The sequence below is a fragment of the Anomalospiza imberbis genome, chromosome 4, assembly GCF_031753505.1.
Source record: "Anomalospiza imberbis isolate Cuckoo-Finch-1a 21T00152 chromosome 4, ASM3175350v1, whole genome shotgun sequence".
Lineage (NCBI taxonomy): Eukaryota > Metazoa > Chordata > Aves > Passeriformes > Viduidae > Anomalospiza > Anomalospiza imberbis.
The window spans coordinates 60,800,136-60,944,314 of record NC_089684.1 but is presented as its reverse complement, the minus strand read 5'-3'; the positions used below and the strand labels follow the sequence as shown (position 1 = coordinate 60,944,314).

At 40.0% G+C, this 144,179-nt stretch overlaps 4 protein-coding genes across 11 annotated transcripts in view; 3 read left to right on the top strand and 1 right to left on the bottom strand.

Annotated features, from left to right (window-relative positions):
* The window catches only part of SEPSECS (Sep (O-phosphoserine) tRNA:Sec (selenocysteine) tRNA synthase), a 20,538-nt gene extending 6,408 nt beyond the window's left edge, over positions 1–14,130 (top strand). The window contains exons 6-11 of the mRNA XM_068188811.1: positions 2,039–2,141; positions 4,295–4,424; positions 4,533–4,624; positions 11,691–11,784; positions 12,392–12,482; positions 13,622–14,130. Coding sequence (XP_068044912.1) covers positions 2,039–2,141; positions 4,295–4,424; positions 4,533–4,624; positions 11,691–11,784; positions 12,392–12,482; positions 13,622–13,871 — 760 coding nt within the window. The 3' untranslated portion in view covers positions 13,872–14,130. The remainder of the gene's footprint in view (positions 1–2,038; positions 2,142–4,294; positions 4,425–4,532; positions 4,625–11,690; positions 11,785–12,391; positions 12,483–13,621) is intronic.
* Positions 14,131–41,471: 27,341 nt separating this feature from the next.
* LGI2 (leucine rich repeat LGI family member 2) lies at positions 41,472–62,727 on the top strand. Of its 2 annotated transcripts, none has more exons than XM_068188810.1 (8): positions 41,472–41,706; positions 43,163–43,234; positions 46,146–46,217; positions 49,368–49,439; positions 50,011–50,082; positions 51,142–51,311; positions 55,994–56,158; positions 58,692–62,727. In XM_068188810.1, the coding sequence occupies exons 1-8, from the start codon at positions 41,579–41,581 to the stop codon at positions 59,507–59,509; spliced, it is 1,569 nt and encodes a 522-aa protein (XP_068044911.1). In that variant the 5' UTR covers positions 41,472–41,578; the 3' UTR covers positions 59,510–62,727. The 2 variants fall into 2 exon arrangements, with proteins under 2 accessions (XP_068044911.1, XP_068044910.1); XM_068188809.1 differs by lacking the exon at positions 41,472–41,706 and adding an exon at positions 42,843–43,070.
* Positions 62,728–88,236: 25,509 nt separating this feature from the next.
* Positions 88,237–140,867, top strand: CCDC149 (coiled-coil domain containing 149). Of its 7 annotated transcripts, none has more exons than XM_068188807.1 (14): positions 88,237–88,358; positions 97,153–97,314; positions 97,847–97,885; positions 109,005–109,112; positions 114,590–114,706; positions 116,421–116,593; positions 118,069–118,141; positions 119,435–119,519; positions 120,756–120,900; positions 127,094–127,170; positions 128,530–128,562; positions 132,198–132,305; positions 136,794–137,378; positions 138,004–140,867. In XM_068188807.1, the coding sequence occupies exons 2-13, from the start codon at positions 97,255–97,257 to the stop codon at positions 137,375–137,377; spliced, it is 1,602 nt and encodes a 533-aa protein (XP_068044908.1). In that variant the 5' UTR covers positions 88,237–88,358; positions 97,153–97,254; the 3' UTR covers position 137,378; positions 138,004–140,867. The 7 variants fall into 7 exon arrangements, with proteins under 7 accessions (XP_068044908.1, XP_068044903.1, XP_068044902.1 ...); XM_068188802.1 differs by lacking the exon at positions 88,237–88,358 and adding an exon at positions 88,531–88,815 and having other exon boundaries at positions 136,797–137,378; XM_068188801.1 differs by lacking the exon at positions 88,237–88,358 and adding an exon at positions 88,531–88,815.
* Positions 140,868–141,557: 690 nt separating this feature from the next.
* Positions 141,558–143,112, bottom strand: SOD3 (superoxide dismutase 3). The gene is made up of 2 exons (XM_068188808.1): positions 142,947–143,112; positions 141,558–142,475 (listed from the first exon to the last, which is right to left on the bottom strand). Exon 2 carries the CDS (start codon positions 142,457–142,459, stop codon positions 141,734–141,736), a length of 726 nt encoding a protein of 241 aa, XP_068044909.1. The 5' UTR covers positions 142,460–142,475; positions 142,947–143,112; the 3' UTR covers positions 141,558–141,733.
* Between the last annotated feature and the right edge of the window lie 1,067 nt (positions 143,113–144,179).

Here is a 144,179-nt window from a genome sequence, read left to right as displayed (position 1 = left end):
ACACATTCTCTTCAAACTGTAGCATTCTCATTGTGTATTGCAAAATGGATCTAATTGTTCAATTAAATATTTTTAGGGAAAAAAGACTTTTCTGTTTTCAGTACTTGTAGAAGATAGGTTATTGCTCCTTTAATTTTCAGGTGAGAAAGATGAACATACATAGCTGTACACCCTCTGTGTTTCTAGTGGGGTGAAATTCTCTGCCTGCATTTGACAAGACGCATGTAAGAGGGAAACTGTGTTCTTTTGAGTCTCTCTGGAGGGTGAGGAATGTGTCTGATTAAGAACCAGCAGATCAGAAGGCAAAAACTTTGCCATGCATAATATGTTTCCTCAAGTATTCTGTTAATGAGGGAAGCCACATGAGGAGCAGCTGAGGTCCCTTGGTCTGTTCACTCTGGAGGAGAGGAGACTGTGGGGGCCTCATTGCAGTTACAACTTCCTTGTGAGGGAAAGAGGAGGGCAGGCACTGATCTCCTCTGCGTGGTGACCAGCGACAGGACCCAAGAGAATGGGCAGAAGCTGAGCTGGGGGAGGTTTAGGTTGGATATCAGGAAAAGGTTCCTCACCCAGAGGGTGGCTGGGCACTGGAACAGGCTCCCCAGGGAAGGGCTCGCAGCACCAAGCCTGGCAGAGTTCAAGAAGCATTGGGACAATGTTCTCAGGCACATGGTGTGACTCTTGGGGATTGTGCAGGGCCAGGAGCTGGCCTCGATGATCCTTGTGGGTCCTTTCCAACTCAGAATATTTTTTGTTTCTGTGTTGATAAATGTGAAAAATTATTGGAAATGCAGCTCCTCACAAATATCTTGATTGTAGAAGATCAATATGTACATTATATTACTGGCGTTCCCCAATTATAAAAGTACTTTTGATTTTTTTTTAAGGATAATATGGTGATGATGATTTCCTAAGAATTTATGTTTGGAAAAAATAATATTGCACTTGCATCAGAATTTTGCATTGCAGAACAACACTAGACAATATAATAGAAATAGAATGCAAAGGAATGTCAACTCTTGGAAAATATTTTCATACTCGGTCACATTTTATATGTATGTCAGTAAATTGCAGTGAGAGGCTGTACAGGAGGAGATAGAGTAAAAATGCATTGGAAATAGAGTTTCCTGAGGTTTTTTTTAAAGATAATATTACCTTTATCATCACTTTAAATTATTTTATATTGCCTAATTTTTTCAAAAATGCTATATTTCTAAAATAGATTCAAAAGTTTGGGGAAAATCATGAGCAATTTTTTTTTTAAATATAGCATGATTGGAATGCTTCAGAAGAGAGTACTGCATATAAGTATGTTTAAAATGCCAAAGGATCTTACGTGAAATGATCAGTGTGCTTAGATAAATCTTAATTTGACTGATTAATCAATCCGGGTTGAGCTCCCTGTGATTTTAGGGGGTTCTTAAAGCAAGTGAAGACTAAACAGCTAAACAAATTTTCAATTTGTTGATGTCCATATTCAGACATTTTAGGGCTCTCCATTCCTATACTGAATTTATTTTCTTTTAATTGGTTTATCTGAAGCATGCAAGTGAGATTCCAGCCAAAGGATGAAAATACTAGTTCTCTGAGATAAACAGAAACATGTAAAAAACTTCCTGTTATAGGATGCTTTTGATTCCCAAGACACTCTTGGAACTACTTGAGACTGTTTTCACATTGAATATTAAAGAAAATCTTTTAAATTACTTGCTAAAGCTATGTTAGTTAATAGTAAAGCAACAACAACAACAAAAAAGCTTGTATCTAAAGCTTAATAGGTTGGGATATATTAACTGGTGTCCAGACAAAACTTAAAGTGAAGCAAGAAAAATGTCAGACTAGATCAACAATTTGCAATATATGTAAAAGCCAATGGAATTTTCATCTTAACTCTATAGCTTACCTCTACTGCCTTGAGGTACTAATCAAAAAAGCTACTTTTCTCATTCTGACTTCCTTGTAGGCCTTTTAATGGTCTGTCTTGTAAGATGAGCTACAGTAATCAATGCTTCTCTAAATTACAATTTTATGCTCACAGGCTGGAGGAGCTGGCTGTAATTTGTGCTAATTATGACATTCCACATATTGTCAACAATGCATATGGAGTTCAGTCTTCAAAATGTATGCATCTTATCCAGCAGGTAGGAGCTGTGTATTTCCAATAATGTTTTTTAGCAAGTATAAGTAAATTTGTGATTGCAGACAACTTAGCAAATTTTATCAGATGCTTGATAGCTTTGAGAGTAATCCCATGCATGTCTGATATTTGATCAATTTTCTGGGAAAGCACAACAGACAGAAATAGAATTTAAGCATAATAGTTATTTCTATTAAGTGCTTTTTATGTAACCCTAAGTTTATTTAGTTTTTGTGTATGTTCATGTGTCTTTATAATGGAAAAATATCCTTAATAAGCTTTCTTAAAATATTTCCTAAAGTTGTTGACTAAAAGTGACATACTTGAATGGAAATTAAGCCTTCAATACAATGAGTTACAGATTTTTAATTGAAGGTACAGAATTCTACAGCAGCACTTGATAGATGTTGTTGCTGTTAAAATATTGTTGGCACAGAGAATGGCTGAGGAAACTGGTTTAAGTTCAATGTTATGTGCAAAAAAGTTTAATTTCTCTTGCTGTTTAGTTTGAAGAGGGTATTGCTTGATATCCAAGATCAGTCATGAAACAATTCTTGCATTTTTCCTCATTGTATTGTATGTGCATCGATCTTCAATATTCTCTTTTCTGTTACCTATTCAAAAGAATAAGTGGTTATATTTTAATAGGATTCAGATGATCCTGAACTATTAGTAATGTAAAATATGCTGGTTTTTTTTTTCTGATTGCTGAGACATTATTAACAGGACACAGACCAGCTTAATGTACAATTGTGAAAGAACATCATGTTGGCATTTCTAAATCTTGAAAGACTGAGGGAATTTATGAAATAGAAAATGGTATATGCTTTATTTGTAATGTACTTAGTGCATGTTTATTGTATTTAACTTGCTCAAGTTTAATGAGAAATGAACATGAATGAGGCTGTGGAAGTGCTGGGTTTTGCTGTATGAAATGTTCTAATGATAAGCATTTTAGACTATAATGCTACAAATATAATTTTTACTGTGTTTTTGTGTTTTTCTAGACTCAATAGGTTGTTTGCTCCTTTCTTATGCAAATGTATACATTTGAGCTCTGAATTGTTTTACATTTTTTTACAAAATTTATTATTTGTGCTAGAAAAAATTTCTAAGAAAGTAGTTATTAATGAATACTTAGGAATATGTATATGCGGAGGGCAGTGTGAATACAACTTGCAAGAGTACCACAGGAAAAACCTTTTGAGACCATTTAATGTTGTGCTTTTCCTCTGGTGTTCTCCTGTCAATTAAATCAAATGGTAGCTGCTGGCATTCATGTTCCCAACAAAAAGCTGACAAACTTGGAGTGTTCTTCCTGTCTCCTGTGCATTAAGCTATCACAACATAGTACTAATAAATGAGGTTTAGTTGGCTCTGCTTTTTTTCAGTCTGTTTGCCTTAGGTATTAACTCTGTTTCTACTTCTTACATTTAGCATATAGTTTTAAAAATATGTGTACTTGCACGTACTTTGATATGTATGGGGTTTAACCTACTTTTCAGGTTCTCTTATGCTGCATACTTTTTAATTGTACAGTTCACAGATACATGCCACTCAAATTGAAGGTGTACTGCAGGATCTACATTTTTTTCCTTGGAAAATATGAATGCTTTGGTGTAAGGATGTGGGGGATATCTACTATAAGAAATTACTTGAATCTTGATTTTGAAAGCAGCCTTAGAAGAAGGAGTGCTGTAATAAACCAGTTTGTTTAATGCAGATTTATATATGTATTGAAAAAAGCTTTGTTAACGAAGCATTAACTCATAGCCTTTTATTGTGAGAGTTGTAAAAAGTGTTCTGGATTGAACAGTTTTAACTGTATAATTCCCATTAAATTTTGAGGGGCTTCTTTTTGATTGTTGCTGAAATGGAGCCACACTTAGACTTGCAGGAACTAAAATCGATATATTAAATCACAGAAAAATGGGAATTTGTAAGGTAGTATGTTAGGCAGACAATGGTACCAATAGTAAGCATTGCTAAAAGAGGTAATACCTTGATTTTTATGTTTTGATCACAAATGCAGTATCTGAGAGTTTCAGGAATTATATTTATTTTAGCTACACTTTTATATAATTATGATGCTATCACATTTCCCTTTTTTTCTATTGTATGCTGTGGATTTTATTTTTTTTTTCCTTTTTGATAAAGGGTGCTCGAGTTGGCAGAATAGATGCTTTTGTTCAGAGCTTGGACAAAAATTTTATGGTTCCAGTAGGTGGTGCTATCATTGCTGGCTTCAACGAGTCCTTCATTCAGGAGATCAGCAAAATGTATCCAGGTAACTAGTTCATGGGCTGATTTCAGCTGTAGAAAACTTGATTATCAGCTTTCTTTCACATAAAATTTATTTTTGCCACTTTAATCTGTATAGTGGGGTTTTTTTCAGGAAGAGCATCTGCATCTCCTTCTTTAGATGTCCTCATTACACTTCTGTCCCTGGGAACCAGTGGCTACAAAAAGTTACTGAACGAGAGAAAGGTAAGCTTTTTGGCAAGCAGTATTTTCTTGAAGTCAGCTGTTAACAAAGGCTTGTTGCAAAACTGCTTTGTGTGGTAAATCCAGTTTCTGTCTGGAAAGCCATTGAACTTATTCTGAGCTCAGAGCTCTGAATCTGGGAATTCAGGATGATAGAATTACTTCTTGTCTGAATGGTGCTCATTAGTAAGCATGATTTCCATGTTGTTGTTTGTTCAAACCGGGAGGCTAAACAGAGGGCCTGTATTATCATGTACAGTATTCATATTTGTCCTTCCTAAATGTGACTAATATAGTAGAATTTTGTCCACAAAAACTTAAATGGAGAAGTACTATACTGTTCTATCATGGTCACACTGCTTCCAGGATAGGAGATTGGACACCCAGAGTAACCCAGGGTCTGTGCTCTTCCTCTTTTGTCCCTATTGTGCCTTTGTGCTATGATAGTGCTTAATTAAATGTTTGTGTGCCACATTCTCTGGAGTATCACAGCTTCTGGTTGGGTTATACAGTGCATTGCCACAAAAAGAGAAGAATATTGTCATTTAGTTATTCATCTAGACACACAGCTAAGTTTCTTCTCTGCATTTCACAGACTATGGGGTTTAAGTTGGGTATAATTGCACTGCACAAAAATCCAGTGCATGTCAGGTTGGAAATTGTATATCTTGAGTTATCCTTAATTCTGGAATTAATACATGTATGATTTTTCCCTCTATATTTAGTAATGCAGAAGATTCTTTTTCTAGAGGCTTCATATAAGGAAATGCTGTGAATTAAGTACTATTAAATTAATAATTTTTAAGCTGTGCATTATCTGTTTCATTATTTTATTTTAAAACTATGTTCCAGTTGTTTTCTGCTGACAGTTCACTGCTGTCTCTGATTATGTGGCAGAGCAGTAGTTCTGGATTCTGTGACTTATTTCTAGCTGCTTATAGAGGCATCCATAACCTCTGTACTGGAACTGAGGTCCCATAGGAATAGACAGACTATAGAAAAGCAAACCAACTTAGTGGCCTTACAATGACTAAGAAGTGATCTGTGCAACTAAAGTGAAAACAGCTTGAAACAGCTTGTGGAACACTGAAAGCACTTCCTTTTGCCTCTACTGCAACATTTTTTTCTGGACTGTTGTATGTATTGCAGTTTATGTTTTGTGTCTTCATTAAAAGCAAATTGTATTTTTTCCCCTTTATTCTTATGTCCAGAAGAATCTCAAGTGAATGTATTGTTTTCTTTTCTACAAAGCTGATTTTGTTGCTAGATTTCTACCAGTAGCTGGTGTATAAAGGACGTGAGAAGTATTGCCCAAGTCATAAATAATAATTCTTTCATAAATGTCTTAATGAATAGCTGTATACGCTGAGTCATCTAATTTCTTGGAAGTAGAATTCTAAAGTGAATATAGTATTGTATTTTTACAACTTCAGGTCTTTTTATTTCAAATGTGAATGTATTCTATAAACAGAACCTTATATATGGCATAAATATGTTTCTTTTATTGGATTTGCTATAGAAAGAGAAACATTTTTGCTTAAATCTGTTTGTTCCTGAATTGTAAAAATGCAATAGTGGTAGTTTATTGCCTGTGCTCTGAGGAAGCAGAGGCAGAGCTATTAAGCTTCCAGCAGGAACTATTTATAGCTTGACATTGAGTACTCCTTTCTATATTGGTGCAGCTGCACCTACTCACACAAAAAAATCAGCTATAAAAAACTTCAGGTATATTTTTTTTCTTTCTCTTTTTACCCGATCCTCATTCGCATGGGTGTTACTTGAGGTTATTTGAGCTTAGGCCAGAAAGACCAGAGTATTACTGAGAAGAGATTAGTCTTGCACAAACAAGGAACAAAATAATCTGCCCAGTTTTTCTTTTACACAGATTAGCTATTTAATTCAGGAAGGGAAGAGATTATCTGAGGGAGAGGAGCATGTACATGGAGTGAGATTTTTTTGACAAGCTGTGAGTTGTGGAGTGTGCAATTGTCCAAGAGTATGAGATTAGATGTAGCGCTGTGAAGTAGTACTGGCTTTTCAGAATTCCTTTTTATAGGTTTATGTGATGGCTATAACAGTGGTTTTCTGATCTCACTAGGCAAGTCCAGGTCCTTTTGCAGGTCCTTTTTTCCTTTTTGCAGATAACAGTTGGTCCATAGTCAAATTTGTTAATATCTTTGCTTTTAAACAACTTTACATAAAGGTTGTGTTTTTATAGCAACTTTTCATGCCTCAGTGTAGGTTATGTTGTGTCCTGTATTTTACATTTCTAGGTCATAAAAGTTGCTATTTTCATATATGTATGTGTGTGTCTAAACCAGGCCACATGAGGTAAATATAGTTGTTGCACTGTGTAATGGCATAAACAGGCTTCGTTATCATCTCAAATTTCACGGAGAGCAAGAACCCTGCGTTCAGTGTTTACATTCAGAACCCTACAGACCAGGTTTAATACCTGCTATTATCCAATATGGTCATTCTAATCCACTTAACTAATTATTATACTGGTATTATTGAAGAGGTGATGGTTTTGTTTACAGTAGTTATGGATTTCCTCATTAGACTTAACAGTCAAGATAATTCTCATTTTCTTAAATGCATTCCTGTGTTACTGTGGGATGTGAGAGAGCTTTTTATATTGGTATTCATCTGTCTGCATACTTTGAGAGTAAAACTGGAGTTATTTTTATGTCCTTATGGAGCATGTATCTAAAATATTTTAAATCATACAGAGTGGGAGGAAATTGTTTGGGTTTTACAATTCAGTATAATACTGGGTTTATGTTTTATGAGTTATCATTTATGTAGTTGTCCTGATTGGAATAAATTATTTGTACAGTTCAGTGTGAGTTTATATTGCTGCTCTACTTACGATGGAAGAAGAGGAAAGCCATTTAATGAGGGATATTAAAAATGTAAAAAAATCAGCTATTCTCAAAGCAAGCTAGACGTTTGTTACTCCTCTTTTTTTTTTTTTTTCTAGTCAGCTTGTTACACTGTAGCATGTCAAATTTGAGAATATTGGAAAATTTTTCTCATGCGAAGTATATGTAGCTATATTCAAACTTTAGAGTAGCTGGAGGCAAATTAGTTTAAATGAACTGCTTTAAATTGTATGTAATTAAACAAGTGCCAAGCATGAATGGAAATTTCAGAGAGGCCTCCATACTTAGAACCTGTGTTGAATGTGGGTCACAGAGCCTGAACTCGAGGTCTCACAAATGCTGAAGAGAAAATGTGTTGATTGCTGTTGTTAAGAAAGAATTTTAAAAAAATGTGAACGTTAGTGTTACCAAATCAGATTGGCAAGGCTTACTGGGCACTTTCTGTTAGATACTGATGATATAAAGATTTCAAGGTTCTGTAATTAATTTCATGTTTTTAAAACTTTCTAGTGTAAATCCTTAAGAGAATTCTTGCAGCGGAAGAGAATCTGCCTAGGAAGGTGTGTAGTATATGCAGGTGTCACACACATACACATATAGTTTGTCATGCGTTTGGCTGCATTTCAAGAAACGGAGCCTTCTTCTGGGCTCTCATCTGCTGGCAGGTCTCCATGCTCAGCACTGCAGCTCCTCTGCTGGGTGCCGTGGTGCACAAGTGCTCCGGTCAGATCACAGCCCAGAAGCAGCTGGTCCTCCTGAGGCATGAAGCAGGAGAGGCTGTGATGGTTGCATTATAAAACAGCTGCTGCTGCAAAGCAAGGTGGAGCAGATCAGTCTCAGGCAAGCATAGGGGATCTGGCAGTCTGTGTGGAGGGTGAAGAGGCTGTAAAATGACTCCTGCACAGTGTCCTCTTCACACCATACACAGCTCTGTGACTGTTCCCTGAGGACAGCTCGTCTTTTCAGATGAGAGTGACACAGGGAGGAACGCAGAGTGTTACAGACTCAGAGTGTAAGCAAGTTGGGTGGTTAGAGCCAGCTAGGGTAGTTTCAACTCTACACAAAAACCTTTCTGGCCTTCATCAGTTGCCACTTTGTCAGCTGGTATGGGACTGATGGTTTATTCAGTACCTCCATCTTCTTTTTCTCTGGAGTTACTGGCTTTTTCCTTACTTGTTTCCCTCTTGTTATCTTCATTTGCAAGAGCAGTGCCTGTCACAATGGAGCAACAAATGAAGAGTCACCCATATTAGTGGAGGCTCTATTAAAAATAGTTTTATAGTATAAATATAGTATGATTCCAATATTTTTAATGATTGTTACAACACTTCTTGAAAAAATGTTTGTATATGTATGTGAAAGAAGACTGTTTCATGCAAACAATTGAGTTATTTGGCCTATTTGATGCAGACAGTGTTGTTGACTTGTTCTTTGTTTTTTAAAAGTGTTTTGTTGGCTTAGGTGCTCAAAGAACCAGAAGTGAAAGACACTTCCATGTAGTTTAGAATTCATTTGTCTAACGTAATGAGGTTTTGTGATAAGTTTCTAAGGTAAAGGAGTGAGTTAAATAACGAAACTTAACTGACATTTAGTGCTTGAGTTGTTCAGTGTAACTTCAGCATAATATTTGGCTTCTTTGGAGAAAACTTGAGTGCCTGCTACAGAAAATCTATTATGTAAGAGCTCAGTTATATACGATTGCTTAGGGTGCTTATAAATTTTCCATGTAAAAGAAGTATTTTATAATGGAGGTTGGTTATAGATTTGACCTCACAAAAATATTGCTTTAATCCTTTTTTTTTTTTTTTGAAAGGCAGTTAATCTATTTTGCAACAAACTTCTGAAACTATAAAATATCTAGAGGGCTTCCAATGGAAAGATGCAAAATAGTGTTGTTCATAAAAAAAGGAAACTTTGAATTTGTGTTCATGTAGCTTTAGTCAAACTGATGAAAATACATGCTTGGATTTTTTTGCCATCTTTCCATTCTCCTTTGTTTTAATGAATTCCTATATATGTAAAGGCTCATCTAGTAACCTAATTTCATTGAATAGATTTAATTAAATTTATTATAGTTATGTAGTGGGTAACTTTTTATAACAATTTTCAATAATACTTCAAGTATTCTTTTCACCAGTCCTTTCAGTAATACTATAAGAGATGTATCAGAGAATTTCCTAGATATAATACACAAAAATTATTTGGAAATTGGTCTTGTTCCGGTACATTTTTTCTCGGTACTAATTTCACAAATAATATATCCACAGTAGGCACAATTTATGTGTATTTCTACAATATTTTGCTTCAGTTTTAGAAGTAAATAGCCAGCAGAGGGAGCACAAATTAATTTATGATTTGTATTCCAAAATAAATACTAATAAAAGGGCTAGTATATTCGTGATGTTTATTATGGAAAGTAGCAAATTAATAATGTGCTTATATACCGTGAGGGACCAGAGGAAAGGCAGAAGTGTCTGATCATTTGAAACATAGGTATTTTTCAGCTTCTGTGAGTGAACTGTAGATAAACTGAACTAAAACCAGAAAATCACATGATTTACAAGAAATAAGAATGGTTTTTCACTGATTTCAAGTTCTGATAATTAAACATAGATACCTTCCAAATGTCTGGGGTTTTTTTCAAGTATTACAGAAGCTTTGTGTTTTTGTGGATAGTTGTATCAACAGCCTAATTCATTTAGACACTAAGAGGGTACTTTTCTCTCTCCATCTGTATTTGTTCTGTGATATTAGGAAGTACAAGTGTGGGGAACTGTGTTCATTTAGTTGCTCATGAAGGGAGGCGAGGTTTCCTACAGTGGTTCAAGAAAAGCAGCTGTAACATTCTTCTCACTTAGGTACCACACACCTCATTTGGTTTCATAAGACCTTGGGGAGGTTCTGTTCAAAAGCATAATTTTGATCACAAGCTGTAATTTATATCTGTCAGAGTCCATAGGTCAAAGCAGGATACTGGCCTACAAACAGAAGAGGTAATTCTATTTAAAGAATGAAAAATCACTTGTCAGGTCCAGAAATTGATGGGGATGCTTAAACAGGCAGTCACACTGAAGCAGATAAGCAGGACAATTTTTATGGCCTGAAAGAGGAGAAGCTTGGTGTTTAATATCTTTTTAAAAAGGCTACCCAGTGTCTGTATGGTATTGCTAGCTTTTATGAGAGACTAAAGCATTAAAAAGGATGGAAAAAAACGGTAAATCTTACAATAAGAATGGTGTTTATTCTCACTCTGCCCATAAGTGTTTTGAGCTGATATCTGAAGAGGAATATATTAAACTGAGGAAGAGCATGAGCAATTATCATAGCTTACTACAGGGGAAGAGGGAGGATATAAAATACAGATGAAGTAAGAGAAACAGCCTTTTATATGCAGTGTGGCTTGTACCTGTGCCAAAGTATTTATGAATCTCAGTCTTATGACACTTTCACAGTAAAGGTGCAATCCAATTAAGTGATAGCAGAAATTCAGATACTTCCATTCTTATAGTCAACTTGAACAGGAGTGGGGTCCTAGGGAAAGGACAGACTGCACAACAGAACTTGAGGAGAGTGTATATTGTGTGAAACAAAATATAGTCAAACGTGTACTTAGAGCCTCTTTAAGAGACTGGATTTTTACTCTCATACAGTAAAAGAAATCTCTGCACAAGGGGAAATGTGATTGTGTGATACATGGTAGCAAAATATACTGCTTTTAGTCTGGAATGTATTAAAGGAGAGAAGACAAAGTAAGGAGCAATTTGCCAAAACATGGCCATCTGTGATGATAACAGTTCACTCTTGTGGTTTAGAGGGCTAGGGCACGGGAAGGCTCTTGAAAAGTAGTTTGGGGTAAGACCTGCTGTGCAGTGGGAATCTCTTCAAGATTTTCTACCTCTCTAGGTTTTAGGGCCACAGAGAGAATGAATGCCATCCCAAGCACATATGTTAGACCAGATAGAGACTTTTGTATCAGCTTGAGAGATAAGAACAGTGCTCAGGAAATGGAGCTGTTCCTTTATAGAATTATTTCAGAGAATTGTCTGATCCACTTACTTAGTACAGATGAAAAGAGAATCAGCTGAGCACCTCTAGGATGTAAAGGAGACATAACAGTTTTGTGTAATAGGTGCTGTTTTCTCTGTTTAACAGCTAATAACAAAAATATTGCATCTTTTTTTCAGGAGATGTTTTTGTATCTTTCAAGTGAACTGAAGAAGCTGGCAGATAACCACAATGAGAGACTCTTAGATACACCACATAATCCCATTTCCTTAGGTAATTGTTGGGGGTTTAACTTTAAAAAAAATCTAATATACTGTGGATTCATAATGCACTTCCACATACCATTCCTATATATTAAACATCATTACACTCTACTCAGTTGAATAATAATTCAATAAGGTTACCAAAAAGGTAATCTACCATAAAAGTAGTGTAGCAACTTGGACCCATTATTTTGCTCCTGTCCAACACATTCATTTGGCAGAAATGAATTCAAGCCAGGCTGAAGATGTTAGCATGTAGTAATGCTTCATAAAAATTAGATTTAAAAATAAATTAGGGTATAATTACTCATCATCTTAGTGTTGTAAAAGAAATTACGGAATTCCTACTCAAGGTATTTGTTTCAACCAAAAATTCTGCTGAACACCAAAATAATACTGCCCACCTGTGCAGAATCTGCATGCAGTCTAACCAAGGAAGTAATCGGTGGCAGCTTGTGGGAAAATTAAAAATTATATGTAGTGGTTTTTTTTCTTTGTATGTGAACACAAATATATGACTAGATTCTTGCTGTTGGAAAGCATCTTGTCATTTGTGGTGATTCTTTGGAGAAAAAGTAGCTTTGTAGCAGTTTTAACCTGACCTTATGTTACTTTAGCCATGTCACTGAAGACTCTAGATGAAACTAGTGATGCTGCTGTTACCCAGCTTGGATCTATGCTTTTCACAAGACAAGTTTCTGGAGCAAGGTAAGGATATTATGAATTTTTTTTAATTGGGGGAGGGGGGCCATGTATTAGCATATATTGTACAAAATCCTCTGAAGTGTTTTATACCAATTGTGTCATGATTACAGAAGGCAGTCTAACAAAAACGAATTAGAGAGTAATCACCCTTCCTCATCGCTGTTATAGAGTAGTAATGTCTTCCTGCCTGAGTTAGCAGTGAGGCTTTCTATGTCTGCTTTGTATCCTAAAGAGATAATCTATGCCCATTTAATTTGGTGTCATTATTCCCTAGTATCCTTTGATTTCATGTAGTTTCCAGATGTTGTCCGATCTTGCAGTATAGGTGTAAGCTACAATGGAAGATCTTTGTTTTGTTTATTGCAGCACAAATATGGTTATGCTGGATGTCAAGGGAATAAGCTTTTAATATCTTACACAGCTTTTTGTCAAATGGAAAAAAATTCTGTTTTCTGGAAGTAATTGTGTTAAAAAATGTTAAAAATTAAAAAATCTATAACCTGAGCCAGTCTGAGCTGAATTTATTCTTAGAGACACTATTACAATGAAATGCAAGCCAAATAATCTTTAATGATTTTGGCTTAAGCCTTTTAGAAGAAGAGAATGATTTAAAATTTGTTTTGGCAGCATTCCTTAATCTGAATATTACTGCTGCCATGCTAACTTCTGCCATAGAGATAATGTTATTTTTTTGTGGCAGAGCTGAATGTTTCTACATCAGAAGGTATGCTTCATTAGCTTGGATTATTCCACTTCCTGCACACATGAATGACAGTAAATCTATGTGTACTGTGGTTAGATGCTTTTTTTAATTTGCCTGTCCTAACCTTGGCTGGTCCTGTAATTTTAACCCTCTTTGGCTGAAATCTTTCAAGAGTTTCAATGTTTGAAGGTAAAACTTTCCAGTTCTTTCCCTGATGTGAAGGTTTCAGGCTTTCTCTTTTGTTACATAAGTAATTCTTTTGTATACAGTTTGACCTGGCATTTCAACAGATTTTAAGTTATACTGGTGTTGTGCATCAGTGGTAGGAATAGCAACTCCCTACTTGAATAGCAACTTAAGTAATTTTGTTCAACCTAGGGTACCACATAAAATGTCAAGGCATCTTTAACTGAATCGGGATTTTGTTTGTTTGTTTCAGGGTTGTTCCCTGTGGGTCTGTACAAACTGTGAATAACTACACTTTTAAAGGCTTTATGTCACATGCAAATGACTATCCTTGTGCTTACCTCAATGCTGCCTCAGCAATTGGAATTAAAAAGCAAGATGTAGATGTATTCCTAAAAAGACTTGACAAGTGTTTGAAGACTTTTAGAAAAGAAGCAAAGCAAGAAAAAAGTATAAATGAAATAAGTGATGCTAATGCAGCCACAGAACAACTTGAAGACTAGAAGATACAGATTTAATAACACAGGAAGATAAAGTTTTGTCTGAAGTATGGTAGGTTTGTATTGGGTTAGGACTATGCATCTGCTGTGCAGAAATTTATTCTTGATTTTATATTCTTGTTATTGAAAACAATAATAAAAATTTGGATGGAATCAGCTTTAAGGAAGTAGGTGATACTCTTCAAGAACAAAGGACCAGACACAAGTTTTTTGCAATGTATGGAATGCAGTTAATATCTGCCAAAGTAAACCTTTATGTTCACAAAGACTTACAGTTTGCCTTTCAATCTGTGTGTGGCTATTTGGACAGTGTTTACCAAATCACAGTATGTTTATTCACATGGGTCTTTTTTAATAATATCGTCTGTGACAGTGACTGAATTCCTTCCTAGGTCTTTGGGTCTCAATGCTGGGCTGACCCCAAGATCGTAAAACTCCTTGCTCCCTAGCCCTTGCAGCCAAAGAAGAAGTCTGGAATGCGTGAGGTCAAATTTTCAAGGTTGTTTATTTTTCCTTATCTATAACATTCTTTCTCTGACCTGCTGAGGTCCATGTAGTAAAGAAGCCATAGCAGTCTGCCTGCCCTGCCGGCCGGTGTCTTCATTTTATATCAGAAATTACGTGTGTTATATTTACAAGAATGTGCCGATAACTACCACCTATGTCAGATGGTGTGTCTCTACCTTAAGCCAATAGAAAAGTGTCACCATCACAGGAAGACATGGAGGACAAGAAGAAGGAGAAGAAGGACACGCCCAAATTCCTCCATCTTGTACCCCTGAATCACATTCTAAAAATGCAAAAATTCAACTTTTTCACCCTGTGTCAATTCACCTATTATACTACTCAAATCCTTTTGGCTTGTAATTCCTCATATAGAGCTGGCAACCTCTCCCACAGGCTAAATCAAAGCCACAAGTGTTTTTGACTTCTTGCCAAGGTTTTCGTGCCCCCTGCCAGGGTCTCGAGACAGCCAGGGCAGCCAGAGGGATGTCCCAGACTCTGACACCTAGGTATAGACCATCCAAGCAACAGATTTCTCTGCTCTCAAAATACTTGTGAATGTGTCACTTCTAATTTCTTTTCGAAGATTTATGCAAATGTTGGGATAGCACTTACTAAATACAGTGTTCAGACTGCATGGGTAAATGACAGAGTTGGAATAGTAATGTTTTTCTGGTGTTCTCACCTGTCATGAACTACCTAGAACTAGGCAGCCTCCAGTGGCAAAGAGGAGCCTAGAGTACCTCATATCCTGTCAGTACTCAGCTCTTGAAAACATTTGCATGGTTCAGCAGCCCAAAGGAGCTTTAATACTGAACATCAGGGGTTATGAAGTGAATAGGTACAGTCATTGGGGGGTTTTGGCTTTGTTTTTTTTATTTTCATTCTTCTGATTCGATAGGGTGATCAGATCAAAAACTCACTGTAAAGGAGGAATGCCATGTAGGACTAATGCATCCATTTTAAGAGCCAGTGAGACCTGAGAGTATTTTGGCATTTTTAGTCCACTGTTGTTGAAATATATATACTTTTTTTAACACTATTTTTGTAGTGTCTCTTGCCAGTGGCACTGTTGCTTCTGTGGATCTGTGCAGTTGCTGATTTGAATTTATTAAAAAAACAATAGATTCAGAGTCTGTTCCTCAGACAAAGGTTCCATATCGCTGGAGTGACAGTGCTGCAGGTTGTAAGATGCGTAGTTATTCTTAAATGTGGTTACTACATTGTACATAGCTTCTATGTAATTTACTGTTCAAACTAAGCTTGATGTTCAAAGACATTTTCTTTGTCTGTCTGTAATGTAGTGTTATTCAGGATACCACTTACCACATACCACCATTAATGAGTTCTAAGTGTCAGGAAATGTTTTAGTTACTTTGTTGGGTGGGATCTGAGACATGTATCCTTCAGAGCCCTCTGTAAATCACTTAATCAAAATTGTGATGCTGATGAGAAATTGTTTGTCCATCACATTCAAATGAATTAATGCAAGAGGTCATGCTAGTATGTGGGAGTTGATAATGTGCTAATCATCATGAAGATGCTCTCACATAATGAGGTCAATTGTATCTTCATCTTAAGTTGAACTGCTGCTTCCACATTGTTATTGCAGGATTTACACATTATGGATTGATTAAAGCTTGTGCAGGTACAGCTCCCCAGACTGCAGTCACCATTGTTGTTTGCTGTACAGATACATTCTAGGAGACACGTCAGGTAAGTTGGCCACTGAGCCCTTGTGGCTGTAAGGAGATGTAAATAGCTTGTCTTTTCTTTCTCTCTCTCTCTCTCTCCTTCTCTCTTTCCCCTCCCTACCTCCCCCCCACTTTTTTTTTAATGACACCATGCTACACCTCAGTTTTTCCAGTCAATAGAACTTCCACAAACTCTGGACCCACATCTCTGCAGCTTACTGCCTCAGTATTCTGTATATTGGAGCAGCCAGTGAAAACCATCAGGCCTTAGTGATACCTTTCTTCCTGGTTTTTGATATTGCCTGAATGAGTATAAATTACTCATTTAGATGACCAGTCACAGAATGTGAATGTTAGCACTATTACTACAAGAGTTTAGGGAGATGTGTGATAGCAGCTAAAATAAGCATTTTGATGAGTAGTGTCTTGATTCTGAATAAAGAAAACAGCAGTTGCCTTCTCTAAGAGGAAGACATTCCTGCCTTTTTTAGTCTCATAATTTATTGACTACTGAAAGTGATTCAGTCGCTTCTAACACAGATTGAACGGCTTCCTTGATTAATATTTTTTTTGTCTTTGAAGTGTTTCCCATTTCCAAAGCTGAAAATTTCAACAAAGCTCTAAACAAGAGTTCATAGACCTAAGTAATATTTGGTTTTTACTTCTTAAACCTTTTTTATTAAAAAAAAACAAGGTGATGGCTTTAATTGAAAACAAATACAAAATGTAATTTGTGTTGTTCAAGTTCTTCACAGATCTTAGGGAAGCCACCTGAAGTGAGAAAATCTAAAATATTTTGACAAATGTGTCCCACCACAATGTATGAGCTCTTGAACTAAGTGTTCATGTTATATTGCTTTGATAAGCTTTTGTACCAGTTTTCAGATTTGCTTGCTTGCTTTATCCCCATAAATGTCTTCATATTTAATTAATATTATTTTTTTAGAGACAGAACCATTCTATAATGTCACATAAACGTAAGGAAATTTTTAAGTAATTCAAATGGCAATGTCCTTCCAAGTAAATGAAGTAAATGGTTCTTTACAGAATATTTGAAACAGGAGATTCAGTAGAGGATAAAAAGTATTTTTCAAGTAAGGGTATAAATTTCTTATTCTCTATTCAGTAATGTCTATAATAAAGTAGTGAAATAACACTGAAGCATATACCCATGAGGAGAGGTTTCATTTCCTTTCTGTAACAGTTACAGGGAGATTTCATGGCTGTGGCAGCTCTTGCCCACTAAAAGGCGTACTGTGAAAGATGGCAGTGGCCAAACTGCGCAGCGTAAAACAAATAACAAACACATTAGCAGTATTTGCCTTCTATGAAGATCTTTCCAAAATTGTACAGTGAAGCTGAAAAGCTTTTTAATTAAGTTACAGCCCTTTTTCTAATCTGTACATACACACATCACTAAAGGCTTTCACATGGCTCAAAAATCTGTAATAGCCACCTTGCTGCCTCCAGCTTCTACATTACGAGGGAGACATCTGGGAAGGCTGCCTGGGCTCCAGAACATACTCAGGGTCCATAGAGCAGGAATCCTTAGTAGAAACACCAAGAAGAGATGCCCATTTAGTTAGGCTGTCTCACAGATACTCTTTATGTATCTACCTCTCTCCATCATCTAGGTCACAGCATGTAGTAGCATGTACTCTTGCACAGCCTGCAAGAGTAGGCAGGGCCCGCTCAGGTTGCTGCAGTCTGAATCACCGAAGTGACTTTCCCCTCTTACAGGACTGTTGTGTGAGATGCTTTTCTTTCCCTCTGATGTTGCATCTTGGACTGTCTGGATCTATACAGGTGGAAGAAATGAGGGAGCAGATGGCTCTGCCTTATAAAAATAGCACTGGGATAATAGAGTGCAAGTGAATTGACACTGAATGACCCATCTCACAGGCCCAGTCTTAGTTTTTTGGGGTTTTTTTTTTTGGTAGTATCTGAGATAATCAACAAAACAGAGGACTTGGAGCAATAATATTGCCTATTTGTGCTTTGCTCGTAACAATTGCCTAAGATACAAAGCAAATAAAATCTACCAGATGCAGCAAATTCTCTTGAGCCTAAGAAAGCAAAATTGTAATGTTGGAAATGTAAATGCTGGCATTGCAGCTTAATACACATATAAACCGAGCAATCTATATTGTGTGATCATCATTTTTTAAGAAAGGCTGGAGCCCAGAGACTAGCAAATGTTCTCATCTGCAGTGTATCAGCAGTTCTCAGTCTTCAGCTGCTGTACAGATAATAATTCTAATTGAAGAATCATTACATGGATCCATATGTGAATGATAGATGGGCTATAGCCTTTTGTTCATGATACCTTAAAAACTGAGTTGCTGCTTTTATAAGGGGAGATTAGATTGCCTTCTCTCCCCCTTTTTTTTAATGCAACATTTTAATCACCCTGGTCTGACAAGATTTGGAATCTGAAGGGAAAACAATTTTTAGAGCTGACAATTTTTTTAAACAATAGCTATTTAAAGCCTTGAATTGGTTACAAAGTGACACTCCACAGAGAACCTTTGTTCAGATGTTTGTAATTCTGAAACTAGTGCTTGAAAAATTGTGTTCCATGTGCTCTGTAATAATTATTTTTCAGTTATTATACTTTTTTCCCTTTGAAGATAACAGCATACACTTTAGTGCAGTTTAATAATCCTTTTAAAAAACCATAGTTAAAAAGGCATTTGCTCCATTACTCATCAAGCATCTGTTGTATCAAAGAACTGGTAATATATTTATCTTGATGGATAAGCTTCATTGTTCTGGACCAAGTTCAGTGTAACTGGACCAAGCTTTCAATACTCCTTTGGGGATCCTACAGTCAAGTTCATGATCTAATTAAGATGGGTATGATAATTATATCTACTGCTGAACAGGAGTCTTTCATCAAACCACATTTCAACTAAATTCAAAGATGATCCAGTTCAGAAGCTGAATTGATTTCTTAATGTGGATGATGAAATTTAATTTGACTTTAGATCCTCTATTCTAATCCAGACTGAGTCAGTTATAGCAGAATTATCACTGTTTGATTTTTAATATAACGTGAATAGAAAGAATACAGGGCTTTCATCTGGGTGCTGCCTTTCCTATTACTTGTTCTCAAAGGGCTGCAAACATTGGGCTGCTGTCTTACACCTGTGCTGTTTGGAGGGTGGCGTTGGTCGTGTACATGTACGATGACAGCAGCAGAGGTCTGTGTGTTACCGATCTTTTTCTAGGCACCCCAAGCAGGAACACACCACTTGGGAATTCAAGATGAAATGTTGCATTACTACTGATCTGTTGTCTCCAAAAACTCTTTCTGAGGCAAATTCCTTATGATTGAAGTGTACCAGAGGAGCACATGGCCAAAATACAGGGAAAAGGAGCAAAGTCTCCAACATTTTTGAAGCTTTCTACATTGGTTGTATGTGTTTGGCTCTTGGGACATATAAAGCTCATATTGCTATGGAAACTCATGTAAAGAATACTTGCAGCCATTCTTGTCACTTACGTAAACTATTTCTGAGCTACCTCTGTGGGCACTGGGGCAGGGTGCACTGCTGCAGCACTGCAGCTGTGGGTCATGGGTTCAGCCCTCAGCTCTGGCTGCAGGAGAATTCCGTGCCCAGTAGGGGAAAGCATTCCTGCTTTGCTTTGATATGGGGCTGCCAAGCACATGTGAAGTAGAACTAGTTTGCAGACACAGCTACTGTTGAGGAGTTAAACCTGCAACTTTCTGGAGTCTGAGGAACTGCAGAAGGGAAAAGAGCTTCGTTTGGTCTACAATATCTCAAATTGAGAAATGTAGCTGTTGAGGGAAAATAATATGTCTGTTATTTTCTATAGAAATACCTTTTAAAAAATTTCAACATACGTTATAAACTCTTGATTAAATACAGGTCTGCTTACTACTCTCATTGTCTTCTTCTGGCTTCTGATTCTATACAGCATCTATTTCAATAGTGGTAGAGGAATTGCAAATAGCTTAGTGGGTGGAGAGGCTTGAGATACAGTAAAGACACTTTTAAATGGAAGACGAGGAAAGTGTCTAGAAAGTTCATAAAAATAGAAATAGCCTGAAATGCTTGCTGTGCAGCTGAAGAGGTGTTGAGTCTCCAGGAGGATCAGAGTATGCGTAGTAAAGTCTTGACTTCCTGCACAGTGCAAGCACCAGAGAATACTGTCAAAATGTAGCTCTCGTTTCATCACAGTGGTAGCCTACTCTCTAATACTATGCATTTCCAGTACTCTGTTCAGCTCTCACCCCATTGAGTAATTTTGGGTGTGGTTTTTTTTTTTGACTGCTTTATTAGTGCACCAGAAAGAGGATGGGAAGGGAGGAAGGATGCCTACCAGTGAATTGCCATCCCCACTGATGCAGAACCTCTTATGCGAGAAGTCATCTGGAGCCCACAACAGCAGCAGGTGCAAGTGCACATGCCACTAGATTTTTTTTTTTTGTTTGAGGGTTTATAATCAGTAAATGGATTTGAATATAATTTTTTAATAATGTTTTAACTAGTGTCATTAAAACTCATGCTCATATCCCATGCAGATGGCACAAACTGTCACACTCTGGTTTTCTCTTTGGTTTGGTTTCGTTTCTAAAAATTTCTGCTGAATGTTAAATCTGTGTCTAAATCTGCTAAAGGATAGCGCTTCAAGTTTCAGAAAAGATGCACCTCATGTTGACCTAGCAGTGCATGTTTTCCATGGGCCCCACAGAGTTCATTTTCCATCTCTGGAGATATGCTTAGGAATTTCTGCCTCATTAATCCAAAGCCTCTTGAAGGGAGATATTTCTCAGTGTTGCTGTGTCACTGAGAAAATGGAGGTCTTTGTGGGCTCTTCAGACTGTCTTGTGCTGGCTTCACCCATTGACTTCTGGATCCATATGCTCATTTACAAGTAAATAGCTTTCCATCTCTTTTTGCACTGCAATGGGCTATGCTTCTTTATTGCTTCTACACCCGTATCAGTATTTAAAGTTATGGCGAGCAAAGCGCTGCTGCTGCCTCAAGCAAGGCTGTAAGGCACACATGCATTTGCTAGTGGGGTGGAGCAGGATCCGAGGGTGCTTGAGCTTGGATGATGGCACAACTTGTGCTCCTCATCCTGAAATGCTATTTCTCTGCCAAGTGAGGCAGGGCCACCTCCTGCGGGTGTCAGCTAGGCAGAAGTGAAGGGTGCAGCTGGCCTTGGGTTGTCCAATCTGCTGATGCGAAGGGAGTGGTGTTTTCTCTTTCCTTGATGTGATGGCCCTGCAGCGGGCTCAGCAGAGGCAGTTACAATGTATTTTTGTCATGGGAGGTAGTAGCAGTGACTCAGGACTCCTGGGGCACCACTTAGCAGAGTTAAAAGATGCCGCTTCCATTTAGTTGCTAAATATCTGCATTTCTCAGTCTCCCTGTTTGCTTTGTTCTTGCATAAACCCCTCTCCCTGCATTTGCACGCCCTAGTTTTCCTGTACCTTGCAGTTTTTGTAGATTTTTACATCCATGCAAGTGGTGGCAAAGCTCAGCTCTTTTGCTGTGAGAGCAGTTAGCATATACGCTGCATTTACTTGGCATAAGCATAGAAGGCCATAGTAGGGGCAAGGCAGTGGGGAATCGAGCCAGTTGTTTACATCTTCCTCCAAAGGACTGGTAGGTCAAACATCCTTCTCCTGTCCACAATTCTTTGCCATTAACAGCTGTTAGTGAGTGTTAGCGCATCATATTTTTTCCCCTCGAGGCTGAGTACATTATCTCTACAACACTCCAGCACCTTGCTGGGAACACGCCACAGCTCTGTTTTCAAAGTGTTTTGTTAATGCTAGTGACCTTGGTGGTGTGACCACAACACCTGCTTTACCTGATAAGATCATTAATTCTTTTCTCTTCAGCCTTTGTGTTGAGCATAAGCAAATCTTCATTTGTACCTGGGAAACATTGCCCGAACATCAGCTTACTGGAGCACTGACCTGTATCTCCCAGTATTTTTTAATGTGTTAAATAGACAATTAGAAGAAATCACTTCAATAAAGGCAGAGTGAACACAAGCCTCTCGTTAGCGGCAATCGAGCAAGACCGTGTTGGAATCAATCACATGGCTTTTCAGCTGTCACTCTGCCACAGCAACAGCTGTCTGTCAGTCGAGGTGACAGCGGAGAGCTGATCTATTCTCTTCTCTGAGCTATAGAGATAAGCTGCATGTGCACAATGAATGTATTCTCAAAATAAACACATTGGGAAGAGAAGAGGGTTTTTTTTAATGATAAATCTTCCCACTCTTCTAACAGTTCCTCCTTCCTGATGGATTGAGAGGCTGGCTGAACAGCAGATCCCAGAGGGTCATAATCAGTGGCACGGGCTCTAGTTAAAGGCCTGTCACAAGTGATGTCCCCCAGGGTTCAATACCGGGCCTATCACTGTTTAATTTATCCATCAATGACTGGGATGAATGTCCAGATGCCTCCTCAGCAAGGTCACTGATGACACAAAGTGGGTAGAAGCTTTGGACTGATCCCTCTGAGTGTTGTGCAGCCCTTCAGAAGGACCTGGGCAGGTTGGAGAGATGGGCAGGAAGGGACCATCTGAAATTCAACAAAGGCAAATGCAGGATTCTGCACCTGGGGAACAATAATCCCAGGGACCAGCACATGCTTGGGGCCAAACTGCTGGAAAGCAGCTCTGCAAAGAAGGACCTGGTGGACACCAAGTGTCCATGGGCCAGCAGCGCCCTTGTGGCCAAGAGGGACAGTGGTACCCTGGGGTGCGTTAGGGAGAGCATTGACAGCAGGTTGAGGGAGGTGATCCTGCCCCTCTGCTCAGCCCTGGTGAGGGGCAGGAGTGCAGTGTCCAGTTCTGGGCTCCTCAGTACAAGAGAGACATGGAGCTCCTGGAGCAGGTCCAGCAGAGGCTGTGAGGATGATTAAGGGACAGGAGCACCTCTATTACGAGGAAAGGCTGAGGGAGCTGGGACTGTTCAACCCTAAGACAAGATGACTGAGAAGGGACCAGGTGAGTGTGTGAGCAACTAGGTGCTGGAACAGGTTGTCCAAATAGGTTGTGGAGACTCCTTCCATGGAGATACTCAAGAACCATCTGGACACAATCCTGTGCCATGTGCTCTAGGATGGCCCTGCTTGAGCAGGGAGTTTGGACCAAGTGACCCACTGTGATCCTTTCCAACCTTATTCATTCTGGAATTCTGTGATTCCTTCTCCTTTTTCAGCTTACCTGATTGCTGTCACCCCCTGCCTTTTTTTTTTTTTTTTTACAGTGGCTGTGTGTTGTTCTGCTTTTTACCTTACAAATTTGGTTTTCTGCATGCTGCTGCTTTGAATTTCTTCGACTCCATCCCACCTTCTGCTGTGTTCCACCTTCAATCAAGGTGGAGTCTGTCAGAGGAGGACACACAGGTGGTGCTGCCTCCAGGGCTAATGTGACCGTAGCTGTCAGTGCCATGGCTGCAGCTGATGTCCATAAAGTGCTGATTGGAATTGTCTGGATAAGGTTTAAATGGGTCTTAAACTCAGCGAGGAGTAGAAGAACTGTAAGGACGTGTGAAGGGATTAGCCTTATTTTAGGCTTTTCCCCAGTCCTTTGTGTAGGCAGGCCTGCAAGGTTGTTGCATTTGCACCATTATTATTCAGGAATGAGTTTATTAAATTGTAAGATGCTTTCAACTTTCCCCTCCCCACTGTTTGCCCCAGTTTTGTTGTTCCTACACTGCAGGGCTGATACTATTTTCATGTACAGGGCAGTGCTGTAGCTCCTTTCTTTCTTCCTCACCCCTATGCTGGCTGGAGAGAAACAGATTTCCTTGGCAGAAATCCTGTGTTTGAGGTCTTGCTACATGGCCCCATGCTCAAGTATATCCTGGTGGTGTGTCCTATGTGGCAGGGCTGTGCAGGGATTGGAATTGCTCCTGTTTTTCTGCCTTACTCTACAGTAACAGGCATTTGTATTTTGGAATGTGTGAGTCTCAGTAAGACATAGCAGTGCAAGCACTGTGTCATGAAAGCATAGGGATGACTCAGAAAACTGATCAAGTCAGACTGAGAACACATATGTCATGATGGACTTGGTCAAGTCCTTCCAAAAAGACCAACAGAAACTCACAGTGGCACAAAAAGGGGAGAGCTAATCTCAGAGAAGCCTTTGCATGTACAAAACCCCCCATATATGTTTTCATTTTGAAATTCCGTTTCATTCTTTATTTTATCATTTTGGTTGTACAACACTTGCATGTATCTTTTATTTTTGCTTGAGGTCTACAAAGCCTGATGTGGAAAGCATGGATTTCCCCATCAGTCTGTGAGATGGAGCCGAGTACGTATCTTTCCCTTTCACAGGTAACAAGGAGAAGACAACAGGATTTCCTCAGAAGGCCAGTTGCCTTCCATGTAGCTGTGCCAGTTATGCACTTTGTCTCAGAAGCCCAAAGCAGCAGGTCAAAGCGTGAGGTACAGGACAGGTAGCTCGGGACACACCGTCCCTATCCTTGACTCTCTCTCTTTCACATGCAGATTGCTTCAAATCTTCCATTTTTAACTGCTTTCTACTTAAGGATAAATACATTTTTGCCTGAATAATGTTTGGTATAGGATCCACAAGACTAAATCTAAATACCACATTATGGCAATATATGGGTATAAAATCAGCAGCTCCCAAGTTCCAAGCTACTGGGTTTGACTAGATGGCTCCTTCAATAATTTCAAATGGCTTAAGGTGAAAGGAGCTTAGAAAAGATCTCTGGTTTCCTACCAGAGGGACGGAGGAGCAGTGAAGAGAGCCATCACCATTTCTGCTGCTCTCAGTTTATTAAATATGCACTGCCAGAAAAAAAAAAAAAAGTCAGTTTTCATGACTATCAACAGATACTTCAAATAATTAAAAAGAATATCTCAGCAATTATATTTATAGCTTCTTGCATGCTACCAATCCTACATTGAAGTCTATGGTTTTAGGAAAATTTAATCCAAGTTGCTGAAAATTAAGCAAATAATTGTTGACATTATAAAATGTTATTGTTTTGTAAGCTGTTACTTGTAGCTTTCCAGAAAACAAAGTGTCTAAAATAAGATTTTGTCAGGAAAATTTTCAGTGGTATCATTTAGTCTGGAACATTCATTCTCTTTCTGGTTCTATCTCAGGATAGATATTTTATTTTTAACACACAGAGTCCAGAAAAGAAACATCATATGCTGCATCTATATGCAGAGATTTGGGTTGTTTTCCAAAGAGTTTATAATTTTTGTCCAAACTTAGGTTGTTGCTGAGGTCTGCTTTCAGTTTTACTGTGAAGTCTCAACAAAGACAAACATTATCCAAACCGGTCATTTCTAAGACATATATTTTTTTAAAATCCTACTAAGAGAATAGTTTGAATCATTAAAATGTAGGTGCCATAAGTCCTGGTCATCTAAGTCACAATTCATCCATACTACACAAAATTTTCCCCGAGATTTCACATTTTCCAAGAACACTTTCAGTATATAAGTACCTTTCCATGTTTTTTTCCAAAATCCAGATAATAACTTAGCTATATTAGTGTATATTATAGTTATATTATTGCTTTATACATAACCATATTGTAGTTATATAATAGTTGATAGAATTGACCACTGCATTCAGAAATGTCAGAAAGAAATGAAGCTGCTTTTCCTCCAAAGTAATATGCAGATGCAGTAGACAGAGACACGGGCTGTGGCCTCTGTGTCTCGGGCCAGCTTGTGTCGCTGCGAGGGCAGGAGCACCGGCGGGTCGCCGATCGCTGCCGCGCAGCTGGGCCCAGCACGGGCAGGCCCCGGCAGAATTGCTCCCTCTTGCTTGTATCTGTCATTTAACCAGCTGTTAAATGAGTGAAAGATAACTAAGGCAAGAGATAAAACAATGCTCTTTGGGAACACCATTGAACATGTCCAATTATATGTTGATAGAGCTTGCAGGAACGTGGCCTGATCCTACCAGCTGCTGACAAACAGCAAATGAACTTCAGGGAAAGCTGAGGCTCTTGCTGGTACTTGGCATCAGCCTGGGCATCAACTGCAGCTCCTGACAGACCTCATTCCACTCTCCCCACATAAGCCTTTCCCACTAGTGTTTAACCTGTCTGAGCTGCACACAAGTCTGCTTCCTATGAGTGGAGGTTTCTCACAGGCTAGCCATAAAAGAAAAAAAACACCAAAACAACAAACTCAAACACACACACACACACAAAAAATAACAAATAAAGGAAGATGGGCACAGGGAATAGACAAGTTAATTGCACCATATCCAAGCTACATGTGCTGGGATAGGAACCCCTTTACTGAGGGTAACCATCCAGTAGCCATTCCTATAGCAATGATAAATGATAACTGAGGGCCCCTAGAACAACCCAAGCAGTCCTAGTTTATTTCTAAACAGCTCCTAAGAGCGCTGATGCTATGATGGATGGCTCCTTACTTGAAACCTTCTTTCCCAAAAAGCACAAGACTGTCAATATTTATAAGCTTTACTCACACAAGTCAGCAAATAGAATAGGCAAATACGCAGAGCAAAATACATTTTGATTGATTAGACTCTTTGGAGAGAAGGCACCAAGTTCTTTATTACAGATATTTATCTTGTAGTCTTTTCCACTCTGGTGCTTGTTAGTGCATATGGAGAGTTTTGCTTGTATTTTTAAATACTGGTAAGTGTGAGACACAGGGGGAATGTTTTTCTGTGGATTTTCTCTTATTTTAATTTAAATTAGGTCAGATATAATGCTGGCTAAATTATGTTAAGACCAAGCCTATATATTTTTCAAGTACTTAGGGCATTATTGAGAATTGACATCAACTATGCCACAAGAAGAGCAACTAAGATTCCCATCTTTATAAATATTTCAGGTGCCATTATAAAAACAGACGTCATAGAAGAAGCAGCTTTTCTCCTTTATCAGCATAAGTGTAATTGGGAGTATGCCAGCATTTTGCCACCCCAAATGGTCACCAATAGGTGGTGCTACTCTTTCCGAATTCAATGCAAGATTCTTCCTGTTTGTCTCAAGCAAATTCTCCTGCAAGCTCATCTTCCTGACAGATCTTTCTCAAAGCCTTTTGTTGATAAATACACAATTCCCAACAGAATGATCTCATATTTTCATATTCCTTCTTTGCTGCTCTGACCTTTAGTTGCTCTTGCACACTAGTTTTTGGTTTTTCCCCATGCTCCAGTCTTTTGCAGCCAGCTGTCAAGCAGGAACTTCTGGGAACGTGATTCCCACGCCCAGAGCTTTGGCTGCACTCCCAAAGAGCTTACCTTTGTCTCCATTCAAAGTTCTTTTATCATGACTGTATTTTTCCATTCTTTCTGAAAATGTGTCTTAACAGTGCTCCAAAACAAATGAATCATTTTCACTCAAAATCATCTTTACTAGAGCTTGTATAAAATTCTGCTTTTCAATGCAGAAGCAAAAACTTAAAGAAAGGAAGGTCATATAAATATAAAGCAAAATCTGTCAAATGGTATAGAGCAGATCTGGTGATACCAGTCTTTTATCTTAAGCAAGGAAATTCCTTTTGCTCATTGATTCAGAATTCAAACTGATAGGTGTATTCTGCTTTCAGTGACTGGTTCAGGGCAATATCCTGTAACTCCAGCTCGCAGTTATCGTAGTGATGATTCTCCTGATGGAAGCCATGACATTAGATTTGCACTGATGGGGAGAGCCAGGCTCATCACTATCCAGCTGTCAGCATTGCACTTTATGTTGTCCTCAGCCCGGTGCAGGAGCCAGAAAGTGCCAGTGACAACTGGACCAGTGGGACCACATGAGCCAAGCCTCCACATTGGAGACCAACATACCTCCTCTCATAGCTGTGATATTCAGGGTGCATATTTGCATTTGTAATAGCTTTGGTAAGACCTTTTTTCCAGGGCTGCCTATAAAAAACAATAGACTTAACTCTAAGCAAATGCTGACCGGGGTACTTCTGCCAGCCTGGGTCTGGAGCAGAGGAGCAAAGCTGCCAATTCCAGCACCCCTGCAGTACACTATGGTTTGTCCATGTCCAAAAAAAAAAAAAAAAAAAAAAGGAGTATTTCAGATAATGGAATTTTAGAATCATAGAATGTTAAGGGGTTAGAATAGGCCTTAAAAATCCTCTAGTCCCAAGCCCCCTCTGCAAGTGGCCGGGGATAGCTCCCACTAGACCAAGTTGCTCAAGGTCTTATCCAACCTGGCCTTGTACACTGACAGGGTTGGGTCATCCACAACCTCCCTCGGCAACCTGTTCCAGTGTCTCAACACCCAGACTTTACTGTCTCAACAGTAAAGAATAAATCTCCCCTCTTTGAATTTGTGCCCATCACTCCCTGTCCTATCACTGTGGCTCCCAATGAAAAGTCCCTCTCTGGCTTCCCTGCAGGTCCATTCAGATACTGGAAGGTTGTTATAAGGTCTCCACACAGTCTTCTCCAAGAGGAGCAGCCCAAACCTTCACAGCCTGTCATCACAGGGGAGGTGCTCCAGTCCCCTTACCAGCTCCATGGTCCTCCTCTGGACTTGCTCCAGCAGTTCCATGGTGTCGTTATGTTGGCAGCACCAGAACTGTACACAGTACTTCAGGTGGGGTCTCACAAGGGCAGAATGGAGGGGGAGAATCACCTCCTTTGACCTGCTACCACTCTCCTTTTGATACAGCCCAGGATTCTCTTAGATTTCTGGCCTGCAAGTGCAGATTGCTGGCTCATGTTAAGATTTTCATCAACCGTCACCCCCAGGTCTTTCACACAATCCTGTGCTCTCTGACCGTTTTGAATGTCATCCATAGCCCCTAGAGTATATATAAGGTAGCTGCCAGAAGTCCTGACTTTAAAGGCTCAGATACTCTGAGCCCTCTGACATGTCCAAAGGGCTGGAGTGCTTCACTTGGAGGTGCAGGCAACCATAGAAGGCCCCTGGCTGGGCCTCAGCTGGGGAACCTGTGCCATACACTTAAGAGCAGCAACATCCTTGGAACACTGCTCTTTACCTCCCGAGTTAAGATGCCAAAGGTTGTCAAGCTATTTTTTCCTTCTGCTCAGCTTAATGAATGTTGAGGGGATTTTTTTTTTTCCTGTTTGTCAGACTTGGAAGGATGAAGTACATCTCTCCTCCTTCTAGGGAGGAGGAGACTCTAAGCCTCAGGGTAAGACTCTTTCCCCAAGGCTTAGAGAATCTTTTGGGGCAATACTGAGAATAGATTTGTCATTTCCTCATTGAATGATGATCAGAAAAGCATTGTGTGAGGAAGGAATGTGGCAGTTATCATAATATTTTAAAAATAATGTCCAGAACTGTATTTTGTGAAGGTCTTGATCTCTTGTTATGCTTGAAGGAAATAGAGGGGCTCAAGGCTTTCATGGGGGCAGAGGCCAATAAACACCCCATTTCTGCATCACCTTTGAATTTAAGCATGCCTGATCTGGAACCCTTAGTTTTGGGCCGTTTTGGACATGGGCACCTTTTGACCTTAGGACCCACCAGAGCTGGGCAACAATAGAGTTGTTTGCCAGGCAGCCACCTCACTATTGAACACCATATTCTGTAGATGATGCCCAAATTCCCAAGCTATGCAGCCTGTTTGACTTCAGACAAGGCACAAGAAGGGATGCCTCTATCATCATTCTCTTATCTCTAAGTCAGGATTTCTTTTTTTTCCCTCCAGCCTGCCCTGAGTTAGTTGTTGTTATTGATCCATCCTCTGGCCTGTGGGAAGGAAGTGTCTTGTGCCCTCCAAGGTCCATCTGATACATTACTGGAGTTTCAGTGCTCTGCACCTACACCCTGTACAGACAGGTATAACGTTACTTTCCCAGCCCGTCTTTTTGAGTTTAACTGAAAAGTACAACTCCTAAACTGCAGCTTCTAACATGTGTGCGTCGCTCTAGATAAGATCTTCCTGACCCTGTAGGACATTCCACAATAAAAGGAATTGTTTTGTTGCATGAGTATGATTTATAAGTATTGAAAAATAAAAAGGATTCTAGCATGGGAAATAGAAATCTGATATGAGGAAAAGAGATATTGTTTGGGTACACACTGAGAAACATTGACATCCTTGTTACAGCTCTGGAGACACCGAATCGGTTTAGCCACATGATCCAAAACATAATGAGCCTACACATTAATTTTAAAGATATCAGTAAATCAGTAAGCATCTTGAAGGGTGAAACAAATGTCCTGAGCATGAATATTCATCCATGTCTCTGGTAGGTTTCATACAAACCTAGTTGTTTTACAGAAATTGGTGAAGCAAACTTAGTATCAGCACCAGATACAATGTATGAAATATTCCCTGAAGAAAACTAATGGGCTGTGAAGATAAATTTTTTAGATCTTTGAGTATAGGTCTAAGGGAAGAGTAAAACACAGAACTGAGCAGAAAGCCAGACCTACTCAAAATAAGTATGATCCCAAGACCAGAAAGGCAGTTTTGGAAATAGGCTGCCTGGAAGAAGCTTATTAGAAGCACAGAAACGATCTTTGTTTTCTTAATCCCTCCAGTGCCCAAAGGAACAGGGCTCAGAAATTTTGTTAGAAACAACATAGCATCAGTTTCTCCTAATCAAAATAACTTACAAAGCCTTCACATTTTTAGCCAGGAAGAGTTTTATATTTGCTGCTTTGCAGCTGCTTCAGGATCAGCTTTTGATACATTTTGTAACTGCATACTTTTTCCCCCAATTTTATTCCATTTTTCAGGCTTGTCTAGAACTGGTGTACATTGTCCATCCTCTGCCAGGTAGGAACAGATCTGAAGCTTTGCAGGCTGGTGTAGAGCATTCCTGCTCTGCAGGAATACATTTTGTAAATGTCTTTGTTTTAACTGCAGACACTGTGAGTGTAGGTATAGATTCAAGAAAATACTTTGTTGAACTATGAGCACAACAGCACCTTGTGGCTCTTGCTGCACAGCCTCCAGAGCTGTCCAAGCCTTGTTCTTCTCTTTATAAATCACTGGACTGTACTGACCACTTCGTGTTTAGTTGCTTATTGAATGTTGGTAAAGATTGAAGAGAACAGAGGCTAAAATAGAGATGTGCAAATGATTACTTAGTACTATTAAATTTAATGTATTTTCTGTTAATAGATAAGACAATTTCTGTCTAAAATATTTTTACTCAATTGTATGCTATGGAAAAAAAAAGATTTTTAGGTCTTTCTGCCATCTCCAAGTTCAGATGCTTTTTTCCACTGTTTTATTTCTTTGCTTTGTACTAGATAGTTTCAGCATTTTCTTTTGTTTTTCCTGTTTCTCAATGTTCCTAATGGAAATTCCAACAATAAAATATCAATAAAAACTAAATTTATACTTCATATGGAATTTTTTCATATATTTTCCATGAATTTCCAAAGCCCTATCCCCAAAATCCACAAATAGGAAATCATTAAAGCCAAGGGATCTTAGGAGAAAGTACAACTGGTGGTGTCTCCCAACCTTCACTCACATGTTAGTCAAATGGAAATAATACTTGAAACTAGTTGCACGGTGTTTATTCTCTAAATTTAATGCAAAAAATGTTACCTATTCTATTATTTTACTTTACTGTGGAATTACTAAACAACTGTATTTTTGCTCCAGTCCATAAGAGCTATTGCATAGGCTTAATGGTACACCTAAGGCTATATGAGAGACAAAAGGGCTGATGACACATAACAATGAGAGTCTCAAAACATCACTGATAGACTGAAGAATCCATTACACTTTACAAACTGTTCTCTATTCCTACCCATTCACTCAAAGACAGAGGACAAGTGACTCTGTCAGCTGGGTGCCAGAGGCAGTGGCACAGGTGCTGTGCTCAGTGGCTTGAGGGGATTGTGGCACAGCACCAGGCACTGGGGGACAATGGGGGCTTGCTTCTCCCTCTGCCAGTGTAACCAGTCTGACACGAGTGGGGTGAGTCCTTCCCTGGCTCCCTTGAGCACACCTGAAGTGTGTGGCACAGGGGGCTTGTCTCAAGGCCTGCACTGGGCATCACACCTGGACACAGCAAGGCTTCCCCACCCCGAAGAGAGCCTGTGGCTGACAAGTGCACACAAAGGGAGATGTGGTCAGCTGCTTTTTCAATGGGCAGCCTCTGTCTTGCACTTAATGGGCTTCAGTGAATCAAATCAGAGGTCCCAAGGAGTTAAACATAGATATAATTCCTTCCCTCATAACAGGCTGGCGATCTGCAGACAGGGTTCAGCCACAATGCTAAAATCCCATTCAAGCAGAAATGTCATGTTATTTACTTGCTAAAACAATGCTCTTATTGCAAAGACATGTTAGGAGTGAAAATATGACAGCATCTATTTTAGGTTGTCATTGATCTTTAATTTGCTATGACCCAAAGGTTTTCCATGTAGTCAGTACTTTTTGGCCAAAATATATGACTGCAGGGAAATGAGTAAATGAGTGCCAGAGATGTTCTTTTTTTCCTATGAAAAGACTGAAATTGCTTTGTGTAAATGTGTGGAAAATGCTGATATTTTGTTTCTATAAATACGTTGCCTCCTGCGTGCTGTATTTCATTTGTGCTGTTTCCTAGGAGTATTTGGCTTCTTATCACTTTTACACAGCGTGCTGAATACAAATGAGCTACAGTTTACCCAGCAACCAAGCTGTGGAGCATTTGTGGCTGTTGTGCGTTTCCTGAGCAAGAGTAACTACTGAATGAAGCAGATTACCCTGTAGCCTTGCAAAACACTGAGGATTATAAAACATGCATTTAGTGGATAAATACACAGAGGAAAATGCACAGACGATCTCTGTTTCTATATATATAAATGTGCATATACATGAATATATCTGGGTGATGCAAAAAAACTTGCTGAAATAATCCATCATTTTTAATGACAATTTAATTTTAGGGGAAGCAAAAAACCTCAAAACTGCAACTCTTATTCTCAGTGATACCACCTACAACCAGGATCCTTGTTTATGGAGTCTATAAACTAGGCTCCATTACCACAGACTCCTGCGATCACAGGATGATTCACGTTGAAAGAATCCTCAGGAGATCACTGGTCCGACCTCGGCTCAGAGTAGGGCCAGCTCTGAGGTTAGACCAGGTTTCTCAAGGCTTGATACAGCTGTTTCTTGAAACCCCTGAGGATGGAGACTGAACAGCCTCTCAGGGCAGCTGCACCGCTGTCTGATTGTCCTTGTGGAGAAAATCTTTCTCCACACATTCAATCTGAACCTCTCTTGTTTCATCATCTGTTGTGTCTCATTCTCCTACCACGTGTCTCTGTGCATTAAAATCCTGGCCCTGCCTCCTTCTTGTTCTCCCCATAGATGCTGGGTGGCTGCTGTTAGGTGCCTCCAAAGCCATCTTTTCTCCAGGCTGGACAAGTCCAGTTTCCTCAGCCTGTCCTCAAAGGGAAGCACTCCAGTCTCCAACCAGTCTGTAGTCTCTTGCCAAACTCACCCCAGCTCATCATCCTCTTCCTCTTATTTGAAAGGATCAAAACTGGGCACAGGACTGCAGACGTAGTCTCACTACTGGTGAGCAAAGGGGCTACTCCCTTGACCTCCTGGCCACACTCTCATTAATACAGCCCTGGTAACACCTGGCCACCTTTGCTGCCAGGGCACGCTGCCAGGGCACACTGCCAGATCATGCCCAGCTTGTACCCACTCATATCCCCAGGTCCCTCTTGGCAGAGCTGCTTCCCAGCCAGTTGGGCACCAGTTGTGTCCTTACAAAGGATTGCTCTTTCCAAAGTGTAGGATGTGGCATTCATCCGTGTTGAATTTCAGGACATTCCTGCTGGCCAATTCCTTCAGTGTGTCCAGGTCCCTCTGGAGGGCAGACCTGCCATCCCATTTACTGAATGGTGCAGCCATTTGGTGTAAACTTGATGAGAATGCACTCATGGTCTCATTGATGAGAATGTGAAACCTGACAGCTCCCAGGACATATGCCTGCTGCACTCCACTTGTTACTGGCCACCAGGTACAGGACGGTTCATTCACTCTACCCTTGGAGCCCAACCATCCAAGCAGCTTTCAGACACCGGTTGCCCACCTGTCCAGGCTCATCTGGGTGCAAGAATATCACAGGAGACAGTGTCAAAAGCCTTGCAATGTTCAGGTAAATACCATCAATTGAAGAAAGTGTTCCTGGAGAACTCAATGACTTTATCAGTGACCAAAGTTAGGCTAACTGGCTTGTATTCCCCAGGTTATGTTTTTGGTCTTTTCTGAAGATAGGTGCAAAATTTGCTCTCCTCCAGATCTTAGGGACCTCTCCTTCTCCTTGAGACCTCTCAAAGGTAACAGAGGGTGACCTCTATTGGCAGCAGCCAATAGAGTAAGCAACCTTGGATGTAGCCCACCAAGTCCCAAGGACACCTATGGTCCAAGTTCTCTTGAGATCCCTGACTGAGTCTTCATCCTCCACTGGTCTCCTCCTCCTCCCACCCTCTGCACTTCTGATGCATTTTGGCAGTGGGGTGAACCAAGATGACAAGTTTGCTTTGCTGGGGAGGAGACCTCCTAGTAGAACCAAGAGGAAAGATTTAAATTTTGTCAAGAACAATTTGGGTGAAAAACATGAACTGCTTTCACAAGATATTGGGAAACATGAGGAAGCTTTCCCCAAGTTGGGTAATCAGCCGTGGGCAGAGGAGGGTTAGAAAAATGCACTCGGAATTACACACCTGAAGTTATCGTCCAGGTCAGCCTGATATTTTTGTCACTCACAAGCTTGAGTAAGTACTTTGTGTTGCCTTAAGAGATGAATGGCAGTGTAAGCGCTGAGGCCCTCAGCACTTCCCATGAGTGTGCCACATCTTTAATTGCTAAAATGCAAATATGAATATGCCAGATCTTGTTATATAGGAGTGTTTGTAGTGTCTCAAAGCAATTTAAATGAGTCCTGTTGAACTGATTGACAAATATAATACAGATGCACTTGGCAATTTTTGCTTAAACTGTAATCAGTGATGTAGTTTGCCAAGGTGGGCAATGATGTTACGATTATTGTAAGTTAAAGGTCTACATATCATGATTTTACATGATCTACTTAATACCTGGGTTTTAAACCTGCATTCTTTGCTCTGGTACATTGGCATAGGCTTTTCAGGGCACTAGATTAGGTTGTATGTTGTAGTAAAATAGGAATTTATTTTATAAATATAAACTATTCTAACATAATGTAACATCATTAAAACCAGAACATAATTAGTGAAAATACTACTTCCCCCTGTAGCACAGAGGTTACCACACATTATTTTTGTGGGACTGGCATAAGAGAAAATGTAGGGAGGGACTCTCACATGGAAGGAAGTATAAACAGTGAGAGAGGGCCACCTTCTATCCCAATGCTCTCCATGCTGGCAAGACAAGTGGGAGAGCATCCAGCAAGGATCAACCCACAATCAGGTAGTTGCTTTACAAGGAAAGAGCTGACACAAATCTCTAGAAGTATTTCAGACTATAAATACTGTGGTGGAAATGGAGTAGGACATGGAAGAGAAAGGAACAGACAGAGCCTGGCCAAGCCTCCAAGCCCTTTCATCAGCACTGCCCCTTCACACTTCCAGCAGCATTCAGCATGCCCAGGCTGCACAACAGACTGCAACTGCATAGAAATTAAGAGGTAGAAGAGAAAAATCTAGCAAAGATGTCACCAAATGCTATGTTCTCAATATACCCAAGCTGTTCTGCATCTCTTTGGGTGATCCTAGACTGTTCTGCCTGTCCTCATTTGCTGAAATGAGATTTGACTTTCCCGAAATGCAGAAAATATTGTAACACTTTTTAGCATCACTATAACTGTGACAGATTAGGTCTGACTGGTGTTTAAAACCCCCAATATCTCTAATTTGATGGACATTATCTTAAGGTTCATCTCAAATGTGCAGGAGCCAATATGGGGTCATTTTCAGGGAAATTGGGACTGCAGAGGGTTTGTCCTCTTCCAAAATGTAGTGACTGTCTATTCTGTAAGGGTGCTGTACCCAGCAATCCTGGTTTGAGTGGCAAGGTTGGAAGTAGTTCAGTGCACATGAAATCAATAAGTGGAATTGGGGTGAAATGGTCAAGGAACTGCAGTTGATCAAATAGCAATTGATAGAATTTATTACCTGACTGAACAATTTGTCCATAAACAGATATATACAAGGCAAAATCTAGCCTTTGTTTAATAGTCCTTTGCCATGATTCCCACAAAGCCTGCTTTCCTTCTTCCATGGCCTCCCTGTCTCTGTGGGTTATCTGGAATTATGGGTATCTAAGGATTTATTTTCATGTGCCTATGTTTTTGAGGGGCTGCAGATTATCTGAGCTTTGTCCAAACATGGAAAAAATTACAGTAATTCTGTTTCATTCAAAGGACATAATTCACCCAGAAGTAGACCACTTTTTCTGTGGCCAATGCCATAGTCTTTCTGTCCTCAAAAATATAAAGGATGCATTTTTCTTTCATTTACAAGTGTAAATTAAAAATATTTTCTTATTTATTTTAAAGTGGAAAGAGAAAAATTAGAACCCCTTGTTGATTTTCTGGGAAGTGGTCAAATTTCATGTCAAATTTCATATAGCAAAACAGTGAAATGCAGCCATCCCACAAATAACAAAATATCTTTTTCTAATAGAATTGTCATCCTTTCTATGGGGTTTTTCTTTTCCCTCATGTGTTAAGGAAATGAGATTTCTCTCACTGCCTCTATTTGCATTTGTGTCTGTTTGTCAGGACCCTTTGGCAACTTCGCACTCACCGAGTTTAAACCAGTTTGGAGAGAAGGGTGGAGGACACAGACATCCTGAGCTCCCACCCAGGGAGCTGGTGGGAAGAAGAGTTGAGGGGAAGGCAAGGAGCATTCAGCTGCCCATCCTTCTGCTCAGCCTTTGCAGTACCAGCACTTGGCAGCATCTGGGCTTGGCATGCCCAGAGTAGTGTGCCAGCCAGAGCTGCTTCCAATGTCTTGCTCAGCTGACAGGCACAGGGATGGGACACAGTTGGAAGGAGGGCAACCATTGCAAGAGGTCACTGAAACTGGCATAGTGAGGAAGAGCAGATCCCAAGTGGATGAGGATGTAGGGAGGGAAGGTGCATGGAAATGTGGGTACACAGCCTTAGTTCAGACTCCATTAATTTTGCTCTTCAAGAAACAATTTGTGACTCCCTTTGTTTATGAAGGATTCATAAGTGAAGGAAAAAGGAAGGTGTGTGGGTTTCTATGTTTATTAAGTTTTTATTCCTTTTATTCCTATGGTGCTAATATATTATTAATACCTCATCTCAAAAACTCTCATTGCAGGCTAGGGCTGTAGGTGAGGCTATGTGTGAAAATCTCTTGGGCACCCCAACTTGTTCTGCCTGTTCCTCTTTCCACAGCAATTCCTTTCCAGATCCACTGGAAAGTCACTGTGAATCTCAGCTTAGGGACCTTTTAAAAAACATGAACACAAAGGCAGCACGTGTGAGCAAGTCTTCTTTTTCTGGTGTAATGTGAATAACCACCTTCACTATACAGGGCCTGCAGCATGCTACTGGTGTAAGAGACTGGGATTGGGGAGCACAGTGTCAGTGCAGATAACACGCTAGGTCTCCAAAAGTAGAATTTGGAAACCTGTATTTTTTTTTCTGAGAATATTTTTTAAAATAATTTTCATAAAAGCCTATCCTGTAATGCTATAATTCAACAAAGTAAATTGCTTCTGTGCTTATTTAAAGGAAAACTGCAGTAACATACCAGGTGTGCAATCTGGACCAGAAATCTTCAGAAGTCAAGAGCAAAGGACATTTAATCCTGACCAAGCAGACTAAACATTTGGTCTGAGAGCTGGAGAAAATTCAAGGCAATAATAACGTGCTCTGCATGTTGCAGTACATCTCCTCTAGCAGTTGGAGTCCAAAAAGGTCACATCAACCATGAGTGAAGAAACAAAGGAATACACTCAGCAAGATGAATATTGCTCAGAGCATTAATTTTTCCATACCTTCTCCACAGCAGGGTCACAAGCAATTAAGGGTCCTCATAGTGAGAACACTTCCACTGACATACTTTACTCTCATCCATAATTTTTTTTCAAATTTCTTACGTTTTCAAACTACCCTAGAAATTAATTTTTTTCAGCCAAAATATTGATGTCTTTTTCCCTCCCATGCTCTCATTTCTTATGGGGTTATCTGATCATCAGCCTTCTGTCTATAACTGTCCACTTCTGTCAAGTTACAGAAAAAAATACAGTCAAAGCCTCTGTGTTAATACTTACTCAATAAAGTCGGTGTTTATGAAAAAGGGATTGAAAAGTGAAAATGAGAACATGTGAGAAATGACTTCCTGATTCTGAAGAAACAAAGCTGACAACTTTTACATCAAGATATTTCTTTTAATATTTATGGGCTCCTAAATGGTCTTCTGATTTATTTTGTCTTTGCAATTGAAGATAAATGTCCAAAACTGTGGAAAAGAAAAAGAGCTGTTGTGTTAGAAGAAGTGACAGTGATAATGTCATACATCAACGTGTCGAGATGTCTCCATTACACTCATCTGGGAATCAGAGTATTTTCCACTTAGCATCCAGTTAGAAGATCCCATGCACCATTGTACAGGTCTGCACTGGGGTACACGCTGAGTCCCAGGGGATCCCCATGTTCCCCTGCACTCTTGGTTACAGTGACTCTTTTAAAGGCATGGCACAGCCTTTGCACCTCTTCTATCTGTTCAGTTTTTTATATCATGCCTGCTGACATGCTGCCTGAGTTCTTTGCCCATCTGAAATGCCATTTTATCTGTGGATATTGAATAGCACAATCTTTCATATGCAGCCAACTGCAATTTTTGTGGCATGACTTAAATGGATGTTCCTGCAAGTCTACATAAAAATCACCTGAGTCTGTGAGCTAGAATTTGAAGGAAAGCAGCAAAATACACATTTCAGTATTATTCCTCATTCTTTGATGTTCTACTTCAACATAAAATTCAATTTTATATTTTATTCTCAATAAAGAGAGAAGATTTCATTTTTATACTACTGCATTTTTATACTTCTGTATGGATAAAATAAGCATCACTTATTAAAGCAAGCAATTTAAAAATATTCTTTTAAGGAAATATATATGTGCTTATCTATGTGCATATTTGTAATTTTAACCCCCTCAAAGACCTGTTTTCTGTCATGTGAGTTTTCCAAAACAATCACTCATTTTTAATTTCAGCAGGACAGGACCATCTGCTCTGTCCTGCTGGTGCTCCAGGCTCTCTCCTCAGCCTCTGATAAAGCCCTTCCTTTGCAGCACCCTGGCCCTGCTGCACCTGCATCTCATTCCACCTCATCCTCCTCCAACTCATGAGGAACCCCGCCTTGATACTTTCAAAAGCACCAGCAAGGGTGGTCTGTGCCTGGCAGCCCCTCACTGAGGGCAGCAGGGGTGCTGCAGATGAGGCTGCACAGAACACCCCAGATGGGGACAGCAGGAGAAAACCCTTCTTCCTCTTCCATGGGGAGATAGAGAGGATCACCAAATAAATTGCATTTAAATCAGTTAAATCAGAAGACACCTTGTCTGCAAAATTAATTGTGGGCAGTGCTAGCAGGTAAATAGTTTTCTATTTTGAAGTGTCCTAGGATTTTTAGATGTCTGCAGGAAACAGCTTAGCATGACTGAAAGTTGAAGAACTGAGTTGTGGAATTGGGGTCCTAGCTTTGTGTCCTTTAGAAAAGGTGCTTTACATACCAATATGCCATTTGTAGACATTTTTAATCCTGTAGCAATACTAAACTCCGAAGCCGTGTTTCCTGACAGAAACTGAATGCCACTAGGAAAGGGTGAAGGTATCAAAGGTTTCCCAAAGCTGCTGGATGGTCACGGCAGTCACACTTCATGAAGAAATGTCTTATCTGGTTCATGGAAACATCATTACTTTGTTGCTGTTTTGGGAATTTATTGCTGTGTCTTTTTCATGGAATCATAGAATAACTCAAGTTGGAAGGAAACAATACGGATCACCATGTCCAACTCCCTGTTTCTCATAGGATTACCTAAAACAAAACCATACAACTAAGTGGCATCCAGATCCATGTTCCTTGAGCTCTGTCAGGCTTGGAGGCATGACAAGTTCCTCGGGGAGAAGTGATTGACCAGCCTCTCAGGTAATACCTTTTTCTAATGACCAACCTGAACTTCCCTTGATGCAGCTTCCATTTCCCTGTGTTCTGTCACTGGTCACCAGAGAGAGTTCAGCATCTGCCCCTTTGCTGACACTCGGAGGAATTTGTAGGCCCCACTCAGGTCACCCCTCAGCCTTCTCTTCTGCAAGCCAAACAAACCCAGCAACCACAGCCACTCCTCATTAAGTCTTGGCCTCAAGACCTTTCGTCATCCTGGTTGCCCTCCTCTGCACACAGCCTCATAGCTTTATATCCTTTCTTACATTGTGGTGCCCTGAGCTGCCCCCAGCACTGGAGGTGAGGCCGCCCCAGCTCAGAGCAGAGCAGGACAATCCCCTCCCTTGCCCAGCTGGCCATGCTGTGCCTGGTGCACCCCAAGACACAGTTGGCCTTCCTGGCTGCCAGGGCACTGCTGGCTCATATCCAACTTTTCACTGACCTGGATCTCACATCTGTTCCCACAGGCTGTTCTCCAGGCTCTCATCCTCTGATTTGTATGTATAAGTAGGATCACCTGTCCCAAGTAAAGAATCTGTCACTTGCTCTCATCAAATTTCATATGCTCGGTGAGTGCCCAGCCCTCTAGTCTTACCCACATCTCTCTGCAGGGCCGCTTTACCCTGGAGGGAGTCCACAGCTCCTCCTAGTTTAATATCATTATCAAACTTACTTAATGTACATTCATTTCCTGTGTTCAGATAATTTATAAAAACCTTACAGAGCTCTGGCCCTAAAATGGAGCCCTATGGAACCCCACAGGTGACTGGCTGACAGTCTGATGTAACACTTCAAGCCTAACCTGTCAGCCAGCTGCTCACCCAGTCCATTGTGGACTTTTCTAGTTGCATGCAGGATATTTTGTCCAGAAGGACACTGTGAGAGACAGTAAAACACCTTTTGATTTCTGATAGCATTCTTATAATTTTTATTATTCTTTTTTTCTGGCACTTTCAATGACATCAGGATAAAGCACCAGTGGCCCAGCTGAAACAGAATGACAGGAAATCCAGCAGATTTAACGGTTCACAACAATTTCTGTCTGCTTGCCAATGAAATAAACATCCTTAGATTATTGTGGCTGTAGAATTAAGATGCAGATGTGGTGCATAACAGCTCCTGCAAAGAGGTGTATTACACAAATCATTAAAATCACTGAGAAGATTAAACGAGGCAAAGAAAACTGAGACTAACACTGACCTCAAACAATTTCTCTTCTTGTTTCTGCCTAATCAGATGATAAATTAATTAAACCGCTAGCTCAGGTGTTGCTCACGCTTTCTGAATTTTTGCCTGCTGCAGGGATTTTGTATGGGTGGAGATGGAGACCTGGGTCTGCTCAGCACAAAGACGAGGAGTCTCACTGCTGTCTCCAGCCACCCAACAGGAGGCTCTGCTGGACTGTGTGGGCAATGGGGAGTGGCAGTAGGCACAAGCTGCACAACTGGAAATGGACACGGGGATTTTGCTACTGGCCCATGCAAACCAAGAAGAGAGGCTTGGACACAAAGGATAGTGAAGGTTACAAGAGTTACAAAAAGTAATTCTTTGATGTTGCAAGACAAGTAACTTGCAACACAAAGTTACAAGAATAATTGTTTTATTGACGTGCATGACGTGTCTCACTCAAATCGAGGTACCACAAATGTGGTTTTACATGCAATTTTGAAACCTTTCAAGCCTTCAGATACAACATGATTCGATTAATGCATACTTAACATACACATACTACTGGAAAGCAACTGGAATTGTGTGGTGTCATCATCTATTTTCTTCTTTCATGATCTAGACATCCCTTGAGTTGGACTTAGAACCATAGAATCATTATGGTTAGACAAGACTTCTAAGATCATCAAGTCCAATCACCAGTACTGCCAGGTCCACCACTAAACCATGTCCTTAAGCATGGTTTAAGGACATACCTACACAATAGGTTGCCCAGAGAAGTTCTGGGTGCCGCATCCGTGGAAGTGTCTAAGGTCAGGTTGGGTAGGCCTCTGAGAAGCCTAGGCTATTGAAAGCTGTCCATGGTAGGGGTTTTGGCACTAGAAGATGCTTAAGATCTCTTCCAACCTAGACCATGCCATGATTCTGTGATTTTTTGAACATATCCAGGGATGGTGATTACACCGCTTCCCCAGACAGCCTCTTACAATGCCTGAAAACCCTTTCGGTGAATAAACTTTGCCTAATACCAATCCAAACCTCCTCTGGTGCAACTTGAAACTCCTTGGTTTCCTCTTGTCCTATCACTTATTACCTGGGGGAAGAGACTACGTCCATCCCACTACAATATCCTTTCTGTTAATTGTAAAGAGCACTAAATCCGCTCCCCCGAGTCTCCTTTTCTCCGGGCTAAACAGCCCCATCTCTCCCTCATCCTCTCCTTGTAGGACTTGTGCTCCAAACCCTTCACCAGCTTCGTGGTCCTTCTCTGGACACGCTCCAGCTCCTCAATGCTTCCCCCCGATCTTCTGGGGTAGCATCACTCTGGAGCTACCAGCGGGGGCCACCCACGCCCTCCGCCTCCCGCGGGGCTTTTGGCTTTTGTCCCGCGGGGATGCGGAGGGCGAGGTGCCCCCGCCTCGCCTCGCCTCGCCTCGCCCCGCCCGCCGGGACCCCCCCTCCGCGTCCCGGCGCCGCAGCGGAGGCGGCGCCGCGCTGATGTCAGGGCGCGGGAGGCGGCGGGGAGCGGCCGGCGGGCAGCGGCGGTGCCGGGATGGCGGTCCCGCTGCGGCTCCTGCCCGCTCTCTGCGCCGCCGCCGCCCTGCTGGCGCTGCCGCCGCCCGCCGCCCCGCGCAGGCCGCCGCGCTGCGGGCCGCCCTGCAGCTGCTGGCGGGAGTCGGCGCTGTGCGTGGGGGCGGCGGGGGCGCCGCGCAGCCTGCCCGCCGGCCTGGGCTCCCTGTGAGTGCGGGGCTGCGCGGCCCGGGACGGGCAGCAGGGGGGCGAAGGGATGCGGGGCGGTCCCGCCTGACGGGTGGCATCTCTTTTTCCAGGAGCCTGGTCAACGGGACCTTCTCCGAAGTCAAGGACAGGATGTTTTCCCACCTGCCCTCCCTGCAGCTGCTGTAAGTATGGCACTGGGAAGGAGCACGGCCAAGTAGCACTTCACCCCTTCCTCCTAAATGGAGCGCCTTTAAGCATAAAGCCTGTTTCTCCTACATAGAGTTCCCTTTCTCTTGTGGAAAGGGAGAAAACGGGAGAAGGCAGCTTGCACAGTCCCCCGGTGTAGCTGCTGTTTCATAACATTTCTGCTCAGGGATGCATTTTCTGCTCAGAAACCAATTCATAAAATGTGTATTTAGTTACTAAAGGAGGGGGAAATGTTTTATGAGTTCCTTTTTTTTTTTTTTTTTTTTTTTTAAAAACTTCAGCTTTAGTAAGTTTAAGGCTGAGTTTTGTCCCCTAGAGTTATGTGGTGGTGGCTCTCACTCCTGCTCACTTTGTGCCCAGGAGTCTTGCACTGGCTTTGTGACACAGCGGGCACAGTGGGGTGAGCAGAGGCTGCCAGGACACATTTCAGAGGTTCAGAGGGAATCCTCTGTGTGTGAAGCGCTGGTGTTGTCTGCAGCACGACTCCGTGCTTCAGCGTGCCACTGGGAGGGTGGCCCCTCAGGCGCCCTCGGACCCAGCGCTCCTCTGTCCCAGGAGACAGCGCTCTGGCTCCCAGCACTTAGCAGCCATCACTCCTTCCTGACCCCAGGCAAGCTGCTTGGTCGTGCCCACGTCGCAGTTAGGTGTGTGCCTCCTGCTCCAGGAGCTTAAGCAAACTTGCTTAATTTAGCTGTCCTGGGAGGCAGCAGGGAAGACACAGAGACTGCGGTACACCCCCCCTGGGGAGCCTGGATACTCACTTCTCTGGCAGTCTGCAGCAAGGCTGAGCAGCAGCCTGCATCCTGTCTAGCCCAGTGCAGCCTCTCCAGATCGCCTGATACTAAGCAGGCCCTCCACACCTCCACCCCATAAGGACTGACTGACCCCCCCAGCAAAGATACACTGCAAAGAAAAATTCAGCAAAAACATCCAAAGCCTGAAAGAAACCCAGGATGAGTGCTTGCCACATAACTGGATGTTAAAACGAGTCTTAGCAAGAGGTATTCTCTAAAGGTGTCTGGTAGCTGATGGTGAGACTCCTCTCCTTGGGCACCCCATTTCCTTTGACTCAAAGGCCTGTCTTCCTACTGGGAGGAGCAGCACTCCATGCAAAATGCTGGGGGGAAGTGGGCAAAGCAAGCGGTGGAAGCCTTCACCACCTTTAGTGTGAAACTGTTCCCAAAACCAAGTTTCTGTGAGAGTTGGGGGTCAGCACCGAGCCCCCAGCAGAGGGCAGAGGACCTTGCCCACCAATAAATGGCGGCAAACAGTGACCTGTGCCAGCTGGGAAGGAAAGGGAGAAATCCATGGGTGAGAAGCTGTGGGTGGAAAATTAGAGCTGGGGGGAATCTGGCTTGGTTTGGATGGTGGTACTAGGAAGAGGAGGAAGAGCAGATAAAGACTGTCCCTTTTATTTAGCTGCAGTAGATTTTCTGGAGATGTTGGGGTGTGTAGGGTGGTGGGGCAGAGGTGGGTTGTTGAGGAAGGCAGAAGTTGCTCATGTCACTTTATGTGGTAACTCAGATGTGGGAGCAAGAGGTGGTCACCACTACCACCACCACCACCTTGGGCACTCACAAATTCTGTTGTTTAGTGTAATTTGTAACTTTTTTCTTAAAACATGAGAAAAAATAAAGATTAAATAACAAAGAGCTGCATGCATAATTGAGCACATGGGCACCTCAGGACAATGTCTTCTGTGGCAGTAATCATGGTAAAATAGTAATACAAGGATTTATTTTTGATGGCGGTCTTCATCTTTGTCAGATTTCTTTGGGATAATTTAAGGAGCATTTGTCTAGTATTAGCATAATATCCAGGGACCACAGGGAAAGTTTGCATTTCATGTTCATTAGTCTTCTAAATTAATTTTAATAAAATGCCTAAAACCATGCAAAAGGAAGATTAATCAGTTGCTCTAATAAAGCAATTAGTGCAGACATATTCATTTATAGGGGAAATTCTGAGATTTTCCAAAAATTATTTCTTTTGATTAGTGTTAATATTTTAGACCAAAATAGAAATTTTGCTATTTTCTTGAAAGGAGATTGCCCTCTCTGCCTTTGAACATCAACGTTTGGAGATTGTCCACTGTTGTGCTTTAACACAGCAAGGAATGAAGTTTGCTGGCAAAGCCTCCATAAGTTCCTCCTCCCTGGCTGTCTTGTGCTGGCTCAGGTGACAGCCTCTCTGGTGCAGCTCTGACATGTTTTGTCCCTGAAGTTCACACAGGAGCAGGGCAAGGCAGCGCCTGGAGGAGGCAGCACTGCAGCTCTTCCTCCCCGCCTGTGGACACAGCGCTTTGTTTTATAAAGACAGCAGGATTCTCTGTCTCGGTGGTTTGGATGTGTCTGTGTTTCCAGCAGACAAACTGGCTGCTGTCCTCCCACGCTGCAGGCTGTACCCCGTCTGCAGGACAGGCTTGAAGCATCCCCCTGGGAGTGTGGAATGAGTGAGCATTGGCCCACAGTGACTGCATAAATGAGAGCTGGTGCTTGGGAGTTTAGGATTGGTGCTCAGGTGGACTCTTAAATGTTGTCAGTGGGGCTGGAGGGGCGGTGAGTGGATGGGGCCACACTCAGCAGACCTGCCATCTAATGATGGCTTGTTCTGTTCAGTGGACCATTGAGTTGAGGACCAGGTTACATTTAGCCAAGGTCAATGGCACATTTTTCCTGGGGAGTAGTGGACATAAACTACCATCATGTAACGCCTTTAATTTTTTTTCAATAGACCATTCCACAGTATTTTATGTGTGCTGCGTTGGTGGGGTGATATGAGCTCAAGTCAGTAAGATTAGTTTGGTCATGGGCAATAACCACAACAGGCATAATCCAGTGTGTCAAGTTTTAATGTGCTTTCCTAATGCCTGCTCTCCATTCTCAGCTTGCTGAACTCCAACTCCTTCACTGTTATACGAGATGATGCCTTTGCTGGTCTCTTCCATCTAGAATACCTGTAAGTTGGGTATTTTATGTCCTTTATAAATAAAGATGTTTTGATATGTTGCCAAGACTCCTGCTGCAGAGTCTTGGTCTTTACTGTTATTCCCAAGATCAGGGGAGCTGAAGGATTTATGTTCCACTCCTGTGCACATATTCTTTATGGTGGCTGACGATTTTTCAGATGTTACAGTGCATTTTTAAAAGATGCCTTGAATACAAGGTATCTTGGTGCAATTACAGCACACCAAAAAGGCATTGCTTAGCGGGAGCTTGCCTGGGCTTTCCAGAACAGTGGCACCCCTCTTAAGGGGATTTGAATCTCAGGCAAGAGGTGGAGCAGCCTGTTCTGACCTATGGGCAGCCTGAGCAGGAATTGCAGAATATTGGTGTACTGCCCTGAACAACCCTGATTCTGCTTCTCTTCTCCTCCCAGCTTTTGTCTCCTACTTTGCCTTTTTTCTGATACCCTATTTAATGTCCATAGAATTTATCTTTATCTAATTAATTATAAATACATAAATATATAAACATACATTTAATATAATATAAATTATTGTAATTATTTATATTATTATTTAAAATTATTTCACTCTCCTTTTGTTTATATCATTCACTTAGTTGATTTTTACATTCCTTTCTTTTTCTAGTCCTTTTTCTTTTTTTAGTTCAACCTTTTTTCTTTTTAAAAAAAAGTATTAGCCCTGGTACAAGGCTATCCTCCCTTATAAGCTGGTGTGTTTGAAACTATGAATATGACCTGAAAAAAATCCTCATTCCGCCCACCTTTCCAAGCTGAAATGTAGCTGTGGAAACATTTGTCCTTTTTACAGAAAGACCAATGCTTATAAAACTGACCCTTGCTAAAATCTTGAAGGCAAGTAGATATTATGATGGGGTATATTCAGGGCTAATAGTCTGGTTCACGTGGAGTAGCCAACAATGGAATTTGCAGCTAATGGTAAATGGTATATGCTAAAATCCATGATTCGCTACATCTGGATTTTTCACAGATAGCAAGTCATCTAAGCATTCTCTTTTCCTTGTGTCTACAGGGAAAAAAATATTTGCAGTAGTTTGTAAAAAGGAAGAAAAACATTTTCTGTTGTACCATTAGCAGCCTGCTTTCAAGTGCTGATGGGCTTGTCCCAGCAGCATAGCATTCATCGTGGTAGTTGTACTGGTCACTGAAACCAGATTCCTGTCTGAATGAAACATCCTGCCCTTCTCAGCTGGTCAAAGGGCAAATCTCTGTCCCTGACCACCAGCTGCAAGCCAGGGAGCACGATGAAGACCAGTAAAGCCTTACAGTTTCAAATTCTTTTAGCAGCTGAACAAGTGGTCTCAGTTAATGGTTGTCGTTGTCTTTTCTGCTAATTCCGTAGAGCTTTTCCTCTTCCCAGCAAATCACCTCTCCACCTTTTGGGAACTGACTCTGAGTGGTCTTTCTCTGTGATTTGTTTCTTTGGCCATGCAGCCAGTAGAAGCAGTAGAGCTTTCATAACTCATGTCTCTTAGTTACCAGGGATCAGACTTCACAGACAAGAAGGAAACCTCACTGACAAACAGGAATGACAAGTGTCTGTGTGTATAAAGCCAAAGTCTCTGGCCGAAGAGCAGCTGGGGAGCACCCACAGCTGATACCCATATACAGATAATAGATCTGTGTGCAGCTGTGTCCTGCTGCACTTGCAGCACTTATAATGGCATTCAATGCACCCTTAAACTGACTCTGTGTACAGAATCTGGGTAAGACAGGTCTGATAAACACAGGAGCTTTGCTGGTGAGCAGACTGGAATTCCCAGAGTAGCATCTCTTGGAGGCCAGGCTTGATGATTCAAGAATCTGGCAAATTCCTGAGTCCCAGCTTGTAGCAGTGTAGCCTTGTTTATTTGCATGGAGCTGGTACTGTGCAGGGATGCCAGCAGCCAGTGAGGGTGTCAGGAGGCAGGGTGGCTCTCTGCTCTTGTGGATTGAATTTGTGGCTCCACACAGCCCTGAAAGGGCTGACCTGCCTCTGACATCTCCCACGCAGACACAACACTTCCTCATCCGCACCCTTTGCCTGCAGTCAGGGTCCCGGTCACTTCGGGAAGGATATTTCCTACACCTAAACTGCAGAACCAAGAGCACTTGTCATCTCCTGCATTCCCATTATCACTTTCTTGAGAAGAGACCTTGTATCCTAGCTTTTTTCCTCTAACTTCTCTGGAGGGCAAACAGAGCTGCCTAGGAATAAGGGAGGCACTTTAGTCTCATGAGCCTTTCATAAAGTCAGCATACAGTTGTCTGCATCCAGGTATAGCTGTATCATGCAATATCTTGATGGCCACCTGGCTGCAATCACTTTGCAGGGATCATGGTGTATTTAGGGATGCGTCCTCAAGTGCTCAGGGGTCAAGATGCTCAAATATCAGCTCTTTCTTTAAATGCTGACGTGCAGTCAGGAGGAGCAGCGTGCTGCTGGAATCGATATGTGCCTGTCATTATTCCCCCAGTGCACGGGGCTGAGACTTGTGTGCAGCTGGCACCCTGCAGAGGAGATGTCCCAGCTGGACAGAGCTGAACTGTGGCAGCCAGACCTGAACCAAGGCAGTGGTCTTGCCATTTGTGCAGATGTCAAATGTGCGCAGTTGAAGTCAGGGCTGTGTGGGCATGGAAGTGGCACTGTGTGTGTGTGTGCAGCTACAGGAGCTCCCCATCAGAGCAGGTCTGCAGCCTGGGCAACCCCGGCATCTCTGTGCTGCCTGCTGGTTTGAAAATGCTGCTGATTTATCAGAGGGGAAGGTAGGACTTTAGCTTCTAAAGCCTGCCTCAGGAGGCTCGCCTACACAGGTCTCTTGCCTCACACAACACATCCTGAGAGGATTACCAAGAGAGGAATAATTTTTTTGCCTTGTTCACTTTGTTCCATTTCTGCTGGACATTTGTGTCATGTGCCATCCCTTGTGATGCCAGGTACTTGCATTGTTCCTTGCAGTCTGCCCAAGGAAAGGGGAAAAGGGAACATGAACGTGAAGTCTCAGCTCCACTGAGACTTCCCACCTTTCAGTCTGAAGGAGCTGCTAAGAAATATGCTATATCTGGCAACCATAGCTTAAAGCATGGTGATGCTAATAATAATGTTACTTAAAGTATTTTAAAATACTTTCTTTTTTGGCCTAGATTTATTGAAGGAAACAAAATTGAAACCATTTCAAGAAATGCATTTCGTGGCCTTCGTGACCTGACTCACCTGTAAGTTATTTAACACTTGATAGAGTAATTTCTACTTGAACAAAACTCTCCTGGGAGACCACTGGTTTTCCTGCTACACGGAAATCTTCTCTTCCCTCTGTGTCAGCTTCCTCCTGCTGTCAACAACATGCCTTCCATAAATTAAGAACCAGCCTTAGAGCAATTCTTGCCTGGGCAGCAGTGCCACATGTTGGGCTGCCTGTGCGCAGACACAGCTGGGTCTGGGATGCCCCGGCACCCCCATTGCTGCACTGGCACCACCACCAGCAGCAGCACACTGCCTACTCATGATTAACATTCCTGCTTCTTTCCAGTGTGCTCAGTGATTGCTCTGTGGGTTACATTTGCACCTGGGCAAAAAAAAAAAAGCATTAAATATTTTACTTTTATGTGAACTTCAAGCAATTTCCATTCTTGAATGAGAATAATTAATGCCTGTTCCTGGTAACTTCTAACAGTGCCAGTGGCTGAACAGTACCGGATAATTAACAACCTGTAAGTGAGCTCAGACTTGGTAAGAATTGCAAGGTAAGAGACATCAATAATACTAAGCTCTAACTTTCTTTTCTAGTTCGTTGGCAAATAACCATCTCAAAACTTTGCCAAGGGATGTCTTCAGCGATTTAGATTCTTTAATTGAACTGTAAGTAATGAGAATCTTTCTACTGCTTCTGTCACTCTTGCTCTCAGTTTTAGGTTCTGGCTGTGTGGTGCTTTATCTGGTACCTACACAGAAAAAAAAGTGTATTTTTTTATTCTAGCTGTTTTTCATTATATAATTGTTTGCTTGATATACTCTTCTAAAGAAACTGCTATTTCTTAAATCACTGTTGCTTCTCATGATGCTGTACATAGCTTGTGTTGTTGTACTTCTTTCTGATGTCTCATGTAAATTGTGTTTTAGAGAAAGGGAGAAAATTAATTTTAAAATGACAGTTTCTCTAAACATGTTTCCCTATTATTGTTGCATATTCCCTGAGATTATTTTAGTACAAGGGATTAGTTACAAAAAAAAAAAGCTTCTTTTCCTTGTTTCTGTGCAGTTGTAGCACATTGCTGACATTCTGTCAGTATTTCCCTGTGTAACTCGGATTCCCCTATTTTTGGCCTGGCTCTTCCAAACAAGCAAAGTAAAATCGTAAGCTACCGAAATTGCTAAAGAATCAAAGAACAAGAACAGTGCTGAAATTGCACATACATTAGCAGGAAGAAGTTAAATTGACTCTACATCAGCAGCAACTCAAAAAATACAAGTCTTACATCTGTATTTTATGTCTGCAAGGCTGCTCTGTCAACCAGTGGTACTGGAACAGTTTAGTGAAGGAATGGGAATTATCTGTGTCAGTGGTAAATAGTGTAAAGGAGGCCTGGAGTAGACAACCTGCATGTCAGGATGTATTACATTACAGTCCTCATCCTATTGAAGCTTACCAAAGAAGTAACTTTACACATGAATCACAGTGCTCCATTACTGTGATTATATATGACCATACAATGCAACAGTTTTCCAAAAACTCAGTGAAAGAGAGCTCATAATAAAGGAATCCAGATAAAACTCAAGAAACTTCCCTCTTTTCAGTTCAGAACAATTCAAGGATACTCAGATATTTTGAAATTCAGCATGTCAAGGTGATGACAGTTCTGTAGTACTCATATTGCTATCAACCTTTTCAAATATGTTTATTTCTGTGTGTTTTTTTAGAGATTTAAGGGGAAATAAATTTGAGTGTGACTGCAAAGCCAAGTGGTTGTTTTTGTGGTTAAAGATGACAAATTCCACTGTTTCTGATGTCCTGTGTATTGGTCCAGCAGAATATCAGGATAAGAAGTTAAATGATGTGACAAGTTTTGATTATGAATGCACCACTACAGGTATTCAGAATGTATATTTCTAAGCACACTACAAATGGTAAAATATCAGAAGTTTAGATGATACCCTTTCGCTTCTATGAGCATGACCTGGGGGGAGGAAAGGGTTACATACAAAGCACTTCCAAGTACTAGAACAAGTGCAAAATGAGAAACATTACATTTAGAAGCCAAAGTATGTGCTGAGTTTTTATTTGGATTAAGTGATAATGGGAGAAGAGCTCTGCCTATTCATATTCCAAAAGACTTGATTATGACTTAATGTGTGGCTTAATTTTCATCACAGAATGCTTTCTATTATCTGGAATAAAGCCATATAGTTATGGCAGTTGAGCTTCCCAAAATCTCTGTATTTCACAGGAAGCAATGAAAATAAGTTAAAAATGTGGCTATAGCTGTTATCTTTATTTTATAAATCATAATTTATTAGCATCAAAGATGGTTGCAATAGTGCCAGAAGTTCTTCATGGAACTCCATTAAGTTGAAAAGTCCAATAATATTCTGACTACTGTCTTGCCTATGATCTTGATTTTTTATTTTTTAAGGTAATGTAAAGCATGCTGAAGGGAGTGAAGAGAAATTTGCATGTGGTTATGCTTATATTTTATGCCCAAACTGCTGCAGTTACCTATCTTTAAATGTAGTCACATCATATAACTGAAAATATCAGCTGCGGGTATTGTTTTTCCTCTTTTTTGAATAGGATGTCAGCGCTCTGCCTTTTTTCTAGACAGTAATATCAAAGGTGTGCAAGTTCTCATCTGTCATCAAGTCAGTCATTATTATTAAAAGACAAGAGAAAAGGTGATTACTAGTAATGTAAAATGAAATTTCAGGAAAAGGTATGAAAGGTGCTTTGATGGCAATATGTGAAGGAAAAGAGAATGAACTCAGAATTCAAAATTATGTCAGAAGAGCAGCAGAGGTAAAGTGCAATAACCTGCTGCATAAAAGGATGTCAGACACAGGAGAGCAATGAAGTTTAGAACAGCACCGAAGTTACATTCCTAAATCTGCTGAATCACTGAGACACAGCAATGCAAAGTAAAAGCAGGCTTTATTCCATTGCAATCTGGTTTAAGCAATTGTGTAGCACTAACAGTGCGCAAGAAAAAGCTTTACCTGGTCCTCAAACCTATCCTAACCTACCAGGCCTCTGTCACTTTTTTGTACCTAGGCACTGTAAAGTTGCTCCAGGCAAAATTCACCCTTAGCATTGTCCCTTTGTCTGCTGTAAGTGAAATTACACCAAGCATAAATCTAATTTCTAGTGCTGCAGAGTTTTTGGGAACTGAAGGCGTTCCATGGGGCAAGGATTGCCCAGCTGAATATTTGCTCAAATGCCCTCAGAGAAGCTCCCACAGCACAAGACGTAGCCGTCATACTCTGTTCTGTATGACCTTGGTGGTCTGTGGTGTCAGGCCGCAGCTGTTTTCTCCTTCTCTGCTATTGCCTCCCCCAGATCCAAAGGGTGTGTAAATATACCCATATTGCTTCCTTGAGGATTGCTTAGTCACAGGCTTAGAATACATACTGTAGGTGTATTCTCCTTTCCCAGTCAGTGGTGGGTAGGGCTCTGCAAACCTCCTTCATTCATGCTAGTCTTTAGTATAGTATTTCTCCCCTTTGCCAGCTGGGATCAGACTTTCCATCATTTCTGGTCTCCAGTACTCTGTGTCGAGCATGACTGGATGCAGGATGTAGTAACAAAGCAGTTTGCTTGGTAAAATGTGTTTCTTGTTGGGCCAGTCAGCTCATTGCATCAGGCAAACTGCTACAATGGTAACAGGAGACATGGAAAGAGGTGCTGCCAAATTTAAAATAAAAAGGCAAAGAACAAAATGATGCTATTGCTTCTTCACAGAGAAAGTGATTGACAGTATTGATGACCTGCATTTTAACTCTTTTTGTGATAGCATCTGTCTTTTCCATTTCTCAGTGCTTGCATCATTTCACTTCATTTCTTGTCTTTCTTCCTCAACAGTGTGTGAGGGGGCTGTCCTGTGGCTGTGAGCACCACAGGGGAACATGTAACTCACTTTCAGGAGACTGGAAAACAGGCCTTGGGCTCCCACAGTCACTGGAAACAAGCTGTGTGCATACCTGGGACGTGCTTTGCCCAGACCTGCAGGCAGGGATCATCTCACTGAGCTTTGGAAGCTTGTTTTTTTCCCCTTTCTTTACCTAGCTGGGATTGTCTTCTGGAGGTGATCTTCTCTTTCCCTGCTGTCTGGAAGGGAGGTAGTTTGCATAATAATAGGTACTGCTCCATTCTTGCTCCTGTACCAGAGATCTTCTGTGGTGGGAGAAGGGAAAGGATGGTTAACACTCCCTGCTGGCACACCCAGGTCCTTGGTAGCCTCACCTGGAGCAGAAGTATCCACTGCAGGGAAGAAGGGATGTGAGGAGAGTGGGACTGAATCGCAGGATACAGTTTTGGAGCAGCTGCCCAAACAGACCATCACATTTTTCCTTAGTATTCTCCAATGTTCCCTGCATTCTCCTCCTCTCCTGTGCTGGCATCAGTGTTCCTGTGTGCTGGGATCAGCCCGAGCAAGGGCTGCCAGAAGGAAAATCATCCAATAAAAGTGTTGGGCCTCTCACCCGTGACACCATGATGCCAGTTCAACCTCAAAGGGAGCAGAGGTGGAATAAGTGGCTGGAGGACAGGGGGACACCCCTACTCCTAGCCAGCAGAAAACAGCATGAAAACCACGTGTCTAAACTGTGTATTGGGTGGGAGGGAGAGAAGGACAGCTCATGCAGCCAGCAGCACGGGGGGAAAGCATGGGCTGTGTCCTCTGCCCTCTCCCATCCAGGGGATCCGGCTTAAAAGAGAAAGATACTGGAAAAGGGCTCCTCCCCCAGTCCTGTATTTACTGTGTTAGCCCTTTCCAGCATTACAGCAAGATACGTAGAACTAAATCAAGCCCCAAAGGCCTAAAGTTTTGCAACCCTGATGTGGCAGTATCTTTCACTGTGTAACCCTCTTCTATATTACAGTCTGGTATTCCCAGCTGGTGCTAAAACCAACATTTATTGCTTTTTACTGATTACAAATTATTTCCCTACCCATTTTCACATACAGATTGGTTTGTTTCAATTCACATATTCTCCCAAAATGTTTCACAACTGTTCAGATTGCAAGAGATATCTTTTCAGGATTAGTTTTCTGGGGTTCTTTTTCCTCAAGAATTAAAAAATATTTTTTATTTTGTGTAACTGTATCTGCTCTTGCTCCATCCTTTTATAACTGGTCAGTTAGTTTTACTTTTTGTATACTTCAGTGTCAGTTTTCCCCAGCCCTTTTAGTTTCATAGTGAGAATGAAGATAACTTTCTTGTTTGCCTACCAGCATTTATGAACCAAACCCAGGCTCTATTTATAATAGTCCCTCGAAGAATGAAGACTGTCATTTCTTTCACAGCTGTGGAATCTGCTCTGTTTGTTTAATGGTAGTCATCTATCTTTATTCTCCACAAGTGTAACTCCTCAAGGGCAAGGCTTTCAAGCATGCAGAAACAGAGGGTTCTTCATTCAGAAGCAATTATTTCATAATGCACCAAAATAAGGGACTCGAGTGAGGACTTAATTACCATTTCACCAAAATCCCTGGATGCTCAGGCCCTTCCAACACAGGAGTGCATGGTGAAAGCATGCAGCAAATGGAGCTTATAACAGAGCAGTGCGTGGTTCTGCAAAGAAAAGCCATCCCAGGGAAGATGCCTTTCCTTTTCTATGTATCTATATCCATACCTTACTTCAGTGCAAGCCTCCGACCACATTTTAGACCTGAGTGCTTTGTCAGCTCTGCCACACCATGTTTATTTTCTTGATAATAGAGATCTTGCACAGCTGTCTGGCCAAATGTCAAATTCAGACCCAAGTCTCCTCACTTTGCCCTAGACTGGCTCTGTGGTGACTGCTGACGTACTCCAGGGTGAATTTTTAATTTAAGTCTACAAAGGCACTTAATTTTTGAGAAAAAAAGTCTTTATTTCTGGAGTAACACTCCTAATCTTTGCAGGTTGCTCCAATTTCTCAGTCTCATTGTCTAGTATAAGTTTTCCACTGGATAGTAATTTTCAGGTTGGTTGTATTTTATGCCTAAACTACATTATAATGCCCCATAAAACATTATGTTAACTGAGTTTTTGATTACACCATTTTGTCTATGGTCTAGGCAAAATGGGGTTATCCCCAGGCAAACTTCAGATATCATTTCACTTTCTGCCTGGTTTAGTATAACACAAATTGCTGGTGATTAAATTTGCATGACTTAAGAAGTTATTGGACTTCAGCTGATAGTTGCTGTCTCTCAGCTTGAATGTGATTCTAGCAAGGCCATTTCACTTGACGGGAAAGCAACTTCCAGCCGTGGGGAGACTTCTCTATTTCACTTATAGTAGCCATCCTGGCTGGAAAATCTGAATTATTTCAGTATTTACATATTTGATCTCCTTGACAAATGCATTTTCAGAGGACAGTTCATGATACCTAAAGCAGGAGACACTTTCCCTGTTGGTGTGTGCCTAGCATGAGTACTGATATACTTCCATGATAGTGTTATACGAAATCCAGAGTATTTCACTCATTTTTCAGTGTACATCATTCTAATCAGTGACCACTTACTCTGTGTTTCCATCATGGATGCACCCTAACTGTCGTAAATGTGTGTTTCTAGATTTTGTTGTCCACCAGATTTTGCCCTACCAGTCTGTTTCAGTGGATACATTCAACTCAAAGAATGATGTGTTTGTAGCTATTGCACAGCCCAGCATGGAGAACTGCATGGTGCTGGAGTGGGATCACATTGAAATGAATTTCAGGAGTTACGACAATATCACAGGTATACAAACACTGGCATTCCAGTCACTGATGAACTGGACAAGATTTGTAGATGGGATCAGTTTATTGGGTTTTGTCCTGAATCTCTGTTGAATTTGGCTGATTGAAGTGAGTGATGTTTGGACATGAGTGACTGCATGAAGTAATGCATCTTGTTAATACATGCACATTTAATCTTACTGTGGCACATAAGCTAGGCTTTTTTTGTCCAATCTTGTAAATTTTTCTGAAGGCACAAACACTTGCCATGAATATCACACCATGGCCCACCTTAGCATTCACTGCCTCAGTCACACAGCAAGTTAAAGCAGAAATTGAAGGAGCACTTGATCTTGGCAAAGTGCCTGCAAAACAAAATATAAAAAGATCTATTGCGTGTAGGAGGAAACAGGTCTGAAGGATGCTTGTAGGGTGAGCTGACCAGGAAGACAGCTGAAAATGACAGAAATATTTAAACTGTGATTGTTACCTAAAGAGATGTGCTGTAAAGCTTTAGCATTTACTTTCAATTTCAAATATGCTCAATTAACATCTTGGCCAGATTACTGATCAAACAAAAAGCCTGTGTGGAGCCAGGTGATGTTCTAATGCTGATTTCCTAACAACCATTCTGTCCCTAACCAACACTTGTGGTGCTCAGTCACACCATGACAGCAGAGACAGAGTTTTCAAAGCTGTTATCTGCTGCCTGATTTCTCAGATACTCCAAGCCAAAGGTTTTGAATACTGAGGAGCTAAATTATCAAAGGAGCATCTTTCCCTCCAGTCCTTGTTGTGTGTGATCGATTATTTTTTACCTTATATTTTAGGAGACATAGAGTATGCTGCGTCCTCTGGTGTGGAATTCTACAAAGGCAGCAAGCACTTACCTCCTCAGATCAGCTGTGTGTGTCACTAACAAAATCTTACAAGAAGCTACCCCTCTGTCAGGAAATTTTGGAAATGAAAAATGTTGCTTTTTTTATGCTTCATTGTGTTTTGGTAGATTAGGGTAAAATATGTACCAGGGATGTAAACTGAGAAGTCAACAGCCCAGAGAGAGCTAGCTGAGCCCTAGAAAAACCCTGGAAATGAAACTGAGAGTTTGACTCATTTGCAAAGATAGCAAACACTAGATACACACTTCAAGGTGTATTTCACCTTCCTCTGAATGATTTGATTGAGACACTTTTCTGCAAGGGACTTGTTCCCTAGCTCCACACTCAGAGTTTGCTCCTGAGCTTGAGCTCTGGACTCTGAAATGTACGTGAGCCTGAGATTTTTGCCAGGACACAGGCACAAAAAGAGCCTCCTGCAGAGCCTGGAGAGTGTTTTGTAGAGCTCTGGAGCCGGCTCCACAGAGAATTTCACTACTTACCATATGCTTGGCATTTGGATATCTAAATTTAGCTCTTTTTACAACATGGGCTTATGGAGCTGAGCTAGTTGTCAAGGTTGCCTTTACAATGAACATGAAGAGAAAAGCATTGCTGTCCTCTGCAGAAGGAGACAGGTGAAAGCTCTTCTAGAGTTTGTGTTTTGACTAAGTTAGATCAGAAGGAGCCTGGATGATTAGCTCGAGCGTTCATGCCTGTGCTGCAGATACCTTGCTGTACTTGAGGTGAAGGTACTCCCAGCTCTCCTACACTCTGAGGGTGGCAGATCATCCCAGGCCAGCTCTGAAAGCCGCAGGTTTGGGACCAGCAGAGGAGCCAGGGTAAATCTCCTGTAGTGACTGACCAAGGATGCACTGGGGAACTTGTGCAGCTATAGTTCTACTTCGACCGTGTGCTTCACAGAGGAATTCCTCTGTGAACTCCTCTCTGCTCCCAACAACAGCTATTGTAATAGTCTTGCTGTTACTTTTTTGATGTGGTTCTTGTTTAGTGTAACTTGACATTCTCAAGACAGATCATAACCTGATCTGATCTACCTGGCAACTGCAATATTCCCAAATATTTCTAGTTTAACAAAATCTCAAGAATACCTAACACAAACTACAGAGTTAGATTTATTTTTTCATCCTGCTTTCAGGTGATATATCCACATGATGCATCAATATTTCTATGTAGAGTAGCAAAAAGCTGATTCTAACCCTTCTGGAGCAAGAAAAATATACTATATTTCATTATTCTAGTTAAGATGGAAAGATAGACATTAAAAGAATGAGAGAATTTCAAATATCTGATAAACAGCAAGATAAAAACTCTTGTCATTTTTCAATAATAAAATTTAGCTTAAATAATTGTTTTGGATACTAGGGACCATGTGTTTGAACAAACAGAGAAATAAAAAGTATTTTTCATAAAAAGGAATCAGCATTTTATGGTGCATCATACTTGCACACATTGCAGGGCAGGACAAATCATTTCTCCAGTTACTGGGAAGCAAAAAGCTTGAAAAGATGCTCTGATGGCAGGTAGCAGAAGGCAAACTTATGAGACGGTGCAGGTTTAAAAAAAGGGGAGGGGTGATTTAGTAATGTCTGTGTTGTAAAGTGTGGTTTGCGCTGTGCTAATATATGTGTTGTTTTGTTTTCTTTCTTTGGGCAATAGGTCAGTCTATAGTGGGATGTAAAGCCGTTCTTGTTGGTGACCAAGTCTTTGTGGTGGTGGCACAGCTCTTTGGTGGCTCACACATTTACAAGTTTGATGAAAGCTGGACAAAGTTTGTCAAATTCCAGGATATCGAAGTATCTCGCATTTCCAAGCCAAATGATATAGAGCTTTTTGAGATAGACAGTGAAATGTTTTTTGTCATAGCAGATAGCTCTAAAGCAGGTTTGTCAACAGTGTATAAGTGGAACAACAAAGGATTTTATTCGTATCAGTCTCTTCATGAGTGGTTCAGGGACACTGATGCTGAGTTTCTCGATATAGACGGGAAATCACATTTAATCCTCTCTAGCCGTTCCCAGGTGCCCATTATACTCCAGTGGAATAAAGCCTCCAAAAAGTTTGTCCCACACAGTGAAATCCCCAACATGGAAGATGTCTTGGCTGTGAAGAGTTTCAGGATGCAAGATGACCTTTACATCACACTCACGAGATTCATTGGTGACTCCAGAGTTATGAAATGGAATAGCAAACAGTTTGTGGAGATACAGGCTCTTCCGTCCCGAGGAGCCATGACACTGCAGCCTTTCTCCTTCAAGAACAATTATTACCTAGCCTTGGGAAGTGACTATACCTTCTCCCAGATTTACCAGTGGGATGGTGAAAAGAAGATATTCAGATTATTTAAAGAAATCTACGTGCAAGCACCACGGTCTTTCACAGCTGTGTCAACAGATCGAAGAGATTTTTTCTTTGCCTCTAGTTTTAAAGGAAACACTCAAATATTTGAACATATCATCATTGACTTGAGTTTATGAAAAGCTGCTAGAGTGAAATTTGTGTAGAATGACATTTATACACAAACAAAACAAAAAGAGACCTTTCCAAAAACAGGGTGCACCTATGGAGTATGATGACATTTTCTGAACTTTTCAAACTTGCATATTAATCAGGGACTGCATTTAGTTGGTTACTGCATGACATGTCCATTTTATTCTTTTTCAAAGACACTTGGCAATCTGCAGTCATTCAAAGAGGAGTGCAGTGCATTAGAATTAATGTTGACATCTAAGAGAATGATCTAAATTTAATCCAGAAAACTCCCTTGAGTTGAACATCACATAAAGAAAATGAAGAGTGAGCCATACAAAGCATAAAAATGATCTTGACTCATAAAGTAACATTTTAGTAGTGTTAAGTTTTAATATTAGAGCCAGTTCTTCATGGTTGCTGATGAATTGTAAAAGCAAATAGGAACATTCCAGAATATACTGAGTTCGCTATTCAAAATCTTTCTGGTTCACAGTAAATCCAAGACATTATATTTCACTGCAGACTGAAGGGAGAGTCAAAACCTATTGCCGTTTTTCTACCATTATTCACTTTCTTTCAGCAATAAATTGTGCATAACAAGTAACCCAGCCCACAGTAAATGGGTAGCTAGGAAGAGTGTGTCTCTTCAGGACTGTGAGATCTTAACAAGTTAATACAGACAGAAAATACCAGAGCTCTGCATGATGCCATGAACAAATCAACTACAAGTCACACCTACTCTCTATTTTAATAGGTATTCCAGAAATACATTCCACTTTGCCCTAATTCATACTTTTCCTGATGATTTTCAGTAGATTCTGGATGTTTAACATGTTATTCTGTTGTGAACTCTCATTCCAGAAGGCAGGGCTTAAGCTTTGCCTGAAACCCATATCAACATTGATGCACTCCATGTTGTAGCTCCTCTGTACTCAATGAGGTGATTTATTGTCTAGCGTTTCCCCCCACAGCACAGCTCATTAGCAATAAATTCTGGTTTGGGACATCAAAGTTGTATTTTGGAAATCCTCCTTCTGGCTAAAGTCTAACTGTGACTTCAGTATCACCAAGTCATCTGAAACCAAGCTGTTACAGCTGTTTCAGACTAGAGCTAATCCTGCCTCCAAGAAAGATTTTCACTGGGTGAGTCCAGCTGTTGCCAGGTTGCCAATCCACTGAAGATTAAAGAGGAGCATGTGGACAGACTGTGCTTCATTGGTATTTTGGGTGGTTATAGACCAAGCCATTCAGTCATCCTAATGATCCAGGGCAATCCTGGCACACAGAGCCTCTCTCAAGATAACAGCAAGGGACTGTTTTCCAGGAAAGGGTCTTTTCCTCCCTTACCCAACAAAATTGTGTATCAGAGCTCTTGTTTGTTCACTTACACAAGATATTTCTTTAAGTTTCCATACCACTTAGTCTACTAGGTTGTTTTATCACGTCTTGCTGTTGCACTGCTGCCTTGGATAATAGGGAGGTTTTGCATAAAGCAGGAGGAGCAAAGGAAACTGTCCTTTATTCCATCATACTTAGGCCTATCTCACCATCCTTCTGCTGAGTGAGTTTGACATTTTTCCCCTGGACATGTAAAACATGGCCTATGATCACAAACAGAGATGTTCTCAGAGGCTTCCCAATATCCAGGGTGTGAAGTGTGCTGCAGAAGAGGATTATGTGTAAGAACTCCCATGAGGAGTCATAACCTACCAGTGACCTGGCATGTCACAGGCTTCCCCAACTTTTGCCTCTCTGCTATGAAATGAAGTTATTACTGGTCTGTCAGAGACATAACTCATTCTGACTTTCAATTATGTGTTAGGGGTTTTTTTTCCTACAGAGTTGTTCAACGTGGTTTTGTTTCTAACTACACTGGCAACCTGGCCCATCCCACCCTCTGAGATACTGAGTGCTGCCCTCCGAATCCCAGTGCAGTGTCAGTCCCAGTGGTTCAATCAGGACCAGTAGATGCAAACCAATGCTCTGCAATAGGGTTTAGCAATGCCTCTCCTAGGATTAAGCTAACAAATCTGACAAAACAACGATATTCATGTCTGCCAGTGAATGCAGCTTCCTACTGTGTTACCAGTTTGCTTTTTAAAGTGGGTATGGCTAGCAAGCAACGTTTATTTAGCCTGTGTTGTGGGAAAGCATTTTGTATTGTTATTCTGTCAAGCATGCAAGTTTCACCAGAATTAGATATTCTGATGAGGGTGGCATTTCTCAGTGCACCAGCACTTTCTTTTAGGGCTCAACTGTGAGTTCTAGTCACTCAGGAAGGAGCATCAGTCAGTGTGAAAAGCTAGTTTAGAGAAATTGGATCCTTGAAGGGAGGCAAGAGGATGCTGGAAAAAGGCTTGTGTATTGAATACCAGGAGATTGTGCTGTTTCAAGAGCCAAGGGGATTTTGAGACTTGGCTATCAAGTTGGATTAAATTAAAATGGTATCTGCAGAGACGGGCTTAATAAAGAGGATAAAGTGATCCACAGGAGTCTAGCTCATTCACATGGGACCAGAAGAAGAGAGTGAGGGAATTTAATTCTGTAGGCAGGCTGCCGCTTCTGTTGAGTAGCTGTGTCGGTTGGTCAGAAAACCCAGCTCAGCATCCCTCCCAGCCTCAGGAAGAGCCTGGAGCCAGACACTGGCCTGCCTGTTCTGCTGAGTTCATGCACGGGAGGTCAAAGCAGCTAAGAGGGAGGACAAAAAGCACCAGCTAAATTAAGAAAATGTTATGGTACTTTTCACAGGATTAAACAAATGCAAGACCTCAAAAAGAGCCTTGTTCTGCTCTTTCTGCTCCCAAGGAAAAGCTGCAAGATGCAGGCATAAAAACAGAAATTGCTAATCATTGAAAATATTTTCTGCCTTTCCAAATGCAACCGCGGGTTTGTCTTCATTGCCTATACTCTGTCATAGAAATTGTTTTGAATAGTAAATAAAATATGCATATCCATAATTCATTAAAATGTTAGACCATTGGGACAGTGAAAAGGGATAACAGAACATGCCACTGATAATTTTTAATGTATTCTAAAATATATAAATATATGTAAAGATCATTAGTTTATATAAGCATTGATTTAATATGCACTAGCTACAGCAGGAGCATTTTAAGGTTGTATATACATTGAGCTTTTTTTAGTAAGGAGGCGCTGATGCAATCTATGCTACTGACATGTGTATGTACTCTTTCAATATATGAATAAAATGTAGTTAATGTGACTAATAGTGATGCGTCACACATGTTAAAATATCCACATTGTGAGGATCCACACTGTCAGAGAAAGGGACAGGGTGGACAAACAAGTCCCTGTTTATTTATGATCAGGTTTGGCTTTTGACAAGGTAGAGAAAACCATGCTCAGATTAGTTAAATCTTTCTTCTGTGTTGGAGATAGTTCGGACTTCCATGGTTTTGCTGTTCCCTGATTTTCCTCTTCACTCTTTCCTTACACCCCATCTAGTGTTAGCAAGTAAGTAACGCAGCTATTGCTGCGAGTTTCATTCATGGGCTGTTCTTTCTTACCACAAAGTAAAGAGATCTTGATTTTCAAAACAATTTAAAAAAATACTTAAGAGATTTAAGTGGATTTATTACATGCTGAATAAATAGGAACCAAACACTAAAATTACTTCCAAGACTTTCAGATCTTTGCATGGGGCAAAACAAAATCTTAAGATTTGTTAAATTTTACTGAATCATTGACATTTACTCTGAAATTAAAAAAAAAAAGTAAATCTATCAGCCATGAATACACTTTATTTAAAGCAATCCTTCGGTGTTGTCCGTTGATCTTGCTAGTCACTAAGGCCACGGGTAATTATTTTGTTTCCTCTTAGTTCTTCAGAAGTAGCACAACTCTCTGTAACTAATTATAGGCTTGTGCAATCAAAGACATGTCTGACATACCATAATGGGATGCAATTGCTGGGATCATTGCTTTCCTTTTGGGTAGTCCACCTTTTTATGAGTCAGCAGCCCTTGTGGTGTGGTTCACTGAAACTCCATCATAGCTCAAACATCAATTGCAAATCAGCACTGTTTCCCTATCTACCTTCCTCTGCTTTCTTTGCCCTTGCTAGGTGAACATATTTTTTCCACCTATTACCACTTTCATCAAATCTTCCTTGGAAAGTTTCTATTACTCCTTGAAAGTCATAGCAAGATACCAAGAGAAAAGCATTCCTAAAGAACAATGCAGGATGGTCACTCTGCAAATTTCTAGGGGAAGACAGAGCAGGATGTTTTTGAAAGGTCAAGCTAAAGGCAGATGTGCAAGAACAGCTGTAAGAGTCCCATTCATCCCCTCAGTCCCACTCTCTCTAGGCCCACAGAGGTGGGCTGCTACCACTTCTCCCTCTTGGCAACACTGCTCACAGCCAGGAATTAATGAGATTTCTTTTTCACTGCCTATTTCAGTAGCAGTGGAGCTGAGCTGTTAACACTGGTTGGGTTTCTTTTTTTACTTCCTAGCAAGCCAGGCACTTGACAACTCTTGCATTCCGCATATAGTCAGCCTCCCTTATGAGAAACTGCAGGCTTGATGATCTAACGGACTTCAAAACTGACCTTCAGAATTGACAAAACCAGCTGGCCACATGATGTTAGATCCCCCATAAAATAAGAGACTGATACTGTGAAAGCAGTTCAAATAGCAACTACAAAAACCTAATCTATCCCACAGTACCTTACCCCATAAGCCATTGCTATTCTTGACCCAGAATTATGTGATGAGGAGTCCAACATGCCCATCATTAGCAGGGACATCAACTACATCAAGTTGCTCAGAGCCCTGACCAACCTGACCTTGAATGTTTCTAAGGATGGGGCATCCATCACTGTGGCAGCAGCTCTCTGGCCACAGAAAGCAGGCACAGAATTTCCCAGGCATTGTCCTGGGGAAGGCTGTGAGAAGATCAGAGAAAAGAATGAGAAACAATTCTTATCTCCACTTGCTGCACCGGTTGTTTCGCATATGTGGAATGTGTTCTGGAGATTTGTTTACCAAAGGGTGATTTCTTAATTGGACACCGGTTGGTGTCCAATTGGATGGACTGACCAATTAGTGCAAAGCTGTATCGGACTGGCTGGAAGGGTTACTGAGTTTCTTAATGAGTATAGTATAGTATCGTACAGGATGATATAATAAAGCAATTGATCAGCCTTCTGCAATCATGGAGTCAATGTTAATTATTACTCAGCTGGGGGCCTGTGGTGACACATCACATCTCTGGGCAACCTGTTCCAGTGTTACATCACCCTTATCTTAAAAAATTTCTTCCATCTACTCTGAATTTATGCTCTTTTAGTTTAAGAACATTACCTCTTGTCCTGTTGCTACAGGCCCTATCAAAAACTTTCCCCATCATTCTTACAGGCCTCCTTTAAGTACTGAAAGGACACAATGAGGTTTCCCCAGAGCCTTCTCTTCTCCAGGCTGAGCAACACTAACTCTCTCACTGTCTTCATAGGAGACATGCTCCAGCCCTCTGACCCTTTTTGTAGCCCTCCTTTGGATTTGCTCCAACAGGTAAATGTCCTTCCCGTGCTGGGAACCATATAGCTGTAGGGTCTCACTGGAGCAGAGTGGAGGCGGAGAATCACCTTGCTGAGCCTGCTGGCCGCATTACTTTGATGCAGCCCAGGATGTAGTTTGCTTTCTAGGCTTCAAACACACACTATTGGCTCGTGTCCAGTTTTCCAACCTCCAGTGACCCCAAGTCCTCCTCTGTAGGGCTGCTCTCAATCCCTTCATCCCTCAGCCTGTATTGATTCTGGGAGTTGCCATGACCCAGGTACAGCACCTTGCACTTGGTCTTGAACTTCATGGGATTTTCTCTAGCCTGCATCTTGAGCTTGTCCAGGTCCCTCTGCATAGCATTCTGTCCTTCAGTTGTATCAACAGCACCACTCAGCTTGGTGTCGTTGGCAAATTTGCAGAGGGTGCACTCGATTGCTTTGCCTATGTCTTTAATGAAGATATTAAACTGTACTTGTCCCAGTATAGACTCCTGAGGGACACCACTTTTCACTCATCTCCATCCAGACACTGACCCATTGTCCACAAGCCTCTGGATGTGATCACACAACCAATTCCTCATCCACCAAACAGTCTACTCATCAAATCCATCTCCCTCCAATTTAGAGAGAAGGATGTAGTGGAGAACCATATCAAAGTCTTTACAGAAGTCCAGATAGATGGCATCTGTAGTTCTTCCTTTGTCCATTGACACAGTCACTCCATCAGAGAAGGCCACTAGCTTGGTCTTGGAAAGATTGGATGAGAAATTTCTATAGGCATCTCCTTACTCCAGTTTTGCCATGTCACTGAAGTAGACTAGGTAGAATTTGGTGGAAAGCAAGGAAAGCAGGTGCCAGAAGTTTAATATAAGTAATATTGAAGTAGAGATTAGAAAACTAGAGATGGTGAAGCTGTAGACAAATGCTTAGTTACCTTGAGGGAAACAAACCATATTTTCTAAGCAGAGATAAATCAATGTGAGATCAGGGAATCTGAGAGAATAAAAGATATCTTTGTAAATAAAGGAAAGGATAGGAGTGATAGCATATGAAGTGTGAGTTTGCTTAATTGCCATGTAGAGAAAGTTATAAATGCCTTTCCAAGGTCACTCAGAGAATGCAATCCACATCATTTTCCTTTCAAGAGTCACCCTAGTTTATGCTTAATTAAACTATGCAAGCTCTGCACACTCTAGAAAATGCCCTTTTTATTACATTGTAGGCAATTTGCATTTCTGAAGGGCATTTGGGAACCATGACATCACCAGAATGAAGGGCTTCTGGTAGCATTCCTCCCATTTTTATTCATTTGTAATTGTTGACTTCTAATCCAAAGTTCATTTCTATTTCCTGCTTGGACATTAGCACTGGATTGTACAAGAATGCTCATTTTCCAACTTCAGTGGCTGTTTCAGTTCTTCTGACTCAGCAGCCCCCTGGGGCTGACTCATCCTCCAGTTGCAGGTGTGCCCTGACAGTTAATTCTTCATTTTAGTCCCATGAATGAAAGGCCAAGGGGTCAAGAAAGTACTCACCACCCAAAAGCTGGCAGGGTCAATGTGGATGGAGCCTGGGCTGGCACATGGACAGAAAACTGCATGTGGATTAGTCTCTCTCTTCTGTTTCTTTCTTTTTGGTCTTGCCAGTATGGAAAAAAGTTTTTTCCAGAGTTTTACGGAAAACAACGAGGACAGGATGGTGTAGGTTTACTTGGGATGCTTCTGAAAGCAAACTAGAAATAGGCAGCGGAAACAGAAGTTAAATCAGCAACCCTGGTTAATGGCATCTGCCTACTATTTGTTTGCAAACTTTGAAGCCCAGGGGTCTCCTTGGATCTCCATATTCTCCTGTTTCTTGTTTACAGCATTTCCTGACTCTGCTTTGTGCCATTAGCATCTGGGGAGAAAACTGCAGGCCTTTCATTTCAGAGGAAGGCTTATTACAATTATCTGTGCCTCTGTCACCTCAGGATCTGATTATGGTGCTTGGGTTGCACCTTGCAATCGTTACAATTAAGACTTAATGAAGTGAGTAACTACAGAGTTCTGCAGTTACTCCCCACCAAGTTACTGCAGCTACCTCTATCAGAAGAATATCTACCACCCAATTTTTATGATTTGTAATATTTGGAGCTTGTCCTATAAACCCCCACACACCTGGGACTATGAAAACATGACCAGCTCCCCTTCTCTGTCACAAAAACAGACTGGATGAGCTGGGAGCACATTGTTGGCTGAAGATGGGTGCAGGTAGAATTAAAAAGCCCCCAACAAACAGCAACATTCACTGCTTTTTAAGCTGGAAGATGATAAAGAAATCCTGGCTGACAACTATGTGGAGCGGGCTGTGCTCACACCCATGCTGAATTCCAGGCCCACCCCATACAATAGAGCAGGTACAGATGTGCAGGCAGCTGGTGTGCCTGAGCCAGCCCACTCCAGCATTGCAGGAGACACATGGCTCTTACATGGCTTGTTTCAATGTGCATTGAGGATGTACCTGACCTAAGCCAAGAGAATAAGGTGAAATACAGAACAAACTGACACTTTAATACTTTTCTGCCACCCTTGGCTTAAAACAGAATGCACATATGTGCAGGCACACTTGCCAATCCTGTGCTGCCTTGCTAGTAACAAACAGCGATTGGTCCCTTTGCTTTTCTCAGACACAGCTGAAGACAGATTTGGGGGTAAAATGAAAGGTAATAGAATTTATCTTCTTTCAATTTTCTTTCTTTGCCTCTGTCTTCATAATTGCTGGGAGATTATCATGTCTGAATCATCAGACTTGAAGAACCATATGCCACTTCCCCTTAAATGACAGCTGAGATATTTATCTTTATTGTTGTAGGGTGTCTGGTAGCAACATCTGCAGGTCAGCTGAGGATCATTTGTCTTTTGATATTTTTGATAGACTATCAATGAGGGCCAGCTGGAGCCAATCACGACCCTTTGGTGTGATGGGCAGAGGAGAACAAAGAGTTTCTTGTGCCTTGGCACCAGTCACTTGCTGATGTGCAAACAGCTTTAGGGGTGGAGTGGGGGGGAGAATTACCTTTTGAATTTGGGAGTTTATAAAGATGCTGAAACCTCAAGGCTGCCAAATGGAGCTGTATATGTCTTTGTCATCTGGCCATAGGCACTGGGCCTTTTCAGGGAGACCCAGTTCAGTGAGCACTGAGAGGGAAGGATCCATTCGCAATACGTGAACTGTAGAGAGAGCTGTGCTAATCAAGAAGGGCTCTCTGCAGTAAGAAATGCTGCACATTTACTGCAGTCGTCATAGAGGCACACTAGATTCCTTAGGAAAAAGTGCAAGAATGTTCACATTTTCAGCTGCTATTTAATTCCTTATGGATCCTCTCTTTAGTGTATGCTTTACTGAGATGCCTCCCCAGGTTTTAGCTAGTGAGCTGAATATTAATTTTGTCTTCTACCTTTGTTGTCCACATTGGTCAGACCTGTGATTGGAAGGATCGTCAGAGACAAGGCATTGTATAGATTAAATCAATTCCATGTCATTTGCAGCACCAAAGTGTTCCTAAGTATAGACCTAGCTTAGTGACCTTAGTGAATGTCAGCAGTCAGTTAAGTCACCACTCAGCACTGACACTGGAGCTATTTAGGAAGTAATGAGTTGGCACAGCACACTAACTTCTGGAATAACTAGGAGCTTGCTAAAATCTGATGCATGCCCCATGTAGTGTTATAATTTAGCAAAGAGGGTGAGTCACTGCTGCTCCCAAGTGCAGCCCAATGCATAAGTTTGTCTTCACTAAAAACATCTTAGGCTAATCTATGGGTACCCTACTTCACCTTCACTTGTTCACACTGACAGCTAGCTCAGGATTTGCCCTTTAAGCTGAAGAACACCAGCTATCTGTAGTTATCCATGAACACTGACACTGAAGTAAACACTGTAGAAATTATCTAGAGTCATAACAACTGTGACAGAATGGTCTTTCACAAGTCCTTTTATCTTAGGTAACTCATGAGTTGTTGACATCCCCATGGATGGGCTAAGGAAAATGCTTATCAGGCCCTCTGCTATTTCTAACAGCTTGGGTGATAGGAAAACTCAACCCTCCCCAATCCCCAGGGGAGGCCTGGTCTGGATCCTAGTCCTGGTGCTCCCCAGAACCCACACTTGGAAATGAGAATAGATAAGCAACCCCCTTTCTTTCTTGGAAGCAATGTGTGGCTATTTGACAGAGGCAGCATCTGAGGGTGCCCACGTCTTTGGGGAAAAGACAGAATGTTATAAGCAGTGGATTTAAATTCTTCCAAGCAACAGAAAATTGGAATGGGAGCTCCCTGGGGAGCAGCTCCTCCCACCTGGGGAGGGCACCAGCATGTGGCAACCGCTCCTCTAGCTTATTATATGCAAAGCAAATTTCCATCAGAAACCCCTAATTTACATGAACATTCAGCAAGATTAACTGGGAGGGGTATTGTTCCAGTTGGTGCAAACCCCGAGGGATGGGATTTGGGCCTTCTCTTCCTTTACTTGGTAAAACCTGGCAATTGTTGTCGCTGAGAAACCAAGGCACAGCACAGTTATAAGCCATTCTGTGTGGGAAAGCAGATGCCCAGATGATCACAGTGCCTTTCCACACTGCCTGCTTTTTGCAGCATGATCTTGAGTAGGTACTGAAATGTGCCACCTCAGTATGCCAGGCAACCCTCCACTTACAGGTATGACCTCCAGCAGGAATCAATCCTGCATAATTCCCTATTTTTGTTCATGCTCTCAAATCAAAATACAGCTTCAGTCTGAGGTAGCTTCTGAGCAAGACAGACTACTTCTTTCACTGAGTTTGTTCTCTAGTGTCAACAAATCAAATCTGAATTTGCTCAGTTTAAATATATTTTCAGAAAAATTCACCGTTGGATACATCCTATTACACAAGTGTCTGAAAATCAAAGGAAAAACAATTAGGAAAGGATTCTATCTTCTGTTTTTTTTACTGTTCCTTCTCTCTCTGAAATCTTTCATATGCAGATGTTGATGGTTTGTCAAGCACACAAAAAACAGCTCAGTTTCTGCAGATGCGAGGAAATAGAATATCTGAAGAAATTGCAAAGAGTAGAAGCAAATGAAAGGTCTTTTTCAATAGCGTGCAAGGTCACAGAAAACAAAGATATTCATGAACCCTCTAAAACTGAATGGAAAGCAGTGAGATTGTATTTACTCTAACAAGAGAGCTTTCTTTTGTCTCTTTGTATTTAACCCCTAATTATTAATGTTGTCTCCCATGGCAGCAAATTCAATCATTTGGAAACATATTTGCCTTTTACAAGTAATATCAATCACAATAAAACATATGACATTTGTTGTCAAGACCTATATGGGTGTTGTAGACAGAAATTGAAGGTAAAAAAGAGCTGGTTTATTATACCATGAGTTCAGCACACCAAACTACTTAACCTCTTCTCTCTAGTCTTTCACTCTTCAGGTCAGCACACATTTGAAATGTGTGGCCAAGATTACATACTTCTTTTGCAAGGACTAGAGACTGCCCAGTAGTGACCTCGTGCCCAGTTAAAGTCTGTAGTAAAAAATGACTCATGTTGCTAGGAATTTCTGCCTTACCCTGCTTGGCTGCCTACTGAGAAAGACCATCCACGTATTGATGACTAACAGGTTGTTAAATATCTTTCAAGAAACAGCATGAAGGAACAACTTCAAGTGGTGCACACTGCAGTGGGTTTTCTTTCAGGCCGATGGTTAAGTAGGTGAGACAAACACCAAGAGCAACATGCTTGATCCATGTGATTGCAGCACTGCTGGGGACCAAGAGGAAGGGAGACCAGGGAAATTTGCCCACTTGACAGGGGTTCATGGCTGAGGCAAAGTATTGTACCAACACAGCACTTCTGGACTGTTAGATCCTCAGGTCTTCACGCGGTGCATGATTTTTTTTGGGCTGGGCATCACTGCACTGCACACTGATGCAGGTGTGCCACTGTGCTTCAGAGACTAAATTTGGTGTCTTTGGCAGAAAATTCAGAAGTAAAGAAGAGGTCCTCCTTTTTGCTTTCTGACTCTTTGAAATGAAAATATTATTTCAAAGATCTTTCCTTCCCTATTTCTCAATTCCTCTGTTGACACCTGAGATTTATGATAAGCAAGATAGGGTCATGAGCAGCTCAGGTAGCGGAGAGAGCCCTGTTCTGGAGACAGAGGTGGTTTCTGACCAGGCAGACCACACATAGTGCTAAGCCATCTCTGCTCCTCTCTTGATGCAGCCCAGGCCTAAAGATAGGGTGGAGTAACTATGCAGACCTGTGCTGCTGCTGAGATGGTAGTGTCTGGGGAGTACAGCAGAGCTGGACTTCAGTGAGGTCTCAGATATTTAACTTCCAAATAAAAAGCATAATTATGGTAGTTCAAGAAGTGACTTGGGGCTCTTCAGGTGGGAAGCAGACCTGCAAATACCAAAGGACTACTGCTGCAAATTGTGAGGAGGGAAGAGTGGGTGGGAAGGGAAATTGGCCAAAGATATATTGTCTACATGGATGGGAAGGAATCTAAACCACCTATCAAAGAGGGAGAATGGATGTTTTGCTCTTTATTTGTTCATGTTTCCCTGCTGTGTTCTGAGCTTCTGACTGCATTCCCTTCTGTCAAGCAAGATATTCCTCCTTGTAAAGAGCTTCAGGGAATACAGTCAGATGTTTTGGACAAATGGGTGCATTCAGTCTTCTGGGGTTTCAGGATGCAGGTTTAGCCCATTCTATTACTCCTTTGGTTGCTCTAAGTACCCCAAACCATAACAATCTGACAGCATGGCAATGTAGTCAAATATTCCCAAAACAGTAGTGGAATACACGGCATATGCTGTGAAAACCTTTGCAGAATTCAGGCACTGCATATTTCCACCTAAGACTTGCATCTTACCCCATTGTGTGGTTGAGGATAATGAAAATTTAAGACAATGTTTTCCAGCAGTTTCTCTTCTAGTACTGCTGTGCAGTTGTGAGACGACTTTTCACTCTGAACCCTGCATAATATATGCCCCTAGAACTGCAAGAAAAATATGCTTAAGAAAACCAAAAAACAGTAAATGTTGGACTTTTCCCCTGTGATTTTCCTCACTATTGGTCTTGCTTATGCTTCCAAAGACCACCCATTTATTTCCTCCTGGCTGTTAAAGCTCCTTTTCTCTCTTATTCCCTCTTGCTACAGCTCTTTCACCCTACAACTGGTGTGGACAGCTAAGATGAAAGAAAGAAAAGATGAATGGAAAAAGATGAAAGACCTATACCAGGAGCCTCTTGCAAAAGGAAATTTGAGGTATCTCTGTGCTATGAGGGTAAGAAGATGTTTTGAGAGGTCTTCCTGTCTTTGTCTTTATTGTCTGTCAGACAGACAATAGCAGAACTAAAGTGTTAGTCTGAAATAATTCCTGGGACTACACCCCTCAAGCTTTTATGGGGTGGTAGCATTCAAATGGGGCTGACTTTTCCCAGTCTCTGCCAGCCCCATTTGAATGGGAATGTCTCATCCCATTCCCAACAGCAGGCTGAGCCACATGAGCATTTTTTGAGCAAAGTAACCCCCACAGGTACTTCTTGACCCCTCTGTGTTGATTTAATTAATATGCTGGACTGAGCAACATTGTCTTCTCAGAGCAACCTGATGTCACTGGGAGGGTGCAATGGCTGCTTTCCAAACCCTGCAGCAGAGAGCACTAGGGCATAAGAGCTGACTTACAGAATTGTCTTCATACACAGTGACAAAGGAAGCAGGGACATCAGTCACAAAGAGATCAGGGCTTTGACAGTGACAGTAGATGGTCTACAGCAGCTGCATTTAGTTTGCAGTCAGTTTGTGCTGGCTGGGGAGCAGAACTTCAGATGTTTATGTGCCTTTTTGGGATTTTTCTCTTTTATCATATCCACGGAATTATGCACATTGTTCCAGTTGCTGTGTATATTCCAGCCTGAAAAAATTGTTCTCTTTCAAATCCCTGGTGGCCTGCTAAAGCCCCAAAACAAGCTGCAAGGATTAATTCCTCCCCAGATAAGATTTTCCTAAACCCTAACAGATAATTTGTTTGAAGTTTAATTTTAGTCTGTTATTACACACACGGGCCTTATCTTCATTCAGAGTTGTTAGCAAAATTAAACAAGCCTCTGCAAACAGGAAAGGCAAGCATGAAAGAGCCCTAGCACATAAGTGACACTCAGACTTAAAGGCACTAATGGTAAGCTTATGCAGTGCTGGCAAGTCTGAGCCCTCAAGGGACTGGTCATTTGTCATGGTCTTCATGACCCATGGAGCAGGGGTACACCCTCCCCTCTGGGACCTCATGATGCTCAAGCTGCCTCTGCCGTGGTCCATGGCCATGCCAAAGTCCATGACCTAAGCCCTGCCTCTCCTTCTATTTAACGGGATGCCTCACTCCACGGTTTCTCAAGTCATGCCCCTCTCCCTGCATTGCAGCAGCTCTGGGTTTGCTCCCGTAGATGCTGAAGAAATTACAGCACATGTGCTCAATGGAACAAAGAGAAGAAAAGCAAGGCCACATCACATCTTGAGTAATCCACTGAAATATTCACTGAATCAGTGGTACCACTGGTTGAAGTCTATCCTAACTGCTTTGCACAGTTGATCCATATCCCCACCAGTGGGCTGAACTCTTCCCTTCTATGACACAGGAGCCAGGGGAGAAGATTGTCTCCCTATTGCACCACTCCATTAACAGGATTTGGGCTCTCAGTCTCAAGGTACAGGAGGGTGTCTGAACACGTCAGCACTGCAGTGTACTCCCAATCAGGGTGATGTTTAAGTGAATATCTAGACAGCTGTTACATTTGTGCTATTTCACCTCAGTCAACAATGTCTGAACCAGAGCTCAGCTTAGAATTTTGTACTTCATATATAGTCTTGTCATTACAAAAAGCAAGACTCTGAAAGCAAGTGCTCTGAAAGTCTCCCTTCTCCAATTGTAGTTGTATAAAAACTCCAGATCTAGAAAAAAGGGACTACTATTACTAGTGACTTCAACCAACCTGGAAAAGGAGCAATGCTGCTGGTCTCTGACTTTAAATCAGATTTTTTCTTCTTTAGCACTGCTATGACCACCTAGGTCCCTCTAGAGAGTGCATGAGTAATTCTAGTGCACTGGAGCTGAAAGGGATACTTGGAGCTTTTCAGCTTAGGCCACAGGACAGGATGCTGAACACCTGAGTTGTTTTCCTACTCTTCCCCAAGTCTGTAGATCCATGATCAAGTCACTTAAGGCTAGAGTGAGAGAATATCAGCAGGATGCCAATATGTCCCTTGAGCATCCAGCCAAACAATCTGAGGGCTGCCCTGACCTCTTCCACTGCTCTTAGGTAGAAGCAGGCACCTCAGAATAGATAAGGAATTGTGGCAGCCTTTGTCATATTTTCTAATCATCCAGCATTGTCAATGTAGTAATCTAATTTATTATTTTCCTATGGGTATAAAAATAATTATGATTAATGGAACTGTTAATTTTTAAAGAAAATATTATAATTCAGACTCTCTTTGTAACTCAGCTGAACAAAAGTTAAGCAAGCCAATCTTGATTAAGTTTGTACAGTAATCTCCCATCCACACACTCTCCCTGTACGTAATAGTATAAATGCATTTGTAACAGTTAACCAGCTATTTCAGTGGTTACAGGTTTGCCACATATGTTTTAAGGAAGAAGTAAAATAGAGTGAGTATCACTAGTTCCTCATATTTCTCATAAATGTGAATGTGTTTCTACCACAGAGATGAAGACTTGTTAATCCTTATAAAGGCAGCCTTGTGGCATGGGAAATCCTGTATCTGAACACCAATGTGATGCATCAATAAAAACCATGGAATTCAGCCATTATTTTTGTTGATGGAGAATTGACAGTGTAATTTAATTTAAGGCAGCCTGCAAAAAGAAGTTCTAATAGCCAGAAAATGTCTTAATTCACCCTGCCTTGTAATATTGGTAGGTCTCTGTAGAGTTAGATGGAACAGAGTACAATTTTTCTTCAGGTTAAGTATTACACAGCAAAAGAACAAGAGGCAATAGACACAAGTTGCTGGTTAGATAGAGTCACAGAACAGGTAAGGCTGGGAGGGACCCCACTGGGTCATCACTTTCTTCTATCATCAGATAGAGGGAAATAAATTCATTCACTATGGTGAAAACACTGTGTTGCCCAAGGAGGTTGTAGGATCTCTGTCCTTGGAGACACTCAGAACTAGATTTCACAAAGCCTTGTTAACCTGACCTAACTTTGACATTTCCCATGCTCTGAGCAAGGTGTTGGACCAAATGAGCTCCAGAGTTCGTTTTTATAGTTTTATGATTTTATGATAGGCACATAAGTGCTTTTGATGCATTAGTTGACAAGGTTTTTTGTATTACCAAGAGGGAGTAACATGTTTTAGTTCACGTACAGGAATACACACACTATGCTGGAAGACTAAAGGCAGGACAAAAAATACCATATAGGCTTCAAATACCTAGAAGCAATTTCACTTCAAAGAGCAGCCTCCTGCTCTGGGTCATGAGTGTGGCTGTTCCCTAAAGGTTAGACCACGCCTTTTGCAGAGCATCTGATAGACAAGTTCTATAGGTAAAAGTGAAATTGGAAGTAATTTAATCAGAATTATATTTTGTCCTTGCACTATTTTTTACTGTTTTTTCCTTTTTTTTTTTTCCCTGGAAAGTATATACTACCTCCAAATAGACTAGTAGAATTATGTTCCTCTAAGAGGTCACTAAAATCAAGCCAGTTCTTAAGAGATTATTGGCAGCAGGTAACATTTCCAAATTATTTATTTCTATAACATTTTCTACAAATAATTTTGAGGGTTTTTTCTTTTCCTTAACAAAATGAGCTATTTTGGTGGCAACATTATTAAAAAATAGTATATATTCAAGTTTCTGTGAAAGCATTACAGCAAATCTACCACTGCATGTGTGTTCCTCCTCAGCTTGCACAATCATGCCAGCCTATTTGCTGTAAACAGTAACAGCATGTTGTAACTTCATACTGGGGAAACGAAGAAAGCATTTTCAACAGCAGTCTGAGTAAGATTGAAAACGACACAACAAGCTGTGGAAACAGTAAAGTGATGGTCTCTTGCTGAAAAAAGACCTCTAAACACAGATAAGCAAGGTAAGGTATCTGGGTACCAATATGGCTAGTGCAGATAGGGGCTGAATCTGCATTTCTCTGCTATGGAACTACACATACCCTGTGAGATGCAAAGCATGCTTTTCACAGACTGAAAGCCAATCTGATTCAAACTAAACATTGTAACTCATTCTCATTAGAAGCAAGTTAGGTAATTTAGATTACTTTCAGGTAATTTAGGTCTCCAAACCCAAGGTTCAAGTGACCATGGAAAAGTCTTCCTCTGTTTCAACATCTTGCTTTTATATGCCTCTAAACACTTGGAAAATGTGAGCTAGTAGAAACTCAGGATTCAGAGACAAGGAGGTAGAAAACTCCTCAACGTTGTGACTCTGGTGAGCAGATGACAGGGCAGAAGGGAAATACCAGGTATTTGGATTGCCAATGGTGTTGATATCAAGACTGATTTCTCCTTTCTGCAATCACTTTTTATAGAATTTTTTAAAAATTTTGCACTAGTTATTCAGAGTCATAACTAAGCTGTTAGTTTTTGCGGGGAATCTGGTGCTCATGGTGATAGCACTGGACAGTCAACTATGTTTTCCAGAAAGCAAACTTCAATAAATCTTTATGCCAACAGAGCTCTGGGATCAATCAAACCTTCACATGCTGTCCAAATAAACCATATTTTCAGACCTTCTGGGCTTGATCAAAAAGAAAAACAGTGCTTCAAACACCTCAGATGTTTTGGGAGGTAAATTCAAAACTCTCACTCTAACGTGGAGTTAGAGTGAGTCACCTTTAGAAAGAGTGAGTCACCTTTACCAACTTTATTTATGGAAGAAAAATTCTCTCTGATCAAGAGAATGGTCCTGAAATCTATAATGGGATCTGATTTGTGTGGTTTGTTTTCATCTGGGATTTTAAGACTGTTGGTTCTTATTTTTTCATGTGCTATTGATTTGTGTTCCCTGACAGAATAAGCACAAGATTCATTTACATGAATAACCCCTGAGGCTTGAAATGCCCCAGTACTCTTAACGGAACACCTCATTTGTATTTATTTTTTGTGGCAGTGTATTTTCCCCCACTGGTTACTAACTGCTCTCACCCTAACATTATGCCAGTATAAAACTTGGGAGCTGATTTAAATCACTACCTTAAAAAGAAGACAAATGGTAGCTGTACTGGCAGGCATGAACCCAACAGGAGATGCAATAGGGGAGTTCACTCCCACATGGCCTCCTGCTGGTGTGGTAGTCATGGTCCAGGTCCAACACAGCCCTGCTGCCCAAAAGATGTCTGTGGGAGAACACCTCAGGTGTAGCCTGCATGGGACAGGACAGGTCTTTGCCTTTTATATAGATAAACCATAGGGTAAACGCTATCATGTGGACTGCTCAACTTCATGAAGTTTTTCCATCCTTTTAGCATAATTTGCTTTTTCTTGTATCTTCTTCTACCATTCTTAGTTTTTGTAAAATTCAGAAAAAGTATGATATATGTGGAATGGATCCTTGAGCAGGGAATGTTTAATAGAACTGGAACTACTACTGCTGCTCACTTGGACCCCCAAAATTATGAATCAGACCCTTAAAAAGTCAAAAAATCCTGCCGTTTTCCACTTACATGTACGATCACGTAACACCCTTGATTCTGTGTGTAGTTTGCACAGTGTGCAGCTTGCTCTTCCATGCCAGGACCACTCCACATGGGCTGGGAGATGAGTAGCTTCATGCCCAGCATTCTCCTGAGAATGTGCCTCTCCTCAGCTTTCCTGTACTGCTTTCTCCTGTTGCTTGGGAGGTGTTTAGTGCCTGCACTCAGACTTGCTTGCTTTGACTCTGCCACAGGAATGTGCTTTCAGCTCAGCTTGGTGCTGTACAAGTTGTTTCTGCACCCTTTGTAAGTTGTTAAGGCTCTGATTCTTTTACCTGTCAGCCTCTGCTTGGCTGTGTTTTAGTCTCTAAAGGATTAAAACCACCATTATTCTCCCTCTTCCTCTGCATCATGCCTGTCCTTCATATCTTGTGCTGCTTGGCGAGCAGGCATTCCCCACTGAGCCATTCTGCAGCTGCACACCAGCACCTGTACCTGACCTGCTCCATGTGCTTGGACTGGCCACACTTTGCATCACATGCTTGAACACACCTCTTGCTGCTGTGAAAAGAGAGCAGTCCAGCTCCCACATCCAGAACATAACACAACACACCATCAATATGTTCATCCTGATGTACGAAGGCAAGAACCACCCCCTGGCTTCCCTCCAAGTAATACCTTCCTTTTCTTTTTAGCCCTTTAATTTTATAATTTTAATTTCATTTTCTTTTTTTTTTTTTCTTTTTTTTCTTTTTTGTCTGTTGAGGTGGAGCTGGTATTTTTCTTCATATGTTCAACTGTTCCTACTGTATTCTCAGATGGATGTTCATTGCACTTGGCTTAGCTCAAGTCTACACCTTTTACATCCCTGGCTTTTTATGGTAGGTATTCATCTTGTTTGGTCAATTCTTGTGCTGGCATTAGTTGACATTTTTTGAAGTCCTGCCTCATACACCTGACCCGCACTCACAGGGAGCAGAGTGAATTCTCTTTGAGTGCCATGGATTAGTCTGCTGGACCCAGCTCTTGTGCATCTCTCCTGGGAAGGTGATGGTCCAACAGCACCATGACAGACCCATGTTTGTCACACACAGCCTGTGCTTACACGATGGTGAGCGTGGGGCTCAGTCTGCTGCCAGTACTCTTGTGGTCTGACTTTATCCTTGGCTTGTGTTACTGGATGGTCATGTAGGATGTGCTGTAGTGCCTCACAAGTGCTCTGCAATGGCTTCTGATCCAGCTGAACATGTAGCTCATGCCCAAAAGTGACTGTCAGACTTAAACAAAAGACACTGGTGCTCACTGTCCTCGTTTGAGAGTGAGATTGGAACCATGGGTTGGCTGGTGGCAGATCTGGGGATTCAGGGAAAGCCTCTCCAGTTGGGAATTTTATAGTTATGAACTAGTTCCTCAGTCAGGCCCTGCTCAAAGGCAGGTAGACACATAAAATCAGATAGAAAATTAGCCCATCTAGAGTCAAAGAGCAGAAAGAAAAAGAAATCCAAAGAGGGGGAGAGAAATACAATGCAACAAAACCCAGGGAGATTTAGAGTAGATTCATTGTAAAGAAGGAGAGGATGGGAAAGGGAAACTGAAATCTAGAAAATTACTCAGTAGGCTAATAAAGACCATATTCTCAGATTTTAATTGCTCTTCAGTTAAACTCTCATGCTTTTATTTAGAATTAAGATAAGGAAGGTGGACTTGCCAGTACATAACAAGCTATTTTTTTTTGGCTTTTCTCTTAGATCTTGCAGATCTAGGGATAATATTTTCTGTATTATTTGTGGGCTATCTCTATAGCACTCAATTCTATGTAACCATGCCACAGAAGGCAAACTTTAATAACTCCCGTCTCAAAAAGAAGAATTGAAATCTTAGCTTTTCTAAGGTCAATGAAAAAACTCTATTTCACTTCAGTGAGAATTCAGGACTTCATCTCAGACATGAAGGTTGCTCAATATTGAGAGCTCTGTGAACTTAGGTCACCAAAGCCAAACCTTGGGATTCAAGTGTTTTTTTCCCAGGAATCTAATGTAAATTGGCAGGAGTTTCTCCCATTACTCATAAAGCAGAGAGGCTGTTCCAGAGTTAGTAAAAAATAAGCTGCAATTCTTCTTACTTTGAAGAAGAATTTCTCTGTGTGGTGTAGCAGGGGTAGGTTTCACATCACAAAGGTGATTAGAAAACAAGCATTTGTACACAGGACTTTCAGTGAGGACGCTATCTCCTCTAATCCAAGAATTCTCTTTTTTCCTGGCTTGGGGGAGCAGCGCTTTACAGACAAACACAAAGGAAAAACAGCCATGTGCTCCAAATAACTTACATTCAAATTAGATTGACAACATAATGAAAGCTGAATAATGTTATATTTGGAAGTCATTGATAGAAATCATCCTCAGCTCCTATCTTGAGAGGATAGTAGGATGAGTGGTTATCTATGCCTCTGCTACTCTGCTTCTTCTTTCACAGTCATTTTCTTTTCTCATCTTGCCTGGCACTCTTCAAAAATAGCCTCCAAGATATGAAATTTATCTTTATTCTTAAAAAAAAAAATCCTCCTAACTTTCTGGATGGACCCTTATAATGCTCTGATAATGTTTTAGAGTTGGTGTACTCAAATCCTCACTGATTTCCAGGATGGGTCTTAAATCACACATTATATACTCTTACCCACCAATACTCTGCTCTGGATTTACAGTTCCAGTTAAAGTTAGATCTGTGAAGGAAGATGACATCTCCTGCTCCCTATCATTTTAAAATACCAAATCAATTTAAGGGTTTAACTTATTGTTATAGTTTATCCTGAACCTTCTGAATCAGTTCATTGAATTTTAGCTGTAGCTATATAAAATTCTATACACTGAAATTGTTTAGCCATACTGAGAATGTCTATGCCATGATCTATCACTGCCACTAACGTCCAGCAATAAAGAAATCCTCCTTTATTCTCCATTCATTTAAGTGAATCTCTAAAACTACTATTGAACTCCAGGAGCACATCTTACTAGGTTTTAATTTTTTTCTCCTTCTAAGGAGCACTTAATATTTACCTGAAAGGCACTTCATTGTTTAGTGTCTTCAGTAGCTGTCAAAAAGAGACACTGGGAAGACCCAATGAAATACAGACTTGTAAGACTGACTGTAGTAGTGAGCAAGATAATGGAAACATTTATAAGGCAGATTACAATTCATTTAGGAATGTGATTTAGTAAAGGGAAAGCTGCCCGGTTCTGCTAAAAGAAGATCATGTATGACAAATGTATTAGGGTCATTTCAAAGCATTGCTGAATTGATAAAGATGGAATCGTTGACATAATTCATCCAGATTTCAGGAAAGTATTTGTTACAGACTGTACAGGAGATCAATTTACAAGGTCAGAAAGCAGAGCATAGGGGACAACTTTTGAAATGGAATACAAATTGGTTGAGGCGCAAGAAACAGATGGTGTCAGTAAAATGAAACAATTCAGGGTGTGATGGGGTATGGATTTGCCTGAACATGAATACTGAATACCACACGATTCAGGTCCCAAATCATTTGTTGCACTAGGAATGGGGACATGGGCAGGTCTTCACTGCTTTGGAATGAAAAGACTTGCAAACCACTCTGGGGTGATTGATTGAAAACAACCATGAAAATGCAAATCATGGAGGAGAAACCCATGCAGTAAATGCACTACTCAAGTCCTCTATGGACAGCAGAAAAATGCCTAAAATTCACAGGTGATTAACCACTTCTACCTGCTTTTTAACACCATCTGTGCACCTTGTTAAATACCAAATTGAAACAGATACATTTTCCTGGTGAGTCAGAATCTACCCAACCACTAAAGATGAAAAAAAAAGACATTGTGCAGTTAGTGAAACCCATGCACAATGCAGAATTGAAAGTACAGAGTGCACCCTCCATCAGCAAAATGTCCAAGCAAGTACCTTAACAACCAGGCTTTGACTACTTCTTACTGAGTGTATTTTTTTCTCCTTGTTGTAGGAATAGACTGAGGAACAGCCTAGAATTGAGTACAAATATGACTTAGAGCAGCAAGCTCATAGGAGGGTCCTAAAAACCAGCAATGTTCCAATAAAGTCTCATTCTCTGTGTAAACAGATTGGCTCAAACATGAAATGTGGGGCCACATAACTCAATACACTCTGTTAGATGATATGTTATTGCTTCTTTTAAAGGAGAAAGGCTACACATCTTAAAGTTTTGATGGGAATTAGGCACTTCATAGCATTTAAAATTCCACCACGGAACTTAGCTTCTAGCCTTGAATGTGATGCTTTTGGACCACACCTCCAACAAAGGAAGTGTTAATTAATTTTATTTATTCCACCCTTTAAATGTATTTATAAAAACAAAGATACTTCTACTTAATGAGAATATTGATTTAAACCTTGAAGTCTGTGCCAAAGGAAACTCTTCATGCAGGAAATATTTTTGGCAAAAGCATGTAGAGTATGACCTATTCAGCTGAGACCTCAGTGTCCTTGCCTCCTTATTTTTGGATACCACACCAAATTGCTAGTACACACCCACAAAACTACTTCTTGTGCTCTGCTGGCAGGTTTTAGGAATCTCAATTTTAAAAGACAGTAGATGTAAACCAGATGGCTAAAGAAAATACCAGAGATATGCATGACATGTACAAATTGATTGAAATCCATTTTTTCATTCATTTCAGTATGTTTGGCTTAAATCATGATTCAGAAGTTGTTTCATAATTTTTATTTGTCCCTACAAGTTGCCTCCGGATAACAAGGCAAGGGCCAGGGAGAGACACTTCAGCCTGTGATTTCTGCCCACTGCTGAATACAAATTGGAGCCCTCAGCCACTACCTTATCTAGTTTTGTGGAGTTCTTCTTGGTACCAGCTGTTTGATGCCTTCATGATTTGTCGGAGTGAATAAATAAACACAGCATCCACATACGACCTCTCACTAGGACCAGGAGATTATATTTTAAATTGATGCAGTTACCAATAAGCATGAGGGAAAAAATCCATTCTCAGTGAAAGTTAAAATAAACAGTAACAAACCAGGAACAAAAAAGAAAAAAGGTATGAAATTCAAAGGTAGATCAAGCAGTAATAAACAAATAAATTTATAGATCCACTCTCACTGGAATAATAACTTAGTAAGATCATAATCTAATCAGTTAAATGGATAAATCAAGTGAAATTCTGGAGTAACATTACAACTTTTATTTATGTACATCTTGTCCAGAGCAGTTAAAGGGGAAGCATATACTTGCAAAATGTTCCTAAGCAACCTCGTAGTACTAGGTATAAGAGCAATTGTCTTACATTGAACAATTAGAATTCACACAGGAGAAGAAGCTGGTGGTGGTCCCCATACAAGAGAACAGCAGGGGCAAAGAAAAGAGAACAGCATCTACTTCAATGGTTCTTGTGATAATTAGAAGGTTCTGTTTCTTTATATTTGATTCAAACCTGGAGCATATAAACAGACCCCTTAATTCTGTTAAATTTGTTGCACTTTTATAACTAAGTATTAATGTGAAGAGAGAGAAGTTATATCCTTTCTATTATATTATAGTCCTTTCTGGGATGAGAAATAAAGCTTCAGCTCCTTGATTCAACTGCTTTTACTAACTGGACAAATTTCTAGGGAGAGAAGAGAATGCTCATCAAACTTCAGTTAAAAAAGGCTGAGACTGAAGTCCCAAAAGTCTGTGTAATTTGAACATAAACCAGGCAAATTGCCATTGCCATTCTAAAGCATACAGTCAGGGTTTGATGGGAAATTTCCTCAAGAACCCCTAGAAACTTCACACCAAAGCTGAGAAATTTTGGTTTTTTTCCAGACAGACATTTTCAAACTAAAAGTTATTTTGCTATTATATTCTCAGTAAGTTTTGTTTCAATTCCATTTTTTTCTCTTTGCCAGTGGACTTTCTTTCTTTATTCTCTCCAAATTGACTAGAAAGAACAGGATCAAGCTGGCTGTATTTTATGTATCCAATCTTGTTCTTTGCTTACAGACTGCTGAGTATTGACCACATATGTAAAGTGACAGTCTTCGTGCTGAAGAGTCTGGTATGGTCACAGCAATAAACATCACTACAATGGTCTGACAGTTTTCATGGATTTGACATACCCCACCAGTTCAAAATTGAACCTACAAGTCTGAAAAATCACTCATATGTCAGATTTGATGGCAGTACTGGGTCACTCTTCAATTTCAAAGTAGGAGAAAGTAGCATGAATTTGCCACCTGGATTTTTAGTAAAATGAACTATTTTTTATATTTTTGTAGTTCATTCAGAGGACAATAAAATGCAAATGTTTGCTTAGTATCCATCAGTTGTGCCTGTCTGAGTCCCTTGACAAAATATTTTCTCTGATCTTATACTCAATTTTTAGTTACATCAGTAGCAAGAAAATTTTAAGGAAAATAATAATGCAGGAGGGCAGTGAGAGACTTTCAAGTCTCTCTTGAGAGACTGTCTTGACAGGAGGAATTTGATGCCTCTGAGAAAACAGAATTCATTTACACTAACTCTATTCAACTGTAATGACAAGCCTTAAAAACAGGCTCTGAGATGTTGTACTTGTTTCCTTTACTGCTATCTTGTAGTTCCTACTGAGTTTTCCTTATTATGGTGTGGGAAGAGCCACAAATTCTGCTGGTGAGCATAACTTGTTATTAAATCCTATATGGTTATTTGCTATTACTAGGACAGACTACAGTGCCAAACTTTTCCAATACAGCCTAGATCAAGCCAATTAATTTATAAATGCTTTTAGAGAACTTAGAGCCTTCTAACAATTAGGACAGTTCTCTTGTGTTTGTCAATTTCCAAAATAATTTCGTTTCCAAACTTGCAGTCTCTCCTCTGCCCCATCATCTTACAACTTTCCCTCAGTTCTTTTCATGAGCCTGCTGCCCACTACCTGCACTCCCTGCTCTTAACTGCTGCTTTGCCTTGGTTTTCCCCCCTTCTTTGGCCAGACCTTAACCAAGTTTCATCCTAGAGTTGGTTTGTGCAGATCATAGTCTGTTCCAGTCTCTTCCACAAAATTCTTTTTTTTTTCCACTCTCTCTCTAGAAGAGAGATATAAACTACTCTGGATTCTAGTATTCAGTTGCTCCAGCTAACAGTCATAAGATAGCTTATAGCTTAAAAAAAAAAACCAAAAAATAATAACAAAATAAAAAATGCCTCAAATTTTAATGCTACAGGAAGCATCTAATTCACAAAGGAAACAATATATTGAAAGTCTGAAACCACTGAAAAGGAAAAGAGAAACACCATCATTTTAGTGATCTTTGTTGTTTGCCTAAGATGTGTCCTTCACGGACTTGACTGGCCCCAAAAGGATTCAACACAAATTAATAACTGCTAAACTGCTTCTGATCTGCAGATCGTATTGTCCTGCTGGCAGATCATGCATGGTGAAGAGCTGATACAGGATAGTGAAACCAGCAACGAACCTGAGAAAATTGAGAAGGTGCAGCTGGAATTTAAATGGACAAAAAGCAGCCTCTAAAAAAGGAAAGGCAAAAGTAAAGGAAAGAAAACAAATACGGGAACAGACAAAACCTAAACGTAATGATAACCCCAACAAACACAGTATACTTCCTCCAAAATGTGTGCATGAAGTTTTGAGCATGTGGTTATCATCAGATTAGCAAGAACATGAAATAGAATAATGCCAGTATTAATTACCAAGAGTACTAAAATAATGTTTTATCTTTGATGCATTATATTCTCATTCAGAGGTATTTAAACCCTGATTAAATGGAACCCTGAAACATCCATGGAGAGTCAGATTGAATCATCCTTCAGGAGACAAGCACTACATGTTTTCATTACATTTCAATTATGTAGCCTGTCCAGATCTTAAGGATTTACACTGGGTTTTTACTCATATATTTCCTTACAGTTGGACATAGATATAATGATGACAGTGCAGCAGACAAATGTTGACAAAAAGAGGCAGCAAAATTTGAAGCAATCCCTTTGTTTGCTTACCTATGGATACAAATAAAGGCTATTTTTTTTCTTAATTTATGACAAATATGCTGATTTCTGAAAGATGTGTTTTAGAAATGTTGATTAAATCTCCTACAAATGAAAACTGTTGTTTAAATCTCTTACATATGTTTACCTGAGTACTTGCATCAATGAGACACAGTAGCTTAGATCTGATTCTGAATGTGTAATTTGTCCAGGACAAAAAAAAAAAAAAGTTTTTCAGAAAGTTTGGAGCTTTCTTAATATAATGTAGAAAATGCTTAGAGAAGTGGAGGGTAATCTGGTGAAAAGACAGATGAAATCAAGATACTAAGGGAAAGATTGATCACAAAGCAGAACTGCAGAGAAGGAAGATGAAACACTAGAAGCAGATAAGTTTATCTAGTGAATGTATAGAGGAAGGAAGCAGAGAAGATAATAGATCTAGAGACAAAGACAACAGCATGGTAGCTGAAGAGGAAGGTTGAGAGATGATTTTTTTTGTCTCAGGTGTTCACTTGTTCTTCTAATATTGGCAAGGCAATGGTGGAAAAGCATTTACTGCAGCAGGCAGGAAAAAAACCAAGACACCCTCTTAGTTTTACAACTAAAACAGCAGACTAGTACTCCTGAAACCTGCAATTTTGCTTCCTGGCTTTGTTTGAAACTTCAGTTTTCTTAGGCAAGGCAATCACTACTCTCTTCAGTTTCCTATTTATAAACTAGGGTGATAGTATTTATTTTCTGTCATTTACTTAACTTGGTTGCCTGAGTTACGACAGGACCCATATCTCAATCTGTTCCTGCCTAGAGGCTGGAAAAATAGCCTGCTTCCAACTGGGACTGTTACATTGCAGTTTTGCAGTAACCATGGGTAAGTAAGGCAGAGAGGAACAGAAAAGCAAAAGAAACTGACAAAAGTTTTGATATCAGGAACTGAAAGTGACTACTAAAAAATACTTATCTGGGTCCTTTTATTTTCTTTCTGATCCTATCAAATGTACTCAAGGCACATTTCAGCTTATTTTTAATTTATTCCCTTGAATCTTACTTTTACTTCAAAAGAAAGTGGTTATTCTCATACAAGAGCTTGGGCTTTCTGAAAAACACCGGCTCTAATCAGCCTTTTGATAAAATCGTAAGAACTGAAAACATTGAGAGTTCCTTTTGTTTTAATAACCTTTCTTGAATATTTATTTCTCATTTGAATACTTATCATCAATAAAAATTAAACCCTTATGTTTCTGAGGAGTGCGAGCATATTTGGGATTAAAATGAGTGACATCCCTCAAAAATGAGGGCTTTTGAAGGGTTATCTTTCTTAAAGCAGTGCTCTTTCTGCAAGAGTATTCTGAGTCCAGCATGCTACACAACCAAGAAAACAAAAGAGAGAAATTCTTTAAATGAGAAGCAGAACTGGGAAGAAGATTCTGTTTGGATCATCTGCATTAGCAGTTGTATAACTTTAACTATTCACAACACAAAGAAAATGTTTGAGTTTCTAATATAATTAACAATTCTTTTAAGCAGTGGTTTAAATTATAGTTCTTGTTAATTTTCATTATTTGCTATTTGCCTGTGCAAATAAGGTGTTTTCAGAAACAGTTTGCTGAGAAGCCTGCAAGGAGATACAGGATTGGAATATATCACACACATGACAACGTAAACCATAGAAAAATATGGACAAATAGCAAAGACAAATGTACCCTCTACAGCATTAAAGTTACAGAATGCCTAAGATGAGGAACAGCTAATATAGGAGAAAATGCTTCATAATTTGGAGAAAATGTCTAAGTTAATAATTTGCGGGTGAAATGTATGAACTTTGTAACTATTCAACTAAAGTTTCATACCAAAGCTAGATGCTCTCCTGGACTTTATTTTTTTTCCTTTTTAATATGGAGATAACCACAGGCATTTATTAAAATTGATAATCTTCCATTCAAAGACAGTTCCTGTTGAGTTGATATGGCCTATGTTTCTTTCTATATAAGCCATTAATTAAGCACCTGAAATAGAAATATTCTCAGTGGCATGGCCAAGGGATGTGAAGTTGTCAAATGGGGCTCTCTAAGCCATTTTAGAGAACAGAAGGACATTGTGCCTAGACACCAAACCACAAACAAATCTCAACAATGGGTAAATTGTGGTAAGGTACAAGGCACGCATATTTTACCATGTTGTCTTGTGCTGTTTGTGGTGTCATTTAAAACAAAGAGTACTTGTGGGTTAAACTGCTCAAAACTCCATGCAATTAAGCTTGGCCTCTGCCTGGAAAACTAAGTCCTGGGGACACTCGCCGTGTTAGAAGCACAATAAAGATCGCACATGATGTGCCTCACGGTGGACCTGGTCCATGGGGATGTCGTACCCACGGGAGCTGCGGAGGGCATGGGTGGAGCAGAGACATCAGGAAGGATGAGGAGCGCCGCGTGGGTGCCGTGCTTGGGTTTCCGTGCTGATGGAGGAGCGTCTGTGCTAACCGGGAAATAAAGAGGCCAGATCAAGTCCTGGCTCAGGATATTTACACCTCCGTGAACTGAGCAACAACGGAGATCTATGCCCAAAGTGGGCAGCGTTCCACTATCATGTTTTGAGAAAGTGGTTGCCTTGTCCTCCCGCTGTGGTTTACAATACATACCCAACACAAGTGTGTACATAATTTCGTTACACACATATATAATACTAACGCCTCCCTGATGCCTCTCCCCTCCCAGAGCAGTCCTCACGGAAGCCTGGCTGTCCAGGGCCTGGGACGGCAGCAGTGCCGAGCTGTAATGCAGGAGGCGCACGTAAGGAGAGGAGGACCCTTCTCTGGGACACACACCCCAGACACTCCCGCCCAGCCCTCGGCAGGTGCCGCTCGGGCCCCACCGCTCTGCCCCGCGGCCCGGCCCCGCCAGCAGCTCGGCCTGCGACGGCGGCGGCCGGTCCCGGCGGCGCTCGGAGGGCAGGGCGGGCCGGCAGAGGTGGCCGCAGTCCCCGCCTCTCCCGCGGGTTTGCCCGGCGAAGGCCGGGCCGGGAGGAGCCGCTCACCGGCGCCACGGCCCGCCGGAGCCATGAGCTCCCACCGCAGCGAGAGCGACTGGCAGGGGCTGCTGAGCGAGGTGAGGCGGCGGGGGGGCCGCGGGCCGGGGCGCCGGGCAGCGAGGAGGAGCGGCGGGCGGGCCCGGCTGCTCCCCGCGCCTCGAGGAAATGCCGGGGAGAGGGGCACAGCCGCCGGCAGGGCGCCCGGCCCGCGGCCGAGCGGGCGGCAGCGGCTGCAGCGGCTGCAGAGCGGGGCGCCGCGCTGGGCCGGTCACGGCTGCGCCGTGTGGCCACGTCTGCCGCTGGCCCTGCCCTGCTCGGGCTGCCGCCGCGGCCCGGCGCTGCTGCGGAGCACCGCAAGAAGGGCCTGCGAACCTCTCCGTGTATTAAGCGCCCTGGCGCTGCGGAGAGCAGCTTCTAGGCGCTGCTGCTGCTGCTGCTGCTGCTGCTGCTGCTGCTGTGGCTGGTTTGAAACCGACGAGCATTCCCTGAGCTGCGGGGATGGCCGGGGCCTCGGGCCCGGAGGAGCAGCGCAGCGCAGCCCAGCCCGGCTGCGGCACCGGCCTGGGCGACCCGGCTGCCCCTGTGCTGTATGCCTTCCTTGGTGACATTTAAATGGTGACATTTATACTGTGGGAAAAAGAATGTAATAGCAGCGTGCCCATGAGCCTCAACAGGTGGAGGATTTTCCAGTTACATGAACAGAAACTTTATTGCCCACTGCATCCCCATTAAAACATCCACAGCGTTTACAGGTACACGTTTTCATGTAGGGTAAGTTAGCAAACTCAAACCAACTTGAGGTCAGTATCATTTAAAGGAGTATTATTAAAGACAAATCTGTTTATTCATCAGACTTATGAAGCAGGCTGGCATGCTTATTTTACATTGCCTTACTGTAAAAATAGTAATTTTATGCTTACAGCTAGCAGATAAAACTTTTGTGCAAATGGCATTGGCGCGGATACTGTCCTACAGTATGATGCACACAGATGAATTCCTGTGTTTTCAGGAGGGCTTTGCCTCCATTATGTTAATTGAATGTAAGGCCTAAAGCCCTGACCTGTCAAAAAGATATTTGAGTTTAGGGTGTTGAACCTGTCACTGTTCTTGGTGATTTCAGTGGGAGTTTGTATGGGCCCAGATCTGTGCTAGTACAGTACTTCCAGAATTGGAGACTGTCTGTGAATACAGTACTTCCAAAGACACAATATGATCCAAGAGAAAGTGAAAAGTGCACTTTTAGTAGCATCTTGGTTGTGCAGTGTTGAATCTGACAGCTCATTTATCAAATGGAGTTGTATTTGGGATGGAGGTGATTTCAGATGGGAGGCAAATCACAAGGTGTATTCAGAGGAGATGTTGCTATTCCTTGCTTTAAATTGTAATTTAGAATTACTTTGGAACTTTTTTACTTTTTATATAGTTAAACCTAAAAATTCTATCCTAAAATTGAATACCTACTTCAGTTTAAGGGCTTCTTGATTGTAGTAAAGTTTAATGACTGTGCTAAGCTACATTCTTGTAGATACTTAAACATAGATATAATTTCTTTTTTTTTCAGGAAAAATTAGAGGCATGGTGACTTACATTCCACCTTTCCTTCCTTCTCTCTATTTCCACAGCAGGCTTACAGCCTGTTGTTCTGGGTGAAGTCTGTAGTATGTGCTGTCAAGATACAGGTTTTCCTCTTTTGCCTTCCTCTTCCTTTGGCTGTTGTACTTCACTCCATGTGTTTTACCCATTATCTCCAACATCCTTATGGGTCTGTGAGAAAGTGGCTCAGACTTCTGAAGTAACTTGTAATAAGTTTTTTTAATTTGCCCTATCCCTCAGTGGTACAGATTTTCTCAAGGCCGCCTAGCTTCAGTGTCTGCTGGGTGATTTTTCCCCTGTGCATTTCATAAAAATCTTGAAATGCTTTCAAAATAGAAGGTAACACAGGCAAGAAAAGACATGGTAGCTCTAAACAAACACTCTCCCGTTGCAGGTGGTAGACAGTTAAAACATAAGATGGGGTTAAAAATCTTGGCGTAAAATAGTCCAGAAGCTGATGGGTTCAGACCTGTGGTCACATATGTTTTCATTTGCATAAGCCAAATCTTCCAGGTTTGAAAGGTAGGAGTTATTGAAATACTTGTCAAAGCAACTGTAACTTCTAAAACTATGGTGCTACAGGTGTTAAGAAGAGTGGTAAGGATGTGTGTTTGGTCCTTATGCACAAACACTTGTACACACAGCATTTATTTTTGTAGGGTGCCTTTTCATTTTTCATAAGAAAAGAAGAATTTTTTTTGTCTCTTTCAGTCTTTTTCTTTATTTACTCTTCTCTTTCCTTTTGACTTTGGTTCCATTTCAGTGCCTTTTGCTCTGTACCCTTTTTCACATATCTTTCTCTGTTTTTATTATGCTCAGCACTAACTTCTTGCTTGTTCTTTTGCCTCCATATACTTTACAGCCACACATATTACAGGCCTAGTGTGCGCCTGGTACTCTGAACAATTTTGCACCACGTGTACCTTGAGCATTCTTTAAACTAACTGAATAGGGTGACGTAGGTAGGAATACTGGGACAAAGCCAACTTAGCAAACACTGAAGGAGCATAAAAGAGTCATTATTTCCATTGAAAATCTCACAAACTGGATGCAGAAAAACTCACTTCAAGAGCAAGAATCCACATTTTACCTGTTCTCTAGCTAAGTTCATGTATTGGTGATGGATGTATGGAGGTGTATATATATATATACACATATATATATATATATATACATACATATATGAAAGATTAATTACTCTGTTGAGTTACCATGTTATTTTTCTGCTGGGGCTCTTGTTTTCCATCTAAAGTTTATGTCACTCAGTGATCCACGTTTAGGGTATTTAAAAGTCAGTGTAAAGTTGTAGGGTGAAGACCTGGTCAGTAACTGCTGGTTTGACACAAGAGACTGAGATGCAGCAAGAATTTTCTTGCTGGTGACCCAAGTCCTCCATAAACCAGTGATCTTCATAAATCTCAAAATACTATCCCAAGAGTACATTCCATTCCTCATCCCTATCCCTGGAGTTGTTCAAGGTCAGTTTGGATGGGAGTCTGAGCAACCTGGACTAGGTGAAAGTGTCCCTGCCCATGGCAGCAGACTTGGAACTAGATGATCTTCAAGGTCCCTCAGATTTGCCAGCCTCTAAAATTAAATCCAATGTCAAAATGCTTCTCTTTCATTTATCACCTCCCACACATTAGAGTGTTTAGTGTATTCTGTTTACAGCTACTCATTTGTGACTGTGCCTCCTACAGCTAGTTTGAAGAGATGTAATTTCTGTTTAATTTTTCATTCACAAGAGGCTATTTCTTGGTTATTGACTGTGTATGGTCTTCAGCAGCACAGAGGGAGGTGATATGCTTATCTCTTGAGCTCCCTTGCCTAGAAAGTTTGGACTTACCAAACTGTTGAGCAGTAGTTCTAGTTGAAATAGCTAGATTTTAACATGAGACATGAGTTCTGAAGGGATACCTAGCCTGCTTGTAATTGCAGAGCACACCTTTCCCATTGGTTGTACAATTTTTTATGTGGGCAAGAGAGAAGAGGAAGGAAAACTGGTGAGATTTTGATGTTCATATTATCTCTGTCATGTTTACTTCTCAAACAAAGCATGAAATGTAATTTGCCAAACCTCTGTGAGGGGACCAACAGGCTGTGGAGCCACTAGTTTAATAGCTTTTCTTAATGTGCACAAATGCAAGGGCTGTAGGGATGAGCAAAGTGGAGCGGATACTCTGAGGTCTCTGGTTGGTTGGGTTGGCATTGTAATGACTTTGACATTTGCAAAATGCAGTGAAAATGTTGAAAGAGCTGGCATTGTGATTTACTGCACTCCAAAATTCTCTGGAGCTGTGGGGGAGTGCTATGAAGACCTGCATGCTGGACTTTTGGGCAACTAAACAAGTGGTTGCTTTTCATGTTTCCATGTTTCAGGTTGGAGTAAGAGATCTGCAGGGATGTTGTGAAACAAACAGAGAAATTAATAATGTTATCTGATGTACAGCATACAAAACTTCTGAAGTCTGGGCCACATCGCACAGTAGTGTAAACTACTAAATTGTGGTATTCCTAAATGGCTGGTGAAGATGGTGTGGTGTAGTATTGCCATCAAGACAAGACATGGTGTTCTAAGGAGCTGCTTATATCACTTCTATCATCAGTGGGTGATACCAGCCTGCTTTGTGTTTCAGCAGCCAGGAGGCAGCCAGTGGAGCAAGAGCTGGGCAGCAGGAAAAGCTGAGTTGATATGGTGGGATAAAACCAAGGTCACTGCATTATTTCAGATTTTATCAGAGATAAATCACATCAGGAAGTGAGATGGCAAGCAAATGGCCAATAATTGTGCATTTTTCTAGGTCTGAGTGCTTGACTCCTTCAGATAACTTAACAGTTTAATCTGAAGTCAAGGGGAGAAACATTATAGAAACACAATCAACAAACATCCCAAACAGTGAGATTGAAATGCATTTTGGGACCCTTGGGTTTTTACAACAGAATTGTCTCCAAGACTACAGTCAGGAGAAATTTGATAAAACTTAAGGCAGTTTGGTAGCAGCTGGTTCTCTTGTTAAAAGATGGTGAGTAGACTTCATGGTTTCCCAGAGAGCATGGTAGATGATAGGTTTCAAGGCCCAATGTAATTTAGTAGCCCTTCAGTATTTGAGGATGCAAGGCCCTCAAGAGTCAAGAAAAGACAGAATATGATCCACAGTGATTCCAAAGAACAGACTGGAGATAGTATCTCTGCTTCTACTCTCAGAAAATTAGATGTTTTCCATGAAATTAATTGTCATTAAATACCAAAATATAGGCTAGTAATTTGTACAAATTAAAAAAAAAATCTAATAGGAATTCAGTGTGTTTGTTGGTTTAGAAAAAGAAAGTCTAAAACCTTGACCGTGTCCCAGCTTCATCAGATTATTAGACCATGTCTACAGCGTCATTAATGAGATCTACCCAGATTTGTGACTAAAAATAGCAATGGACAAATAGTAAGTGTTCGATGTAGAGGGTCACCTTGGAGCACTTACACTCTCCTGTAATGTCAGTCTCTTTTTACTCAATTTCACTAGAGTAGTCATCTGGCTGTAGAGCAGTTCAGGCAGTAATGTAGGCTGTCATATATATTCCTTTAATTATTATGTTCTTCCTTGTAGCAATTATAATTTACTTTATTGCAGATAACAGCACATTGGCAGATAAAAGCCACTAGACAGATATGAAAAGTTGTACATTGTAACTTTTAGATTGAATGTGTAGCAGCTGGTTCTCATTTAACTTTGTTTTTTGAATTCATAGATTATTTTGTACCAATAATTAAAAAGAAACAAAAGATAATATGAATATTTCACAGTAACTGTAGTGCATAACAGAATTCACTTCTTTGTCTCACTGATAAACACCTGAGATGTGGGCTTTCCTTCAGTTGCAGGGGAAGAAGTCTGTATGAGTGAATGCCAGAAGCATCTACTGAATGCTTTTTTTCAGACTGTTTGAGAAAATTTGCCTTATTGCTCTCATTGCTCCAAAACAACTTGTCACACTCCTATGTTCCTTTTGACAGCATACCAATTTTGTTGCACTTATTTGTCTATATAAGGGAAATTGCTGATGGGACTCAGTTATTTCCCTGACTAGAACCCATTTCTGGTATACAGCTGTTAGGTCATTTTATGGCCATTATTGCTACATTGTTTTTTAACATTCAGAAACAAATATATTGAATAACCTCTTTGAGGTCTGTCTTTGTGAAATTTGGTTTTCCTTCAGTAATGGTAATGGCAACTGCAAACATAGCCCTGTTGAATAATCAGATTCTACAGAAATGCTCTGGCTTTATTGTTTCTTGTACCATAAGCCCATGGAAACAAATTATTATGTTATTACTGGTTTTATTGTATTTATTTGAGAAAGTCAATATGTGTAAAAGGCAAAAATTACTTCAAAAAGTCTTTTATGTGGTCATTTTTGTAGTAAAATCCAAACAGTACATTGAGGAGAGACGCCAATATCATCAGTATTTAGTTCATCTAGTTAAAACAGATTTTAAACAAGGAGGCCATTGTCGGAACCCAGAAAGTCCCTTGGACATTTACGGGCTCACCCCAACCGGGGGTGAGTTCCAACAGGCCATCTTTATTCCTTTATTGAGACTCTGAATATTACTGCCCCCACAGTCTGTTTATGGTTCATTATCCTCAGGCTAATAGGTAATGGAGAATTCCCCAGCCCCTGCCAGTGCTGCTGTAAAAGGTGAAACCTTCTCAAATGCTCTGAGTGTGTCCTTTGTAGAGGGCTGTGACTCATGGCAGAAGCAAGATTTGTTTGCTGCTAGGTCTATATTTCCTGCTGGGTAAGTACTGGGTTTTACAGCCTAATCCACATGCTCTGGTTCACTCCTGACTCTCATACATGGTTTCATCCAGCAGCACTTGAGGCGAGGCTTGCAGGCACCTGCAGTACTGGGGGTGTATAAGGTAAGATGTTTGGCTTCTTTCCACTCACATTGTGTGCGTGGTATAGGGTGCTCCACTCCACACAGGTGTTGGCTGGATGGGCCAGCTTCATTCTTCATGGGATTCTTCCTGGTAAAGGAGCAGGACAGGTTACTTGGTTCAGGGATTAGGCTTTGGGTTGGGGTTTTTTTAAGTGATTATGAGGTTTGCTTTTACTCATTTTTATTTGCAGCTACTCTATCAGACTGCTAATATTTAAAAACAATTTAGCAAAGGCTTGCTTTAGAATTACTTAGGGGATGAAACGGGGAAAAAAGAAGAGAGATTGACAAATATTTCACTGTAAGGGAAGGAATTACTTTATCAAGTTTGAAGCAGTTTACTATAATCACTTACTGACAATGTTAAAGTTTAGCTTCTCATACCTTTCAGTTCTTTATCAGGGGATTTGACATTTGTGTAAGGTATCAGTAAGGACATAAGTACATAGGTACACTTGCCTTTGTTGATGCCAAGGCATCATAATCCAGAAAATTTATGGCAGGATTTCAACTTCAGTACTGCCAGAAATAAAATTAATCCAAGGTGGAAGTGTCCTTTTTGAGAGTTCAAATCCTTCTTGGAACTGCTTTTCTCATTTCCTTCCCACTTTTTTGCAACTAAGCATTTACCAATTTTGGAAAAGGTTGTCTGGACTAATATACCAAACTGATTTTTTCCTTTCTCATTGACTTCAAACTGAGGTTAACAAAGTTAATTCCAAGCAAGTAGTACATCCAAAGAATGATTTTTGTCCCAAAGAACAGCACTGACTTGAACAGTATGGAAGTGCTGATGTTTTTGCTTTATGCAAGAGCCCATAATGACAAAGTATTCTTGTCAGAGGATATAATGAAACTGTAAATTGTTTTCATGACTGCTATGGTATTTGGTCTCTTGCAGATCACATTCAGAAAGTATTTAGAGCCACATCATATGTCAGTAACATCAGAAATAGAAATACATACTTCAGCATGAGCAGTGTCAAGTGTTGGGTAAATAAGAATCTGCTGATCAAACATCATGTTAAGTAAAAGTTACCTGAAAGTTCTGATAGGTAACATTGATGATGACATACATGTTACTCTTCCTTTTCAGTGGAGAAAGGCAGAAGCAGATCAGACTAATGCAGAACAGCTAAGATTTGCAAGTTCTACTTTGCATGACCACTTCACATGAGAAGTAATGGCTGCAGAGGAAGGCTCATCTCTGCTTTTCCTCCCCTTTTAGGTGTTTGCAGCATTCCAGCATTATTTCCATTTTTTTGCCTGAAATGAGCATATGCCTGTAGTATCACAGCATAATTAAGTTTCTTTTATGTGTGGCATTAGGGCATCACACTGTAATTGTTTCATAGGCAAGGTAAATGTTGGTTATTGTTCCTGCAGCCCCTTCTGCTGTAACATAGTCCCATTTCAGTGTCCAGTTGGGAGGATGAGCCTAGAGTACATTGCTGGTAGTGGGGAGAAGGATGGCAGTGGGAAGTGAAGCAGGAATGATTGGTTGCTACCTGGGAGCTGGATATTGTGAACACATGTAGAAAAGGGATTTTGCAAATGCTTCTTCCTTCTAGCAGCCTTGTCAGGGCTGCTGGGCAAATTGCAAGGTTCCTCATGCTATTGCATATAAAGAAAAGAATGAGAAACTCAAATTGGTAAATTTTTGTAAGTCACAGTGAACATGTAGCCTTACAGATGGATTTCAGGCTTTCTATATGATGTATCTTCCCCATGACTGTCATTAATAAGTTAAGACAACTTGTGGCAGACTTTGATCTTGTGCGGTCTTCCAACTTTTCACAGAAGAATTGAGCATCTTGTACTCAGTACTGGCTTGGGTAGAAATGGCCTGTTACATGTATGGGTTTTTTCTCTTCTGCAGTATCTGGTATGCAAAAGGAAACTTGAAAGTAAAAAGGAGGCATTGCTCATCCTTTCCAAAGAGCTGGATACCTGTCAACAAGAAAGAGACCAGTACAAACTTATGGCCAACCAGCTGCGGGAACGACACCAGTCTCTGAAAAAGAAGTATCGGGAGCTGATTGTAGGTTGTTCTTTATGAAGACTGTATAACTGGGGGACAAAGGTGAACCTCAAAAAAAAATTGGAAAGCAGTCCATAGTGGCTGCTGTAAAAATGTTTAGGTACTTGTTTGCAGTAGTCCTGCCGTTACACAGCCCTGATCATATTATTACTCATTTGTTCTGCAGTGATGAGGCAGTGCTTTTTATATAGGACACAGAAATGCAGTGCATGCTCTGAGGAAATTAGTTTCAGTGATAATTCCATTTAAAAACTGACTGTGGTATTAGTACTCCACAGCAACTTAATGTACCAGTATGAAAATTAATGCAACAGAAATTTGTAATGAACTGCTGTTCTAGAAATGTAAACAAATCTTCAACTTTAGAAATTTTTTAATGTTAAAGTTAGTATTACTGGTATTAATCAGCAGCATTCTTAAAAATTGGTAGCATTTTAGTTAAAATACATGTTCTACAATTAGATTCACAGAATTAATATAGTTTCTGTTTTCATAAATAAGCTGCCAATAAAATATATCTGTTTATTTGTAGGATGGGGATCCATCACTTCCACCTGAAAAGAGGAAACAGGTAGGAATTTTTTTTCAACTGATATTATTTTTCTGCTACAAAAGTACTTTGCGAAAGAATAAAAATATTAATTAAGAGATCTGGTAAAAAAGCAAGCATTTCTGAATATTGAAAAGCTCAGTCTTTAAATTGTGAAATTCTGCTTTTGTCTACACATCTCACTGTGAAATACCTGAGCTATAGAATATATGGCTACTGCTTTCGTGTGTTCACCTGAGACTGAAATTGGTCAGTGTACAGAGACTTGAGGTTGTTCTCCTTTTTGTTAATTCTTCCATATTGAGTCCTAAAATGTATTTGTGACAGGACTTATCATACTTAAAAGTAAGCTGGGAATGCATTGTCTGCCTTCCATAATTGTTAATTTATTGTTGTGAGGGCTGTTTTCCATTAAGTATTCTCCCAGGCCACTTGACTCTATGAGTTATAAATGGTAAAACAATGATAATTGCATTTTAGGGTTCCCCTGAAAAACTTTTTGCCTGCTTGCATGCATTTTTGTTCCTGGATATCCAGAGTGTGTCCCTGTTGTGGAATGTTGGTTGTCACATCTTAAAATTACCTTAATTTTTAGAGAAAAATGGCACCCAAAACTCAATTTGTGGAGCAGGGAGATGAGAACAACCTAAAAGAACAAAACTGTTCCTGTAATTGCTAGTTTTGGAAATCTTTTAACTATGTTTAAAACATGGTTATTGCATTCTGTTAATGGATCAGAAGTTTTACTCATCACCCTTTCCCTGATAGTTTGCATGTAGTTCTTACTATTTGCTTAAAATTTTATGGCTTAGGGTTTTGGTTGCTTTAAACTAAACTTCCAGAGGCAATATAATTACTCCTTCAGGCACTTATACAAATAGCTGCCAAGAAGTCAGTGGCTCAGTGTAGAATAATTTAACTTCCTCATTATTTAGCATAATTTATTTGCAGTTCTGTTATTTCAACAGAATTCTAATAAAACTTTATGACCAGATACAAGTTTTTGCATTCTGAATGTTGCTGAGGAATATCCAGTTGAAAGAAAAAAACCAAAGCAGTGTATGGATCATTACAGAGGATGATCTGTAGGATCGGTGTAGGAAGGGGAATTTGCCATCCCATAGCTCTTCTAATTAATCTTTCATCTTTCAAAACAAATAAAACTGACAGTTGTTTCTGAAATACTAGCCAAAATCAGTCTAAATTCAGAAGCTGTGATTGTATTAAGTTTTAGCAATTTGTCTTACCAGGGCAAGTGCCTGAAAAACCTTTAATAATCTACCTAGGACTAATTTTTTTTTTCCTGAGGAAGTTATGTATTCATGCTAGGTAGCAGTGAAAGAAAGAAAATGGGGTCATTGATAGGTTCCCCCCTAGAACAATATATATGTTAGGTTGTACAGTAGTAGACTGTTAGTGTACTTCTTGAGTTTTTATTTTCCTGAGAAATGTGTCTGTAGCATAAAAGGTGGATAACCTAGAGTAGTTAGTGCAAACTTTCTGAAGAAGAGTATAGTTTCACCTTGAGAAATGCATCAGAGAATAATAAAAGAAAGTTATTAATATTTTTTCCATTATTACCATACCTACATTTCTTAGCATTTTCTCACCTAAGAAAGAGTGAAGTTTTCTCTCCCTTTTGTGCTTCTTCCATTCCTTTTTTCCTGGAACCCTAGATGCATGCTGGGAGAACTTTGTGACCTCAGTCGTTTTATGAAAGGAGACCCTGATCCTCCAATGAATTCTACACAACACAAAAGTGCATACTGTTTTCATGGTCAGAAATAAGATGAAAACACGATATGCTTAACAGTTTGCTATGTGTTGCATTGGTTGGCCACAACTGAGAAATTACTGCTTATTATTGAAATTCCAGTCTAGAACCTTAAATGTAGTAGGTGGGTTGGAATTGCTACTGTCTTCTTCTTCTTTTCTTCATTTTTCCCCTTTATTATCAATTATGTTTGGTGACTGCTTAAAATGTCTTGTTTTCCAGCATGCCTTCTCATCCTGTTTTCCAGCACAGAGTTTTCATAGTTTTTATGGAAATATCACGTAACCAGGCATTTTCTGTCAGCAAGCAGCTAACTCAAAATCTGGTTTTGTAAAATTGTTACTTAAAGGCATCTTAACATGCAGGGCTCTGTAGTGTTTTCCCTCTCAAAGCTGTGTTTGCATCTCAGATCTTTTCCAAACGAAACAATTCTACGATACTATGATGATTCTATCCAAGGAGTGATCTATGTGTATCACCTTCTGCCAACCAGCAGAAACAGAAAGTGAGAAACGGTGCTACAGAAATCTCTATTTCTACTGTAGATGTTTCACCATTAGTGTTGTTCACAGCTTGTGAGCTGTCAGCGCTTTCCTGGCCCTTCATGCCTATGTGGTTGAAGGTAGTTTTATAATGTCTTACAGTGTCAGGTGTAGAGTAATTTTTGGATAAGTAGTGGAGGGGCAAAGTGTTTCAGGACAATAGGAATTAGGAAGAGCATGTTTTATGTTAAAATTCATTCAGACATGTTTGTAATGGTTTAATCCCAGCCAGCAGCCAAGGCCCACACAGACCGTCACTCACTGCCTCACCAGGGCAATCAGAGAGAGAATCAGAAGGGCAAAAGCTATGGAATTTGTGGGTTGAGATAAAGATAGTTTTATAGGAAAAGTAAAAGCTGCTCATACAAGCAAAGCAAAATAAAGTAAGAAATTCATTCATGACTTCCATGGGCAGGCATGTTGTTCACCCATCCCTAGGAGAGCAGGCCCTTTCAAGCATAATGGTGAATTGGGAAGACAAATGCCATCACTCCAAACAACCCCCCTGCCTTTCCTCTTTCTTCTCCCCATTTTATATACTGAGCATGATGTCACATGGTCTGGAATATGCTTGGTAAGTTTGGGTCACCTGTCCTGGCTTTGTCTCCTCCCAACCTCCTATGTACCCCCAACTTCCTTGCCAGCACGGCAGTACAAAAAGTAGGAAAGGCCTTGGCTCTGTGTAAATCCTGCTCAGCGAGAACAAAAACAGCTCCATATTATCAGCCCTCTGTTCAGCTCAAATCTAAAGTATAGCCCCATATCAGCAACTGTGAAGAAAATGAACTCTACCCCAGCTGAAACCAGCACAATGATAAACAATAGACACTCCCCTTTTTGAAAGACATGTTAAAATATTTCCTTGTATTCATATCCTCTGCTGAGCATCCTATATAAATAGAAATTCTGCTATTCTACAGTTCTGCAATGATACATATTTATATGCATTAACTGTGATACAGGACATTTCAATGGAAGTTTACTAGCTATCTGTTGGCCAGTGTTGCTGCACTGGGAAACTTAAAAAAACACAGATTGGATTTCTAGCTTAATATATACTGCCTGTTATTTTCATCTACGTCGCTTAAATTTTCTGTATAGCTTCAGTTTGGGAGAAGCTTTGCCATTAAAATAACAAATCAATGAATCCTTTGACCTTCTATATGAAATTGATGTTCTTTTAATACAAATGCGATCCTTTGAATAAACAACAGTGAAGTAAAATGCATGGTTAGGAAAACAACTGTTCTGGGCCACAGTCCTAAATATGCTTTCCTTAATTTGATCTAGTGAGACCACTCAGTTGGAGATAGTGGGTTTGCACTGGGGCTCTGTGCGAAGAATAAAGCTGCAATGCGTATGTCACTGGGGAGGTCTTAGATTTGTATTTTAAATGTATAAGAAATCAAATTAAATGGAACTGAACATCACAAGATCACAGGAGAGTTGAAGTGGGAAGACAGCTCTTGAGGTCAATTAGTCCAATCTTCTTGCTCAAACACGACCACCTAGAGCAGGTTGCCCATTTTCAGTATGGTTTTGATTCTGTGTGACTCCACAGCCTCTCAGGGCAACCTGTTCCAGTGTTTGAGTGCTCTCATAGAAAAAAGGGTGAGTGGGCAAGGCCCTTCCTCACCTTGCAGTCCTTTCTAAGTAGCCTGTATCCCTTCATTGCAGCACTCCAGCTGTGTGAGTTATCCCACCTATTCTCCATGATCCCAGAGCTTGTAACTCTGTAACTGCACACAGTCTTCAAACTCCTCCTGTTTATGCCCCCTGCTACATGTGTTAAGAGACCTTGGAGGGGCATCCGAGTGTGCTGGTTCTGTGGTACAGGCTTAGAGCTTTCCTACAAGGTTGTTTGTTCTATGGTAGTCTCCTTCTGTACAGAATCACAGAATAATGAGGTTGGAAGAGACCTCTAAGATCATCAAGTCCAACCTATGCCCTAACACCTCAACTAGACTATAGCACCAAGTGCCACATCCAGTCTTTTTTTAAACACATCCAGAGATGGTGATTCTACCACCTCCCTGGGAAGACAATTCCAATACTTTATTATTCTTTTGGTGAAAATTTTTTTCCTAATATCCAACATACCTTCCCTGATGTAGCTTGAGACTTTGTCCTATTATTCTGTCAGTTACATGCCTGTGGTCTAAGGAATTACACTTCAGCTCAGTTGCTTTGTGAATTGCTAAGTCCTTTCTCTTCCCATCATCCCAGACTCTTGGCTTGCCTACCTATCCTAAGCTTCCTTATTCCCTCCCACATAATTTCAAGAGTAAAGCTCTCCTTTTGAAGTTCTCCAGCCTACTGCCAAAGACACTTTTGCCTCATGTGGATCCTGTGTCTCCCAGGCAGCTCTTGAGCCTTAGAGAGGATCCCATGGTCATAGAAGCGTCTTTGAGGCTCCCAGTACTGAGTCCCATAATGTAATTGTGACATGTTCCTAGTACAGAACACAGCTTGATGGTTAATCTTCCTACCAGCCAAAAAGGCCCACCAGAGAGCCTGAAGGTCACGGCCCTTAATGCTGTTACAGTTATCCATAGATATCCTAAGGTGATTAGTTCAAACCAAGATTCTGACTGCTTCAAGGACCGTTGGTATCACAGTAACATGGTACCCATTCACTAAGATATTCCTCAGCTTGTCTCCTGCTAGTGAATATGTCTGTGGGCATGACTTTTTTGGGCAGGCATAACATCTGAAAGACCAGAGGTTCCAGACAGGATTTTGCTGTGACATACCACAAATGGACCCATTTTGATCCATTTCACTTCCAGCTTCTAGCTCAATGTACTTGGCTATCACAATTCACTTCTGAAACAAACTTCAGGAGTTACCTTATGACTGTTCATGACATGATCGTAAATAATGATTAATGTGGCTATTTCTTGTGAATTAATGAATTCAGTAAGTTTTGCTAGCCTTGTGTTAAGGTGCAAAATCTGCATTCAGAGTCCTGTGAGATAAAATCTGTGGATAAAATATACAATGGGGTAAGGAATAATTTTGTATTTATCTCATAGTGGTGCTGTGAATATTAATGTGATTTCCTCCTCTCTACAAAAGGTTTGAAGATGAAAAACATTATGCATGTGCTGAATGTGGACCAGTGCACTTTGCTTTGGTTTGTAAGTGCATGTGTTTGACTCCCATAGCATGAGGTAACAGTTGGAAAACAGTGACATTGTCCTTGCAACACATAGAAAGCAATATTCCCATGGATTTCAAAATGTGCCAGCTCCAAGAACATAGCCAGTAGAGAGATTTTTCTTTCTGGACACTGAAATGTTCTAATCCATTGGTCAGAGCAGGTGGTAGTATGTAAAACCTAGAACTTGTTAGCCACACTAGAAGTCATGCTTTGTGAAATGACACCATTGTTTCTTCAACAAATAGATTTTGCACTAACACAGAATCATAGAATCATTTAGATTGCAAAAGTTCTCTAAGATCATCAAGTCCAGCCATTAACCTAATGCTGCCAAGTCCACCAGTGAAGTCTAGGAGAGGAGAAATGCTCATTTAATAGATGTGATAATCCCTCAGGCCTGATGTGTACAACAACTTCTTGTCTGGTTGATGTGTCTTACCTTAATGGAATAGAGAGACATTTGTGCATACCTCTGCACCTGAGTACTTTCAATAAATATTCTGTCGATTAATTGCAACACTCAAAATGTTGAAGGGATTTTGATTATTTTTGTGCATTATCTCAAAGTTTAAGATATCTTTAGGAGTTCAAAATATTTAGGAGAGGATTTTCTTCTCTTGTTCTATGTCAGGTGACTGCTTGACAAAGCTTTAATTTTTGGTGTTGTTTTTCAGCGTGAAAATACGACCCATATTAAGTGTATTTTCCTTTGTATACCCAGGATCAGTAATTTTAAAAGTCTTCTCTGGTTTTTCATCTTAAAGAGAAAAATACAATAATTTTGGGATTTTATTGCAAGGAAGCTAGTGCTAAGGGCAGTCATCAGTTCCCATATCTTGGAGTGAACAGTGGTAGTTGGTAAGTAAAACAGGTTTTCCTGTATTAATTCAGCCATTGCAATCAAATGAATTCATTGGAGGAGAAACTGCACTTAAATTTGTGATCAGTCACACCCATCAAGTGTGCTGAATGTTTCATCAAACCTTTTTCTGTCAGACCTATAATTCAGTGTTCTTTGTTTGAAGGTGTGGCTGGAACAAACATAAAAGACTGTAAATTGCAATATAGAAATGTTTGTATTTAAAAGTACTTCTAAACTGTAAAGGTACGTTGGAAGTTTCCCCCTCTTCCCCCTTGCCATATTACTTTTTCAGGGAGTATCCTAAAGGCAAAAAGTTACTGATTTTCCCCCTTTTTTAAAGTGTTGAATAAGATTTATGTGCAAAAGAATGGAGAGCTGTATTAAAGACTGTTATTATCCATCATGTTTTAAGTGCTGTGAAGAAAAGTAACACTGTGTGTATGTGTAGCCAGATTTGCAAAATGATTAAGGGAGCCAAACTCCAGTGTAGTGCATAATGCCAGGGATGACTATTTGGAGTTACTGGTTTTTTCTCATCAGGCCATTGGTCACTAGTGAGCAAAGATCTGTTGCTGCCTGAGAGACATTTACTGGCTTATGTCAATAAGCATTTATGGATATTTTTGTCAGTATTTTTTGATGCTCATCTGTAGCTAAAAGTGAAGTTCTTTTCCACCTTTTGTCCCAAAAAAAACGTTCTTGCAAATTTTAACAAAGCCTAAGTGGAAAAGGAGGAGGTCTGTGATCCCATCCCATTGCATCTTTGACTCTCTGGTTTGTTCCGATCTATCATGCTTTTTTTCCTTTATGTAATAAAGGTACGCACTTCCCACGTGGCATTCTCAGAGCCATCTTTTTCTCCTTTCTTCTTAGCTTCTGATGGGATTGTTGGCTGTGGTTGCACTTGCATTTGGTCAGAGGAAAAAGGAATATGGGGACAATGTATTATGTCTAGCACTGCAGTGGGGGTTTAGACAGTGCTAAAATCATGCTCCACTGAGAAGGTGGTCGGGCACTTGAACAGGCTTCCCTGGGAAGTGGCTGCAGCACCCAGCCTGCCAGCATTCTGGCTGCCTCTGGCCAACACTTAAGTGTGTGGCTTCCTTCTGGGGCAGTCCTGTGAGGCAGAGGCAGTTGGACTTGATGATCTTTATGAATCCCTTCCAGCTATTCTTTGAGTCTATGATACATGAAGCTTTCCATAACATGTGCATCTAAAACAAATAGCTTGTTGTGCTTCAGAGGCTCCAGAGAACCTGCCAGAAATGGAATGTGGCTAGAGCTCTGGAAGCTTGTCTGATACTGGCCACCTACAGAAACAGCTCTGAAGCAATACTTGTTATTTTGTATTAGAAACATCTGCATTAAGAAGAGGGTAGGAGAAACAGTTTCCACTGCTGTGGGTTGTTGCAGAGGAAAGACAAGATGAGGCAGCAGAAAGGTACCTCTGCATCTTTCCCTCCTTTATTCATGGCTCAAAAACCTCTCTTCATCAGTACTTTACAGTTAGTTTTGTGTGGTATGAGTGAAAAAAGTAAAGTCTTTCACAGTTGCAGGAGTCTTTTAAAGGCTTCACCTAAAATCAAAAGAAACTCTCGAAGAAATTGACTTTAGAGAAGCTGAATTTGGCTAATTTACAGGGAGTTCTGTCTTGCATGGGTAAATGATACGAGCTTTATTGTCTGTTGAAGTAAATAATTTCAGATTTCTGAGTGAATTCTGTGTTTGTTCTATGAATATTGAAAAGAAGTTGCCAAATGGAAAAATGAATTGCCATTGCTGTTGCATAGATTTCTCCCCTTTCCTCAAAAAATATGTGCTTGCAGGTTCACTAAGGCAGTCCTCCATTGTTAGTTTTATCATCTTTCAAGCATATGGTATGTTTTCTTATACATGCCAAAGAAATGGTACCAAGTCCATGTATCAATCAATGTATCCTCTTGGCTGGCTGTCTTTAAGCCTAATAGAGCACTTTGGAAAATCAAATATTTCTCCATCTATCCATATTTAACCAAGAGCTTTAATGAGGTCTTGCCAAAACCTTTGAAACTCATAACAGTCTGAATTATACATTGTATGGAACCTCTAAGCCAGGGAAATGAGTAATTGCTGGAGACTACTTCTGTGACATAGCTTGGTTGTTTCAGTTTAATAGAAGTACAATACAAGGCTTGCAGGAAGGAGCAAATCTATACTTAGCTCATTGTAATGCTCTTGGCATGGTCAAACAAAGCTGGTTTATTTTGGTGTCTAAAAGTCTTTGTTTCAAGTTTCTTCCAAAACCTCTGTCGTGAGTATAAAGCTTTTTGTCACGTTAAGTCATTTATATGACTGACAAATAAAATCCAGCATAGAATTGCAACCCCAGAGAAATGGTTTTAAAGGAAATAAATCTGAGCAGGAAGATTTAGTATAGCAATGGTAATGCCTTTCCTGCCATTACTGTGAGCCAGGTTTTAACTACAGACTGCTGCAATCCTGGTGTTACGGTTGTAAACACTGATTAGTGAGATTGAGTTCTTTCCAGGTGTTGAAATTACATGTGCTATTGCAGTGTTAAGAGTTGTGCCAATTCATCGTAAAAAGGAGCTTTATATATAGAGGTGTTTCAGAGAGGTTTGTGCAAATCATATTCCTTTTAACTAACGCAGGCTTTATTGAAAGTCAACTTTGTTTAAAAAAATTTAAAAATGCATCTAAGCAGTAGCCATAGATTCTTCAGTTTAAATACAATTTCCTGCAAATGTGGGTTCTTTGTTTTCTTTCTTTTCAACGGCCATTAAGAAGTACTTTTCAAAACCATTGATTGAATGTGTTCTGAAGCTCCTTAATTCATTTGTCCTGTGCATGACTATTATACTGTTTGTTTAAGAGATAGGAAAAAGATCAGTCCACCAAAGCGTACATGAGGAATCTTTTGCGTTGCTTGAATAGTTGTTGTCTTGAAAATAAAATTAAAAGCAGCTTAATTTTAGTCCTGTTTTAGCTCTAAATTGGCTATTTATAGGGGTTCTTTTGCTATTACACTCTTCCCCCAAATGATTTATTTCAGTCCTCAGGTTTGTCAGTAGTTTAAAAAATACTTTAATGCTTTTTATCTGAATTTCTTCTGAACTTCTGGTCTCAAAGCATCAGAAACAGAAGCTGTAACAGTGACTTAGGTTTCTTGTTCATCAAGTAGGATGTTGTCAGTTTCTTGAGTTATTTTTCCTGTTTAAAAGTTTGAAGCTATTACTAATTTAGACCAGTTGGAATTTGGAGTTATCTTCTTCAATAGTAATGTACAAAAGTTCTACTTGATGGTAGCTTAATAGTCTAATCCTGCAAATGGTCGTATACATGCATAGCTATGTTCATGTTACTATTCACATTCATGCATTCCTCTTAATCGTTCTCTTAAATGTAAAGCAGGACATGTAGAAATAGTAGTTGTTAGTGAACAAGGACCAAGATTGCAGTAATGGCTATTAGATACCTTGTTGATTTGACAGTGTAAAGGTTGTAAAGATAAAATTCACAAAAACATCCTATTAGACTCATGGGGTAGTACAATCACTGGGTAAAAGAGTCAGATTGAAAAAGAGAGATGTCAGAATAGAGAAATGGGGGAGTTGAATGAGAAGCACAGCAGGTAGGGAATCTAAAACTAAACCTAAAATACCAAGAGAGAACTAGGAAGAGTCACTTGATGAATTACAGTCAGTTAATGCATTGGCCTCTAATCCATGGAGTAGTGTAAATGTGACTTAGTGACACTGACTCATGAGGCTTAAATAAGTCATACTTAGAAGATCCAAAAAATTCTTTTAAAATTTCTTTTCATACTCTTGAGATTTATGGCAATGGATGACACTCTAAGCTGTCCATAAGCAATGTCTTGAAAGGTTGCACCTTAGCCACTGTGATTCTAACTTTCTTAGAAAAGCTGTCTTTCATAGGTTTTTCCTGTGTTGAGTCAATGTTTATGTATTCATGAGACATTTTTAGGGTAAAAATGGAATAAATTTACCTGTAGTATTTGTTCATTTTCAGATAGCATATATGGGAAAAGAGCAGATTGCACTTATTTTTTGGTTAGTGATCAAACTGATGTAATTAAATTGTAAGATCATAAACCAGACTGCTTGCCCTGCTAACTTAGTGGGTTAATGTGAATGACTGCTTTTAACTTGTACTATTGGGTGGGGAGTGGAGTGGTTGGGTTTTAAACTCCAGCTTTCACCTCTGTTTTTCCAGAATCTAGGTGATACCTAACAACAAAAATCAGTTCATATTTGAAATTTTACAGTTGTAGATATCCATGGTATAGCTCCATACAGGGGCAGGGACTTTGGCTGACAACCTCTTTACTGGCTGGAAATCTGCTTTAGATGCTATTAAGGACTTTCATTGTATCATAATTCTTTCTCAGCTGTGCCTTTGTCTAATTATATGCAAGTTTAAAACTATTATTTTGGCAGCTTTGTATAAATATTGTCAAGGTATTTTGAATTTATTTCCTCCCACCAGCCACGATACTGGAACTAGCGTAGATGTTCTCACTTTGTCTCGTTTGGGGTTTGTGTGCTGTTCTGGGAGTCTGTATGCACTCATGCTGTATGTATTTTCTACTCTACAGAAAGATAAAGGAACACAGGTGACTTTCCTTGTTATCTCTCTAATGAAGCATGAAGTCTGGGTACCACCAACAATAAAAGTCGAGATTGTTGGTGGATAAAGAGTAATTCAAGGGTTTATTTTCAAGTGCTACTTACAAGCTCTCCACAGACACTGACTTCTGACTGATACTCATTTTCTAGGCAAATCTTGCTCAACTACTGAGTGAGGCTCAAGATCGAAATAAACATCTTGGAGAAGAGATTGGAGAGCTTCAACAGAGACTGGGAGAAGTACAAGGGGACAATAAGGTATTACAAACTGCCAGTAAATGTCATGGAATGTGTAAACTGGGCTAGAGTTTTGCATTCACTTCTATGAAAACAAAATAATGGGTTACAGAACTTCTAGAATACTTTAATTACAAAAGTGCTTAGAGCAGTGAAACTACAGAAACTATAAAGGATACCATTAAGTGCATCTTATTATGTATTTTTATATGGTGCTTTTTCTCTGTTGTCCTTAACTATGTATTTTGTATTTAGCCTTGCTTTAATGCTCTCAGACTTTCTATGTTCCTTTCTTTTTTTTTTTTTGAAAAAACACCATATTTTATTATTGGTCTTTCCTCTTACAAATAAGTACAGATAAGCATGTGTTCTACATGTGATAATTTCCAGGTTTTTGTACTGAACAGAAAAATTTTAGTAGATGCTGGAGGAGCATAATTTTTCCCTCAAAAAAATGTGGAGTGGTTGATCAGAAACGTGTATAGTGAGCTTTCTATTAAGCCCTCATCCCATTATCCTTACATAACCAATTTATTTCATTGCTAAATTTAGCAAGTTATATGGAACATTACTCAAAATCTGCCATTTGGTATTAATCAAACTCCTGTTGTCTCCATTAATTGAAATATTTAAACTCAAGCCAAATGTGTGTAACATTCACAGCTGGAGCTTTATGCAAAAGTACATTCAGAGATCAAACTAGTGAGAGGTTGAATTGGAGAGTCGAGGTGGTTAACAAAGTAAAAAATTGAAACAAATAATGATAACTCCCTCCTTCAATTACAATTTTAAAATTATAGCATTTTCAAATTTGAATAAAAATGGCATGGCTTTTAATTATTCAGATGGGCTTTGTCTTGTTCCATTTAAGTTTATGTTATGTATTTTCTTTTAAACATAAATATATTGTGATAATGCAAGTTTTTTCACTGTTTGTCACAAAGATCTCCCTTCAAGGTGTTCATAGAGCTGGGAAAGGTTCAAATGAAACCTGAATTTGTAGTACGCGTGGCATTCAGCATAACTAGCTCAACTCTTCAAAAACCAGATTTCCCACTGTTTATTTTCATTTGCATGTTACTGCTTGAACTGTATTACCGTGTATAAGTCAGTGCCTTTTAGTTCTGCAGTACCAATATTATGCCACACAGCCTTTCCCAAGACAGTCCTGAAGAGATAGCAAGGGTAAGTACAAACAGAAAACAAAGGTAGGAAAACTACAACACATTTAAATATCAAGGTTATGTACCTATTGTAGTTCCTTATGACAATACATGACCTTGGTAACACAGAACCTACTTCTTTGTGTCTGAAATGGCACTGTTTAGGTTCACCTTTGTGGGCTAACATGGTATTAGCTAGTTATCTTCATGACATCTGTATTCTCAGCTTGAATTTAAATTCTTGATCCTCAAAATAAGTGGAAAAGTACAAAAAGAGTTTTCTGCCCAGTGTGCCTTTCTCTGAAAGGTGCAAAATAGTGCATCACTAAATACAGAGTGGGAGGAAAGAGCTGCATCAGACACGGATTAATTTAGACTAGGATTTTCATTTTTGGAACACATTCTTCACTCTCTGAGTAAATGAGAAACAGAGCTTATTTTAGAGTCAGGTTGCTGGTTTTCAAAGTGCTTAAAAAAGCATTGGCATCTCTCTGAGGGATTTAACACTCTCCTCCTGTGTCAGATTTCTCTCCCTACAAGCTTCAGTGATAAAATTCTAGGCTTGTTCACAAAGCCATCTCTTCTGCTCATCAGTTCTTCTGTACTGGCAGCTGGGCTACCTCAGGCACTGTAGTCCACATAATGCATGGTATGTACAAAAACAAACAAAAAAAAAACCCATCATAATGTGCTTGTTCTTACATTTTTCCCCTGCATTCTTCTCACTGCTTTTTCCAAAGTGAGGGAGGGCATCCTGCCCAGCTGGTCTACGTCAGCCTTACTTCTGGCAAGAGATGAACAAACAGCTGCTTTTGCAGCAAGGGAAGCTGCTTATGGATGAACAATTCTGCCTATGTCTGAGCAGGGGTGACTCATGCAGGCTTTGTCACTGAGTGGCAAGAGCTTTGCAGGACTAAAAAAGAAAAAAAAAAAACCTCTTTAAATATCACACATTAGTTCTATTGATAAAGAAATGTTTTGATGGCTTGGCTTGTTTTTCACCACTTTAATGTTTGCTACAAGTAGGATACAGTCACTTGGATTAGCAAGAAAACCTTGAACTGGAGATATTTTACTTGTTGAAATCATGTTAAACACGTCATCAGGCAGTAACAAATTACTTGCATTTGGTTTAACTGAAGTAATTTTTTCCTCTCATTTCAAGTAGAATTTTGTTGGCACAAATAATAAAACTTGTTCAGACAGTCTCTGGAAGGATTTGTTGCTGCAGTTTGAAAAATACAGCAGTAGTTAGACTGCACCATTCCAGTGACAGATATCTAAGGCTATTTGTTTTTATAATTGATCACAATCTCACAAGTTCTGACACATGACAACTCTTCTGTCTTTATGGTAGTTATTTGTAAATATTTTTCCTTCCTAATATTTTGGCAGCAATGCTTGGAAACAATTACTAAAGCATAGAAGAAGATAGTTAAAATACCTAATTCTCTTGTGTGAAAGGGTAAAAATGGAAAGCTTAAGAGAAATTGGAGACTTCTGCAAGACAAGATGACTCAGTTGCCTTTACCTGAACCCCTACCCACGCAAAGAATTGCTTTTGTAAGCTGCCAAGAGCTGTGCTGAGTGAGAGAAAGGTGCATGGGAACAATGGCTGCAGTGTTACTGACAGTTCCTTATTGCCAGGCAGACAGTCATTCATGCAGCAACAGGAAAAAGTGTTAAATGGGGTGTGTGTGTTTTGACAGAACTGGGACTTCAGGTAGCATATTTGCAAGTTCTGGTCCACATTTTAAGATTTTGTAAGATAACGGGGTGAAGACAGTTGCTGTGACTGTGGCTAAACATTATGGTTTCTGCCTTCCATGAAGAATTGGTTGTGCTTGTTTCCCTTCTCCTTCTGCATGTTTTATTGATAATCAGGAGTGTCCAACTTTGGTGCAGGCATTGTCTATGGACTCCTAGCCTGCACAGCACCTATCCCAGTGATGCTGGTTTTAGGCATTGTGGGACTGATACAGTGTTGCTACTTTGTAAATAATTATCTTAGCTGAAAGTGATGTAAGAAAAAGCTGTGATGCTAAAATAAAAAGATGGTGTTTGCAGCAGTGGATTGTTTTGGTTAACAATTTATAGGTTCTTGACAAACGGGAGTTTTCTCTGGGAAGGTGCCATTTAATTTAAATCCTTTCAGCTGTGAATGCTGTTTGCTGAATCCTGAGGGGTAGTGTTAACATAAATGAAGTTGAGTGGTCTTTTCGTCAGTGATTTCTGAATGACAGGAACAAAAATACAGCAGCTAGAGGGCAAGTGTATAAAGTTTATAACAAAGCACTAATATATAAAATAAACCCTTAAACCTCTGGCATAACAGTGTCTCTTTGGGTCACAGCATTTTCAGAGAAGAATTTTATAGCAGGTGGTGCTGCCTCATGAGACATTCGCAATGCAGAATTAAACGACTTGGCCTGTTCTACCCTGTCAGCTCACTGATTGGCCAACTGTCTGGAAGAAGCACTCTGCTGTTTTATGGATTGATATTTTACTGTATTTTGTGTATGTTAATAATGCTGCGTTTGCTGGATGAATTTGGATTTTTGAAGCATTCTTTTCATAAGACATGGTTTTTGGGTTTTTTTGCCTCAAAATTGGTAGTAAATAAAGAGTTCTCCTTTAATTGACAGACTGTTTGACCTTGCAAGTTCTAATTGCTTGCAGTTATGTCTTATGCCTCACCCCCTCCTGGGCTGGAGGAGAGCTGGTCATAGTGCATGAGTGACAGCTTTGGTCCAGTTCCCAGCCTGGTGCCAAACGTTACACAGAAGTTTTACTCTGCTGCAGGCTTTGGAGGCATTAATAAAGTGTGATTCCTCTTTCCATTTCCAGATTTTTTTGAACAAGATTGAAACCTCAAAATGTTATTACATTTGTTTTGTGTGGTCTTTGTCACTAGAGACAGATTCTAGAAATTAAATTATCTGAATTAAATAACATGACCACACCTTTTTGTTCATTTAAGCATTTAAAAAAACTTTAGCACTTTAGCACTTAAAAAAATCCAATAGCTATGAAACCATTCTAGGATTTGCTAGTTGCCTTTTTGACTTGTTTTGATAAAGAAATTAATAGGAGTTATATCTCTTAGTATCCACTCAGCCTTACTAACTATGCAGTAGTTTGCACTTCACCTGTAGGGAAAGTGAAATATTTAGTTTGCCAATATTTAGTGAAATATTAGTTTGCCAAAACCAGTTATTTTTACAGCCACAGCTTCCCCTGAACAAGTGAACTTCTTATCGGCACACATTGTACTAGCTTCAGTGACTTGCAGTGAACTGGAGCTGAAATAAGTGGGGAGGATGATTTTGGTAGTCTGTCTTGCATCAGCAGGATTTTAATTGGCACATTGTAGCTATGGTGACTGGCATCCCATAAATACCAAAGATAGATTTTAATGTACAATCTTCTACTTCAGAAGACTGATTTTTTTTCCTAACTCTGCAATATAATGATGTGCATTAATTCCTTGGTGCAGTCAAAGATACAGGGAAAGTCAGGCTGGTTATTGTGGTGGGTTTCCCTGGTCTCTGTGGAGCTCCTAAAGATGAGGCCTAGTTGTACTGAGTATAAACAACTGTAAGTGCTGAATGCTTTATAGATTGGTATTTAATACTCCATGGTCCTTGAAAGGTTGTTGCTCTTTGCTTTGGATATTGCATGTAAATGTGTATTAATTCAAGTCAGACTGTTTTCAGCAGTCACAAGTTCGGAAGTTCATTAGCTGCTTGAGCATTTTGGCTGAGTCTCTTTGTTGGTAGCCCATTGTTTTGCTTTTGACATGAATTAGTTTTTGTGAGTAGACTAAAAAAATAATGCATAAGCAAATGTATTAGCAGCTCTTAATACAAATTCTGCAGTGATGTAGCACGGGGGGGTTTAAGTCATGTCAGTAAAATGAAGCTGGACAAGCCACTTTGTTCCTTTTTATTAACTAGAAAGACTTCTCTGCTGCAGAGAGTTTTAATATTTACGTATTTATGAAGAGGCTTTCTGTAATTCTCTAGTTTTAGTCTGAGTGGAATTAGTTTCTGTTACTCCTAAAAAACATTGACCACATGTCTGTGTTTTCTTGGTCTTTCATAATTTGTATACTCTGATGACTGTTGTTGCAGGGTCTGATTGAATTCCTGTGGATGCTTTGACTGTTCAACTGGATTTTTTCACTAAAAACTGGATTTCACCCTCAGCTCAGAAGCATCCCTCTGATTTAAATAATAACAGCTGTTTGGCAGCTTTACTCTTTCTAATACAGATATACTCTGCTGCTACAGCCAATGTTTTCTTGCTTACCAAATTCTGTTTTTGTCATGGCAGCTCCTTCGAATGACCATAGCAAAGCAAAGACTGGGAGACGATGAAGTTGGGGCTCGCCACTTTGCTGCACATGAACGGGAGGACTTTGTTCAACAGTTGGAGAAGGCTCGAGAACAGGTAGTAATTAAATGGGCATACAGTGTCGTGTTTTACAGAGCTATTGTAGTAGTAAGTAAATAATTTCTGTGCTGTTTGAAGGGCTGATTGATGTCAGAAGTAGTGGTTAGAGTCAATTCCTAATCTCAGGAATTTTTTCTCTAGATTATTGATTCTCCTTTTCTTTTTATTGTCCAGCAACAACTTGTGACAATTGAATATTGTCAATGAATGTCAATAAAAGGTACCTGTGGCAGCTGCTCTCTGGCCATAGAGTGCAATAGGACACAACTTTCCCAGGCATTGTCCTGGGGAAGGCTGTGAGAAGATCAGAGAAAAGAATGAGAAACAATTCTTATCTCCACTTGCTGCACCAGTTGTTGTGCATATGTGGAATGTGTTCTGGAGATTTGTTTACCAAAGGGTGATTTCTTAATTGTCCAGTGGTGATGGTGTTTGGAATCAAGGACCAATTAGGTCAAACTGTATCAGACTGTCTGTAAGGGCAATGGGTTTCTTAATAAGTATAGTATAATAAAGTGATTGATCAGCCTTCTGAGAATCATGGAGTCAATGCTAATCATTACGCGGCTCGGTGCAGTTTAAGCTACAACAGGTACCCTTTAGTGATGGCTCTTACAAGTGTTCAGCAGAGTGTACAGTGGCTGATGTACCTCCTAAATATACCCTCTCAATCAAATTTTCTGTAGAAGTGTTGTTAGTGTCCTCTTCCTCCTGCCTCCAAGCTATTTCTTCTCTTCTGGAAAATTCTCACATCAGACCTATTTCCCTTCCTCAAGTCTGTATGAATGCTCTTTACCATGCAGCATCAGACTTTTTCCCTACCACTGATACATAATTTTATGGACAGTTTTGCAGGTCTGCATTCTCAGCTTTTCCTACACTTATTCTTACCAGTGTCAGTTCCAACTTGAATGAGCCATTCTGTGATCCAGGAATTTCTAGTTTTTCAGTCTTCCCTCAATTGCAGCACCACTGTCCCTTACTGGAAAGGCTGTTGGTCTTCTTCCAGTGTGATCCTCCCATGCTAACTTTGTAACCAAGCTTATGTTCTTTCTGCTTGTCACCCAGCCTCTTTTAAATGGTGGTCTGTTGTCCTTCTTGGCTTATCCGTGTTTTCTAGGATGTAGGTGGAGACTTCTGTCACTGCAGACTTTTCTCACACTCAGTTTCATCTTCTTGGAAGTTTGAAGCTCTTTGTCGTTGAGTATCTTTCACATTGGAGTTCACTCTTTTGCTTAATAGCACAGTTCATCCTGTTGCCTCGATGTTTGCTTATTTTTGTACTTTTTCAGTTCTTATTCTATGGAACCTCATGGCTCAAGTCCCATGATTAGTGCAAATTCCCACTTACAGGCTTTTTGACAAGGCTTGTTCACTTAATTCTTGGAGTCCTAGAAATTATATGATAAAACCACCTTAATATGTTTATAGAACAGAATTACAGTAGGGATTGAGATTTCTTTTGCTGTTGCATTTTAATTGTTTTTTAGAATTTTTTTCCAAACGAATCTAACTGGTAAAATTACTTAACTCCAAGTTAATGAAATATTACTGAAATTGAGTAAAAATACCTGGGGTTATGAGCTTTGAAAAGACTTTCGACTGTCCAAAATGAACACTGTTCAAACATGTGATTGTTGCTGTTTTCAGGCTGGGTCGTATGTTAGCTATTGTTTAAATTTATACTGATACAGCTCTCCTTTCTTCTCAGATTGAGACTCTGAGATATGATCTTCAGGCTGCACTGGATGAGTTACAGGATGTGAAAGAGGAACGCTCTGTTTACCAAGATAAGTCTGACAGACTAAACCAAGAGTTGAATCATGTCTTAGGAGGGCATGAAAACCGTATCATTGACATAGATGCTCTATGTATGGAGAACAGGTGAGTGCATTACTGTTTCCCTAGAAAAACAGTGTGTTGTTGTAATAGGAGTATCAGGAAGTCAGTCACAACACAACTTTAAAGAAAATATATCCAAGAATAAAATTTAAGAGATTTTGGAAATTTGTTTTGCCTGTTTTATTTATACTGTAACTAAGCATTAAATAATATTGAGAAATCTAGGCTACAGGAAATTACCAATGTTGTATTTGGCTACAGAGATGCCAGTGATGTTCCCAAATAAAGCTAAACAAGGAAACGGAAGAGAAGACCTTTTTATTCCCATCACTGCATGGCACTAAAAGCAAGAATATTAAAAATTTGTGTGTTCAGAAATGCCCAGTGAGCTGTAGTGGACTAATCTTGAATTGGAAACTTCAAGGGGACTTCGAGTACCCTGGGTTGCAGTTAAAAACATAATTTTCTGCACAGAGAGTGGTTGTCAGCATGGAGTGATTTGCCAACAAAAGTTGCTGGTGAAATCGCCCATGTAGATATTCTTGCTGGTTTCTTGGGAAAATAATGTGTTTTATGGTCTCTACTAAGGATGACAGGCAGAAGTCACTGACAGAGCCATAAGCAGGTATGTCCCTTAATGTCAAAATTACCTTAAAGTGAAATAGAACTTTTAAGACAGTTTGCATTTACAAAAACCTAAGCTTTAGGCAAGAAAGTGTACTACCAAAGGCGTTACTTCTTCCCCGCAGCTTCAGGGTTTTTTTTTTTCCTGTTTTGTGTGGCCTACAGAGTTCTGTATCAATTTAACCCCCCTGTTCCCCTGACAGTGATGCAATTTTTTTCTGTGAAATAATTAAATTGTCACAAACCCTCATACAACTGCAGTTGTACTACATGAAAGAAGATCTCTTATAAAACCTCTATACATAAAAAAGATATTTTCCTATTTGGAAATAACTGTCTCATCCAAGTGCATAAACTCTAATAGGAAGAACTGTACTGTTTCATTTAACTGTGTACCATTTTTCAACTATACTGTTAAATTTTCTACTTTGTGATTGCTAATGAGAAGTGCCAAGTAAGTGATAGATATTGCAATGAAAAAGTTCTGCATAGCTGAGTCTTGTGTTGACATATATACAAATCTTCGTGTGTCCATCTCACAGACCTTCAAGTACAGAGAGCACACATAAATGCTTCCTGACTATTTCCTCTAGACATAAGTATATTCTTTTACCTTTCTTCCCCAGAAACCTGATGACCAATACAAAATAATTGTGCAGCATGCTTGACAAATCTAACAGGAGGGCAGCCTCCTGCACTGATGCAGTTTGTTTCCCTGCTTTAAGTTTTATGGGGTCAAGAACAGTAAGATTTTGTTATTTCATCCCTCAGAGAACTGCAGAGGGAAAAGAACTCTCACTAGTTCAAAGAGAGGACATGCCAAATAGTAAAGAACACTGCTTGAGGCAGTATTTGAAGGTTCCGTGAAGTAAAGGATTACGTTTCTTTTTCAGGTATCTTCAAGAGAGATTAAAACAACTTCAAGAGGAAGTCAACCTTCTGAAGTCTAGTATTACTAAATATAAGGTAAGATCTTCTCAGTGTATCATCTAAACTGTGCTTCTTTGTTCATGGAAGTTACTCTTCATTTTCATGTTAAATGTGTTTGAATAACAAATTTGTTCTTGTGAGAAAAATCCACAACTGACATTCTGACAGTATTAGTATGTATAGATTTACATGCTCATTCTTCCTTGTAGGCTCCTTAGCTGAGGGTAGTACAAAGAGATACCTGTTAAGAGTATTTTGAAAAATTACTGAAATACTGTTTTTAAGTTCTGTGGGGGAACCATCAGTCTGCTGGGGGGCAAATGGTCAGCCTTCCAGCCAGCTGCTAGTAGCAGATCATGCAGTGGTGAATAACTGCAGCTGTGTTGCTGTCACAAAAAGATCTTGTCTCCCTGTTCTCTGGTGGCTATGCTATTTCTTCATGTAGCATAATGCTAACTGAGCTTTCATTGTTCTTCTTTTCCTGAGTTAAGGTATATGCTGTTTTACATAAAACCTTCAGGACTGATTTTTGCCCTTCCCAGAAGTTGTGCACTCTTATTTCCTTCTGCAAGTGATTTTGGGGAGTGGGAGGGGAGAACTGCTTGTCAGACCATGAGAAGGGTAATCTTAGGATTGTCAATAGGACTTCTTCATTTAGGTCACTATAAAGTAGTCACAGCCCTGATTGTTTTTTGTGCATGAGCAAAGCTCCTCAAAGTACCAACTTCATTTCAGTGTCTGTTCCCGCTTGCAGCTTGGGTCTCTTGGAGTGTGAGTTTATTGGTGAGAACTGAGCATCTTGGTGGTCCAGTGGGTTTCACAGAGCTGTAATTGAAAGATCTGGACTTCTGTAGCGGGACTATTCTGCCTCTAATTCCTGAAAGTCAGTATTTGGTACTAAAAGGGCTTATAGAAACTCTGATAGAGGAAATGGAACTTTCCCTTTGAAACCTATCCAAAGAAATGCTGGGAAAAGTCTGCTTTTGTTTCCAGTTGATGTTGCCCACAGGATACTGCAGTGTCTTTACTGGCAGTCAGCAGATTATTAAAAAATAGGCAAGTCTTAAATATACATTAGGGGGAGTGGGTGGGAGAGACTGCAGTAAAGTGATTACGGTGAGACAGATGAGTCTTCGTTACATTCCAAAGACTTTAGGCTGAAGAATAATAATCTTTGAGAGTTACACCCCCATAGTTTTTAATAGGTGTAAGGTCTAGGCCTTGCATAGTTGCTCTGAGACCAAAATCCAAAGTTCCAGATTCTTTCCTTCTAATGACAGGATTTGTTGGCTGCTGTTTTTCTAAATAAGATATTTGTTGTTTCCCTAGAATGCACTAGAGAGACGAAAAAATTCAAAGACTCATAGTAGATCCAGTAGCAGTGCTCTGACTGGAGTCCTTTCTGCAAAGCAAGGTATTGCATAAATGCAGCATGGTGTAGCATATCTCATTAAATTCCTTTCATCTAACCTCTTAATTTCAGTAACCCTTTCCTTACCAACCAAGCCAAAAGCTCTCTTCCTATTCCCTGTTTATTACTATGTGCTAATTCTGTCCTCTTCTCAGTTGACTTTACAATATAAAATTTTCCTCTGGATTACTGCTTCTTCTTTTGTTAAATCTTTTGCCATTCATTCTCTCCCCCATTAGTTTTATCAAATATTTCTTTACTCTCTAGCCCCTGACAAATCACTTCTTTATTCATCTCTTTGCTCTGCTAACAATGGCAGTCACAATTCGCATTCCAATGAAAAGTAGACTGGGTGGTGGAGGAGGGGCACTAAGGTTTTCTGCTACTGTTCTTGGAAGCTTTTGCATTCAGATGTTTTACAAGAAATCTTTGTGTCCCATGTTTCTTCATGGGTAGCAAAATAATCTCTTTTCCCTGTTTCAAAGAAAATATCAAGATTAGGAAAGAAAGGGAATGAGAAAATTCTTTGAAGCAAACAATATACCTTGCCACCCTACTGTTTAAATATAGGTATATTCATACACACATATGAGATCAGTAGTAAGTGTCATGGTAAGTTTAAACTCATTTTCCTGGTTTTGACTTCTCTTTTCTCCTCTTCTCCATGTACTTGCATACATATATATATATAAATGTATGTATTTATGTAAAGAAGCAGAGCCAGATTCTAGTTACAGATTTTAATGATACTAGTGAACTTCCTGATTTGGCTTGAAGGTACAGACTCTGTGTTGCAGAGGAAGAGTTCGTGGGTGACTGTATCTTCACACCAGTCTTAAATAACCTGAAGGATATAACAGTTCTAAAAATAAATATAAAATATTCCTTGGCGGCTTTGGTTTTAATGACCAGGTTTTACCAATTTATAGACCTGTAGAAGAATTATCTTGTATCCTTCTGAACACAAAGAATTTTCCAAAAGCAGAATCAAGTTAATGTAAGATGTGTCTGCCTATACTTGTTCTGGCTATTGCTGTGAATAACAATCAACTTGGAAAGCCACCATATTTATGCCATCTAGAAGTTACAGTTCTGATCTTTTGGCTTTGTTTTTTAATTGAAGGAAAAATATGTGTATTCATTTAAGTAACTGGAAAACTTCCTTAATGCTAAGTAAATGTTTGTGTTGCATTTCTGTGCATGAGAAGCCAAAACTCATTTGTGTTTTTAACATTATAGTCCAAGAGTTGTTGTCGGAGGATCATGGATGTAGCCTACCAGCCACACCACAATCCATTTCAGATCTCAAATCACTGGCCACTGCATTACTGGAAACCATCCATGAAAAAAACATGGTCATACAACACCAAAGACAAACCAACAAGTAGGTGGCATGACTTCTAAGTAAAATATCAAGCTATGGGAAAGTTAGTTTGGGGAAATACTAAGGGAAATGCGAAGGAAGGTTCATTTTCACAGAAAATTCATCATCATGGTTGAGTGGTGGATTCTTTAGTTTTTAAGACCAGATTTGTGATTTGAGAAAAATTACATTTTCATCTTAAATTCTGGGATTGACAGAGACTTGTCTGCCTCTGCTAGGCAAGGATTGGTTTGCTGCTTGGGTTATTACAAACTGTAATAACTCAAAGCAGACTTCTAGCAGTAAGTCTGTAGGAACAGCGAAAGAAAAGCTTCTGGGAGGAAGGACACCCTTGAACTGGAGAAAAGATATGTGGTAATTGGTTGTCAATGTAGGAATTTTCTAATAACCTCTGATGGGGTTAGTAAGTGTTGCTCATAGAAAAGAATCATAAAGGGTTAATGTAACATCTGACAACTGCTCAGTGGCCTGTGTCATACAGATGATACCTGTTGCTCCTATAGTTACTTTGCTAAAAGTTGAAGGGGATAAACACAGTTCAATTGCTACTATATGGGTTTTTTTAAAAAATCTGAACTGAACTTTAAAGGAGAATTTGTTTACTCTTAGCTTTTCTGCTCATCAGTAGAATTCTTTGTGGCTTGTACAGTTCCTATCATGGCAGAATATAAAATTTTTTGCCACATTTTGTGACATTCTGATATTATTGACCTTATACAGTGTAAAAAAATCAGAGCTAGGAAGTGTTCCTTGATTTTGTGCTCAACTTCAACCCCCTCTCTTTTTTTGTTGGTGGGTTGTTTGTTTTGTTGTTTTTGTTTTTTTTTTAACCCTGAGTCGCTGCTGGTAATCAGAGGTTATTCAGGCTTCTCAAAAGCACATCAGGACCAGATGCCAGCAACAGCCAGACATCTTTTCTGAAAAGAAGTAGTACTGAAGCAAACTGTATTACACTAGAATGGATGATTCACTCTGAAAATTGATAACTTAGATACTAGGCAGACTCCACTGCATAATTCTGAGTGATGTGGCAACAGAAGTGGAGGAACAGTTGATAGCCACTTTTAATACCTTTGAGACATCAAATGGCTCATCAGCTAAAAGGAGACTAAAGCGGTGAAAAGGTAGCCCAGATCTAACTGATGGCAGCTCAGTCAATTCTTGTCCTGTGATGGAAGAGGAGTTGATGCACAGAGCAGTGCTAAGGAAGGGCTAACACCTGCTTAGTCCCTTCTTACTGCTAATGTAACACTAGAAGGAAAACATCCAGAGAACAACTTTTATTGTTCCAGGTGTAACCAATCTTTGCCTTTAATGTCCTGATACTGTATCACTACCCAGTGTTTTATTTTGCATAATTTTTCTTTTTTTGCAAAGTTCTTTCTTAGTTTTGTATTTCTTTTTGGTGATATGCAGTCTCTTGCATCTCTCAAATATTATTGTAATGATTGTTTTCTGATACTACTCTTTCTGCTTTCAACTACTGAGTATGGTTTGTCTTGAGATATCCCACACGAGGAGATGTTCCTTATGTCTGTGTGCCCCACTGATCATATATAGCCATTAGAGTATAGATTGGATACATACAAACTACTATTTTATGGCCAACAGAAGATCAGGTCTTAGAGGGAAGTGACAGTCCATATCAGTCCAGGGTCAGGAGTGTTCTCAGATCTGTAGTGTTATATTCAGTTCAGGATGGTTCAGGAAAAAACATATAGATAAATCCTGATCAAGTTGAGTGAAGAGCCTGAAAAACATTCCTTTGTAGTATTCTCATTATTTTTATCACTTTTGACTTTAGATGGATTAAAGAAGCTGTTAAGGAGCTAGGAGGAATGGGAACCAATACAAATGGAAACACCTAAGACATTAAAATTTAATGTGAAAAAGGGAAATGCAGGTAGGACATCAAGGAAAAACATCCTTTATTTGAGATGCAAATAAATGAGGACACTTATTTGCCATGTAAAAAGTTAAAAGTCTGCTGACTTGTGAAAATTGGAAACAAACTGCCCACCTGTTGGAGAAGGTTGGATGTGAGTGTATGATCAGTGCCCAAGTTAAACAGACAGGGTCATAAACTGGTACTAGCAGAAGATGCATTCTTTTGTTGAAGACATTTCTCCATTCAAAATAGGAAGTTGAGAAGGATGTGAGGCTAGAGAGAATTGTAGTGACAAAAAGTTTTACATAAATCACAAGGTAGCAGTCTTTCCCTGTGCAAAGAGCATGTTTGGAGGACACATTTACTCGTTCAGATTGTTGTTTGAAGAAAGTGAGATTTACTGGATAAAGAACATGAGATTTTGGGGTGTTTTTTTCATTTTGTGGAGGAAATTCTGCATTTGATATTTGATGGGTGAATGATCTTGTAGTGATTCTCTCACTATCAATAAATGAGATTTTTCAGACCACATGAACTTACTTTCCCCCACACAGTTAACCTACTCTAAGGTCCAGACCTCCTTGGTAGCTTGCAGACTGAGAGTTGGCTGTATAAGTTTACAAAAGCAGAATGGTGGATTCGCTTTCTGAATAACTGAAGCAATAACAAGGCAGTGGATTTTTTAGTGTAGATTGGAATTTGGATGTTCTGTTGAAGTTTACTTTCTGTTCTTACACTGTTGTTTAAAAATTCCATTGCCACTTGTTCTCGGAGAAGACACACTACTATTATTGCCAGTCTTCTAAAGATGTGGCATGATAGAAGGAACTGTGGGGGTATGTGCCTAGGGACAAGTAGGCTAAATCTAGCCGTTATTTTGTATCCCCAGTTTTCAGAAAAAAAGAAGTTGTTGTGATAAAAAACAGATTGTTTTTCCAAGGGGGTTGGGCGCTACTAATTTTAAGTTCAAGTAACGTCCTGTGTTTTTCTTCACAAGCCTATTAGCTTAATTTGAAAAGGCAGTTTGTAAATTAATTCTCTGCACAGTAGTGTGTTGCAAGATGAAACAGTTCCATAAATGCAAAACCAAATTGTCCTAATTCTGCTCAGCAAATGGATAAAAATCCTTTTTTATTCTACCAGCAATAAACCATTTATTAGATGTTCTTTTTAGTGCAATTTTTTCCTGAAATTGCCAGCATTTGTGCAAGCTGGATCAGCGTAAAAGCTGCTGTGGTGGTTAGATATATTGCACTAATTTTAACATTTCTAACTTGGGCAAGTTCAGTCATGTCCATAATTACAAAAAGGATTGTGTCAGTCTGTAACTTGAGCACATGTTTCCATGCGAGGTGCAGAGCCAGATATGGGACTGTGACAGAGCTATTTACAGGCATTTAGGTGATGGTATCTGTATGAGGGTGTATGTCTTCTGCAGCAAGAGCTAAATTGAAGTCAGGTGAAGGGAGCTCAGGTGCTGTAAATCACCACAGCTCCCTTCAGATCATGGGCATGTATGTTGGAAAGCATGAGAGAGCCAGAAGGAGGCTTCTGAAGTCAGGTGGGACCATTGCTATTGTTGCACAAACAACAGATTTCTGTAAAACCTTTTCCTGGAGGGAGGTTTATACTAACTCCCTTGTTGCATTTGGTACAGGACCAGAGAACAGTGGAAATAGCTATCACCTGTCTCTGTGACATAATCCTTCTGTTTTAGTTGAAGGAGGTGGTTCACTCTGTCTAGAGATTAAAAAAGAGATAGGGAATTGGGTGCTACCAACCCATGCAGCCTCTTTAAAAATGTTCACCCAGGTAGGCCTACCCAGGCCACCAAGCCCAGTCTTCCCACAGCAAATTATCTGGAGGTCTCAGGGGAAAGGAAGAAATGTAATAAACCTTGCTGTGTTCAGAATAGCTTACACATTTATCTTTCAAAAATGTATTGCTATAAGAACTTGCAGCTTTATTTAGGTTTTATTTCTCCCATACCTGTCTTGGGATAATGTGGTTTTTTAAGCAAACTAGAATGATACTCATCATTGAATGTATTTTGCTCTCTTCCTGAATGAAAGGACTGGGGTTAACTATTGTCCTCTGCTGTTGCCAAGCATTGTTCTGAGATAAAAAATGATCCTTCTATATGAGAACCTGCAACAAAGGTTAAAAAAAACCCTCAGTGCCTCTTCAGAGGATTCAGTAGGTATTGTCAGGATATATATATTCTCTTCCATTAGAACAGCTGATAAATAAATTATACAGCTGATAAATAAATTATAAAATTTAAGAGAAGCAAGAGAAAAGTGACTTTGCTGTTGTTACCTGAATAACAAGAGCAGTAGCAATAACTTCTTACAAAGGATTGAGATGTATGTGGTATGGCTAGCTGGCAGGGAGGGCAGCATCCTTCCCCAGTTTTCTGCCCGGAACTAGTGGTGAACTACTTATGGAAATAATAAGGATTAGATGTGTTAAACTTCTGACTCCTTTATGGTGACAATCTTCAGCCAAATCAACATTGTTTTGTCAGCTCCCTGCCAGAACTAACATGATGTGGAAGAAATCTTACATCATGTCTCTGTTCCCCTCCAAGCCTGGGGAATTCCCAGACACGTTCTTTAGCTGACCCTTGTAGAGGCCTTAGGCAGGAAGGTGGAAATGGGCTCCCAAGTGTGCAAGGTGGAGTTTCCTGAAAGCTGCTCCGTGCCTTTTGCTGTCAGCTGCTGTGTTGTACTGCAGAGCCCAACTGCTGGATGTCAGGGTTATGGAAACAGTGTTATTAAGGCTGAGTTTCTCATACCAGATGGAAGCATGCTGAAAGTGAAGTCTAGACCTGAATAATTTTGTTTTTAATTGGAGAAGACAGTAGAAAATCCATCATAACCTTTTTAACCTACGGAAATACTGAGTTTCAATGGGGAAATAAATGTAACTGCTTTGTCTTTTATCCTCTGCTTTTGATTGTGATGGACTGTTCTTTTTAGTTGAAACTCCCTCCCCCCCATGCCTCTCAGTGTTTTCTATTTATTATAAGCTTTCTCTTTCTGTTTTACATTGTCTCTCATATTTATATTTTTGTAATCTTTAAAATACTTATAGGCTTTATTGTGTCATTGCAAAGCCCTCACAGTAGAGATTTCAAAAATGCTTAGTTGTTAAGCAATTTTTCTAGCCCCTTTGATATTTGCTGGGTGTGCTATTCTTCATGTCCTTCCCAGAATCTGCCATCTTGTCAGTAATGACATTCCCAGTGTGCTCAAATGTCTGCACATAAAACCCTTGCTGAGGAGCTCTCAGTGCAGTATTACACAGCTCTGGCATACACAGGAAGATACTACTGCCTTACTGGGGTGGGATATGCTGCTTCTCAGCATTCAGTTCCAATTTAACTGATTTTTCCTGTTGCTGTAATTTGATGAGTAAAATTTGCTCTCCATAATCTCTGCTGTCATGTTTAGAATTGCTGCCTTGTCTCAGTCTAGTGAGTATTGTTTGGGATTTATTTAAAGATTTTGACTCTAGCAGACTTGCTATGCTTGAGAAACACTTGCAAAAATTCATTGGAGAAATGAGCCTTCTTTTCAAGATAGAAATCTCTCATTCGATCTGGGGAGAGAATTAAGACTAAAAGTTAAATCCTGCAGGAGAGCTAACTGCAAATAGTATTTGTATATGAAGTCAGATACAAAGGAAGACACGACCCAAGAAATAGAGTGAATACTGCGTGGGTGATAAAGGCACTAAAGAGCTTGAAGCTTTTTAGTAAAGTAGAAAGCAGTTCAATGCTTAAAAAAAAAAAAGGTGTAACAAAAAAAATATTCCTTGCCATTTTAAGCAATCTTAATGATAGAGAAAATTCCCTGAATAAAGGACTAGCAAAAATGTGTGTCTTGGAACTTCAAAGTCAATCTAGATGCTGTCTTGAGTTTTCCATATTTTGTCTGTGTAGCTTTTACCGTCTGGTTATAGCTATAAAGAAAATAGGTAGCTTACGTAGCTATAAAGAAAATAAAGTGATATTTGCAGACAAGAAGATAGAAATATTGTGAGTTGCTTTTCTTTTTCTTTGCTGCAAAGATTGAATGTCCTGTACATCGTACATGCTTTTTTAAAAGCATGGTGTAGATTAGACAAATATATTTAATTTTTTTCTAACTCTGGGAGAGGTTGTCCATTGCTGTTAGTGAAAAGAGATGACTGTATACAGGTTCACTGCACTAGTTAAGTAGCAATTTAAAAATTCAGCTATAGTCATAAAAGTAATAGGGCTTTGGTTACCTTGGTAATACTACTATTCTTTTTCCAAAGAATTCTAGGTAATCGAGTGGCAGAACTAGAAAAGAAATTAAGAACTTTGGAAATTGCTGGCTTGTGGAGTCTTCCAGGTTAGTAAAATTTCAATCAAATAGCTTGCATTATTTATTTTTCAAGGGTATGTTTGCATTTAAGAGAAGTTTGGCCATGATTTTTTAAAATGACAGTTACCTTGTGAATGTTCTATTCAGCACATTTGCAAAATTAGAAATGTCTAATAAATGTTAAGTGGAAATCAGAAATCACTAGACTTTGTGAACTCTTAAATCAGATATGTATTGAAAATAACATGAAAAGTACTAAAAAAAAGGTTTAAATATTGAAGTAATCAAATTATTTCCATAGACAGCAGGCAAAAAAAAAAAGTGAACTATTTTATTTAAACATTGCATAACATGATGCACAGGTCATTGGTCATTATGTTTTTCAACCAATTTTATTTATTAATTTTGTACTTCTTTTAACCATGGATTTTGTTTTTTACTGTTTTTAAATGCTTTTCTGTAGAATCATAAACTCCTAGAAATTGGAAATGTAAATGGTCCTAAATTTTCTAGTCCATCTCTCCAGAACGGGCTTATTCCCTATAGTACCTTAAGTATTGCATTTGGTTTTAAATTACTCAAGTAATGGGAGATTAATCTGCTTCCTAATAGACATTGTTGTTAGGAAAATGTGCAATATTTAATTTACATTTACTTTCCTGCTTCTTTTCTTCCCATTGCACCTAATTGTGTCTTCTGTAACCACTGTAAATTATGCTACTTTGTTGGTGGTGTTTGCATCATTAGGCTTTGTTGTTTGCAGATTCCTATCAGTGCTAGTAAGAGTGGGAAAGAGTGGTTTAGGCTTCTGGGTTTTTGGCTCTGGTTTTTCTGCCTAACCTGTACACCTAGAAGAAAACATTTGGCAGAGCTGAAGAGCCCTTGTAACAAACCTGTGCTGTTCAGGTGTTTGGGCTGATGTGGTGTGTTTCTGCTTCAGCTTGCCTATTTGGGCTTGCTCAGTCCTGCCTGACTCTTTCCAGAACTGGAGGTCCAAATCTGTTTCCATGGATTTCTCCACAGTTAGTCACCTAACGTGTAGTGTACTTAGTGCATTTGTGACTCCCCGCATTCTCCAAGAGATGAAAGTGAAATGTCTGTCTAAGACCTTGCTAATGCAGTTTAGTACATTACTACAAACATGTCTCTCAAACTCAGCAGTTCAAGGTACTGTAGGGGTTTGTTTGTTTAGTTTTGTTTTTCAAAACTAGTGTTCCATAAAATTTTTACATTAATAAATGCAGCACTTCGCATGTTTCCAAAATGTATTTTAAAAAATGGAAGTGGGAACTTCTTGCACCATATTGATCTATGCAGGTAAAGCATCAAATTAATGTTTATACAATAACAACTGTCTCTTTCCTTCCTTCCTTTTGCTGCCTGAAGGCCTGAGCTACAATGTCTCAGTGGGATTTGGGAGTAGGTTCTGCTTAACATATTTTTTTAGTAACTGATCCTAGCAGTTAAATATTGTCATTGCATGTAAATAAATGGAAATGTTATCTGAACATTTTTATATCCAGCAGATTAAGATGTTCAGTCAATTGAGTTAGATGACCACAGGAGAAATAGAGGCTGCTCTACATGAAAGTTCATTTCTCTTATGGAAAATAGTAAGAAGGGATTATCTTAAATGTTTTTAAAGAAATTTTACACTAGATTGTGAGTTCTGTTGAGCCCTGAGGATTTGTAGATTTTTTTCCTTGCCTTTTAAATCAGGAGTGCACTTTTGTTTCCAAGTACGCTCTAATCCTGAGGTGGTCAAAAAGAGCATTGCAACACCTGATGGGTCACCAGTTTTCTTTTCAGAGAGTGTAACGCTTCCGCTCCATAAAACAGCAGTGTGTAACAACTAGTGTGGGAATACCACAATGGATTCTGCAGCTGAATGGTGGCTTGGGTGAGGAGCAGAACATGGAGAGTATCTCATTTAGTCAGTCTTAAATTCAGAATGAAAAAATATTATTTGGTTGTGAGTGGAATTTTTTGTCACTGGAAAAAAAAAGCAGATAAAAGCTGATGTTCATTCTAGCACTGAAAGAAATACACATTACAAATTGCAGGATTTTAATCTGAAGTTAATGTTCCTACTTAGTCATCATTGTTTATATAACATCTATAACATACACTGTCACCATGATAATAATATCTTCCAAATGCTGTTAATATACTTAATCCTATTGAAGAAAGATCTTGAATGCCTCTGGTTTTTTGTTAGGTAACATATTTGTCATCTGCTTTTTGAGAAAGCCATGAATAAGCTATGGGGAAGCTAATCAATAGGAAGTGCATATTTAATTTTTGAGAAAGTAAAATTTAATTCCCTGTGGAAGTTCTGCCTACCAGACTTTATATTGCCGTGCTTAGAAAATGGGCTTTAGTTAAGTGAATCTCTTGTGAGGTTTGTTTTCATTGCCGAAAAGAAAGCATGTTTGGGCATAGATTTGGCTTTGATTTTCTTTTTATAATCCTACTTCCCTTAAGAAGGAAGTAGAGAATGTGATGTTCACAGAAGCATTTAATTCTTTGCTTTGTCTTGGCTACATTGTGGTTGAAGTAGGCACACAAATAAGTTAAATGTATTCAATAACAGCATGTAATAAGCACCATTTTATTCTTTTGGCAATCTGATGTCACTAGACATTCGGATGGGTAATTCTGTATTTTTTAAAATCTATCATTTCCTGAAAATTCCAGATTTCCACTGAAAAGAAAGTCTAAGAAAGAGCCAGCCATGACTCAGCCTTCTTCTGTGAGGGATGATAAGAGAGTTTCGATGCTGCCTCTTGCCCTGCAGTAATCAGCGTGGAGCAGAGGCAGGGTAAAATGAGAGGGCTCTGCAGCTGCCATGGCTGTAGCCAGTTACAGTGGCATAGGGTGCAGCAGAGGTTATAAGAAAATACCCAACCCTGGAGAAGAAAATGAAAAATTTACTATTACTGAAAACTTATATGTATTTTGAGATCCATATACTTTTCACTGTAGTCCTTGAAAAATTCATTAGAGGAACATGAAGCTATATAAGTTATGAAATTGAGCTTACACAGCAGCTAGCTGAAATTCTTTGTGTGTAATCCAACTTCAGATCATGATTCACAGAATGTAGTGCAGCAGTACCCCTATGTGACTCTTTCATGAATGGATGTGAATCGCTGTTAATAAATAAATATTCATCAGACTCTTTGGGTCACATCTATTGTTAAGGTATGTGGATACTGAGCTTAGCTTTATTTTCTGTAACCAGGCTGGTTTTCAGAGAAAAATGGGAAAGTAAATGTGTTTACTGCGTAAATGCTGGCTGGAAAGTCAAGAAGAATCTTTTGTGAAGCTTGTCTTGCAATCTTCAGGGACTTCAGCTCAGGCTTTACTTTTTTTATTAAATAAATTTAAAAGCTTCTGCTTTCTTCTTCCGTATTAAAACTGCTACCAATTTTTTTATTCATCATCTTTTTACTTCCTCCATTGGTTTCTTTTGTATCTTTTTGGATATGTTGCTGCTTCTGACCGTGTGAATATCTGTTGGGTATTTTCATACCACAAGTTCCCTGTGTGATTTGGTTCTTCCAACACAAAATTCCTTCACTGTTACAGGAAAGTACATTAATCTAGGAGCTTTTGCATTTTGAAATATTGGTTGGATTTGTTTTGCTTTTTTTATGGTTTTAATTAATTTTGTCTTACAGTGGGAGGGTTGTCCTCTTCACTGTTAGTTAATGCTGGTTTTTATTACTGAGTCTGGCGAAGGCAGAATTCTGATGCATACTTAACAGAGAGATCAAATTTCCACAAGATCCATGCTTCAAAAGCATCAATTGCATTCATATGGCTGTAGTGTATTGTCTGACATGGCAAGGGTATAAGAAGATCATTACTATCTTTAGGATCAAGGTATTTGCAGCCAGTGCCCTTAAAAGGAATTAGGGATTGGAGTGGTCCAGTTAAACTCCATGGGAACAGTTTGACTTTCATTATTCCTTAGTATGAACCAGAACTTTCTCAGAGCTGGATTTATTCCAGGTATCTCCTGACCTGGTGTTCTCTTGGAAGTCTTTGTCTTGGATGGGTGATTAGATTTAGGATGTTGCCTTAAGGTGAAACGTACTAACAGATTTAGAGGGGCGAAGTGGCTGTTACATAAATGTCGGTTCTCATGGAGATAAATAGAGCAGTATCTTGCTGCCTCCCCAGCCATTACTTATCAGTTGGCACTTGTTCTGGAGGCCACACAAACACCACGCTTAGCTGATCTTGCACATTTCCTGCTGTTTCCCCTCTAGGTTTAAGGTAGTGTCAGTCACTAAAAACATGAGCATCCTGAATAGTGGAGGACTTCCTAAAGGATCTGCAGGTGTTGCTTTCTGCATTGCTAAAATATGTAAAGACTAAGCATCTACAGCAGAGTCCTCAGATGAAGGGTTTCTTGCGTTGTTTTGTCTGTAAAGGAGCTGGAAATTGCTTTTTTCCATTTGGTTTAAAATTAAATGTTCAGAAATGTTTTGGGAATTTTCAGATTAAAATCCGTTCTGTTCCCCAGCAATGTGTACTTGTTTGCTCCCTCGGTTCTTAATTATGCAAAGTTTTTAGGTTTTTTTTAAGGAAGCATTGCAGGATAATATGTAAATCTGAAGCATAAAGCTACATAATGATGAACCTGCTTGTATCACATGAAAACAGAATAATAGAGAGTAAAGAGTCAGTGCTGAGCACTTGCTGGTAATAGCATGCAAGTGATCCATTACTTTGGTATGATCTGATTATTACTATTTTAAATTGAATTCTAATTGCTAATTCGATTTGCTGTATACAGCACCTGGTCTTTCAAAATCTGGTCTTTACTCAGTACTGCATTTAGAAACATACAGCTTTTCTGCCTCTGCCTTGCATATTGTGGCTCCAGTACAGAGTATTTTTTTCCATGCTGTGAAAGGATAATTTGAGATGCTTTTCCTGTTCTGTACTTTTCAATATCAGTGTTAAAAATTTGTAGGGAACATCATTGATGCACAGTGGTTGTAATTGGTGGAGCAGCAGTTCTAACACTGTGATTGTTCCAGGTGGGAAGGATACGATAACATTCAGTGACCCCTCCCTGCCTGTGATACAGCGGTCCAGGTCACCCTTGTTAACATTTGGTGATAAGCCTCAGAGAACTGAAGTACAAGGTGAGCACCTGGGACGTAAGAACATGGTGAGAGCTGAGAACTCGTTTCTTTCCAAATAAAATGTAATAAATTTTCATGCTGGGATAGCAGAAGGCAAAGTTTCAGTGATCACAGAGATTGACTACATCATCCACAAGTAAAACAGATAGATGGTCCCAGTACAAATAGCAAAGAAACGACTGAAAAGTCACTGTTGAATGGATTGCTAAGGCTAGGGATCAGGTCTTACACCTCAAAGAATTTTCCTGCCAGATATTGTGACACTGTGTGAAGTTATTCATGCCATTTGTGTTGCAGTTAACTGATTCCTGCACTTTTCCCCTCAGTTAAAATGCACAGTAGGAAGCAGTCTGTGGAACTGGTTTAGCACTTTCCTGCATTATAGATGATGTCTAGATGAATGGCTTCCTGATTGCACACGGTAAATTGAAATACCCAACTCATTTTCCTAGAGAAATTGAATGCTTTTTTCATAGTCTTACATGTGTTTTGTTAAAAATCCTTCTCCAATAGCAAGCTTTAACATCTCTCCAAAGTCAAGCTTCACTTTATTTGAGAGTTGCTGATAACCTTGATTTGTTTTTCCTTAGTTTTTCATAATGGATGGGAGATGGATTATTATATTTGCTTATTGGCATTTGGATAAAGTCTTTAATGGGCATAACATTATGATGTGCCCAGATCTTTCTCAGCTAACCATGAAGCATCATAAACAATTTATTTGTTAGTCCTGAAACTAAATAGATTGTGGCTTAATTTTGACTTTATAGTCCATGTCATTATCTGATAAAATGTGACAGCAAGGCTGATCTTTTTTTATAATCTTGATCAGCTGATATTTTTGCTAAAAATAAGAAGTGAAACTGTAATGAATGGTCCTCTGGTGAGTAATAACTCATAAATATTCATTCTTTTACCTACTTAATTGTTGATTTTTAATTAAATCTGCAGTTACTGAAAGTATTTACTTAGTGGCATTATGCTCTTTTCTTTCCATATTTGTCCTAGGTGAGGCTGGTATTACAGTTGTGATAACAGGCTGATCAGACAGGCAAGTCTTACCTGCCTGTCACATCTCATCAGATCCTCTTGCTGTTGCTTTGTAACACTGCCAAACCTTAACTCTGGGCTGAAGCTTTCCACGTTGTGTTTTCTACATCAGCTAATTTTTTTTACGATAGGCAATTTTTTTTTGTGTTAAATACTGATGACCACATGGGGGTTTTGAGGGGCTTTTTTTGTCTTCTGTATATTTGAATTTGGGTTGGTTCTTTTTCAATATGCAAATATTCCTGTATCTACAATTATAGGAATTTGAAATCTAGGGAAAAGGTTCCCAGCCTGAGGAAGCAGTCTGGAGTTTCCACCTCATTCTACAAGATTCACTTACAAAATCACATCTGCTAAAAACAAACAAATTATTTTGTTGAGCTTACCTTGTGCCACCAGTGCTGGTAAAACTCTGTATGCACCATTCCTTTGAACTAAAGTAAACTTAGAGGGGAAAAAACCTGGAGCAGAGCGGGAAGAAAGCCCAAGATCAGGACTCTCAAATGGTGGGAAGACTGGAGTAGATGGGGTTTGACAGAGTCACTGGATGTCTGAATGAGGAGGGACTTGCTTGTGGCTGAGCAGAGGTCAGAGCACAGGAGTGAGGAATCAGAATGCTGGCAGTGAAAGCGAGATGTGATTAAAAAATATTGAAAGGTGGATGAGAAATGGGCACAGTGAGTATAGGGACTGGATAAACAAGGGGATATGGAGCAGGAACAGAAAGATAGGAAGGGGAAGAGAAGGGAAGAAGTAAACAGCCTTGGATAGGAAAGGACAGACCAGGATTAGACTAGTGGCAGTCATAGGAAGAATCAGCTCCCAGTAGGTCATCTCCTTCTTTTCTCCTCTCCATCCCATGACCATAATGAGAACCAAGGTTAATCGTAGAAATTCTGTCATTGACCTGGAGCAGGTTAAGAAATTACTGTTCTGCCTACACAAACAGCTTGGGTTTTCCCTTACCTATGTCCCAATATAGCTGATAACCTGCAGTGAGAACTGAGACAAAAGTTACCTCTGTGATAACTAAACTGGGCCAACTTTTTTGGTGACGTAAATGAACACATATCTACAACCAGCTGTGCAGGGGACACCATCGTTTCTACAGTAGGTGATGCAACAATAACCTGTTCTGCTGCTCCAGATGCTTTTTCTGAAGGATGTTTGGGGCTGCCATTTTCCCTTCAAAGTCTAAAAAGGAAGCAGTGTGTTTTCAGCTGTGGGGCATATATATCCCTGTGTTTGGAGTCACACAGCTCCTCTGCAGTCAGTATGTGTATGGGAATGATACCTGGGTACGTTTTGTACCACTCTGTATAGAGAATGACTGCTGTTGAGTTTTAGGAACTTGGTGCATATTGCAATTGTTCATCTATACCATGTACCTCCAAAATCTGGGGGACCTTGACATCTGGGAAGAACACAGGAGTGTGTTCATCCACCATCATTCATCAAACAAGTATGCTCTTGGTTAAAGTATTACTGAAATAAAAACAAAACCACTCTTATTTTCCTATTCATTGAATGATCCTCAGTTGAGTGAAAACAGTTGATAACCACAATAGCAATGAAGTTCTTACTTATGGTTATATATTAGATCTCATGTCACATTAGTCAGTTATGGTCTTTTAAAGAGTAGCATGGATATTTGGTGCCTGTTTGACTCAAGAAATCTTCTTAGCTTTTGAACAAACACTTAATCTTCGTCAGAACATTTTATAATGCATCAAGTGTTGCTCTAGCTAGATCTGTAGATAATCAGAGGGCTTTTGCAGGCTTTTTTATCCAGTCTGTCTGCTTACCCTGGTCTTATCAAAGCCTCCTTTAATCTGCACTTGTTATCATTGTTTCAGTTAAGCTGATGAAGTGAAGGTGGATGTCTGTAGGATCTACCATGAGGCTCTTGTGTGAATACACGTAATGACAGAGTACAATTATGAATGAAAGCCTGTCTTGTGCCATGAAACTCACTTTATCCAATGCACAGGATGGATAGTGTTATGGGATGGATTGTACCTAAGCATCACAGCTGCTAATGAACAACTACTCGGAGTTTTTCCCCTCCGTTGTTGAATGCCTTGTCCCTGCTGTACTGCCTGGGTGCTATTTCAGGCATTCCCTGAAGAAAACAGTGCTGTTCTTCTATGAACGTTTCTCTGGTGATTTAGTGCTTTGAGACAATTTATCTTCAGAAGATTGCAACAAGGTGATAGGTTGGCGTTATTCTACTGTAAGAGGGAGGAAACTGAGGCATGCAAAGAGGAAGGTAGAGTTCCAGCTAATTTTGAGTGCTAGTTTGAGGTACATACATTTTGGCTCATTTGGAGCACTCTGATGTAGGGCATAAGCACAGCAATACTACACATCAAGCTCCCAGTTTTCCAGATGACTTTTCAGATAATGAGGCTTAGATCCAGTGGGTGAATCACCTTTTGAAAGTTAATTTATCCCTGCCTTTTCCACAGACTTAAATTCCAGGTCTTAAGAGTTGCATTCCTAGCTTTGTTGATGGCAGTAAGAGTGTCTGTTCCCCTCATGTCAAGCCTGGTCTCATTCACTCAGTAGCTCCCAAATTCTAAATGAGATAGGTATGATAGAGACAGTAGGCTGGTCCTCTGCAGCCAGGCAGTCCTATTCTTGTGTGAACCAGGATTCCTGTGAGAGAAATGGAGTAAATTCTTAAATACTAAAATGTAATGTGTCTGCACAACAAGATTAATTTTAAGCTCTCAAGGTAGACTTATTTTTGGCATTTCCTAATTTTTCTTACTTTACTTTGCAAGCTTATTTTTAATGAGGCTTCCTGTCCTTTAATGGACACATTGATTGTTTGTTTGCACATTGATTTTTTTCTCTATTTTGACTCTTTTTTCAGTGTTTGCCTTTTAGTATAATGTTATACTTAAAATTCTTGTGCTGCTGCTTTGTTTTATGCTGTTAACCTAATCAAAATAGTCTTTTATGTTTGGAGAAATGTTGCTGTACCAATAACAAAACTTCATTATTTGATGAAAACCTGTGAAAGCTCCAAATAAATAGAGCTTATGTTAACCCCTGAAACTGGTAGTGATGGGGGGATTAATGGTAGGCTGTGCCAAAAATTTCCATCGTTAAGTGCCTTGCTTGGAGGTGATATTCCTCTAAAAAAGTTTTCTTGACCTTGCTGTTCTACAGTATGGTACTGTCTGACTTTTAGAATTGTTGGTATTAGGGAAAGATAGGTTCCAAAACAGGGGCAGGTCCAGCAAGAAACTTAGTGTTGATCGTTTATTGTCTAAGTAATAGGCCTGGGAGGGATAGGGAAGCATGCTTAAAGATTCCTTACTGAGATAAACATCTCTGTGGTCCAGCACTGGTAGTAATATTCTTCAGATGAGATATATAACAAATTCCTCCAAATGACTTGAATATCTTGCTGTTCCATTTCTCTTTCAGCAGAACAGAAGGGAGAACGTGATGAAACTGATGCTGTTGCAAGTGAGTCTCTGGCTCCAGAGGGAACAAACTTAAATAACAGAATCCAAAATAAACATTTTTACCCTTCATTACCCCAGCTATCTTCTGAGGAAGAAGACATAAACAAGCTTGGAAGTCAGATAATTAAACTGACAGTTGCAGAACTGGAAGGGAAAAGAGGAGGCGCTCCTGTGGGGGAGCAGAACGTGGGAATTGAAGCAGAGCTTAATGATTCATCAGAGGCAGAGTTCCCACTTTCCAGCCCTGATCCATCTGACCCCACAGATCCCTCAAACTCTGAGAATGAACGAACAGGTAAAACTGAGGCCCTGAAAGACAATGGCAAAACCTTAGGGAGAGATTGTGAAATTCCAAATGAAAGAGAGGATCAAAACAGCAGCACCATGGATGTGGTGCATACTGAGGACGCTGGAAGGCATGGAGGGCTCAGTGTTAAAACTGCAGACACAAACAACAGCTTTGAGGAACTCTCTGAATCTGAAAAAAAGAAACCATCTGATGCTGCTGAAAACCGTGAATATTTGGATAACAGTTTGGCTTGAGGTATGAAATCCAGGCCCTCAAGCATCTCACTGTAATCCTTGTGCAGTGTCTGTGCTGTTGCAGATATGATCAGTAAAATATCGTGTTGTAGGGTTGATTATTTTATACTGAACTATTAATAATTCTTTAAAAAAGATGTTTTTCTGTTAGTTCTGGCTGTAGTGTACCAAAACTGTAAATTACCTAAGGGAAAGAGTTAGTGATGAGGTTTAGTCATGTTGGTTTTTTGTAATGATTTGAAGTTTCTTTATAGATTGATGTAATTTATATTAGTGTAGGAGAGAGACCAGTGATAATGATTTATCTTGTTATCACTAGGCTCCTGGAACATGTATGGTCCTAGTGCTGGACTGTATTTTAATGTTGAGAAATGTCTCTCAAGGATGAAAAATTTGGAGTGATAAATTGAGAAGCATCTTAAGGCTGTGAGCTTTTGCTTCTTTCTCAGACTGTGTTCTGCTTCTCTTTACATATAGTGACTGTCAGTACATCCGTAGCATAAGATCACTATTCCCTTACAGGAAGTTTCTGAAAACCATCCCTGCATGTATATAGTTCTCTCATTACAAACCTTTATACCTTTGTATTTTGTCAACTGTACACAATTTTCCCTTTCCTCTCCCAGCTCATATCATGAAAATGAAGCAAGCTATTTCACCAGATACTGAGAGCCCAATTTAATGAAGTGCTGAAGGAAACATCATCAGAGAAGCCAGATGTCTTACTGTAAGAAACAGCAGTGCTGTTCTAAAGCAAAGAAAACAGCAAGAGGAGAACCGGTGATGTCCTGTCCAGCTACTTGGCTGTCAGTTTCTGGAATTGCATTTGTCTACTTACAGGAGCTGGAGCGGGGCCTTGGGCTTAGTTAATGGGTGATAGGTTTCAGCCTACTCCATCTGTCCTCTCCTTTCTAAAGGAATTTTGTGTCTTTTTTATTTTCTTACTACTTGGAATTAAGGATAACTCTTCCTTTCCTCTTCATTTCACCAGTCTATGGTATGATAGAAGGATTATTTGCATTGTTGCCACTTTTTCAAACTTCTTCTCTTGAAGAGGTTTAGTCATAGAATAACATTGCTATAATATCTGGGGGAAAAGGGAGCTGCTGTGTCATTCCCTAGCTTGGTCCTGGTGCTGGAGCCATGCCACTCTGCTTCTAGGAAGGCAGCAACGAGGGAATACTTAACATTGAAGTTAGCAGCTGTTGGGGAAGGGGAGGCAGGTCTTTCCTCTCCTGTTTGTAGCATAAGGAATAGTCTCTGCAGCTGTGGAACTTCTGAGGGCCAGCAGCCGTCAAGGCAATTTTTCTGCTGGCTTGGGACCTAATTGTCTGTAAATGTTCATTTCTCACTCCTAGAACTTGAAACCAATCAGAAAGAATTTAAGCAAATTTAATAAAATACTACTAATAAAAAGGAAAATCCCTCCCAGACTGAGTACTTCTTCGACAAATAACTGCCAGCTGCAAGTTTTTTACAGCCCACTTGTCAGCTACTGAATAAAGAGGGTTTATATTAGCAGTACTGACAAACTCTTCTGTATGTGTAAGATGAGGTAGCAGGTGCTGCCATAATCAAGGTGTCAGAGCCCATGAATGGTTTGTATTCAGCAGAAGAAAGGTTGTATGTAAATTATTACATATAAATATAAGGAGTAATAGTTGGAAGGTGAAAAATGTGGCTTGTCACTGTTATGTGTTTTCCCTAGCAGGTGCATTTGTGTCCCTTTGAGTGTCTGTCTGCAGGATACAAAGCCATACACAGTGTTCCTCAAATATGTGTACTTTGTCTTTAAGGGTAATTGGACATTGCAACATTCCATTGATGTTAAGCAGCAGTCCTTAGGAACAAAAGTTATATAAATAGTTAAGCATATTAGGGACATGAAGCAGTAAAAAGGTTTTATTTTGTTATCTTGCTCACCATTAAAATTCCTCATTACCTGAAAAACACCCAAGAGTTTAAGTGTTGGAAAGAGTGTTAAGATGTTTCCAGTAATTGTAACTGACTGCATTACTGACTCATTTTTGTGACAGTCAGAAGAAAAATAGCTGTAGAAACTAAAATCTCCAGGAGAATTTGCAGGATTTTCTCCCCTAATGCCTGAATGTCACATGAAGTAGCATTTTGAAATGTATTTTTTCCATCCTGCACAGAGCTAAATATCAATGCAGTCAGAACTGAGGCAAGCAAATAAGAAGGTCAAGATTTCATGCGATGAGCTCAAAAACATTGAGAGTCTTTTACTATTTCCCTGCCCTGTGTCTTTCCTGACCCAGAGATGTGAGAGTGAGCATTTTGCTCACAGTCCCTTAACAGCCAGTTAATGCTATTAGTTAATGAAGAGTTTGGTGTAAGGTTGAAGCAGTGCTGGATCAACAGCTTTTTAGTGCCTCACTTGCTGAGTCTTTCCCATATGTCTTTTCTATGAGAGCATATTGATGTACAATCCAACAATTAGGGAATCTTGGTAATTGTCCTCACACCATTCTCCCTCCTAGATGCAATTTTTAAATCTTTGCAATCACTAAATTCCAGTAAGATACACAGATCTCTGAAAACCTCATTTCCAGTGTGATGCCACTGCTGCAATACTGGTCCTCTCCTTTATTTTCTAGCAAATGTGTATTCTAGCTACATTTTTAGCTTTCTCCCAGGAACACAGGACTTCAAAGCAAGGAGACTTGTAAAAGTAAGACATTGTTGCTGCACTAGGTGATAAGTAATTAAATATTCTTGTCAGTATCTTCCTTGGCTATTGCTTTAATTGATATTGTTGTGCTAATATAACAATGATTTTTTTTCCCAGTACTAGTGTTTTTTTGTGGACTCTACCTTAGATTTGGAGGGGTTGGTTTTTGCTTTTTTGTTTTTTAAGACCTGTGTTCCCTGTTTCTGCTACTTTAGAATTGCAGAAATCACAACCAGACATGTAAGCCTTTTTGGTGTTGGGCTTTGGGGAAGCAAACTGGGAAGGGAATTTTGTGTCAGGAGTATGGAGAAGCTGCATTTCACAAACTGATTTTAAGGAGGCTGTCATACCTAAAGGTGAAGTCATGCATTATCTGTGGGAAGGATTTAATTTAAAAGTATGATAATGTGGTTATTGGAAAAATGATGTTCTCTGAATTTGTAAAATAAGTGTGTGAAAATGACTGATTAAGAAGCATCTTTTAGAATGCTGCTTCTTTTCTAAGTAAGACTATTTTTAAGCATATGGGAATTTGTATAATAAAGACAGTGGAATTTCTTTAATCCCTATGAGCTCAGGAATGTATTTCAAAATCTTAACTGAGATTAAGTTGAAAATCTGCTACATTTCTAAAAGATAGCACTTTGTTTACCAGCTTCTGTTTTGTAGTTTGCTTTCTAAATTATGCAGTTTAATTTATTTGCAAACTAGTCTTTTGTTGCTGCCTGGATTAACAGCACAACGTGGTTAAACTATATTAATAAATTTTGTCATCTTTAATAAAAACACTTACTGATACACTTGTTCTACCTGCTTGTTTCCTTTTCTCTTCTTAGTATTAGATGAATGATAGCCTTGGGGTGATGTTTTAATATTCTGAGTTGCGTTCAATTTAGAAAGTAAAGCCTTATTAAGTGAAAGCTTTAAGTCTGAAAATAATCTCACTTAAATCTTTTCACTTTCACTTCTCCCAGCCCAAACTGATTTTGTTCCTACAGTTTTGTATGGAGTAACACACTCAGTATTTTTTTGCTTTGAAAATAATATTTCTCCCTGATCTGCTAACTTTATCATCATTGTCTAAGCAGCATTATAACTTTTGTATATAACTTTGTTACTAACAGGCACAGACTGGAGACTTACAGAAGCAGCATAACATAACGGGTCTGAAGCTCAACACAGAAATTTCTGTACTTTTCTTTATTTCTAGGGGAAGTCCACTACCAAGGTCTTGCAACACAACACCCACACTGTTAACAGCATAGAGATCTTTCTGCTTTCAAGTTGGCACCTAACTACAGAAGAGTGTCTAATGAGAGGCAGATTCTTACTTTTTCCCTTTAGTATCTAACAATCCCTTAAATGACCCTTGCAGTGCACAGATTCTTTAGCCCAGGTACCCTCTCCATCTGCACTCTTGCTTACATGCATTCAGCTTCCAAACTGCATAAAAGGGGATCTTTTTCCTTCAAGAAAACACTCACAATGTTGAGCTGATGCTGGTTTTATTGATGGGCTTACATAAAGGAAGCTCTACAAAAGTGATACACATTTCATAGAAGAGCAAGCAAATAGGAATCCTTTAGCCATATATCTTAGTGGGCAACAGCACAGCCTGAGTTGCTTTGTGCTGCCCAGGCTGTAGCTGGCATTTTGGATTTCACTTAAGCCTGGCTGTACGTTCTTCTGTTGAGCCCTCTCTTTTTCTTGTCCATAACCTCAGGCAGTTTCTCTTCCCACAAGTTCTTGTTGCTTATCCCAATCACACAGCAAGCCAGACGTTTCCCAGCATTTCCATTTTCCAAACTGGCCTTATTATTGCCCTTGCCCATGTCATCTTCCTGCTCATGGATCACAACAGATCTGCCCATGATGGAGTATGGACCAAAGATTGTGGCAAAGAGGTTTGTTTTGTATTTTCTGATTTTGCCTTCTTTAGGAAGAAAGTTGCCAAAATCTCCTGGGTGACGAGGGTGATTCACTCTGAAAGGGTTATAGTGTCCCCCTGTAGAATCACAGCCACTGCTGAGGTCTCCAAGCTCATGGATGTGTATAGCTCTGCTGGATTGATTGTTATCCAATGGAAACCCATCCAAGTAAAATAAGGCTTCCAGTCTTCCATATGAGTAACTCTGCCTGAATAAGACTTGTCCAGTCACTTGTGGCTTGTCAGCATCTATTTTGGAGCTGGGCTTCATTTCACAAGTGGCGTAAATCATTCCATCAGTGTCGTTACCACGTGTTACTGGGTAGAGCAAATTCTGCCAGAGGTCATTCACTTGTTTCTGTATTTCATGCAATGACTCCTGGCGTGGGTCAGTTTCCTTGTCTGTCATGACACCAGAGGCAGACAGGGTGAGCCCAGTGACCAGAGACAGAATCAGAAACATCTTGGCAATTTCAAGCCTGCAAAAGATACGGGAAGGTACAAAGAATTCAGGGCGTTTTGCAGCAGTATGGCTGGAGATAAAGACACACACAGCCGGTGGGGAGCTGAGTGAAACAGCTGGAACATGGTCCCGGGGGCCTGCTGCTGGCTAAACCTGTCTATTGTGATGAACTGAAATGCAGTTAGAATGCATACGTGTATTTAAACACATACAACTGGCACCCATGACTTAAAGAAATTCTAGTGATTATATATTTTAAATTAGATCTTGATCTCAAAAACTACCTCTGTTTCCCTGCAGGAAGCAAGCAAGCCAAAATGGTTTTAAATCTATTTCTGAGTTTGTATTTTTCTATTGTAGAAAAGAAAGCTTTTCTACTTTAACAAATTCCAGCAAGGCAGTTTGCCAGGAGTTTTTTCTTGGTCCATCTACTTAACCATTAGTTAGGCATTACAAACAAAAAGCAAAAATCCAACAAGTTGATTACCTTGCAGAACCCCTCAGTAGTAGCTCTTCGCCTCTGCTCCCCTAAACCAAGATGTGATCCAACAGAAGGCCAGAGCTGCTTGAAGGTGATGCTTACAGAAACTGCGTGTTTGAGTAGAAATTAGGTAACGCTGGCTCAGGGGAGGCGGGAGAGCTGTGGGAGGGGAGGGAGGCGGGGACGGAGGCAAAAAGGAAGGGAGGGGAGAAAGTTCTAGGCATTTTTGCTTTGGGCAGGGTGAACCCTTTATCCTTTCCTGGTGAGTTTGTTACTCTGACTCTCGGTCCTCACAGTCATTAAAAAAAAAAAGCCAGGAAACTTTGAAATTAATCTGCCTTTTAGCGACTTCATGTACTCATCTAAAACAAGTGAACATGAGCAGGCAGGGATGGGAGAGGAAGAAGCTTTATTAAGGCACATTTGGGAGGTTTGCTCACTTGTGTGCTGGTTGTCTGGAGGTAGTTTGCATTTTTATTTATTCATTAATCAAAATGGAAACTGGTGCTTGAGCAACATAAATTGTTTTATATGGATGTATACAGAATTTTTTGTGGATTTAGAAACTGTTTAAAGTGTAATTGTTGAGGTACATGTCAATGGTGCCTGTGAAGTTTTGGGGTTAGTTAGCATCTGCTCTTCTATATCTGCTCCACTGAAGCCCATCTACTTTTTTTTTTTTAAGTAGCAGTGATTTCTTTCCTAAGAGAGAAGTAAGTGGTACTGAGGCACTGCAACATCAGACTGAGGTACAGAGAAATTGCTCAGAAGCTGACTGGAACATGGAGAATTCACATGTGTTTCATCATCCCATGAACTCAGAAATGCTGTCCTCTCAAGGGCATTGCCCTGCTCACAGCACTTCCCACTCATGTAGCTGAAATGTGGATTTGTCTGTCACAAGATCAATTTAACAGGGTGAGATTTCTGTGGAGAGAAAAGAGTATCTCTTACTACTCTGGAACAATTCTCAATGCAAGAAAATTGCAAAGAAAATCCCTTTTCTCAGTTCACGTCTTCTGCCAGCTGGGTAAGGAATGGGACTGTCAGCTTCTGCAATGGTAAAATCGTGTGTGTTAATCTTACTAGTGTCATATACTACATCAGATCCAAGATACTCAGTTATGTGAGAGAGACAATTTTTTTTCTTTATGTATGAGGGAGAGTAGAGCTAAAGGAATGTCAACTACTCGGATCATTAGCCAGGGAAATACAGAATTAACTAACTTAATTTTTGAA

Excerpts from the sequence above, each read along its gene's own strand:
- LGI2 (XM_068188809.1), top strand. The coding sequence starts at position 42,886 with ATGGCGGTCCCGCTGCGGCTCCTGCCCGCTCTCTGCGCCGCCGCCGCC. Across the intron at positions 46,218-49,367 it reads CTCTTCCATCTAGAATACCT|ATTTATTGAAGGAAACAAAA; the intron begins GTAAGTTGGGTA and ends TTTTTGGCCTAG. Across the intron at positions 49,440-50,010 it reads CTTCGTGACCTGACTCACCT|TTCGTTGGCAAATAACCATC; the intron begins GTAAGTTATTTA and ends TTTCTTTTCTAG.
- CCDC149 (XM_068188801.1), top strand. The coding sequence starts at position 88,768 with ATGAGCTCCCACCGCAGCGAGAGCGACTGGCAGGGGCTGCTGAGCGAG. Across the intron at positions 114,707-116,420 it reads TGGAGAAGGCTCGAGAACAG|ATTGAGACTCTGAGATATGA; the intron begins GTAGTAATTAAA and ends CTTTCTTCTCAG. Across the intron at positions 118,142-119,434 it reads CTAGTATTACTAAATATAAG|AATGCACTAGAGAGACGAAA; the intron begins GTAAGATCTTCT and ends TTGTTTCCCTAG.
- SOD3 (XM_068188808.1), bottom strand. The coding sequence starts at position 142,459 with ATGTTTCTGATTCTGTCTCTGGTCACTGGGCTCACCCTGTCTGCCTCT.